The sequence below is a fragment of the Chrysemys picta genome, chromosome 10 (assembly GCF_011386835.1).
Source record: "Chrysemys picta bellii isolate R12L10 chromosome 10, ASM1138683v2, whole genome shotgun sequence".
NCBI classification, from domain to species: Eukaryota; Metazoa; Chordata; order Testudines; family Emydidae; genus Chrysemys; species Chrysemys picta.
In genome coordinates, this window is record NC_088800.1 from 22,386,906 (window position 1) to 22,531,084 (window position 144,179).

At 41.3% G+C, this 144,179-nt stretch overlaps 3 protein-coding genes across 19 annotated transcripts; 1 reads left to right on the forward strand and 2 right to left on the reverse strand.

Annotated features, from left to right (window-relative positions):
• Nucleotides 1-7,788: 7,788 nt before the first annotated feature.
• On the reverse strand, nt 7,789-39,340 carry AP4E1 (adaptor related protein complex 4 subunit epsilon 1). 7 transcript variants are annotated; one of them, XM_008172270.4, is made up of 21 exons: nt 39,105-39,340; nt 37,523-37,594; nt 35,602-35,725; nt 31,877-31,950; nt 31,345-31,466; nt 30,332-30,491; nt 29,595-29,761; nt 28,501-28,574; nt 25,249-25,371; nt 25,044-25,153; nt 24,489-24,628; nt 23,243-23,355; nt 22,975-23,093; nt 21,628-21,930; nt 20,744-20,858; nt 18,395-18,530; nt 16,734-16,992; nt 15,264-15,839; nt 12,260-12,444; nt 10,327-10,484; nt 7,789-9,771 (listed from the first exon to the last, which is right to left on the reverse strand). In XM_008172270.4, exons 1-21 carry the CDS (start codon nt 39,258-39,260, stop codon nt 9,611-9,613), a joined length of 3,447 nt encoding a protein of 1,148 aa, XP_008170492.3. In that variant the 5' UTR covers nt 39,261-39,340; the 3' UTR covers nt 7,789-9,610. The 7 variants fall into 7 exon arrangements, with proteins under 7 accessions (XP_008170492.3, XP_065415481.1, XP_065415482.1 ...); XM_065559409.1 differs by having other exon boundaries at nt 23,243-23,351; nt 24,485-24,628; nt 39,105-39,339; XM_065559410.1 differs by lacking the exon at nt 25,249-25,371 and having other exon boundaries at nt 23,243-23,351; nt 24,485-24,628.
• On the forward strand, nt 38,873-95,341 carry SCG3 (secretogranin III). 8 transcript variants are annotated; one of them, XM_065559416.1, is made up of 12 exons: nt 40,586-40,738; nt 50,235-50,287; nt 50,904-50,949; nt 51,042-51,260; nt 52,383-52,525; nt 53,597-53,756; nt 54,094-54,282; nt 60,406-60,519; nt 80,422-80,505; nt 81,426-81,554; nt 85,630-85,710; nt 91,631-95,341. In XM_065559416.1, the coding sequence occupies exons 1-12, from the start codon at nt 40,684-40,686 to the stop codon at nt 91,747-91,749; spliced, it is 1,392 nt and encodes a 463-aa protein (XP_065415488.1). In that variant the 5' UTR covers nt 40,586-40,683; the 3' UTR covers nt 91,750-95,341. The 8 variants fall into 8 exon arrangements, with proteins under 8 accessions (XP_065415493.1, XP_065415488.1, XP_005305105.1 ...); XM_005305048.5 differs by lacking the exon at nt 40,586-40,738 and adding an exon at nt 48,928-49,554 and having other exon boundaries at nt 53,597-53,758; nt 54,105-54,282; XM_065559415.1 differs by lacking the exon at nt 40,586-40,738 and adding an exon at nt 48,928-49,554.
• An 11,480-nt stretch (nt 95,342-106,821) lies between these two features.
• LYSMD2 (LysM domain containing 2) lies at nt 106,822-134,724 on the reverse strand. Of its 4 annotated transcripts, none has more exons than XR_002889438.3 (4): nt 134,254-134,705; nt 128,600-128,937; nt 123,024-123,172; nt 121,118-121,533 (listed from the first exon to the last, which is right to left on the reverse strand). XR_002889438.3 is itself a non-coding variant. In XM_008172271.4 (3 exons), the coding sequence occupies exons 1-3, from the start codon at nt 134,482-134,484 to the stop codon at nt 107,593-107,595; spliced, it is 618 nt and encodes a 205-aa protein (XP_008170493.2). In that variant the 5' UTR covers nt 134,485-134,724; the 3' UTR covers nt 106,822-107,592. The 4 variants fall into 4 exon arrangements, 2 of the variants coding, with proteins under 2 accessions (XP_008170493.2, XP_065415494.1); XR_010591007.1 differs by having other exon boundaries at nt 123,024-123,654; nt 134,254-134,642; XM_008172271.4 differs by lacking the exons at nt 121,118-121,533; nt 123,024-123,172 and adding an exon at nt 106,822-107,641 and having other exon boundaries at nt 134,254-134,724.
• Nucleotides 134,725-144,179: the final 9,455 nt, after the last annotated feature.

A 144,179-nucleotide genomic window follows, 5' to 3' on the forward strand; every position in this document is an offset into this window, starting at 1 on the left:
GCTGTCTGCACAACCTTAATTTGATCCCATTGTGCATATGAATTAGGATAGACTCTAATTATACTTTTTTTCTATAGGACCCTTGCCTCACTCAATCCACAGGATGGACAGTGATCACATAATGAGCAGCTATTCAGTATTTTGTTTTCTTCCCCAACATTCAGTGTGGCCACAAGCCTTTGCTACTATACACTCTTCAAACACTGTTCTGCAGGCAGAATTGTTAGTCTCCGCACAGGGTTTTCGGTGGCACTATTGTTCCTGAATGCTTCACAAACATTCATGAATTGATTTTCACAACATCCCTGTGAGAGGAGTATTTCACAGAGGTGGACTAGCTCCTCCTGCTGGACACTTGCCACACTGCTGTGAGGGGATCCAAATGCTGAGTCCCATATGCCCAGAGCTAGCTGATCCTAGGCAAAGTTTAGGCTCTGTTCCTGGCTTTTGGCTTCAAGGCTTGCACACCACAAGCAGATCTCCTGGCTGACGCCCCTCTTTGCAGTGAGGACCCTGCAGTACAATTGCCTAGGCCCTGAAACTAGTGCTGTCTTCCCCACAGCTCTTGCACACTCCCCAGAATTCCACCTAAAACATTGACATTTTTAGGGATACGTGAGTGTGAGCCAACAGCCTCTCCACAGGATTTGAAAACACCATTGCTCTTTATTTAATAGCGTGAGTGTGGAAAAGCAGACTCCCCTCAGGGGTGACCATGGCATGAGCAAGGAGAATAAACACCATCCAGAGTGGGTGGCTGACTTACCCAGGCCAGAGGGGGAAGCTCTGAGCCAAAGCTGGGAAGGTGCCTTTCCACACATCATTCTGGACTCCCCATCCGTGTCTTCCCCCAGCCCTAGTATCCATACCCAGTCTCTTTGCCCAGCCCATCCCAGTTGCCTCTGGGCTGCTTGGCCAATCTCTCTCACCTACCACCTCAGCCTCCAGTGCCCCTCATTCTCACATTTCCTGTCCCCACTGAGTCCCAATCTCCTTGTCCAATCTCAGGTGTCCCACCCCCAGCTTCTTGTTCAAGTTCTCCCCACACACTCCAGCCATGTGTCCTCTACCCCAGTGGTTCTCCTTCCAGTCTCTCCTTTGACTCCTCATCTGACCTCAGTCTTCACTCCCCTCAGTGACTCCCAGTCCCCTCACCCCACACATGTCCCTCCCCAGCTCCCATTCTCCTTGCCCAGCCAGGCCCAGTCCCCCAGGTCCCAGTTTCCTCCTTACCTAAATACGTAGTTTTCTTCTCCCCCTACATGCCTGCCTCCAGTCCGTTTCCATTTCCCCCTCCCCAAAGTTCTGACTCTCATCCCCTCCACATTCACAGCAGACAGCTTCCTCCCCCACACTGCTTAGGCCCCACAGGTGGTCACTGAGATATGCTGTTTAATTGCCCCGATTGGGTACAGCTGAAAGTAGCTCAGAACTGCAATTGCAAGGAAAGTCCTGCTCAGATCCAGGCTTGAGTATGCTCAGTGTGGACAGAATCTTTGGGAAATGTAGCTGCTAAAAATCTAAGGGGCACGTGCAAACAGCAATATTTCCAAGCCTTACAATTTGGGCAGATTTTTTTTTTTTTGGAGGGGTGTCAAAAGGCACATACCTGACAGAGTCAGGCTCCCTGCCAAATTTCAAGTTCCCACTCCAACGAAAGGGGACACTAGAGCATTTCAAAGAAAAGGATTGCCAGAATTTTTTAACATGGACAAAACATGGAATTTTTCCCTAGTCTCATTATCAAACATCTGAATCGTTTTGGCTGAAATTTTCCAAAGCTTTCAGCCTTAAGTGAAAAATTTCAGCTTAAATGATTAAAGTTCGTCAAAGTTATAAGCAACTAAAAGGAAGTGTCACACACCATTTACCAGCCCTACTTCTAATAAACCACTGCTTTCAGCCTGGTATATAAGGCAAAAGATTAGACACAATATTCTTCACTTCATTCTTGTTTACATTAAAACTTGTGTTAAATATTTTAGGTAATAATATTAAAGAATAATACAAGTATGATTCAGAACATCCTGAGAAGGTGACTAGTGGCATTCATAATGCAGTCTATTTATTAAACAATATGAAGCACAATACTGTCTTACTTATTGCAAATATGTTGTAGAATGGTGTATACGTGACTGGGATTCAATGGAATTGGAAGCTACAGTACAAGAGTCTCATATCAGCAATAACATTGCAAAAGAAAGTCTTACAATAGATGGTAGAAATAGGTTTATTTCCCCTCCCATATGTAGAATGTTAGATAAGTAACAGTGTCAAAGAGAGACACACACACACACTGAGCAAGGATTTTCAAGTTGTTTTATGCCAGAAAGAGGTCAGTCAGCTGATGGGTGTCAATACAGCAGGTTTAAACACGGGTGTCTAAAAATGGTGTCTCAAGCATTTTCAAGGAAAGTATCAATGTAATATCTGGGTACTATATACAACCACCAAAATGACTATTGTCCATTAAACAGAACAATTCTCTGCTCCTCCCCAAATTATGGGATGAGCAGGGATAGAGATTTATGGGAAGGGATATAATGTGATTGCAATAGGGCAGTTTGAATCTATATTTAGAAATACAATAGATATGATGGATATTCCTATTCAGATGTGTATTGTGAGAGCAAAAGCAGTACTGCAAATGCAAGCAGAAGGAACAGGTTTTTCCCCCAACAGCCTCTTCTCTAACAAAGTAACAACTATCAGCATCAACAGAAGGATGAATTACTACATAGTGGCAACTACACAACAATAGAAGTTTTAGGGCAGGTCTACACTTAAAACACTGCAGCTGCACCACTGTAGCACTTTAGTGAAGACACGACAGGCGACCTCCTCCCATTGGCATAGTTAATCCACCTCCATGAGGGGTGGTAGCTATGTCGACGGGAGAAGCCCTCTCCACCAACATGGTGCTGTTTACATTGGCGTTAGGTCAATGTAACTGCGTTGCTGAAGAGTGTGGATTTTTCATATCCCCGAATGATGTAGCTCTACTGATGTAAGTTTAGTGTAGACCTGGCCTTAGAATGCTCTTGTGAGGTCTGGCTATCTCCTTCTTTAACTCCATTACAACATGGGCACTTTGGAAGAACTGACTAATTATGAATGTCAGATGGAAAATAACCATTGACTTTGCTAAACATTGTAAAATATCTATCCTCTTTAGAAACCCATTCAACTTCTCCCATCTCTATAACTCAGTTCTATTTACATGGGACAATTAAAGTATACTCAGTGCCCTCTGATGTACACTGTATATAAAATCCAATTTGCAAAGATTTCATTGTCTTTATTTCTGTAGCAACCTGCAAAAAATGTCAAAGAGCCCTTAGTTCACAATAAAACACCAAAAGGAAGTTGTGTCATCCTGGTTCGGTCAGACTACGAGTCAAAATCCTACACTTCTATAATTACATTTTCTCTAACTACAATGTAGCTTTAAAAGCCAGCCTGAGACAATTCTTCAAGCGTAAGTGCTAAAATGCAGACACAACATTGAGGTTTTGTACAAGTTACAAGACACAGCAAAATATCCCAATTTTAAATTAAGGCATGGTGGCTATTCCTGACCTCCACGTAAAGTCTCAATTAGATCTATTCATCCTTATGAATCTGTGTTCCAGTAGATTCTTAGGAAGAGTGAATGCAGCACATAGCTTGAGGGATTTTTAGAAATAATTTGTACTATGCCAACTAATAAACCAATAAATTACAAGGAAAAGGTCAAATGCAGATGTGCGCATAAATGCAGAATCACGCAAGAGAAAGTACAGTGTATGAGGATAAGTGTACTATAAGCTTTAAATACAGCCACATTAGAATATGGATAGTCTTGTAAATGGTGGTTAAGCACATAATTAGTGCTCAGTTTGACACACACGTCTACTGCCCCCTGGTTTTAAACTCTCAAAAGCTGACAATACAAATCTGTGCAGCAGAGAGTTACAGAGTGGGTCCAGGGAAGAGAGTTCACGTGAAGTGATTCCTATGTCCTGTACACTCTAATGCCACGTATCTTTCTCTTGCTTTGCCTTCACATGAGACTACATAGCCTGCAATGGCGACTGGAGCTTTATAGCTGCATTAATGCTCATTTCATGGACACTAGAGAGAAGATGGATGGGTCTCAGACATTATTTTAAATAAGTAATTCCCTCTCATTCCACTGGCTGCAAATCTTAGTTTAGGGGAGAGTGACAGGTGAGAAGAAAGGGGAATTAGCAGAAATAAAGGGAAATCCTGGGCCCAATAAGAGAGAGAATTTCACCTTACAATTATTTTATGTCCTGTCAACCCTCACAATGTGGTTTCCTTCCTTCCACAGGCATGGTGGCAGCTTCAGAATTGTCAATCAGATTGTTAAGCACAGGACAGACTGTTCTGTCACAGAATTGCCCATAAACTCTAGACTTGCAATAACTCTAGGATATTGCTAAAACACAGAAGATGTTTTTAAAAATAGGGGTTACTTTCTAGTAACTGCTGTTCTTCAGCACAGCACCTCTAGTGTTGAGCTGCAGAACGATATAAAAATGCTGTATCTGCTGGGTGTGCAGGAGTGCCCTTGTACTAGGATGAAGTCATCTAAATATGGGAATACACTCCTCACATCAGTTCCTTCTCCCTAGCTGCAGAGTCCTGAAACATAAAGCACTACGGGGCACAGAAGGCGGCGGGTGGGTAGTGTGAAGGCACAGAGGCAATTTTTGACGAAGTTACTAGTAAGCCTCCGGACACTCCCACTTGTGGGAGATTAGTAAGCAGTGCCCTGCAGAGGACAGTGGGTGAGGTGTTCTAGGCAGAAATGGATTGTAGCACCATCTTACCAAACCATGTATTTCTAAGGCTAGCTAATTAGCCTGCAGGCATATGAGAGAGTTCTGTTTAGCTCCCTGCATTGGAGGCAAAAGAAAGAGGTGTGCTCCCTTATACAGAAGAAGTGATTACATCATCTTAACAGAGACACTCCTGGCACCTCGCAGTGGACAGCGCTTTTTTATATAGTTCTTCACCTCAATTCTAGAGGCTGGCTCTCACACGTGGGACTACACTGAAGCCCTCGAAGAAGAACCAGACATTTAATATAGAAACTATGTCTGTGGTTTGCACTACCTAATTAAAAAAAATATGAAGTAGGGAACTTTAACAGGTAAGGCAAAATTTCCTTTGTCTTATAAAGGCTCAGGTTTCCAAATCTCACAGCTGAGACCATAGTGAATTAATCAGTACAAAACATGAGTAACAAAGGTGGGCTATTTAAAACTGGAACTATATAAAATAATAATAATTAATAATTAATGGAGATATCCCATCTCCTAGAACTGGAAGGGACTTTGGAAGGTCATTGAGTCCAGCCCCCTGCCTTCACTAGCAGGACCAAGTACTGATTTTGCCCCAGATCCCCAAGTGGCCCCCTCAAGGATTGAACTCACAACCCTGGGTTTAGCAGGCCAATGCTCAAACCACTGAGCTATCCCTCCCCCCATATAATTAATAATACTTGTATTATTTTGTAGGGCATCTTTTAAGTGTTATACAAAAGACAAAATGAAATAAGAACAGAGTATTTTTTCCCTACAGCATTGATGTGGTTGCCAGGTGAGAACTCTTAACCCTCTTTAAAGGTTTTCATTATAAAAATTAGAGTAAGGACAATACAAATTGTCGTAGAATTACCTAAATTCTACCTACCTCTCTTTAGGGCAGGGGCTATCAGCTTTGAGCTTGCCGTTCATATGGCACATTGCTGCTAGAGTTTGGGGGCAGGAACTGGGAATTCTGGGGCTCCAAATCTAGCCCTGAATGCATCTGTTTTGGAGCAAGTCAGTTGTACCTCTCTGCATCAATTTCCTGATCTGTAAAATGGAGAGCGGTGGTGAGATGGACATAGTGGTGTTTATTTAGATCAGTGTTTCCCAAACTTGTTCCGCCGCTTGTATAGGGAAAGCCCCTGGCGGGCCGGGCCGGTTTGTTTACCTGCCACGTCCACAGATCGCGGCTCCCACTGGCCGCGGTTCACTGCTCAAGGTCAATGGGAGCTGCTGGAAGCGGCGGCCAGTATGTCCCTCGGCCCACGCCGCTCCCATTGGCCTGGAGCAGCAAACCGTGGCCAGTGGGAGCCGCAATCGGCTGGACCTGTGGACAGGGCAGGTAAACAAACTGGCCCGGCCCGCCAGGGGCTTTCCCTGCACAAGCGGTGGAACAAGTCTGGGAAAAACTGATCTAAATAAACAACTATGTCCATCTCACCACCGCTCTCCATTTTACAGACTAGGAAATTGATGGAGAGAGGTACAACTGACTTGCTCCAGAACAGATGCATTCAGGGCTAGATTTGGAGCCCCAGAATTCCCAGTTCCTGCCCCCAAACTCTAGCAGCAATGTGCCATATGAACGGCAAGCTCAAAGCTGATAGCCCCTGCCCTAAAGAGAGGTAGACAGGGGAGTACAAGGATACAATGAGACAATATCCACACGATAGGCTGTGATCACAGCATACCAGCATCCTAAGCATTGTCAAGTTTTTTTGTAGGCAATAACACCATTGCACTAATCAACTCTAGGAATGATGAAAGCATGAATGCTCAACCACACAGTTTTCCTGTTGTGCCTAGATCATAATCTGGCTCAATTCCAAAAAGGATATGAAGATGCCATGGGATACAAAATGCTGCTGAAATAATAGACCCAAAGATAATGTGACATCTACACTTTGTATACTTGAAGCTGGAATACTTATTACTAATTGCCGTGGTGAGCAAACCTAGTGAAATACATATGCTACATTCTTTGTCACTATTTTGTTGCACTGAGAAAGAATAATCCTAATGGGGCTAGTACTCTGTCATTCAGCATATACATTTTTGTAATGCTGTAAAAACTTCTGCCCCTGCTTGCTGGCACATCTCATTTAATTTTTATGTACACAATGCTTGCCAGTATAGACAGAGCATTTTTCTGTCTTTTATTTAATCTCTTGGCAGTGGTAGTCTAGACCTGCAGCCATTAAATTACAAATCATCTATGTTGGGGAACATTTCTTCAAGGATATTAAATGCCATTATTCTAATAGGACCACTGTTAAGGTATACAGCACCAAAGACATATGTCCAGTTAAAACAGCTGTAAAACTGGGCTGGAGATTTTATTACACGCACATTATTAAATTACAGAAAAGTGTAAACACAATGAGAGATTAACACAATAGTTTTGGTGGACAATCTAAAAATAAAGGCTGTACCTCGGGTACAAGCGAGCAAACCCCTTTATGTCACAGCAACATAAGGTCCTGGATTGTTTTCTCAGAATCTGCATATTTACAGCTCAAAGTGTATTAACTATATGGTTAAATTAAACAAACCATGGTGGAAAAACGCAAGGATAAAGAGGAGCATCACACCTACAAGTAAACAGAAGGCATTACTGGTTTGTTTCATATCAGAAGAGCCTCAACATCCCATTAAAGAAATGGTGAAAAATCCATAGGCCAGAACAGATATTACTGTAACTTTTTATAATACACTGAAATCCAATTATAGCACCCAACTTGATTTACATTCTGTACTAGCAGGGAAATTAAAATAAGCTTTCATTCATACAAATTGTCCCAGAGCATTAAATATACGTTATTTAATGTATGCAGAATGTTTAATATATTTACAGATTTAGTGCATTTTAATAAATTCCTCAATTAGAGGGTATTCTAATAGCAGTGACCAAAAGATCTTTTCTTACGTCGTAGTACCTGTGGTAATAAGACAATTGGCTTAACCTCTAAAAGAAGTTATTAAAACAATCTTTTTAATCATTGGTGTATCAAAATTACATTCTTTATATGATTTTATGAACATTTAACAAAATGAGGCAAAATAAAAACAATTAATACTTTTCTTTCCTCCGACACGGATGTTTGCCAGATGAAAACCGAGAATATTAAGATACCTCCTAAGGTTTTCCTTTTCAATATAAAAAAATAGCATAAGAATAATGCAAATTGATGTAGAATCCCATTTCCTTTGTATGCCACACTTGCAAGCATTGTTTGCACAAATGTCAATTCTTCTAACTTTAAAGAAAAAATAGCTACTTGTGAATTACTGTAAAGTTGTGCAAAAAAGTGATGTGATCTAAATAAATGCAGATCATGGGATTCCAAGGCCTAGATGCTGGATTTTGGGAATGATAATGACAAAGGGGAGAAACAATCCAGACACACACAGCATGCACACTAGGTTGATTAGATCTATTAAACCTTAGGGCTTGTGGACACAAAGCAGCAATGAACACTGTGGGTGTGATTTTGAAAACTCACTAACTCATTGTGTATTAGTTGGTCTATGTAGACCCTGCCAGTGCACACTGAAAGTTCCCTAATGCACTTCAAAGTAGTACTGTTTCAAACGGCACTAGAGTAAAACACACTTGGGAACTTTTAGTGCACACCAGCAGGGTCTACCTGGACCAGTTAGTGTGCTTTAGAAATCACACCCCCATAGTGCACATTGCTGTTCTGTGAAAACAAGCCTTTAGAAAGATTCATAACCACACAATTACATCCAAACCATGTATAAGCAATAATTCGCAAAGACTGACAACCAATCAATAGATAATTAGCATTATAAAAGAAAACAAAGTAAATTCAAATGTTTCAGCCCAAATTAAATACACAGCACCTTCAAGATAAATACAGTCTTAATATTTTCCTCTACTATCCTTTTGAAAAATCTCTTTGGGACACGCATGGTTCTTTTGATGATTGTTACAGGTGCCTACCAAAGGCAAGTGAAGAAGAGGAATAAAATGAAAATGACAAGGAGCTGCAGATACCATACACATGACTTGGATAGCAATGGATCTCCATCTAATTCAGCTATCACTATGCAACTCCCAGTTTTAGACACCTCTCCCATTCTCCAAAGACTGTCTGGATGCCATTAGTCAAATTCTTAACTGGTGAATGACTGAAAGATCCCGTGCAGTACTTCTGACCAATTAAAGCCAGTAAAATGATTATGAAGCGTGCACTTGTATTCTGTGGTAAGATAACATACCACGTGCAACAGCCAGTATATGAGTCATGTTTCCAATAGTGCTTAAAATGCAGCTTTAGAAAAAGCTCATACATGAAGTAAATGGTAATGTTACAGACAAGCATTTGAGTCATTTTTACAGTATAAAGCTGACTTCATAGCAGTGATGTTTTCCTTAAAATAATATTTAAGTACTAAGTAGCTGCTCCTAAGAGTAAAGGGTTGCTACATACAAAAATTACATAATAGAAAATAAATACTTTCAATCATCTACAATAAACTAAGAAATATACATTTCATTTAAACAGTTAGCAATACTTCATCGGGTCATTTGCCAGCAACTGTACAATCCTGAGCACATTTCTGCAGGCACATCGTAGATCATCCTACTTTCCTGTTAGTCCATATGGCATATGCCAGTTTCGTAGGGGTGGGGGAAACGGGGAAGGTCAAACCACTTTTGAGTATTGTCTTAACTCATTTTGCTTTGGTAAACATTTGTGTAACCCTGTAAGTCTTTTGTATGTATTTATTTTTACACCAATAGGTTAGAAAAGCAGGCACTGTTGCAATTAAGCTTCCTCCATCACCTTTTGACACTGATACAATAAACTGTCTGGAAGAGCAGAACAAGAGGATCTAAACCAGAGTGCCAGTGTCCTTGCATGAGTACGACAATGCAGCAGACAGGGGACTGATGGAAGTAGCCGGCATGCCGCTATTCCCTCGTTACCTTAAAAACAAAACAAATACATTTAAAACTAAAAGAAATAATTGCAATTCATATTAAATATAATTCAAATTGAAGTGTCCTTTCAAATGTAGTATTTTTCTGCCCTCTTCTTCTCTCTCACCTCAACTCATCCCATGCTTCAAACATCATTCCTAATTAGCCCCCTTGTCACTCCCAATTTAATGCCTTATTTCACACAAACCTTTAAAGTTTGCCTGCCAGTTCCCTCACCTCTTTCAAAATACTTCTGAAAACATATCTATTTTGGGAAGCACTTAAGATAAAAATGAGGACATGCCACTCTATTATTTGCCATTGTATTATACCCACTTATACCTTTACATACCAGCCATCAGCATCTGAGCAGACTTACTAAAGTCAATGGAGCAATGACTGTGTAGGGTTACTCATGTGCACAGGTGTTACAGGATCAGAGTCTTAGACTATAAACTCTTTGGGGCAGGAACTTTATTTACTTGGCACAACATATGTGCTGTGCAAAACCATGGGCACTTACAGCACCAAGATATAGAATATAAATGTTAATTCACTCACCAATAATTTCAACAATATGGAGCTTTAGTTTCTGCTTCAGGGCATTCAGAGCTATTGAGAGAGATCCCTGAGAAGGTGACATTTTTAGATTTTGTTTCACATCATTAGAAAAGGACAGCCACAATCTCCCAAAGTCTTCAGTGGTCATTTTCATTGGTCTGAAAAAAGATTTAAACACAAATCTGCGTAAAACCACCTCTGTATTATTCTGAATATAGCTGATCTCCAAAATAATCTGTATCTGAAAACCGTTATATAGCAAAGCAAACAAACAATTTTAAAAATGCACTTGTCGAAACACAACCCTTCCACTCCACAATACAAAGAGCCTGAATTGCTTTTTACAGCAATTACATTATTATTTTTTTAAATTAAATTAAATTACAAAAAAGATAATTTAACTTAAATCAAACATTAGTGCTGACCAACTTCAGACTAACGCCACTTAAATTACCAAGTTATAAGCCCCTGAAATAAAGAGTTTACTATGGAAACCTTATAAATGTTGCTCTCAAGTACAAAGTCTAATTTAAAAACTTAAATTGGCTGCTTGAACACAAAATGTCACTTCCACTACTTCAGGAATGAAAACATTGAGAGTTGAAAAATAAAGAGCATGAGCTGTTTTTACAGTAAAAGTGGTCGGTCCTTTCACACAATATGGGTCCCTGCATTTAAAATAAACTCACTCAGTTTCAAAGATTTACAATTTACTTTCTGTTGAAGCAACATGCCTTTATTATCCTTTCTGTCCAATCCGTTTCATTCAACACTCCAAAAGAGTATTTAGTATTTCCAGTGAATGTGTCCAAGTGAAAAAGCATTCAGTAGTCTTATGGGATTTTGTACTTAGCTCTTGAATTCATAATTCAGTGGAAATCAATATTTTGGATAATCTAGGTAATTGAATCCTTTCTAAAGATAATTATTTGGGCAGACACCAAAACTAAGCTAAGCTATCTTCTGCAGTCAGAGGTATTAACATTCTTTACTATCCAAAACCTTTGTGGCAACATTACTGAGTGCCTTGTCTCACCACAAAATAGACCATATTTTCCATGGTAGCAAATAAGTAGATACTTAAAAAAAAAAAGTGTTAATACAGAACAAAATAGAGTTAATCTTTTACAGTGTGGTTTTGAGACAAGTATTTTTTTTATTATTTGGAATAAAAAGCTAAACTCCAAGGAGAGAAGTTGGGAAGAGGGAGGCGAGAAGAGGAGAAAAAGATTCATGCCTGAATTACGAATCTCAGTCTCTCTCATAGTACAATGCAAGGAATTTAGATCATGCCATCTTAATTTACAACAGAAAAACTTCTCACTATCTCACATATACATTTAAAAGGCAAAAGAGAAGGTAGCAGAAAAGCCTGTGAAAATCACTATGTATATAATTTTTAAAGCCATGAAAACAATGATCAAATGAAAAAAAATGTTCATCGAAGGCATTGGACAGACATTCCTCATTTCTGAAATCCTCAATTTATAAGAATAGGCACAGCCAGACAATTGCTGTACTAGCCTCCTTACACTGCCCCTGCTATGAATGCTCAACATGGACAGATGATTATTAAAGATGTGCGGGTTGCTCAGTCTCCATGCTTATTCATTCCAGGCTCTTTCTGCTGAGACTGCCAACAAAGGAGCCAGTTGTGATGATGGGGGGAATTGTGATGGCATTACTGGCCTCTAGGAACCAGACTAATGCCAACACACGTAGTTCACATATTAATAGGCCATTGACAAGTGGTGACATACTGTACTAACATTACCAGTCTGAATTAGATTAAAAACCAACAGCCCACAGACAGAAGCCTCTATTTCCCATCATCAGCTTCCTGAGCCAACCTGTGCTATTTACTACTTCAACTGCAATACCAGATTTAAAAAAAAAAAAAAAAAAAAAAAAAAGTATTTTATCAGCGATTTACCTGATGAAATCTGACAGTGAGAAAGTTAGTGAAAACTCAAGATGAGTATCCGTATCTAGATGATAACTAATGGAGCCAGAGAGAACGCCCTCTGTACAGACTTTTTCCAACTGCACACACTTTTGGCAGCTTTCCATGCTTTGAGCTTCTATGACAGGAAAATGACAGCTAAGACTCTCAAAGATCTACAAAGAAAGAAAAAAGTTAACAGAGGTATAGAAAATATTCAGATTACTGTCAACTAGAAATTGCTAATCCAGAGTTTACAATCCCCGAACACACCAGGACTGATTCTGCTCTTACACTGGTGTAACCTAATTGACTGCAATGACATCAATCCCGATTTCCATTAGGTGTGAGATCAGGATCACAAAGGACAATCCCACCCCAACGTGCACACTAAATTACATTTAACTTCTGTGGAAATGCACATGGCAGTTTCACTAGTCAAACAATGACATTCCAAACAGTCAATGCAACAAAATGCTAACTACTTCTCTACCAGGATTTTATTATAAAATAGCCATTTGTTTTAGCAGAGGGTAAACAGGAAATCTTGTAAACAGAGAACGCGCTTTGAACTGCTCTCTCTGTACTCCATCATTGCTGAATAGAACCATAGTACTGTTGCATGTTTTATCCACCACATTGTAAATTTACCCGTGACTATTGTACTGTTGGTTTGGGTTTAACTGTAAAATTTTACAGAAATGCACTTTGACTGACTATTCAAAGTGAATTTAGTGCTCAGGAAAGTTGTGAAACTGAAAGCCTTGATTTAGCCTCAAAACAAGTTTACACGGCAGACAGTGAAACTGCAAGATTCCATTTCCATCGACATTCAGTCTTTGGCCTCTGCTGAGACTGCCACTCTGCCACCGCACAGGTGCCAACTGTGGTAGCAGTCTGTGGTATGGACACTTGTCAGCTAAGAACAACATAACCAACTAGATATGTGATAGCAGCAACCTAGCATGATTCAAACCAGAAATTCTACAGGAAAAAGGCATCAAAACCCATTACCAGGCCCCTGTTGCTTATTTCCACTGATCCAGTTAGCAATGGACCATTGCAGAAACTGAGATTTCATGACTCTGTACCTGAACTCCCTTTCAGTGGACTCCCTCTCCCCTCTTATCCCAAAAGTCTACCCTTCTGCTTTCGAACAGGGGACAATTTCTATAGATCAGTCAGCACTCTTATGAACATTGAATATCCAATGCTCAACACTATGACTGGCATATACTGTCATTTTGAGGATATCTAACCATGTTCCAGGTATGTGCGAATGGCCACATCTTGGAATATAGCAAGATCCACGGACATTTATAGCAATCCATAAATACTTTTTAGGGTATACCTACATTTGAGCTAGGTGGTGTGATTCCCAGCTTGCAAACATGTACCCATGTTAGCTCTGTTCGTGCTAGTGCCTAAAAGTAGCAGTGTCCTCAGCAGCACAGCCGGCGGCTCAGGCTAGCCACCTGAGTACATACCCGAATGTACACAAGGAGGCTAACCCAAACAGCCAGCCATACTGCTGTAGTCACATTTATTTTTAGGCAGTCACTCAAGCAGAGCCAGTGTGGATATGTGTACCCCTCCCAGCTCAAATGTAGACATACCCTTATATTAATTAACACATGTAAAGGTTTGAGGTTCAATCAATAAGATTTTTCTATTACATCCTTAGAAGTTTTTTACCATGATCCTCCTTTACCAACCAATATACAGTAACTCCTCACTTAATGTTGTAGTTATGTTCCCAAAAACACGACTAAGTGAAACGATGCTAAGCTAATCCAATTTCCCCATAAAAATTAATGTAAATGGGGGGCGGGTTAGGTTCCAGGGAAATTTTTTTCACCAGACAAGGATATATATCACACACATACATACATATACATATATACACACACACACACACACACACACACACAGCATACGTTTTAAACAATTTAATACTGTACACAGCGATGACGATTGTGAAGCTTGGTTGAGGTGGTGAAGTCAGAGGGTGGAAGAGGGTGGTCTATTTCCCAGGGAATGCCTTACTGCTAAATGATGAACTAGCTTTTGGCTGAGCCTTCAAGGGTTAACCCGTTAATGTATTCTCACACTCTACAAGGCAGCACGACTGGAGGGAGAGGAGATAGCATGGCAGACAGAGACACACACCCTGTGCGAGAGACAGAGATGCACATTGCCCCTTTAAGTACACTGACCCCACTCTAAGTACACTGCCTTTTTAATCAGATCAGCAAGCTGAGACAGCAGCTGCTGCTGCCGCCAGAAAGCTCCCTCTGTCCTGAGCTCTGTCGTGTTCACTCCCCCCCCACTATGGAGATGGGGTAAGTGGGGTGCAGGAGCAGGAGGGAGGGGGACACCCTGACATTAGCCTCCCTCTCTCTCTTCCCGCGCCCAGCAAGGAAGAGACTCCCGGGAGCAGCTCCAAGGCAGAGGGCAGGAGTAGCACATGGCAGTGGGCGGAGGGACAGCTGAACTGCCAGCAACTGATAGCCTGCTGGGCAGCTGCTGCACAGGGAACTTAGGGGAGCGGGGAGCTGATGGGGGGGGCTGCCGGTCCACCCTGGTTCCAAGCCCCCACTAGCTAGCTGCAAAGGGCTGCTCTTCCTGCAAGCAGTGGACAAAGCAGGCGGCTGCCAAAAGACGTTATAAGGGAGCATTGCACAACTTTAACGAGCATGTTCCCTAATTGATCAGCAATGTAACAACGAACAACATTAACCGGGATGACTTTAAGTGAGGAGTTACTGTACAAATCCCAGATGTAGCTGAAGTCCTAAAGAAATCTCTAAAACATCTTCATTGCCCTCACTACATGAGAACAAGAATAGTAACATGTCTGATTCCTTAAAAGTCATCAAAAGCTTATCAACTGTCTGAACTACCTGAAAAGAAAAACTCACTGTATGTCACAAGTAAAAAACAGAGGAAACCAATGGTTCTCTTCTATTGTACAAGTAACAATTCATTTTCTTACCTTAAAATGCTCTGCACTTTCAAACACTAGGTTCACAGTTTTGAGTGGTGAGGTGCTGTTGTTGGCAACAAACAGGACAAGCCGTGAACAGTCATCTGTCCAAACTTTACACCAGTACACAGTCAGGATGTCACTACTACAAAGCTCTACTATTTCCGAATGAGGGTGACCAGCTAGTTCTTCTGGTAAGCAAAGACTCAAGGGGGCCTTATTGGCAACTATATCTGGAACATTTTGGGGAGGCTGAAAAACTTCAATATTACTATCAGCAAACAAAGAGGATGTCGATAGTCTACAGTTTGAAAGCTGCTCATCCAGTCCAACTTCTGTTACAGATTGAGACGTTTCAAATGATACACTAGCTTCCAAAACTTCTGAAGAACTCAGTGAGATCTTCCTTAATCCGAGATGTTCATTGCCCTGAAAGTTTTCCTTATTGTTAGGAGTTGTATCAGGTAAGGGACTGAAAGGCAAGGTAGCAATATTTTGGAAGCTAGATGCTTCTTCGCTATTCTGGGTTTCACTTATTTTTGATTTTTTTTTTAACTTCTGAGTGATGATGTCTGCTCTCCCCATCTGAAGAAAAAACAGAAGAGATTTTTACATTTATTTATTTTATTTCACTTGGTGATTGGCTTAATTAACAGAGTGAAGCCTGTCTGGAAGGACCAGGGACAAAGGGCAAATAAAAGTTAACTGTCTAACAGAGGTGACCTTTAAATAAAGATTTGTTTTAAAATATGCATTGGACACTGCATAGGACACTTAAGAAGTTACTTTGGGGGTACTGGAGTTGTTCTGTAGTGCAGGCATCATTGTGGTTCCTGTACAATTAGGAAATTCTTTATCTTCTGTTGAAAAACATCTACATATACATAAAGACTTTGCAGAAAATCAAGGATAAGATATTAAGATTTGAACAAGCAGTGCTGATACAGGTCATGAGTAGAAGATTCTTTGAATGGTGAGTGATTTTACTTCTCACATTCTACCACACCCAGCCACAAGTTATGGAAAACGTGTCAGTCTTAACCCGTACTGCCAGGTATGCGAGCTCTGCAACCTCCAATGGCTCTTTGAAGCTGCATTAAAGGTAGCGAATACTTGGGAAGCTTAGCATAGGTTTGAGCTTTGCGAGGAGGCAGGGCAAGCAAACATAGGGGAGCAGTGTGAACACAGGGGAGTTCCGGCTACTCAGGACAATTCACTCCAAAGCCTTTAATAACTGAAGAAGTTGCTTGATTTTAAAATCTGTCATTTAAAGTATTTTTTGCTCCTTTCTTTTTAGGAGCCCCGATAAACAGGTTCTTTAGGTAATGACAGCTATTTCCAATATCCTTTTTTTAATTCATGTCACATTCTGAATGCTACTGAACACTGATTTGAGAGCAGCTGTATATAAATAATAACTGAAATTAAATACAGATATTTTGTAAACTTTGTAACTTGTAATTTATAAAAATCACCTACCAGACTGATAGTGCTGTTTGACCCTAGCCCAACAAACAATGTTGATGCTAGCTGCTGCTTCTCCTTTTCTTCCTCTGAAAGGCTGACTACCTGTTGCTCAGACTGCATCAGAGGAGGATCAACTACATGTGCCGTTAATATGCTATCTTGAGGAACAGGTTGTGTTTTATCTTCTTTTCCTGTTTTGTTCTCTTTTTTCGGGAGGTAGCCTTCTTTCCCCCATAATTTCCTCACACCATCAAGTTTCAGACAATTGGTCCTAAAAAGATATGTAATAAAGCAGGGTCAGCTTGTGAAAGTGCTATTCCGAAAAGCAAAGCCATTTTTACAGAGGTTTCTGTAAATTTGCTTACACTTTGCACTCTAACATCCCAATGGACAGGAGAATAGAAACTAGCCTTCTTCTATCTGCATGGACATTCCATGCTAGCAACTTTCTCTGCTACCACACAAATACACACTCAGTCCCTGCTGTGAAATCAGCAAGAAGTGGATACTATGCCCAGTTTGCTCTCAGCTATCTAGGTTTTTATATATATCAGCTATTACAAAAAACTCTCTCTTTCCTTCACTTGTTATAAATATTTTGGTTGTAGATTTGACCATATGTAATTTAGGTGGGGTCACTAAAGGTGAGGAAGATCCAGGAAGTGGAATTTAACAGACATGGGCCAGATGTTGAGAAAACTGATTCCTGCACACACAAGTCTCATTCTTGATGTTGATATTTCTGTTGTTCCAGCGGAACTGAATTGTTTTGACAGATCATAATCATCTAGAGTGAGGCACTTCCTTGGATAAATTGGGACAATCCCATGTAAGGCTTTGAACATTAGGAATGGGATCTAGAATTTGACAAGGTGTTCAATGAGAAGCCAGGGATGAGAAGTATAGTGAGACTGGAATACATTATTTCATAGGAGTATTGCACTTAGTAAGTAGTGAAAACCTGTAATGTATTTGAAGATGTAAAGCACTTTGTAAATGTTGCACATCATTATATGTTTGGACTTTATTTTAAAAATCTGAGATGAGTTAATTTTCTATTCAACTAAAAGTAACCTCAACACCAGCACAAGAATCTGCTTGAACACTCTGGACAGACTCTCAGATAAAGCACAAGACTTGCCAGACTTGTAAATATTCTATGGCTGTAAGTGCAACGAACGAGTAGGGTTTTAGGTTTTCCCTTGTGCTAATAAAAAGAGAATTTCTGACTAAGTTCACATTTCAGAAATTCTTCAACAGGACTTGTGAGGAGCATCCAGCTGTTCCAGGATAGTTTAAAGATGTTAAGTCCCATTTAATAAATAACTCATTTGTGTGGAACTATAATTATTCACGGATCTCTGAAACTTAAGGAAATTTATTTTATTACAGAGTTTTGTACTGTCTGAAGGGTAAGATTCAGAAAAGTGTGCATTTTCACTGCATAAATTTCTTCTAGCTAATCTGACAAAAAAAGGTATCCTTGATTATTTCTTTTTTGTATACTGGATTAGCATAGTGATTTCTTTTTGCGTAATAGCTGTTTTCAAGAACCACTGTTCTAAATTAAGTCCATGTAATTAAACAAGTAGCAAAAATTCAACCCCTGACAAGAACATAGGTTTAACTGCACAAGAAATTCTATATTTGAGTTCAAAGATCGAATAACTCACTCTTTCTGTCCTAACTCGGCACTATTACCAGACATGTCTGAACCAAGAGAAAGACCAGCAGGAGACTGCCGGCCAGTGAAGCCAGATGAAGACATGTTTGAAGTAAACGACAATCCATAAGGTTCAAAATTCAGAGCTGCAATACAGACAGAACAGCATTTATCAAGATAGATCATAAAACTTAAAAAAAAAAATCTAGCTCCTTTAGAAAAAGACAAGTTATTCTAGCTAATATTTGTCATTTCTCAGTTTTTACATTCAGCATTTTATCCTTATTAAAACCAGTTGTTCCTGTTGCTGATTTTTTTTTTTTTTTGTTAAGTTTAGACAGATAGGCTTTTTCCTCTCTCAAAAGAAACATGTACACATACACCTGCTTAGTTCATACATAAATTTACATACAACTTTTTTTTTTTAATTGAAAAACATCAGAAGTGATATTTTCTCCCCTAAAATTATTGTCAATACTGTTTTTTTATTATTATTTTCAAGTGACATTGCACAGGACCAAAATAAACCAACTTTTGCATGTGCTCTTCAGACTGCACATCCTCTAATGTGTTTTGAATCCACATTAAGTTTGCCCACTCTCTCTCTCTCACACAATTTTTTAGAGCACATACATAGGAGAACTCAAACTGTTTCATGCTTATAGCACTGTTCTCTTGGCAATGGAGCATGCGGGCAGTCATTGAAGCTGCTATGGTTTTCTGTTCAGATCCTTAACAGGGGAAAATAACCTTTTGTGTTTGCAGAAGTTTTCTTGGAGGGTATAGGATTTGGGTTTTTAACCACATGTTTACAAACAACACTTCAATATAAATTATCACAAACACTTAGATCTCCACAAAACCATAAGGTTTTCATGTCACTGAACACGCTGTCAGCAATAACTTTATTAAAGTTAACTATTTCACCTCTTTTTAAAAAGATGTCTAAATTATTAGAAGATACAAATGACTACCTGAAGAACCACTGTTTGCATATTTGATTTCTATAAATGTTTCTTTACAAACTGCACACCAGATCGCCACTTGGGGATGGTTTGACAAGGTAAATACCAGTAATTTAGCCATCAATTCTTCCACATGAAACAAAGGGGAACTAAATATGTTTGCATCCACAACCAATATCAATGTTAAATACTTGTTAAAGTGTGATTTTTTATATCACCTGTTTCCACAGTTAAGATTTCACTTCCCAGAAAAACAGGACAGTACCTGCCATAAAACTTAACAGAAAGCCAGGAGTACCTACCTTGCTTAATAAAACCAAATGCTAGAACTATCCATACTATGCACAAGACTACTCTCTTTCATTTTCCATGGTGAACCACAACATACACTTGTAAGCTTCCTCCAGACTTCACTTAAAACAATTTTTTGTGCATTTTTACACAAAATAGCTACAAAATGCATTCTAAATATATACACTAAAGATAGGGTATATCAAATAATTCTGCTCTTAAATCTATAGAATCTTTCTACTTAAGTTTTTTATAAGGGATATCCCGTTATCTACATCGTTTATATAAATAAAGCAAAAGTGATATTTCTTCTAAAAAGCAAAGTCCAGAAACCAATACAAAAAAATTCTGATGGACAATAGTGTGGCCAAGACGTGAATGCTAAATACTATAAAACTTGGTATTCCCTGCCTTTATCTTAATTCTCCCTCCCTCTCCCCCACCCACCCCCAAAATCCCACAAGCTGCCAGGAAGCATGGGACAATATTCTGGACTCCAGAGCAACAAGCTATTTGTAGATGGAAGTTACACATCCTAATCAGGTATGGCATTAGCCAAGTCCCAAAAGGGAGTTTAGTTCAATCTTCAATAAACAAGAGTTTTTTGGATGAATCCCAGTAGCCAAGGGTGAGCTAAGAAAGTGGCACAAAGTAGCAGAGGGTCTGAAGAACATCACAGAGGAGCCTGAGATCATCTGCATAATCAAAAGCTGAATATGAAAGATAGGGTCCTGATGCACACTATGGGTTTGATCCAAAGTTCAGTAAAGTAAATTGGAGAATTTTAATCAACTTCAATGGACTTTAGACCAGGCCTTGTTTGTAAGCACTGCATCTATAACCTACGTATTTCAGGAAGCTGGGCAATATGATTTTACCGGTTCTAGCTGGCCTTAAAACCTATGAAGCAATGAATCACTCCTACAGTTGTGGATGACATTTTTAAATGGAGAGGTAACATTCTGGGGAAGATGCTCTCTGAAGCAAAGTTCAATTAATGCAATTAAATCAATGGTGTTCTTACACCAATGTTCTTCTCAAATTTTAATTTGTTTTGTTTGGCTAATTTATCATACATTTAATAAATACGAAGCAACAGTCACCTTTTTCCTGAGAAAGCTTCTCCTCCTGTCTCTGGTGATGAGGTTTATATGGTGCTGCACCACAGCTAAGTCCTTCAGCCACAAACCCATCTAGGAAAGATAAGGAAGCATCTACCTACGTTGAATTCAGAAAGACGGTAATAATCAGAATCTTTCCACTAAATGAAACGAATGTTTCTTAACAAAGGAACATTTCATTTTATAACAATTCAGTATACTGACATCTCACAGCTCTCAGACCTGTATCACTAAGAAGATAATGTATTCCATACTTACACTATCGTCCAAGGGAGTATTTTATATATAAAGGGTATTGAGTTAACATGTTAAAACAGATCAATTTGGATGGTAGGTCTTAAGCATAATTAGCCTCTCTACAATTTTCCAATCTCACTGGTATGTTTGGACAAGAAAACTTGAACAAAAGAACTTGCATCCCAACACAATCTATCTGAACACCATGTAAATATACTAATTTTACAGTAAAATTAGTCAGAGGTAAACATTTCCCTTCCCGAATACTATACCTCAATTCAACTACTAGTAGGCTGTTCTAACAAAAAGTAGAACCACAAAGACAAACTAATGCTGCATAACACTGGATATACAAGAGGCTGAATTTGCCTTCCTAAAAAAAATCCATTTTATAAAACAACAAATATGAACATGGCATAGCAAATTACTTCATTGCTTCTTAATATCACCAGCACATCAAGACTTATCAAGAATCCCATTAAGAGTGCTTATTGCAACTCATTCTAAGTGATTTGATAGATTTGCATCTTTACTCTCAGACATATCTAAATATAATCATTTAAAAATACATAATTTATAGAAATACATGAATTTTTAAGCACGGAATACATACATTACAGTTATCTTACCATTATCTCATCACAACTGGCATCAAGCGGAAACAAGTTTTTCATCAGCTCCTTGTTTTCACACAGATGTTTTAATTCAAAGGCATATTGCCTCATGCATGTGTCTAGAGAAGTGCTGAATTCCTGGATTAGTTTATCCACTGTTTTAGAACAGGACATGCGGGATGACATTTTAGTGACTGCAGTCATAATCCAGGCTTTAGTTTCAGAAGTAACAAAAGTCTGCTTCAGCAACCTGTGCAATCTTGTTATAATGACTTCTGGATCACCATCATTTATAAGGTAGGAATACTCCCCCAAAACCTATGAGCAAGACACAGATATAACAGACATTCAGTTACACAGGCATCAGTGCTTTCATCTTGGAAATTAATATGTAATGGTAATACTCTAACAAAGTCCACCTCACATTAAACAAACCATTATAAGATAAGGAAATCCTTTAAATTCTGGATATATAATGTAAAAAAAGAATTTTTTACATTATATATCCAAACAAAAACAAGCAATATACTGTGGAAAGAGACATAGGGTCTGCTGGTTTTCGAGTATTGTTGGCTGGTCCTCAGTTTAAGATCATTTCACTGTAGTTCTATCTAATCTACAAAACTGACCACCACTCAGAACAGTGGTCAGCAACCAATCCTCTCTAACCTTGAAAATAGTTTAATTATTAGTGAAGAGAAGATCAAACTACTTTCATTTATTTAAAAAAAAAATCAATCTCAACTTAAGGTTTCTGTTGGCAAATCAATACTGTTTTCTGTAACAATGCCTGTCATGTCTACCCTAGCAATTAAATTGTTTTCAGCACTGGTTCAAGGGGACCCATTTGTGACAATTATAGTAATCAAGGTGCAGATTTTCTAGTGCAGATAGGGTTTTCCAAGCTGTAGTTCAGTTTTAAATGGAAAATGCTTGAGATTACATTTTCCTGTATTTCACTTGCATTTTCACAAACACATCAGTGGGATGCCAATTTTTGGTTCATTAAATCAAGTAGCTGCCTAGCACAGTGCTAACCCAATAGCTATACAAGTACAATTAACCATCTGCTCAGTTTCCAGTTCAAGTGGAATCTGCTTGCTTTCACAGGTGTCACAGAATACAAGTTCAGCATCTTGGCATGTCATCATAAGGTTACGAATGCATTTCACAAACACATACAGCCTTACTATGGAAAAGACAGAAAATCTCACAGCCACTGAAACAGACGGTTGGTAGAATAAATTTCAGTGTAATACGTTCTTTAAAAAAAAAAAAAAAAAGAATATAAAGTTCAAAAAGCAATCACTTATGACAGGCAGTTTTCACATCTATTGTATTTTCATACTGCAGCAATCTTACCCAGCTCATAACTTGAAGAAATTTCTGTGGATAAAAAGTATCTTCCTCCTCCAGCAAAGAAAGATAAGATTGGACAGCATAAAGCCGTAGCTCCTCATCTTCCTTTTCATCATCAAATCCTAAAAAGAAAAATTACACATTATTAAATCTTTGCTTAAAAACTTATGCTGCATGTGTCACAGAATTCAAGACAGATTTAGAAAAATAAAACCAAGACATTAGCTAACAAAGCATGGCTTCTCTTTACAGAATTCAGTAAGTTACCCACCTTCAGCCAGCAGCCTCAAGAAGTTGTTTGGGATGTCAGGGTGCATTACATCTCCTCCTACTGAAAATACTGCATTCATAGTCTGGATGAACCACTCATTGTCAGGGGCATATGTATCCAGAACATTAAGGGAAAATAAGATGTACACTAGTATATCATGTTTATCTATTGTTAATTACAATCTAAAAAAAGAAAAATCTAAAAAGTTTTGAGGATACATATACATATGGAATATCTGAACAGACAAGTGTAACAGGGCAGTTTTCCCAGAGCCTCTGGGTCCAAAAGTGTTACCATATGGAACTGTGAATCTTTTTTCTTCTGAGTGTTTTGCAATCCCAAAGCCTGCACCATTGCTGTCCTGCAGTGTTCTCATTTAATGAGGATGCTTTTTGGACTATTGGGGATTTTTTTTTTTTTTAAACAAAGCCATATCATGCTCCACAACTATCTATTTCATTGGAAGAGCTGCACTCTACTAGGAAAACCATACTCACGGTTAGGAAGTGCTGAAGTCTGATTCAATAAGGCACTAAACTCCTTCTCTCCTTCCAGGGCTGGCTCTACTGTTTTTGCCGCCCCAAGCAGCGCGCCGAATTGCCACTGCGGATGGCGGGGGCAGTCTGTGTGTCGTTAGGGCGGCACGCACGTTTCCGCGGCAGCGGCAATTCGGCAGCAGCTTCTGTCTTCAGCCAGAAGACAGAAGCCGCCGAATTGCTGCCGCAGGCCGCTGAAGACAAAAGCTGCCGCCGAATTGCCGCCGCTGCGGAAACGTGCGTGCCACCCTAACAGCACATGGACTGCCCCCGCCCTCCACGGCGGCAATTCGGCGCACTGCTTGTGGCGGCAAAAACACACGGAATGCCGCCCCTTGCAGATTGCCACCCCAAGAACCTGCTTGGAATGCTGGTGCCTGGAGCCAGCCCTGTCTCCTTCACACTACAGTGCATGCTTTTTAATGTTTTCTTTTAGGAGAAGGTTATTACTATTAACTTAAAAGGTGAACTCCAAAGCAAAGCCCAAACGCTTCAGTGCCCTTTACTTTGTGATGAAATAAAAAATATATGTTGAGATCATTATTTCTTCTGTTTATTTTTTTACATTTGAAATAAAGAATTATAGTATCCTGGCTTCCCTCTTTTTCCTGGAAGGCCACAAAATGATCTTTGGAGGATGTGAATAGTGATGTCACATGAAGCTGTAACAGAAGCTCTGGCTCTAAACCTTCAATAAAAGAAAAGGATATTTCTCAACTAATTCTGCTATTTTGCCAGTTAAGTTGATGATGGTATATTCTTCCTTGCTTTGTCTTAAGTAGTCCAGCATCTTTTGAACTATGACAGTTACATTCTGCCCATTGGTAATTCTATAGAGAAGCTCCAATGTCTGAAGGGGAAAACAAAAGAAACAACATTTAAGTAACTCTAAATCACACAACACAGGAGCGACACACAGACAGGAACCTAGTACATAGTGCCAAATTGGACAAAAATCTTAAACACAATATATTGTTTTATTCTCACATCATACTGGCATTTATCTTCTTAAGAAATGTTTTTAGACTGTTTTTAGAATGAAATAAAAGATTTGTAGAAAAGGAAAGGAGAAAACAAAGTATGAAGAGGACCAAGTTTTCTATTTAATTCCTTTCACACAGTTACCACAGGCAAACAATATAAATATGCCTTTGTTTGATGATGCCATTATTGTACTATTAATGACATTTACTCTAAAATGACATTAATATAGCATGAACTTTAAACATTAAGCTCTCTTTATGGGCATTCAAAAATCAACTTACTTCCCTTTTGATGATGGGATCAGGATGGTCAAGACATTCAATTATTGTCATTTGGTGCTGAAGTGCCAGATTAGGATCCTGCTGGATAACATAGGTCAGAGCTTTTAGTCCTAGAAAATAAATTATTGCATAAAGATATGACAAAACATCACATACACACGATCAGATTAAAAATCTTCTTGCTGAGATGATCAGGTATTCTTACCTAAATACTTCAAATTAATTTTAGGTGATAGAACAAATTTTCCAATGCATTTGGCAGCCTTCTCAAGCAGGTCAGATTTGGGGCAAATGGTATAAATTGTTTGTACACATTCAAATAAGATAGCTGGGGGGAAAACAACAAATGGTAAACAGTAGTAATTTAAGAATAGACATTTCTATAACAATGCGTTTTCATAAAAAAGCTAGCACATACAAGTAAAAAATCTTCATGTCAAATGACGACTGTTTCTCTAGAAAGGGGTTGGGGCTTAATATTTTTAAGAAATATAATATGCATGCTGCATGTAGATTTCTGGGATATTAATAATTATCTCATTAAATATTTTAAACAAGTGTTACTGTTTGGATGTGAAAAAATTTCCTTCTTTCAGGCAAGCAATAGCCCTATTGCATCTCCCATGAATGTGATTCAACTAGATGAGATTTCAAGATTGTCCTGTTTAGAAGAGGCCAAATAACGTAGCTGGACAATGGCTAGGTTGGGTACATAGCCACCATTGCAGAGTGGGATTTCAATTACTTCGCACAAGTGACTGGAAGTATTTTCTCTGCTTTATTATCCACATACCAGGAAGATGATATCAGACGAAGATGATAATGTTTGTTTCTTAATGTAGAAAAATTTAGCAAGCAGTTATTGTTAGTAACACCTGGTATATGGTAGTGAGCCTACTACAGTTTATGTAGTAGGGTGGATAGATGAAATACAGAAAGGGCGGGCAGAAGTTCAGTAGTTTGTCTTAAAAAAAACAAAAAAACAAAAAACAAACACACCCCACAAGAATATACTTCTCTGTCAACAACAGACAAGACTTTGGGGGCCCAGCAAAGGATTATTAAGTCTTTAGGGAGAGAAATGTATCTAAAACTGATTTGCCATTTATGTTTAGTGTACGGAAAAGTCTGAATTGATTTTGTTGAACAGAAGTTTCCACCATCCAGTATTCTGACTGACTTTCAGGTAAGGCAAATTCATATGGACTTGGGGCCTAATCCTATTCTCACTTAAATTAATGACACAACTCTCTCACTGATTTCAATGGGAGCAGAACTGGATTCTTGGTTATTCTCTCTTTCAAAAAATATTTATTTAACTTTTCAGTTTTGTAGACGGCTTCCCAGCCCTGAAATTTGTTGTAAAATATAGACACTGAGTAGACTACATAGTGTGGAGGTCCAAAAAGAAGCAAAAAGTAAATGTTAAAGGTTTTCACAGAGACTCAAAATTATCATTGGACTATCACAGCAGCAGTTAGGAAGCCATTATGAACAACCAAGATCAACAAACTTTATGACATAGACAAAAGGGACAAGAGCTCAGGGGCATAATTCCTCTGAGAAAAAAAAAAATTCTGCTGGGAAAAGCTAAATGGGAAAACAAGTGAAGTGAAGGAAAGAAGATACAAATTAATCTTTTAGGCCACCAATTTAGGTGAGTCAATAGCAAAATTCAATATCCAAGTTAGATTGCCAACTGGTATTTAGGACCATGACAGCAATTCACATGCTTTTTTCCACATCTCATATAGGTTAGCCATGGGATGAACAGACCAGAATCTATCAATTGTTAGCAATTAAACTAAATATTAGAAAGGTATGTGCACTAACTGTGCAGCTACATGCAACAGGCTAGGAATGTCTTCAAGGTATGGCTTTTAATATTACAGGATTGGCTATTTTGCAACAAAGTAATCAGATTGTAACATTTTCACATTGGCTTGCATCATAGATTCTTTAGCACTTTATCAATAATTAACATATAGTGAGCAAAGAAATGCACATGTAAATTCTGTTCTCTGTGTACATTTTACTTGATAAGTGCCAAAATAAGCCTTTTCACATATGGTTGTCTACTCTGATCCCTAAAGTATTTAACATTCAGTCTTGGGAATCCAATTTCCTCTCACTGTGCAGAGAATTTATGCACATTAACTCTCTTGAGAGTTGCATGTGTAAATCCATCATACACTAAGAAAACAAACCCCTCAATGTTTATGTTGCTGTTCCTGCATAAAAGCACACCTCTGACATACAAGCAAAGTGAAACACAGTGAACGGATGGTTGTAAGATTTGACAGATGTTTCATCAGTGCGTCATTTGACCAAAAAAAAAAAAAAAAAATTTAAAAGGGGTGCGGGAGTATTCTGCATTTAATGTGCATCTCACTTTCATTAATGCTTAGATACACCTAGTCAAGGAAGCAGACTCCTAGAACTTTGGGGCATATGTTCCACTGTTATTCAGACACTTTCAAAACCAAGTCTTAATTTTCTATCAATCGCTGGCAACATTTATGGCTTCATTTTAAAACCATGAAATACAACATTTTTTTAAAAAAGTAAAAGAACAGTTGTTAATTTAGAACCTTAGATATTTGTGCTTGAAAAAGATAGCAAGAACAAGCAAACCAACCCACACGTCTTTCAATCTCTCCATAGTTTGCAATATGCCCTTAGGAGTCAAAGTATTATTTCTTGTTGATTCTGCTCTATTGTCAAATATTTTTTTAACAGTAAACCAACATGGCTGTTTGCAACAATTATAAGATTTACTGTAGTGCCTTATGTCAAAACACACTTTCACATGCATCAGTGTCAATGAGCTCTGGAAATAATTTTAACAGGTTCTAGAGAGCAACTCAAGAGCTCACAAATGTTTTGCGAAAGGAAAGGATGTCACACACACACTTGTTGTTAAGTTTCTCAACAACTAATCATGTGGAAGGTTTTTGTTTGTTTGTTTTTTAAAGAAACCTGAAGTCCAGTCCTTCCTTCTGACACACAAGGCAATATCACCATTTTTTTTTTAATATTAGCTACTATAATGAATACACCTGTGCAACTGATGATTTTACAAGTACATGATGTTGTATATTGAGGAAAAGAGCAAGCCCAACATGATTTGGAGGACTTTCACATAGTATGCAGCAGTTTGAATGCACGCAAATTTGGATCTACAAATATTTAGTTGTTTCCCCTTAAATAAATATTTTTCACTTGAAAAACATTTCAAAACTACATTATACAGGAATATATCATTTCTGTTCATGTGTTAACATTACTAACATTATATTTCCTTGCTTTATAATTCACCAGTCACAATACCCAAATTCATGACCTCGCCAGATTACTAAACAAAAGAATAGTTACTCATGTCAACAGAACAATAACTAAACACTTACATTTTCATTCTTTGCAAATATTTGTACTTATACAAAATAGTCTCACCCACCATATGTAATATTATGATTTATTTCTGCTCTTCTTAAAGACTCATCCAGAACATCATACATTAATTCACTTGTCCTGTTACAAAATAAAAATTGTAAAATAGTTCTCACTTTATTTGAAGCCCAGTAAATTAATCACAAAAAAACAAACAAAAAACCCCCACCTGTACATACCTGTTTAGTGAAAAATCAACATCCTAATCCTACAAGCTGCTCCACATGATTTCAATGAGACTATTCATATTAATGAATTCTCATTAGAGCGAGTAAGGGCTACAATCTGGCTCTAAATGGCATCTCACAAGATGTTTGCTACTTTCAAATAAGCCATCTATTGCATCAAGAGAGACTAAACATACATTCCTTGCTGACCAACCAAAAATCTGTCTTATTTACTAAGAGGAATAGAGAACACAAATGACTAAACCAGGGGTAGGCAACCTATGGCACGTGTGCCGAAGGCAGCACGCAAGCTAATTTTCAGTGGCACTCACACTGCCCAGGTCCTGGCCACCGGTCCGGGGGGCTCTGCATTTTAATTTAATTTTAAATGAAGCTTCTTAAACATTTTAAAAATCTTATTTACTTTACATACAACAATAGTTTAGTTATATATTATAGATTTATAGAAAGAGACCTTCTAAAAATGTTAAAATGTATTACTGGCACGCAAAACTTTAAATCAGAGTGAATAAATGAAGACTCGGCACACCACTTCTGAAAGGTTGCCAACCCCTGAACTAAACCCTTACAAAGGACAGCACTCTTTTTACACTGTCTTGTCTTGGATTTTCACTGTGATCATATTACCAACCAAATTAATGAAAATTCTGATCTCAAGTCCACAAGTGTCTCTCACCACATATCCCATAATCAGCTGCCTGACACACACAGGAGCTGAGAAACAAGCTAAGTATAACTTTTCAATAAATAACTTTTTACAGTATTTGTTAATAAAGAACAAATGGAATGTATTATTCTTTTATTTTCCTTTGTGTCATGAAAGCACAGTAAAAGTTATGTTACCACAAAATAATGACTCACTGTGTATTCTTTCTATATTCAAAGAATTTATTACATAGAAGAAACTGGTTACCTTGGATCATCTTTTCCTAACAGCCCCAGTATTCTTAAGAGCTGAATTTGTAGCCATGGTGCTGGCACGCTGTGGTAATTGAAGTCTATAGGAAGCTTTCCTCCCACTACCTGCTTTAGAATGGATACAAAGCTCTCTGTCAAGTCCTTGTATCCAGATGCATTTTTCTAGACAAGGAAAAGAGAAATACAATTCAAATATTTTAAGTACAGTGCCTCAGAAATACACCATAAGGCCATGACAGGAATATAATCTTATTAGCTATTATTCAATTAATTGTTTCATTTCCTAACCCATCACTTCTTCCTCTCAAACCCGAACATCAACTCCTTTTTGCTTTATTAAGCTTAAAGTGTTTTCCCTGTATTTTCAACAAGACTCTGAATATGACTAAAAGCATTTCCCTTGCAATGGTACACTGAATTCGCAGGCAATCCTCAGCATAATCTATAACACACTGAAAAAAAACCTAAACTTTGGACTTAAAAACTAGGCCATTATGCCAAAGGTGCGCATCACCATGGTCAGGCTCCGAACAGGTCAGCTGGGGCTTTTGTCAAGGGTTGGAATGCTAATGAATATAGTACAGATTACCACGATTCACCTTCATAACTAACTGAAAACAAGTTGACAAACCATCCTTCCAGAGAGATTTTCCTACAGAACAATTTTACAGTTGTTTGTACATTTTAAAAAACAGCCTATATGTTCAATTAGACTTCTACTTCTCAGCCTACCTTAATCATTTGAAGGTAAATGTGTAAAGAAGCTGCCATGACTCCAACATCCCTGTCACACAGGGCTTTCCGGAACTTGTCATGGATGTGCTGGACTTGGTTGGGAGCAATGAGATAGAATTTATACAAGGCCTGAACTGCTTTTCTTCTGATAATTTCCCTAAAGAGAAACATTTTTCTTTAAAAGATCAAGCAACTTGACCCTAAATAGAAGTTTTACTTACCCTAAATTGTTTCTCTATATTATGAAACAGACTTTATTTTTATGAAAACTACTGACTTTGTAACATTTCCCACTTTTATAGCTAGTTAGTTAAAAATATTAACTAGGCATCAAATCATGATGCCTCTGAAATAGTATTATCGTCCAAGTTTTACAAATGAGGACATCAAGAAAAAGAGAGAGGATAAGTAATGTGGCAAAGGCCATATGATGAGTCAGCATAGAGTTTAGTAGTTCCTGGAGCTAGATTATGCTTCTTCTACCTTTTAGTTTAGTATGTACACTGAGCTAGCTCTGTATTTTCATGTATGTAATGTTATTAACTACGAGGCCTGATAATCAAAGGGCTGAGCATCTACACCTCACCAGTCTTCAGTGGGGTTTGCGCATGCTCAGCTTCTCCAAAAATCAGGCATAGATCTTTCTGTGATGTAATGAATTCCAAAGGTACAATTTGTTACTCCATTTACACTACAAACACTTCTTAACCCACATAGTGCAACAGTATCTCCACATGCATAAAGTTACATGACATTTATCCATCAACAATGCTTAAGCACAACAAAAGACATCCATTGTACAATCAAGAATGCACAAACTAAAGAGGGGAGGGGGACACAAAAGGAAAATTTGAAAAGGAACACAAAGTTGTGAATAATGACTAAGGAAGGATTCGGAGCAAAAACAGTATTTAAGAGAAATATTTATGTACTGAAATAAAACATCAAAATTTTAGGACATTCCAAATTTTTAACAAAGCCAGAAATCCTTCCTATAAGTGAATACGTACTTAGAATGCTGCAGTTTGTCTTCTATGAGGGGAAGTACAGCTGGAATCATTTCTCGTGGAAAGATCTGGCTGACAACAGTAAGTGCCATACACACCTCAACCAGGTTAGTGCTCTGCAAGTCCTGTCACAGTCATTAAGACAACAAAATGGTCATTTCAAATTTAAACTATGAGAAACTTTTCATTTCTAAGGCCAAATGTGGGAAAGCCTCCACTTTTTATGCTATACTGTGAAACACTGCTCTCTAATGCTCTGCTAATTAAGGGATTGTTCAATTTTTCTGTGAAATTTTCATTGTATTTGTTTAATACTGCTGCACAACTTGAAACTATTACCACAGGAAAAGGATACATTAGATTCCCATAAGAAGCTCAAGTGATAGTCATTTTTCTTATTTCAGTGTTAACTGACAAACAAGTAGATTTTATTAATGAATACATAGTTTAGAATTAAATTGGCATTATACTTGGAAAAGCACTGTCCTAAAAAGTTAGTGTAATGTTTTTCTCCAAACCTCCTATAAAGCTGTACCTTCACAACTGTGTTCACAAGCAGAAGCAAGAGTTCGTGATTTTCATGGAGGAATAAAGAAACAGCCAAGTAACCTACAAAAGAAAAAAACAAAAAACCTCCATCACCTTTTCCAGTACTAAACTATTTCCAAATGTTAACAGGAGAACTTAAGACATCCAGAACACAAGAGTTGACGACTCAAATCATAGGTGAAAATACTGGCAGATTATATGATCTCGGTGGGTAAGTCTAGACAGGAAAAGAAAAGAAAAAAAGAAAAGAACTCTGTGGCAGTGAGTTTCGGAGCGAGAGTGTAACTGACTTTGAGGGCTGGTCTACACTGGGGGTGGGGGAAGGGGGGGGAAATCGATCCAAGATACGCAACTTCAGCTACGCGAATAGCGTAGCTGAAGTCGAAGTATCTTGGATCGAATTACCTGGGGTCCACACGGCGCGGGATCGACGGCCGCGGCTCCCCTGTTGACTGCGCTACCGCCGCTCGCTCTGGTGGAGTTCCGGAGTAGACGGTGAGCGCGTTCGGGGATCGATATATCGTGTCTTAACGAGACGTGATATATCGATCCCAGATAAATCGATTGCTACCTGCCGAAACGGCGGGTAGTGAAGACGTACCCTGAGATTCACTGCCGGGGGGGGGTTTGCTGTGTAGATGCACTCCATTAAATGTTTCATAAAATTTTTTTATAATCTGGTTGCTTGGAGATATTTAGCTTGTCGTAGTGTTTAGTAAGGATGGACTTGAAACCCACAAGCTGTGTCCAAAATTAAGAGGACTCTGTAAAGCTGTCATATCTAAAGCACTGAGGATGACATCATATAAGAGACAATTCATAAGGAAATTAATGCTTTCTTCCATACTAACAAAATTATATTCTCCCTAGACCAGACAACTACCCATAAGCAACCTGCACTTTATTTTTAAGTAAGGAGACACCAATATAGCAAATTTTAGTTTTAAATAAATTATTGTGTCCCAATTTATTTACTAAATTACGTAATTCAACACTATATATTTTCTAGTGTTACTCAAGTTATTCTTTATTTATTTTGACTGGTAATTATAAAACAGACTTATTTAAAGGAGCTCTAGGTACTGTGACGTAATTAAAACAACACACACAAAAAGTCAGTTAAATCCCATAAATCCCATTCCAATCCCATAACACAAATCAACCCACATAATTATAGGACAGCAAACAAATCCTCTATCACAACTCAAACCCCATTCATGCCCTCACCCTCCTCAGATATCCAGGAAATCAGACAGGGTTTGCGGATGGCTTGAAGGTCACAGTCTTCAATCATTTGGAACTAAGGCAAGAACTAAATTTCAGAATCAAGGACCCTGATGGAATAAGCACCTCTTCTAATCACAAAAGGTGGAACTATTACATGGGGATAGTTTGTGGGTCACAGACCGGCAGGGCTCAGGCCATTTAAGGTTTTACTATTTAGATTCCAGAAAGGAACCAACAGATAGGTCGTGAACCACTGGTGAAATGTCTCCTGGTATGATAAACCTCTAAACAATCAGATCACTGCATTCTGGACTACCTTCAGTGTCTGAATTAATTTCAGGTGTAACCTACAATGAGAATATGGCAGTAGTGTAGTATCAGTAAGTGATAAAGACATGGACTATAATAGCAAATTCCGTATCGCAAAGAAGAAACCACAGCCTTCTTTCCAGACCTGGATTTTTAAAAAGCAGCCTTCACGATAACAGTGCTACCTTATTGTCTAACAGCAGTTGTTTTCTAACTGAACTCTCAAGTGGCAAACTTCAACGAAATAGGAGGTTAAGGTGTGATGGGCACAACCCTGCAGTCAAGGAAGCCAATATAGTCCCTGCCAGCCACTTCGGAGGTATTTCCCAACCTATCAACATCACCTGTGTCATATCTGGATTTAGCCTCAACTAACTTGTTCTCATTTGTGCCTAGATTGCCACCTAACACTCAAACACAATGGCAAGATCAACTGAGAGATGAACATACCGAAGACATGAGAGCCCATGCCACCTCACTAACACTCCTAGAAGCCCCAGATATATATCCCAGGTGGTTGCATTAGGGAATTGTTCATCTGCCTCTCCTCTTGTTCGGTATGTGTACACACACACACACACACACACACACACACACACACACACACACACACTGAACAAGAGGAGTGACAAGATGGAGGATGACTCCACAAGAGAACCCTTGAGGCAGATGAACAATTCCCTAATGCAACCTCATGGGACCGCTCACCCAGGAAAGAATGGAGACACTCAAGATCTCTGTCCACCATTGCATACAACTGTAGAGTCAGCAGTACCAAAGACAACTGAACAACTTTATAATATCAGCATAGACACCTACTCATTCTCCATTACTAGTAGATCCTAAAGCCAAAGCAATGAGTGCTGTTTTTTTGTCCAGGTGATTTGAGGCATCTAGATACTGAAAAGACTGGTCAAACACAACCTTCTCAATAACATTACCTACAAGGGAAGATATGAAACTGGTTGACAGTTAGCCAGATTGTCAATGTCAAGAAATAATCTCTTGATCAAAGGCCATATACAAGCAGTCTTCAAAAGAGATTGCACCATGCCTTCCACAAGAAGGTGTTGTTAATTCCCATGAGTATCACACTGAGCACCTTTTCACTGGTCTTCAATAGTCAGGAAGGACATGGATCTAAAATTACAGTTTCTGATACAAGGTTTATCCAACTCCAGCGCTTGAGTGAATTATACCAGCTGAAATTCAAACACAGAAAACCTAACAGTTATTTTACCCAATATATTGCCTTGCTATTGCGGATGCAGATAATTTGGCCCACATCTGAACTATTTTCTCTGCAACACAACAAGAAATGTCTTCACTAAGACACTTGAATCAGCAACCTCTTGGAGATACCCCAGATTAATCAGAAAGTCAACTCTTTGAAACAAATCTACTGATAAGACTTTGTAGCTAAAACAGAGATATGAAACTCTTCTTTGCCTCCCATAAAATATGTGGCGTAAAATTTCAAAAATTCTTTTACACCATCAGTCAGATTTCTCCATAGACTTCTGCACTGGTGCTCTCATTATCTTCCTTCTCGCCTCATTTGTCACAAACCACCTCTAACCCAAAGACATGGAAGAATATGCTTAAAGGGCACTGCACTAATATTGAAAAGAAAAGATTATAAAACCCTACAAAAGCATAAATACAGTTGAATGTCAGAGAGTTGGCACTCTCAATTTGGAAATACTTTTACTCCACTAAATATTATCTCTTTAATATTCCAGTTATATTATTTTAAGAAGTTATTTATGACAACTATATATAAAGTTTCTCATTGGAAATTGACTTCAAGCCAATGTGTCTGAAATACACTTTAAACGAAAATGCTTGCATGTCTCTAGTGTTTAATAGACCTGATATTCAAAAGTATTTAAATAATACCAAGATTTATTTTTTTATGGTTTCCCCTCTGCATCCATTTTTCAACCAGGTACAGAGCTCCTTAAAATTCAAATAATTTTGTATTTTCAAATTTTGAAATATCAAGTTGAATTTTTTTTCCCCAAAAAAGAAAAAAATATTGAAAATAAAATTGTGAAAAGTGGGAGAAAACTTTCAACCAGTTCTTGTATTTAGTATGACTTCCAACCCAATCTCAGGGGACATTTGTGGCAATTTTGAGCACAATATTAACATATACCAGTCTTATACACATACCAACTCTTTTTTCTAAAAGGTTTCCCTGTTGTGCTAGCTTAATAGCATGGATGTATCCGAAGGAGGACTCATATCCCAGCATTTCACAATAGATTAGTCTCACCATACATTCTTTCATCAGTCTCTGAAATACCAAGAATGAAATATTAAGAAATTTAGAATAGTTATAAGTGCTGTTTCTCTTTGCACCTCTAATGTATTGGGGTTTGAGACTGACACCATGTATATATTATAAACAAAAAGCACTACTTTTTCTAAAATCAGAATTTAACATTTCTAAAATGAAAGTTTATCAATATTTGATGTGATACACCTCTACCCCGATATAACGCTGTCCTTGGGAGCCAAAAAATCTTACTGCATTATAGGTGAAACCGCGTTATATCGAACTTGCTTTGATCCACTGGAGTGCGCACACACCCCCACACACACTGGAGCGCTGCTTTACCGCATTATATCCAAATTCATGTTATATCGGGTCGCATTATATCGGGGTAGAGGTGTACTAATGTTTCAAAACAAATTTAAGTTAAACTACAACTAAACTTCATCAAATCCCATGCATAAAGATCATATTATCCGGCTATGAGTGGCATCCTTGCATTCAAAACAAAATTATGACCATCATGGGTATTAAAATGAATAGTCACAAGGCACTGTACCACCATACGTACAATACCACAAATGATTCCACATCCCATTGTTGTTGTATCACCAAGGGGAGGAAAGTGGTCAGTGCAGTCGCAAATGGAAGAGAAATGGTTCCATTAAATAATCTCTCTATTAAAAAACATTTTTATTATAGTGTGGACCACAACTTTATAAAGCCAATTGTGAGTGACAAATTAAACATGATCTTGCGATGTGACAATGTAGCAAAAAGAAAGTACCATACTAAGAGTCTGTATACACATGGAATTATTCCTGAATATCATGATGTGTGGACAGACCTATTTCAGAATAAGAGCATCCAAACATGGAGTTATTCCGGGACCACTTTTGCTCTTTAAATTCACATGCTACCTTAATCCAAATTAATTTTCAAGTATAGATAATTCCTAAATTGCATATACAATGGAACTGCATGCAACGTTAGAAAGGTAATTATTATGAACACAGAAGCATCTCATGCTTGACTGAAATCTGTAATCATTGGTCTGCATTAGAGAATTCCCTTGACTAATCTCAAGCAACCAGTGGGTGGTAACTTGACAGATGATAGAACCAGTGTTCTGAGACAGCACAAACAGATGGGCAGGAGTACTCTAAGACTGCACTTGGGAGGAGTAATTAGACATGCTCAGCTGCATCACCTACTTGCTCCAAGCAAGCACAGTTGCAATGGTGCTCTCACTGCTTGGGCACCATTGCAAAAACCTAGGTGTAGATATAAGATGTATTACAAGTACAGCATGCTCTAGTAACGGTGCTAACAAATGCAAGATTTCTCTAGTGCAGGGGTCGGCAACCTTTGGCACACGGCTCGCCAGGGTAAGCACCCTAGTGGGCCAGGCCGGTTTGTTTACCTGCCATGTCCACAGGTTCGGCAGATCGTGGCTCCCACTGGCCGTGGTTCGCCGCTCCAGGCCAATGGGGGTGGCGGGAAGCAGCGGCTAGCACATCGCTCGGCCCGCGCTGCTTCCTGCCCCCCCATTGGCCTGGAGCGGCAAACCACAGCCAGTGGGAGCCGGGATCAGCCAAACCTGTGGACATGGCAGGTAAACAAACCGGCCCGGCCCACCAGGGTGCTTACCCTGGCGAGCTGTGTGCCAAAGGTTGCCGACCCCTGCTCTAGTGTATACCAACTATACCAAACTCAGAAGTATTCACTCACCCTGCCAAGCACAAGTCTGCACATTGCTATTCTTAAATTCAGTCTACAGTAAAGGTAAATTTCATTACAAATAAGACTAAAACTTACAAGTGTTGTAGTGGGAGCAGAAACTGTTGCCTTCAAATTAGTTTGTTCCTGTTGTATTAATTTTTCTTCCTCCTATAAAAGAATAATTTAAATATTTTTAAGTTCTTGCATAATTGTGGGGGGTAAAAAAAAGAAACAAAAATGAATGATGGCAAGGAAAGCATGATCTATTAGAATTCTATCAAAAATAATGTATATAATCTTACAGTCTTCATTTGTTTTTTCAATAATATTACAAAGCTATTACACTTCCAATTTCACTAGATTTACAGCTTCACAGGGTTTCACTAGATTTCCATATACTGGTTTTTTTAAAGCAGAGAAAATGGTATACTTTCCATATCTACATTTTCATCTGCTCAGTCTTCCACTGGCCTGTATTACAGTATACAGAAGTTTATTGAGTTTAAATGGTCTAACAGTACTTCATTTATATTCTTGGACTTGGAAAATATTTTAAAGTGGACAGTTTTAACACATGAATTCAAAACAGAAACTGCATTCTGCAGCCATTTTGCAAGCTCAGCAAGTTTGGCCCTAGTTAGGACTTAGATGAGACCTCTAGTCTAGTGTCTAGACACTGATAGTGGTAATTCAGCCAGTAACACTCTTTCTTCTAAATCAGTATTGAAATAATACACAGCATGGTGTCAGGGAATGACACAATACATTATTTTGGACAACAGATAACACAAAGGTCCTGCCCATTTGTATAGCATGCACTCTTAGGAATAATAAGGGATTTACCTCTGTGTCCTGGCCAAGTTACATCATGTTATTTATACTTACAAAAACTGATCACTGTGTATTGCATTCACATTTACTCCCTGTACTAAACTAGAAAGAAGGATGGTCCAATGGTTAGGGCTCTAGACTCTGGTTTTGAGATCCTGCTCTGTCACGGCCTTGCTGTGTGACTATGGGCAAACCATTTAACCTCTTGTGCCTCACTTCCCAAGGTGTAAAATAGGGGTTTACAGCACTTCTCTACCTGGGGCAAGGTAAGGATACTAAGGATAAATATATGAATGGTAGGGTTGCCAATTTTGGTTGTTTTGTCACATTTCAATCTTTAATTACAAAAGCTTTAATTCCTGAAGTCTCCAGGACAATCCTGGAGCACTGACACCCCTAATTACAGCCTATGAGGCACCCAGATACTATTGTAATTGGGGCATATCAATAGGCTGGGTGGGTAGAAAGAAAAGCATGTTACTAGGCAGGGCTGAACAGGTGTGTTTCACCCCAGAGGCAGCTGCCAGCACCTGCTGACCTTCCACATTCAGGCTTTTCTACACCCCACAGCGCAGGGGCGGAGCTGCTTGACCGAAAACCCGTCCACTCTAATACCCGGCGACAGGGGGCCCCCATGGCTTCGTGCCTGTCCAGAGCATGAGACACACCCGGCGCAGGAAGCCAGGGGCACGGGTGACAAGGGGACCGCGAACCCAGCCTCCCCGCTTGCTTTCAGCCGGGGGGAGGGGAGGGGCGAGGCTACGGCTACAATTCACAGGGGAGAAGGTCCTGCTGGCCAGGGGCCCAGCCCCCCGCGGAGCCACCCCGGCCCCCCACCAGCCCGTACATGTTTGGAGGAGAGCGCGGTGATGCTCCGGATCAAGCCGCCCAGCCGCGAGGTGGCCGAGACCCGACCCGGACCTCCTCCGGGCCCGGCCCCCGGGTCCTGTTGCCCCAGCAGGCCGGGCAGTGCGCTCAGCGTCCGCTCCACCACGTCGCTCATGCCCGGCCCGGCCCCGCCGGCGGCGGCCCCTGCTCGCCTCCTGCCGCCTCCCGGAAGGGAAGGGCCTGATCCCGCCCCCACTTCCGGTTTCCCTGACTAAACAACTTTATTGAGGCTCCCGGCGCGGACAGCGGACACCGCGGGTGGCCGGAGCGTGGCTGGAGCGGGAAGAGGCGCGTAAAGCCGCAGGCGCCTGGGCTCTAGGCAGCCCGAGTCCCCGCCCCTCGCTGGGCCCCGGGGCCTGGTGCTGTGAGATGTCAGGGAGCCCCGGGGAAGGCAGCGACCCCCGCCCGAGCACCGTGCCCAGCCAGGCCTGAAGGGCTGGGGCCGGAGCGCTCCCGCCCGAGCACCGTGCCTAGCCAGGCCTGAAGGGCTGGGGCCGGAGCGCTCCCGCCCGAGCACCGTGCCCAGCCAGGCCTGAAGGGCTGGGGCCGGAGCGCTCCCGCCCGAGCACCGTGCCCAGCCAGGCCTGAAGGGCTGGGGCCGGAGCGCTCCCGCCCGAGCACCGTGCCCAGCCAGGCCTGAAGGGCTGGGGCCGGAGCGCTCCCGCCCGAGCACCGTGCCCAGCCAGGCCTGAAGGGCTGGGGCCGGAGCGCTCCCGCCCGAGCACCGTGCCCAGCCAGGCCTGAAGGGCTGGGGCCGGAGCGCTCCCGCCCGAGCACCGTGCCCAGCAAGGCCTGAAGGGCTGGGCCTGGAGCGCTCCCGCCCGAGCACCGTGCCCAGCCAGGCCTGAAGGGCTGGGGCCGGAGCGCTCCTGCCCGAGGCTCGGGGTGGTGCCCAGAAGCCCCTGCAGGCGGCCGGTGGCAGCTTATACCGTTCTCCCGGGCAGACGAGACCGTATTGATCCAGCCCAGCGCGCTAAGCACGTGGGGCCGGGGCCCCGGCCCAGAGTAGGAGTCCGCCCCTTTAGCACCGTGCGCTGGTCTTGACAACTCTGGTTTTCTCACTAGGACCCTTGTCTGAGCGTGGGGGGCATGGAGACTTGGAATTCCCTCCGGCATAGAGAGGGGGGAGTGTTACGGGGCCCTGATCATCCGCTTCACCTCGGCACAGCAAGTAGTACATGGGCTACATATGGACACAACTCAGTTGTGTGGGGGAGCAGAGCTGGCCATCTGCTGTGCGGCTCCCTGCTGTCGCCACTGGTCACTATTGGTGAGTGGCAACGCCCAATTCTTTGAGAGGCTCCATGGCCTCCCTTAACTCCCAACACCCTGCCACGCATAGCCTGGTAAACCTGAAGGTGGAGCTGAAACACCGCTTTCTAAGCTGGAGAGCACATCTAGGGGATTCAGTCTTTACAGAAGGGTCCTGGAAACAGGCAGAACTCACTCACAGACAGGACTGCTCGCACAAGGCTTTGAAACATGGCAAGATTTGCTTTGGGTAACCGCTCTTCATAAGTCATTTCACAAAATCTCAAATGCTACGATGGCCACCCATCCTGCCAACCCAAGAGGGAAGCAGTGTTGGGATAGGTTAGTAAAATGCTTATTTTGATGTCTAAAAGCTGTAACGAATCAGTTACGTGCTTATAGGTCTTTTATTTATCTGTGAAAGTCTAAAAAGAATGAGTTTAAAGTTAAGTAGCAGCATTAACTGAATTTTCAGATCCTTTATTCCAATGGAAAATATCAATAAGAGATTTTTCTCTTTTTCTTCTAGTAGCAGAAACAACAAAATAAACCCCAAAGACATAAATTAAAATACCCCAGGGAGCTAATTTGTTAAAGTTTTTCTCAGTAGCTTTTCATTTAGAGATAAAAATTTGGTTGTGCTGCATCCACTCTTGAAAGTGAAGAAATGTGTGTATAGCATAGGACGTGGCCTTGATCTTTCAACAGTGAAGTTAATGGGAGTATTGTGATTGTCTTCAATGGGAACAGCATGGATAAGGCTGAAAAACACAAAAAGGTACAATTACACACTGATTCAGATTTCATAATTAAATTGAGAGATTGTGGCGATGTGCAATGACAGAATCATTTTCTCAGTTGTGATGGCTTTCTTTTGTACTGTGAAATTACTCTCTCCAGACACATTACCCATAATATGCAATAAGCATCTACTTTTTAAATAATGATTAATTTAAGGAGAGTTTCTTTTTGTTGTATATTAAGGTTGTTCTTATCCTCCATCTTGTTTTTAAATTCTGATTGTTGGTTTTCTGTCAGTGTAAATGCATTGTCAGTAAGGAATGAAACATCCTACCCAATACCTGATCTTTTTTGTTTTTAAGAAGCGCCTTTTAACCTTTAAATTATTAAATCTGAATCCGTGTTTGTTAAATTTCAGTTTCTGTTTTGTAACCTGAAGAGTGTAATTATCAAAAGCTGAAGCTTGCTTCTTTGCTTTTTTTTTTTAACTTGGTTCAGCAATAAATATTGGGCTGACTCCTATAGTATAGTGCAAGGGTCAGCAACCTGCAGCACGTGTGCCAAAGGTGGTACACAAGCCGATTTTTAGTGGCAGTCTGCTGCCAGCCGGAGACCCACTCAGCCCGCTGCCTGCCTGGATGAACAGAACCCTCGGCCGGCAGCGGGCTGAGCGGGGCCGGTGGACAGAACCCCAGACCGCCAGCGGGCTGAGCTGCTCAGCCTGCTGCCGGTCTGGGGTTCTGTCCGCCGGCCCCGCTCAGCCCGCTGCAATTCTGGGGTTCTGTCCGCTGGTCCCGCTGACTTTCTAGGGTTCCGGCCGCCAGCCCCTTGCCAGCCGGGGTCCCGACCACCGGCCCTGCTCAGCCTGCAGCCAGTCTGGGGTTCCGGCCACCGGCCCGCTGCCACTCACCTCGCTGCTCTGTTATTTACTTTACATACAATAATAGTTTATTTCTATAATATAGACTTATAGAGAGAGACACCTTCTAAAAACATTAAAATGTATTACTGGCACGCGAAACCTTAAATTACAGTGAATAAATGAAGACTTGGCACCCCACTTCTGAAAGGTTGCCAACCCCTGGTATAGTGTCATAGAAATGTAGGACTGTAAGGGACCTCGATAGGTCAACTAGTCCAGTCCCCTGCACTGAGGCAGGACTAAGTATTATCTAGACCGTCCCTGACAGGTGTTTGTCTAACCTGTTCTTAAAAACCTCCAATTTTGGAGGTTCCACAACCTCCTTAGGTAACTTGTTCTAGTGGTGTGATGCAGCTGCTGTACCAAAGAGCTGATGGAATGTGGTTGGAGAGATAGCATAGTCTGCCCTACTACAATCACATCAATGTAAAATGGATTATCCAGTGGCATGAAGCTACCCTAAAGGCTCTCTCCTCCAGCCACACCCGCTGTGCCAGCAGGAAAGCATGTGCCAATCTCTGGTTGTGGTTTTGCTCCTTAGAACAACTGGCATGAGTGAAAGCAGCCCTCAGCCTGCTCTCCCTTATGCTGGGCAATTGGGCCTGTTCACAGTGGCCCCAGGATCACAGGAGCGGAAAGGTGCCACCACTGCACCACACTGTCCCTACATGCGTTCTGTACACTTCAGACAGACCCAGGGATCTGACACATCATTTACAATGTTAAGACTGCTTGTGTGTTTCAGTACTGTCTCTTTAACTAGCATGTGGTTTTGATACTGCAAACACTAACATGATTATTAGTTATATTACCATAGGAGCCCTGTTCATGCTCCAGCACCCCATTATGCTAGTTGCTGTACAAATACAGAACAGAAAGACAGTCCTTACCCCAAAGAGCTTACAATCTAAGTATGGGACAAGAACAACAGCTGAATACAGGCATCTGCGGGAGTATAAGGAAACAAAAAGACAGTATTGGTCAACATGACAGGCTGTGGGTCTCAGTACACCAGCAACTTAATAATCATTTTCAAATAGTTGGGGGCATCATGGCAAAGAAGAGCCTTAAGGAGGATTAGTGAGGTAGTTTGTTGATGTTTGTGGGGAGCTCCTTCCAAGCATGAAGGGCAGCATGAAAGAAAACACGAAGGTGCTTGATTGAAAATTTAACAAGTGGGTGATGGAAGCTGTCTTCATAGGCGGGTCAGAGGCAGGAGTCAACATCTCAATAGTGAATCAAACAGAATAGGTATAGTGGTGATAGGCCATCTCTTGCTTTCTTTGTCGGTCACATACCTCAGGCTTTGGCCATGCCTCAGAACTGCCCAGAAACACAACAATGTGACTTCCTATGCGTCTATATGGAAGGAGACTCTCACAGATGATGCTAAGGGTGGAACACAATACGCATCAAAACAGCAATGGCATAAATACGTGGAGGAGGGGCCCACAGTGGCTAACTGACCACCTCAGTCTAGATTTCATCCCCTAAAGGCAAATACACTGTCTATTCATTTCTCTCTGATCTCTGAGATCAGGCATTTCTAGGCCTGGTATAATGGGATTTTCCACCAATTGCTACAAGCTATGCTCACATAATCGTTGATGTATTTTTGAACACAGATGTGAAAGCTTTTTTCCATTGCTGAATAGTAAATAGGGGAAAATCCTAGTCCCACTGAAATCAGTGAGAGTCAATCAGCTTGCTCATGTTAGCAGAATAGCAGGCTCTCCATTTTGCTAAGGTTGAATGCCTACTTCCATTTAAAATACAGACACATACACTTTTTTTAGTTTTACATGATTTTCTCAAATTCTTTTTGGATTGAAATATCCCATATTTAATTTCAACCCAAGGATTAATTGTTTTAGAGAGTGAGCAAACTGTGTCAACCATTTTTGAGTTATATGATTGCAAGGGGAAAATAATTTTCTTTATATGTCTGATCAGAAAATTTGACTTGAAGATTTAAATTGGTTGGCTTGGTTTTGCACCTCTCTGATATTAACAAAACAACTAAGAAGAAAGTCAGGTCTGTAGTCTGAAAATTAAAACATTTAAAGTTGGCAATTTCATGAAGATGTATTAAAAGCTTTCTATTTGTGTTCTTAGATATTTTTAAGGACTACATCTTTTAAGGACAACACAGTTTAGAATATCTCTTTTAAAGACATCCTACTGTGTGGCTGAAGCTGGCAAAGCTTCTAAGCTTTGCACACCAAATGTCTTCAGTTAAATAGAGATAACTCTTCTCTTAGTGAAGATGATGGAATTTGCATAAGCTCTGGAGGATGATTAGCTCAATTTCATTATTTCTTATTTTTATTGTGGTAGCACCTAGAGACTCTAGCCCCATTGTAAAAATAGAACAAAGACAAACTGCCATGAAGAATATGTAATCTAAGACCTCAATACATGACTAACTTGAACTTTGTGATTTTGTCCTCACCCACAACCTCACCCACAATTTCACATTTGGGGACAATATATACCTTCAAGTCAGCGGCACTGCTATGGGTACCCGCATGGCCCCACAATATGCCAACATTTTTATGGCTGACTTAGAACAACGCTTCCTTAGCTCTCGTCCCCTAACGCCCCTACTCTACTTGCGCTACATTGATGACATCTTCATCATCTGGACCCATGGAAAAGAAGCCCTTGAGGAATTCCACCATGATTTCAATAATTTCCATCCCACCATCAACCTCAGCCTAGATCAATCCACACAAGCGGTCCATTTCCTGGACACTACTGTGCTAATAAGCGATGGTCACATAAATACCACCCTATACCGGAAACCTACTGACTGCTACACTTACCTACATGCCTCCAGCTTCCATCCAGGACACACCACACGATCCATTGTCTACAGCCAAGCTCTAAGATATAACCGCATTTGCTCCAATCCCTCAGATAGAGACAAGCACCTACAAGATCTCTATCAAGCATTCTTAAAACTACAATACCCACCTGCTGAAGTGAAAAAACAGATTGACAGAGCCAGACGAGTACCCAGAAGTCACCTCCTACAAGACAGGCCCAACAAAGAAAATAACAGAACACCACTAGCTGTCACCTTCAGCCCCCAACTAAAACCTCTCCAGCGCATCATCAGAGATCTACAACCTATCCTGAAAGATGATCCTTTACTCTCACAGATCTTGGGAGACAGACCTGTCCTCGCTTACAGACAACCCCCCAACCTAAAGCAAATACTCACCAGCAACCACACATCACTGAACAAAACCACTGACCCAGGAACCTATCCTTGTAACAAAGCCCGATGCCAACTCTGTCCACATATCTATTCAAGTGACATCATCATAGGACCTAATCACATCAGCCATACCATCAGGGGCTCGTTCACCTGCACATCTACCAATGTGATATATGCCATCATGTGCCAGCAATGCCCCTCTGCCATGTACATTGGCCAAACCGGACAGTCTCTCCGCAAAAGAATTAATGGACACAAATCTGACATCAGGAATCATAATACTCAAAAACCAGTGGGAGAACACTTTAACCTGTCTGGTCATTCAATGACAGACCTGCGGGTGGCTATATTACAACAGAAAAACTTCAAAAACAGACTCCAATGAGAGACTGCTGAGCTGGAATTGATATGCAAACTAGACACAATCAACTCCGGATTAAATAAGGACTGGGAATGGCTGAGCCATTACAAACATTGAATCTATCTCCCCTTGTAAGTATTCTCACACTTCTTATCAAACTGTCTGTACTGGGGCTAGCTTGATTATCACTTCAAAAGTTTTTTTTTTCTCTTACTTAATTGGCCTCTCAGAGTTGGTAAGACAACTCCCACCTGTTTATGCTCTCTGTATGTGTGTATATATATCTCCTCAATATTTATTCCACTCTGTATGCATCCGAAGAAGTGGGCTGTAGTCCACAAAAGCTTATGCTCTAATAAATTTGTTAGTCTCTAAGGTGCCACAAGTACTCCTGTTCTTTTTACGGATACAGACTAACACGGCTGCTACTCTGAAAGACTAACTTGATGTGCAGTGAGTAGTTCCATTGAAGTCAACAGGACTACTTGCTATGCATAAAGTTATGCACATGTATAAATATTTGTAGTATCAGGGGTCAAGTCACACTGTTCAGGATGACCAGTTTTGGGTATTTCTATTATGGATGATTCAGGTGAGCTAATAACTCTTTTTCTAACATTTTCTTTCTTTCCCTTTAAATAACAAGGATGCTTAATGTGGAGATTTAGCATTAATGCAACATTAAGGTAGAGAAATAAAGAACACAAAATAAAACTGCTCCCATAGCATAAGGATGCAATGTTGCATTCATGTAATATATTCAATTCCTGCTTTTCTTGTTAATTATAAACCTGAAGTGTGGTTTTATTCCAAAATGTGACTGTAAAATAACATTGTGATCAATATTTATTCTCAGTGTCTGCATGTCAAATTTACTCAATTTACTAATAAAGTGTTTGGATTTTTTAATTGCTATTCCTGTAAATTCATTGTGGCATTTGACAGTCAAATTGTCTGCTTTCTGGCTCATGCGTCATCACCAGTAACAAACAGTTCTACAATAGGAGCTTATTTGATAATGCATGAGCCAAAATAGAATACCACACATGCTTTTTGCCGTCTGTGTCTGCAGTATGAAGAGGAGTAGGAAATAGTAAAAACGTATTTTTGTCTGTAAAACAAGTAGATGATTCCAAATAAAGTCACAGATATATTGAGAAAAAAGGTGGATTTTTTTTACCAAGTTACTTTTCTGACAATGATATTCCTTCAATATATTCTGATGATGATTATTAGTGGATATTGTGTTGTTATATGTTGTAGTGCAGGGGTTCTCAAACTGTGATCGGGACCTCAGAGTGGATGGCGACCCTGTTTTAATTGGGTTGCCAGGGCTGGCTTAGACTTGCTGGGGCCTGGGGCTAAAGCCAAAGCCTGAGCCCCACTGCCTGGGACTGAAGCTAAGCCCTGGGCGGCAGGGCTCAGGTTATATGCCCCATGCCTGGGGCTGAAGCCTTTGGGCTTCGGCTTTGCCCTCCCCTTCTCCCCCCAACCAGGGGAGGTGAGGCTTGGGCTTTGCCCCCCACCCCCCAATCCCACCCCGGGAGGCCAGGCTTGGGTGGAATCAGGCTTCGGTCCCCTCTCCTGGGATCGTGTAGTAATTTTTGTTGTCAGAAGGGGATCATGGTGCAATGAAGTTTAAGAACCCCTGTTTGTAGTTCATGCTTGTTATTAGTGTATTAGTAAAGGATATTTGGCCAAATGTTCAGAAACAGTCTGTAGCATTGTGGGTGTACTTTGTACTTGCAAGTAAAAACTGGTTCAATTATATGTGCCCATACTGCACCTATTTAGAAATCTGATTTCTGATTGCAGTTGTAAATTAAATGGAAAGAAATGCTGTATATTTTCTCTTGGAAACTACCAATTATAATCAATTGCTTATCCCATGTGGTCTTAAATTGTGGGGCAGCTTCTGTTTAACGTAACTATGTTTTCCTGCATCATTGCTAACCCTAGTACAGCTCCAACAGTGGTAGTAACAGTGAGAGCCATAATGTAGATATGTCTCCTGTGTTTAACTGAATGTCATTTGACTTTCTCTGAGCAAGGTGCAGGGAATCTTATGTACAAAAGAGCTTCCATCATTGCTACCACTATTCTATTAAAAATTGTATGGAGGAGGGGTCGCTATTAATCCAGTGTGGCTTCTATACAAATATAGATAGATTGATATATGGCTAAATGGACAGATAAGAAACTGAGACGTTAGTAGCATGTTTGCCATTTTTTACATTTCTGTGATCCTACACATTTTTCCAAGTATTTCTATAATAATAGGTATAAGGAACTAGCTGGAGTTTGAACTACTCCACTGCATTCTCTGTTCTCAGATTTCAGAGTTGCAAAAGCATGTTCCAGATTGGTAAATATAGCTAGAGTGCTTTTCTAAACCGGGGTTCTTTAGACAGAAATTCTATCAGCTAGCACCACTCTAAGTTAGTTAATATTGAAATTTTTTCAATTGCACTTTCAGTTTTCCATCCACAGTTAACTGTGGGTGCAAAATTAGAAGCCTTTTTTGAAGATGTTACCATAATTAATCTCCCATTTGTCAAGCAGGCTCAATAGTCTTATTTAAGATTCTCACTAGTCCTGAAATAGAATTGCTGCAGGCACAGGCCAGGGCCTTCTTTCCTAACATAAAACTGAGATGAAGAAATGTATCCCTCAGATTGCAGGGGAATCACAGTAGAGTATTTGCTGTGGTTACATTTTAATTTACATATATAATCACGTGTCTGGTTATTCATAATAAGCTTCTAGATCTATTTTCTCTTTTCAGTTGTGCTCCTGTTTCTTTATTCTAAACTTCATAGTTAAGATGTGCTGGGGCTAAACGTTTGATGGTGTCCTGCCTGTGGAATAAAAAGAATAATTGATGAATGTGCCTGTACGGTGAAATTAAGTGGTGCATGGGCTGGTCTGCTGCAGAGGGGCGAAATTCACCTTTAAAGAGTATACAGCTTGTAACACGCTGCTTTTCTGTGTTGAGTCCAAACCAAATCTTTCCAGTGACATTGGGCTTTGAATAACACGATCTGATTCTCCCTTGGGCTTTCTCCTAAAGATTGCCCTACGATTAAATCGTGCTATTCAGTCCCATCTCAATGCAATTAGGAAATAAAGCTGGCCCACGCTGCCCATGAATCATATGCCATGTGCATCAGTTTGATGGATATCATAAAAACGCCTCAGTCAGATTTGACCTTCTCCTGTGGGGTGGGGACGATGACAGTGGCGCCTCCCCGGGAACGAGCTAGGCGGTGATCTTGTTTTCCTGCAGATCAGAAGGGGAATGGGAAGCCTCTGTCTTTGCATTTGAAAGGGAGCTCATTAGTACAGCAGCGGCAGCAGCGCCTTCCCAGCCCTGGCCCGGAGAGCTCCATCCAGCAGGGTTAGCCAGTGCTGTGGAGCCAGGTGGTGCACGCATGCTCCTCCATCTGCAATCCCCCCTCCTCCCGCCTCGTCTCCTCCCACTCCTGTCCCGAGCTATCAACGGGGACCAGCTCATCCATTTCTGCCAGGGACGGGAACAAGGGGCTGAACAATACGGCACCTCGCCCTAGCCCTCAATCCAGCCGCCCGCTTCGAGCCGCGGCAGCTCCTGGGGCTTCAGCACCACGAGGCGCGGACAGCTCCCTGTGCCTCGGCCGCGGGCTGGTGCGGGGGTCGGCGCTGCGGGTCGGGGCTCAGGTTACACACAAAGCCGGCTTGTGCAAAGCAGGGAGCCTCCTCATTCCTCACTCTAGCTAGCGAGCCCGTCTCCCTGCGAGCTCTGCAGCCAGCCTCGCCTCTAGCAGCTACCCCGAAGGCCACAAGGATGGTTTTCAATTGGGCGACGCTGGTTCAGGTCCTGGCGCTGATCGTGAGCCAGGTTCACGGCTTCCCTAAGCCCGAGGGCAGCAGAGGTAAGTCATGGCCTCATTATCCCTCTGCACCGAGATGGGGAAACTTTTCCATGGAATCAATGAGGACGAGTTAAAACTTTGCTCTCCCTTGGCTAAACACGATTAGATCCCAAGGAATCAACACACTGAACTGGAGGCTGTGGGAGGGGGCATTTTAAACTAAAAATAGATTTTAAAAAAATAGGTAGAGGGGTGAGGATCGGTTCTTAATTCACCTTTTGTTCTTTTCCAAGAGCTGTTTTATGTGTCCTGCAGTAGTTTTCAAGTCTTTCTCTCTCTCGCTCTTTCTCTGGTGGTGTTCTGGATGTCATAGATTTTTTAATCTCTTGATTATGCCAATCCGATTACGCTATTGCTATTTTAGTCAAGCTCTTACACAAGTTTTTTTTTTAATGTGTGTTATTTTTCTGATCAGAGAGCATAAGGTTAGTCCAGTATGTAGTGCCTTCTCTTATGGGAGGAAAAAACAACTATTTCTTTTTCCCCCCTAATTTATATGTTTAGCTTTTTCCCCCTTCTTTCCAGATGTATTGATTTTATTTCACAAGGATTTATATTCAATGTCAATTTTCAGTGCATGTGTTTTGAGGGAAAAAACTACAATTCATTTTTTAAATATTATGCTGCCTCTGTGTGCATAACACCTACCATAACTGAATATACATATGTATGTATTCTAGATAAAGGGATATACAACAGAGAATTAAGTGAAGAGAGACCACTGGAGGAACAGGTAGGTAAAATGAAAAATATCCAAATGTTCTTTGACATTGTAACTGTAGTAAATATAATTTTGTGAGCTTTCAGTTGTGAGATTGATGATACTCTCAACAGCTGAACAAAAACTCTAAGAGTAAAATGAATATTGGCAGCCTTTAGTGAAATGTCTTAGCGTTTTAGTAATTCATAAGTATTAATAGTGAGCCAAAAGAAAGTTTTACTGGCCCTACATGCAAAAGTTCTGCCATCAGCTCCAACAGCACAACAAATCCTTTTGCACCCAAACTGTCACTGACGTCAATGGGAGTTTGGGGTGAACAAGGAAAGCAAGATCAGCATCCATCTACAAATCTGCAGTATATTACAACTTTCCATCAAGAGATTCTTTAACCCAAAGAAACAATGTTACAAAAAACAAAACAAAAACCACCACAACCCACCATCAACCCTAAGGGCTTGATCATACTTAGGCAAACTTCCTAACTCCTGAATAAAGAGTGCAAGTCAGGCCCTACGGCTTTTCCAGAATAAAGTCTGATAAAATAAATTGTATTGTGCATAACTGAATAAAGACTGAGTGATTACAACATACTCATTGTTCCCATCTTGGATTTGTTCTCACACACCAGATTGCTGAAGCTGGGGCAGGCAAGATCAGGAAAACAGTCCCTACAGGTAAAACATGTCCCCTATTAATTATATTAATCTACATAGTAAAATATTGCGAGGGTTAGACTATATGACATGTGTGTTAATAAATTTTCCAGAAAATAAGCCAGAGTTCAGAAATTATTCCTTTACTGATGACTTGAACCTGCTAAAGTCAGTAACAGGAAAAGAGAGGAATGAAAAGGAGAGGGAATCAATAAGAAGCTCCCTATATGATCATCAACAACCGGCCCCTGATGATGCAGACTCCACCAAGAACCGCAGGCTGGTAGATGACTATGACTCCACTAAAAGTGGACTGGATTATAAATTTCAAGGTATTTCATAATAATCTTTTCAGTAACATCTAGCTTTGATTTTTCATACAAGTTACTGCAATTATAGATCATACAAAATTACCTACCTAAAAATACACAATACTCATTAGTGGCCTATAAATTTAAGTTATTGTCAATTTTTTTAGAAACCTACCCCATTGGAAGTGCAGCTTGACACAAAAGCACAAAGAATTTCACAATTATTGGCAATTTTCACAGACAACTTCCATAGATTTGCTCCAAATGTGTAATCTGCATATTTTTTTAGAGCCTTCATATTCAGTGGCAGGGGTATCTGATGATGTTATACCTCGAAACCACTTTAAAAATAAAAACATATACATTTCAATTAGTAAAAGAAAGTGCACTTAATGTATTAGTGATCTAGAACTAACTAATTTGCATACCTGTTTATTTCAGATATTGAGTCTATTATTTAGCACATTTGTTATTTTCCACATAGTGGAGAAGGAAAAATGATTTAGGACCAGATTATGCCTGCTTTACTTGAAGGAGTAGTTCATTGACTTCAGTGGGTTAAGTAAGTCCTATGAGTAAGGTAAGCAGTATTCGGCTCAAGGTGTTTTATATTTATACCATGGGTCAAAGCCTGCTCATCATATTCACTGTTGCATTGGCTTAGAATGGCATTATTTGCATAAGTAAGGGTTGCAGGGTTGAACCTTTGATTTGCTGAAATCCAAACAGGAAAAAATAATATGCTGTGACCTGTTTTGTTCTACAAAGCCATATGATTAAAATAAATACCAACAACGCAAGCATATAGGGGAGCAATGATATATCATTTTAAAGTTCTTTTCTACAAACAGAAATTGAATATATTTCCCTGTGCTTATTTGTGCTCATTAGAAAGCTTCAGCCAGAGAAAGGCATTTTTCAGAAGAGGGTAAGCACTTGTGCATTAAGATCATTGTGTTGTTATTGATATAATGCTTTACAAAACACTGTTGCAAAGCATAACTGTCACCCTACGTCAACATTTGAAGAAAAGTGGATGTTTGTGTTGAAAGGAGAAAACAATGTACAGATATTTTTAAAAAAGATATCTAAATCAAATGAAATAGAGGTGTTTAGTGAATAGTTAAATTGTAATCCTTTTAGATGATCCAGATGGTCTTCATCAGTTAGATGGCACTCCCTTAACTGCTGAAGACATTGTCCAGAAGATTGCCACGAGAATTTATGAGGAAAATGATAGAGGCGTATTTGACAAAATTGTCTCGAAGCTTCTAAATTTGGGTCTAGTAAGTTTCCTGTTATCATTTCATCTAGCTATTTTGTCAGTTTATTTTCCCTTATTTATTTTTTTAATAGTTGGGCTGAATGCAGTGTCTGTGCAACTGAAAAGTTAATGGCACTCGCTTGAATCAGGAAGCATGTGTGAGTCAGACTATAAGCAACCTTTTCAATTCAATTGTGCCATTGCACATCAATCTTACCCTGCAATAACCCTGCTGTTCCAGTCCTGAGCTTTGCTATGAAAGATGCCAAGTTGTAAAATGATTTTATGGTGTGTAAATAAAAGTCCACTGAGGACAAGAAGGAGAGCAGCACACTCATTTTTACTTCCATTTCACTTTTTGTTTTCATTTAATTCTTTTGTATTGTCAAGTGCCTTGTGATTTTTGTGAATAATGCTCCAAATGGTGTAAATCCGTATTGCTTCATTGGCTTCAATGACACTACAGTGATTTACACCAGCTGAGAATCTGGCGCAATAAATGCTGCTTGTTGTTTTGATTTTTGGCATAAAATGGATTTCATTCTAGGTCTCCAGAGACGACAGGCTGGTGTTTTAACCTACGGTTCTACCCAGTCCTTATGTTTTAATCTATTAGTAGTATTATCTATCCTATTAAACCTGCAGTTGCTGCATGCTGAACTCCCACTGATTTGAATGGGAGATCTGTGTGGAACAGTTGTAGGACTGAGTCCAGGCTCAAAAAACAGTTGTTAAGAAGTAACATAAAGGAGCAAATGCATTTGAGTGGAGCTGTGGACAATTGACTTTATTTTCCATCTTTATATAACTGTACTCTATCACATATGTATTCTTTCTTAGTAGCATCTACAGGCTGCAGTCAGCTCAGTGACCCATTGTGCAAGGCACTGTACTGATATATAGCAAAAGGCAGTCCTTTATTTAGTGGGGGGAAATGTCTGTGTAGGTTTTTAACTTAATTTGGCTACATTCAAGCTAGCTAAGTAACCAAATAAGTAACTAACTACCATAAAATGAGTTTATAAAGTTCAATTCTCAAATTACATATTAAATTTAAAAAAAAACCCAAATCCTATTATTAAATTATTAACAGATCACAGAGAGCCAGGCCTATACATTAGAGGATGAAGTGGCTGAGGTCTTACAGCAGTTAATTGCTAATGAAGCAAAAGATCGTGAGAAGGAGTCAGAAGATCTTGATTACCCTCCAAGCAGAACAGACAGTGATACAGAAGAAAAGCAGGAGGAAAAAATGGTAATTATTATTAGCTAATCGTTTTGACTCACTTACCAAATAGTCTGAGAAGACCAATGCACTGTTCTATGCTTCAGGGAATAATTAGTTCAATTTGGAAATGATAAAAAGATTTTTAAAGAAATGCCAACAGCTAGAAAATATGAGCAATGCATTACATAAAAGTTTATAACAAGATCCTAAATTGGAATAACCGAGTAACTCATTGACCTCCTTCTAATTACAGAAATACTGGCTCTAGTTGAGAGCATCATTTTCTTATGCTGTGTGTTTGTTGGTCTTTTAATGATATCAATCATATCCATGTACTTATATATTTTTTTATTTTTCAATGTTGTTTGTGGAGACACCAAACGTTGCTGATCAAGTTGGTGTCATGAATGGAGAAATTGATGATACTTTGGATAACACCTGGCCTTCCTCCAGTGTCTTGGAAAGAAGAAACGAGTTGCCTTCTGAGGATAATTTTGAGGACCTCCAGTATTTCCCAAACTTTTATGGACTACTAAAAAGTCTTAACTCAGGTGAACTCTATATTTTTCTCTGTCATGTGTTTATGGAAATATTTAGTAAGAAAAGCTGGGTGCAAAGGATTTCCCCATTTTCTTCCTCTCAGCCTGAAATCCCCTTCCCTCTAACTTCAAAGCTCCATGTCTTAAGGACTTTCCTTAAGATGAGGAGGCTGAATGCAACTCCCTTTGGATCCCATCACCCTCACTTCTATATCCGCTAGAGAGAGTGATGTGATGAACTTCATTCACCAGGTGCAAAGTATGCTACCTCTGCAGCCCCACCAGGCATGTACTGAGAGACCCAGGAGCCTTGAATTCTTCTTCTGTTCATCTCCTTCCTTTAAGATGTAAGCTGAAAGAGATGGCAGGTTGTTTTACCCAGAGATATTTCCAGTAACACCCTTGTCTCCTAAGCTAAGGGAGATACAAAAAGTGAATCGGGCTACATTATCATCAACACAATGATCATGCTGGTAAATTGGCCTTAGCCTCCCCACCCTATTCATAAACCACAGACTTTGTTATATATTGCAGTGAAAGCCCTGAATCACTTCTTGCTATTCTGGAGTTAGGCATTATTCTGTCCCAGTTTATTATGAGCTAGATTGTGGCACCTAGCCACAGACCCTGTCAGCACACACTGTCTCACGCCCACTCTTACTCCCCCCAGCCAGCAACATTCTTTCTCTCTCTCCCCATCGTAGCCAGCAACCACTTACTCTGCAGATTCCTCTTTCTGCAGGAGTCTGGATCCTCTCTCAACCCATCTCCTCAGGCAATGAGTGGGGAGCAGGAACCAGAACCAGAGGGGATTTTTTTTCCGTGGTCCATTCCAGAAGGTTTGGGTTCTTCTTTTTGTTCTCTTCCTCTGGGTAGCCTGAGGTGGTGGTGGTTCTTCCTCTTCTCTCACTGCCCACAGATCAGAGAGGGACCTGTGTGGCTCAGTAGGTTGTGAAGAACAAGGAACTGGGCACCAGCCTTTGCATATCTCTATCTCTTCTTGTATCCCACCCTCCTCCCCTGCCAGCCTGTATCAAACCACAAGAGAGAAGATGCAATCACACCCTGCAGCTGTGTTGACTTACAGGCAGCAATGTAAAAACCTGCTCAGGCAGCTCCCCAGTGCTGCCGGGCTCCTTGCCACGGGTGGGAAATTGTTTCCACCTGGTCCTGCCTGACAGTGGACCTGATTCCTCACTGTGCACATTAGTGACAATTTGGCATGCGGAAGGTCATGCACATAACTGTGGGGGTGGATGAGTTTCATGCTGCTGAGGCAGAAATAGCAATGACTTGTTTGGTATATAGCTGTGTTAGAACGGAGCAGAGAAGAATGAGGAGCAGAAGTACTGAGAAAAGTCAGGGGTACATATGGGCAAGAAAGGAGGATATATGCACACTTTATTAAATATAGCTCTAACTTTAGCTCCCATTTATCATGAAAATCACTGGCGAAGAAGTAGGCCCTGAGAGGGTCAGGATCCACCCCAACGCTGAATGTGCAGATACATCTTTCCAATATGTGAGTCATACCCTTGTGGCAATCTATAAACTTCTCTTGAGACACTTTGTCTCCCTTTGTGAGCCCACGGATCTGATATGAGTTTCCCATATACAAAGTGGCATTGCCATGTTCATATCTTTCTCTAAGACGTGCCTTTAAAGAATTATATTTTCTTCCAGTATTCTTCACTGGACAGTCCTGAGACATGTGCTGCTTTGTCCCTGCACCTTTCAAGCATTGACAGAAAAGGTTAAAATCCCTGAGCCCAAGCCTGTGAAGTTCTCCAAGGGTTCAGTAATTTTTTTCCAGAGTATTAAAATGCATTAATTTCCTGGCAACCCCTGGCTACTCTAAAGCATAAGGAACAGATGTTATTCCAAGCCTTTTTTAAAAAGGCATTAATTCTTGCCCCCCAAAGTAATTTCCTATCAAAAGGAGTTTTGACCTCCTATCTTGGTCTGCTATCCAGTTGTAGATATAAGATGTTCATTGTGATTGCTGGAGGATAAGACCACTTCTAGATTAGATTCTTGGACATTTCAGACATTGTACAATAAACCCTGTGTGCAGCTTTCAGCCGATTGTACCTGGACCACTCTCTGGCCTCCAGATTGGTTTTTATCTTGTAGTTCTTGGAAGGAGATACATTTCTGGTGCAAGAATAACTTTTCTACCACAATTTCTGTACATATCTGGGTGTTATTTTTATCCTGGATAAATTTTCCTGTTAAGCATTTCAGGAATTTCAAAGAGTAGGGGTTTTTTTGGTTTTAAATCTCTCACATTATATCAAGTGTCAGGATCTCATGTTTTTCTCACATCCCAACTTCACCCATAATGGAAAATCTTCATCCAACTACCTGTGCTTGATGGACTAAAATTTGGGGTCTGCTTCCAAGCCTGGGTGTCTTTCTATTGGCTTCAATCAACTTTGCATCAGACCTTTAATCCCTGAACGTCTAGTCTTGTTTTGCGGGGAAAAAATGAGGCATTTTTTATCCTGAGCCTTTGTTACTCAAAGGAAGAGTGAGAAAGATGTTTCTAATTGCTGGAAACACGAAGCTGGGATATCTAAGGCAGTATTTGGAACAGATACTGTCGTTTTGGAGATATAATTATTTACTAGTGCTTGCTCTACTACAAAAACAGAGGGCTAACAGAGGCTGGGATTTAAGGTCTTTCCTTATGTTCTGGATTAATGAGCCAAAATTGCTCCTGCCTATGTTAGGAAAAGTCCTGATGACTTCTGATTAACTATACCGTACACTGTACAACACAAGAGGACTAGCAACAAGCCAATGCAGACAACAGATAGGGGAGTACTCCAGTTAACTCTCCATTTAATTGCACAATATGGTAATTCAAATAAAGGCAAATCCCCTTTACCTCCTGCAGTCACATCAGGCTTTGAGAACAGTGGAACTGATGCAGTTTGGCTGCACTGTGGAAGTAGGATAGTTGCACCCCCTCCATATAGGGAAGCATGATTCAGAGGGATCTCCTGCACCTCAGTGCACAAAAGGGTTCTGGGAGCTTAGGGTGACCAGATGTCCCGATGTTATAGGGACAGTCCCTATTTTTGGGTCTTTTTCTTATATAGGCTCCTACTGTCCCCCCACCCCCGTCCCGATTTTTCACACTTGCTGTCTGGTCACCCAATGGGAGCTAGTCTACCAGTCTAACTTCCACTGAGTGGGGGATGGCACAACAGCAGTGTACATTGCTGAAGTCCAGAGGCTGCAATAATAACCTCAGAATAATTCCACTGCCACTCTTTAGCTTTGGGGATGATTCCTCTTGTGCCCCCTGCCCTTCCCCCCTCCCCCAGTATCCAACATTGGGAATAGGATTTGCCCTGGAGATGTTAGAAAGGGAATTTGGGGCAAGGTGGGAGGGGGGGTGAGCACTCTACAATAAAGCCTGCCCTTGTTTCCATGGCTAACCCTGTTAGCTGAAGTAATCTCACCCTCTCGAGCCTTTTCTCTTCCAGCCACTATTTCCAGTCTCATGTTTAGGTTAACACTTGGTTGAATCGCCAGTAGTGTAGATCCACACCTCTACCCCGAGGCAGCTTCAGTTTACAGCCATATTTCTGTGAGTTTATCCCCTTAGAAACATGCAGAAATTACTCATTAGAGCAAGCAGTTTACTGCCTTTGTTTCTTTTTTTGACTTCAGTTCTCTTTGGAGTATAATTAGGGCTGGGAAGTTAAATATAATGGACATGAGACCTGTAAAAGAAAACCCCAGAACTGTGGAATATGCATTATTGAAACATCAAGCTCTTTTTATGTATAAATTGAGACTTTATAGCATAAGACTTGTTCAGCCCTCAGTTATCAGGACCTTCCGATTGGTTTTTAAATGGCATTATTGAGTTGTAGCATTGAGGGCGCTGTAAATTAGGGTCCTAATCCTACCAGTACAGGATTTCCTCTCCCATTAAAGCTGAAATGTTTTAAATGATGCAAATCGCTTAAGACCCATGTATCCATGCTAAATCCAGATAAGAAAAATTCACTGGATGACATCTCCCTCTCAGCTGCCAAGCCAGTGCATTAAGTTCCATCCAATCATTCACCAATCGTCAGTGGAAGTGGAGTAGGTGTGGTGGCAGGCCTTTGAGTGACTATTTGAATGGTGGTACGGAACGAGCTGTAGCCAGCACAGGGAGTTATTGGTCTTACACAGTAAGACAGTCTTTTGCTTCGGCTATGAGGATTGTAATATTTAGTTTAATGATATGTTTTTAATTCAAGCGAAGGATCCAGATGCTACTGCAATTAGTGCCATGTATAAATGAATAAATAAACTCCGTGCATCACATCCTAGATCTTGGGCTTCTTTCAGGTCTGTTTAGTTAAAGAAAAAAGCTCTGTAGTGTAGGTCTGAAGACCAGTGATTCAAGTTCTAAATAATAAGCAGCCAGTTGGTTTTACTGTCTTTGCTCGGGGGGAGAATGCAGGCGGCATATTCTGTAGGAGTTTCAAGTAAAAGTGCCAACATATTTATATCTACATTGACATCAGCTTTCAGCGCTACTCAGTGAGGGTGACATACAGCCCTGTGCAGAGGAGCATCCATGTTTTGAGGACTTACATGGGATGTACGTGCTGCATAGCTCTTATGCTACCCCCCTGCACAGGAGTGAATGTCGCCATGAGAAAATAATGTAATTGTCATTGAAGACCAATCTTCTTGATGGGACTAATTAAATAGACTTTAAAGTGGTAAAATATAGTTTTGCTTTCATTTATCCCACTCTGTGTCAGGCTGACAATTTAGGGGCTCACTCTTCTGAGTCGTAAGTTTGGGGAGAGCAGAGGAGTAGTGCCCAAGCAGAGAGTCGCTGAGCTATCTTGCTAGTGCAGGGCAGGATGTAATGCCAACATTGGGATAGGCTCTTCCCAGATAAAGAAGAAGATGGGGAGAGGTATGTGGTCCAGTGGCTAGGGAAGTGGACTGGGAGTCAGAAAGCCTGGGTGCTAGTCCCGAGTCTGTCCCTGGCCTGCTGGGTGATCATTGTCACTTCATCTCAGGGTATGTCGACACTGAAGCTGGGAGTAAGCCTCCGAGCTCAGTAGATGGACTCAAACTAGTACATTAAAGATAGCAGTGTAGACATGGCAGTTCTAGCAGAGACCCAGGCTAGCCACCCAAGATTACACCTGGGGGGGTCAGGTGGGCTTGAGAGCCTGAGCTTCTGCCTAAGTCACAGCTACACTTGCTATTTTTAGTGTGCTAGCTCGAGCCCTGCTAGCGTGAGTCAGGCTGGAAGGCTCACTTCCTGCAGCAGTGTAGACATACCCTTAGTTTGCTCACCTGTAAAATAGAGATAATGATACTTGCCCTCCTTTGTAAAGTGCTTTGAGATACACAGACAAAAAGCTGTATAGAAAAGCTAAGGCCAAGATTTTTAAAGGTATTGATGCATTGCTGGACTCAGCATCACAATGCCTAATTGATTGTCCATAGGATTAGACTTCTAAGTGCCTAAATCCCTTTTGAAAGTGATATTTAGGTTCCTAAATCTGGTAGGTGTTGTGCTGAGCACAGCAACACCTAAATACATTTAAAAATCTAGGCCTAAGTGACAAGCATTATTATGAAGGTCGCAGCCCAGGACATGTGCTCTGGGCTGCAGAGTCCATTATGATTCCTGGTGAGAAGAGCCCATCCTTCCACATCAGATATTGGGGAGGCTCCCCTGCTGACAACCCCAAATGAAGTCATGCACTGTGCCCTACAGAACGAGTGAAATTGGGTAAGGGAGCAACTGGCAACTTCTGAGGGTGAATAACTCCTCAGAATAAGATGTAGCCCCTACAGCTTTGTAGCTCAGGGGCCTTGCAAAGTTGTTCTGGGTCAGCTACAGGGGAATAGATTTGGGCCTGAATAAATCTCTACAGTACTTTTTTCCGCAGTAGGCCATAACAGCTTTGAAGGAGCAGTTTTAGTTCATTACATAAGACATAGGACACCTCTCCTCTTCACTAAGCCATCTCAGCCTTTTCCTTTCATGACCAGGACATGGTTTTTATCCATGAACTTGACAAAAAGCTTGCAGGACTGAATTTCTCCGAGTTGGCCATAGTTCTGACTACTTATATTTTGCTTTGTCCCTTAACACAGAGGAGGCAAAAGAAAAAGAAACCCTGATAACTATCATGAAGACATTGATTGATTTTGTGAAGATGATGGTTAAATATGGAACAATCACACCAGAAGAAGGTGTTTCGTATCTGGGTAAGAGCACGTACTTTACTCTTTATAATGACGTTATTCATCCTAAATTCTTATACCACTAACAGTGATAATTATATTGTCATCCCACTTGATGCCAGTCTTATTTCAGGCGTGATCACTCAGAATATTGAGGCATCACTTTTATGCTCATTCGTTACAACAGTGCTGAATTTCATATGTTTCACTGTTTTCGTCTTCTGAAATGAAAGGTTATCAATCAAATGTAAATGTAGAGGCTAATTCACTGCAGTGTTACTCCATTTTGACACTGGTGTAACTCCATTAATTTCAATGGCATTACACTGCTGACAAATCAGGCCCTTATATTTTCCCAAAAGAAATCCTACATATTAGGACCTTTATTCTGCCATTCACAAACACCAATAGTAGAGTGGGCCTAATTCTGGGGACCTGGATCATGTAAATCTCCCACCATCGGTCAAGTTTGCTGCATTGTAACTTTGGGTCACAGCTCCGCAATAGGCTCCCAGAACCCCTTCATATCACTCTTGGCTATGCAAATTCCCTTTTCTTTAAGAGATATAAACTCACCCTCATAAACCTCCTCTTTTGGCATCCACACACTCTTGTACATTAAGCATTCATAGCCATTCAAACTGAGCAGCCCAGGATGCAGGAGGAGGGCTCATCTGCATGAGCTCTCCTCGACCCGTCACTTTCTCAACTATCCCTGGTCTGGTTTTGCATAATAAGTTTTTGACCTCTCAGCTAAATAAATCAGCCTGTCACAGAGTCAGGATCAGCAGTGACCTTTCATGGAGCCCATAGCCTTGTATGACATGGACAGTTGCAGATATCTGATTACTGGATCCTACTGTAATTGCGTGGATTTGTTATCAATAACCTGGTCACAGAAGGTACTGTAGCGCATAATGAAAATACACTCTGATTATTTTTGTACTCTAGTAAATCCCTGGACAAGTCTTGCACTCCATTCTAGGAGGCTGCTAAAAGCATCATATGTTGAGACAACATCTGTCAGTATTTGGTCCTTTACTGCACAGTCTCTGTATGTGTATTAAAGGTGCCACATACAATGAAGTGATTGACATAAGCACTGTGGAGGTTTCACTATCGTCGTCGCAAATGGAGATAGTGTGACTTGTGTGCTTTTCTCAATAGTATCATGCCAAAACATAATAGGCTCTTTTTATCTCTGATCTAACTCCACTGAAGTCAATGGAGTTACATTAGGGACACATTTAGCCTATTAATATTTAGGACATTTGTTCAAATTGGCTTTGCTTTGGGTATATAAATACTTCGATCCTGGAAACAAATTGCCAGGATGACATGGTGAGGAAGAGGACAGGGATTAGGTTAAGAGTTTTTGGTGACAAAACATATTCTTTCTAGCAACTGATGTAGTTAGGCTATGCTTTGCAAACCTGTGATTTGTAGAGAGACAGAGATAGATCTTTTTTGTGCTCCATCAAAGCAATTTACCGTAATGGAAAAAGCTCTTTCATAGGTCTCAAGTTGCTTCTGTGGTAATCTTTTTTTAGATTTACTGTTGACTGACTTGAGAAATGACTTTAAATTTGACCTTCATAGATTGAGCAAATATTTTCAGGAGTTCAAGGATAGAAAACATATGAGAATATTAGCTTGGTATAGTGGCATAGTCAATGTTATACATCTAAACATTACAAAATGATTTAATATACACATAAATTCTGGCATATGCACAAGTGCTATTTAGTGCAGTTTAGGTGCTACAGATATGGGCTCAATGTATAACACATACACAGTAAAAAATATAATTATTATAAATGTGTGTCAGAAAGAAGAAAAAATTGCCTTTATTAAAAAAAATCCACAGCTATTTAATTGCTCCCTCAGACCAGAATTAGTAAGCAGCATCAAATCCCATGTTGCTTGACAAAGGAGGAAATACTTAGAGTTTCTGGGCAGATGGAAACATATTCTCGTCCTGTTTTACTACAGCATTAAGCTGCATTATTTACTTTTGCCTGTCTTATGACTGAAGCCATGTGGAAACTACATCCTTGAATTATATATTAAAAATAATAAATCATTTATTAAATCAAGTCATAAGCTTTTGTGTCTCTTCCATGGACATAGAGGCAGTGAGTTTAAATGCATCTACCAGTGACAGCTGGTTTGGGATTTGAAACCACAGCATTATGTCATCATCACTGTATCCCACTCCAGGGGAAAATGTCTTGCTGCAACAGTGAATTATGCTATTAGGTTTAGCCCTAAGTTGCACAGGATCTAGCTGAAGGATGGTGCTGGGGAAACACACACACACACACACACACACACACACACACACACAAAACTGATAATTAAATATATAAAACCAATACATATTGAAAGTCTTGTAATGTGACTAATATAATCCATAATGCAGAAGCCAGACATCAAGAAACAATATATATGTAAAACCAGTGATGCACTCTAGCAGAAAGCACAAGTCTGGAAGCATTAAAGAGAAGCTGGAACAAACGAAGTTAAAATGTGCATTCATCCAAAACACATCATACTGGGCAACTGTCCCGCTGTTGGCAGAATGCCAGCTATCCTCCCAACACTCCACTTTTTAACTATTGATGCCACACTTGTGGGGGGGGGGAGGGAATTCTTCAGCAATGTGAAAGCTCTGCAGTATGTTTCCAGGGAGACTCCTCCCCTTTACAGATTCTTTCTGGGGAGTACCCCTGTCCTGTGAAGGTTGGATGCTATTTTAGTAAAAATGTTTGCAGCCAAAAAAGAGTATAAAGGGTGTCAGGATAGAAAGGACAACATGGATATAGGATACAGTTGTATTGCCTGGGCTTAGAAAAATTCCAGAAAGCTTGCATCCATTTCAAATATTAAACTCTGGTGTATGGGAGATCTATTTTCATTGGCTTGGGGAGTGGAGAGGAGCAGCAGAATTTCTGGAGCAGGGAGATCTAGGAATGTTAGTGACTTGGGGTGAAAATTCATGCAAAGTGATGCATAGATGAAAGGGCAGACAGCTGTTCTCTACACTTCATGCCCCTCAGCACCTAATAAATAATAAAGCAAATAAGACAGATTGCTCAAAATCCAATACTTAAAGTGGCAGGGTGAGATTTTCAGTGCAGTCTATGAGATTTAGACATGTTGTCTGCCATTAAAGCTAATTGTAGATATGTGTCTAATGTCCTCTAGACTGCTTTGAAAATCTATCGTAGAGACTGAATCCATGCAGTTTCTGAACAATGCAAAGGAGCAAGAGCCCTTCAGAGTGGAGAAGTTGGGTTATTGTATGCCGAATAGGACTTGAGATAGTTCATTATGTTTATACTTTGAAGATAAGGCTTCTATTTATTTAACAACTAGCTGATTCTGGATGTTCTACAAAGAGTTTGAGACTGATCACTAAAGGCCCAAATCCTGCAAGGTGCTGAGGGCCTCCTGAGAGATGCTGACTGGCCTCATCTCCTGTTCAAGTTAATGGCAAAACTCCCATTGACTTCAGCAGGACAGGATCAATGCCACATTGTATAGATCTTTGTGCAATGCACCATTTTAATATTGGAGTATGAACAACATATCACTTTCCTTCTTTAGCTTTCTTTCACTGTGCTGAGTAGAAGCACGATGGAGTTTCCCTTTGACAGCTTGTCTCTCCTATTTGAGGCATGTCTCTATAACGATGAGATAAATATGTCGGTAATGCACAGGCTGAACGGCACAAAGAAAGGGAGTTTCTCTGGGTGCTGAGAGAGTCTCCTCTCTAGTGTACTGTATGTGGGTTCTTCTCCCCTCCCCCACCATTATCACCCCAGCTCATTTTAAGGTGGAAGGGTATCTCCGTGTAGGTGAATCCTTTTTTTTAAAGGTGTTAAATTGTGGTTAATTTATCTGAAGGTAATCCAGAACTGTCCTGTGGTGCTTTAGAACTGGTTGTGTGGCTCAGATTTCCTTCTTTCTGGTTGGGCAGATGAAGATGGGTGCGGGTTAATCTGTCATCCCACTCTTCTATTGATGCTAACTGCATACAGAAAATCATCTAATTTTAATAAATATTTAGTGGGAAAGCCTCCCATGATTCCAAACAAATAGCATGGCTCCCAAAAGAGCTCCAGTTCATTTAAATATGGTAATAAATTACCACATTTCAAAATAAATCCCTAAATATAATGAGTCCCTTTATAATCATTATGGAAAATATTTGTAATAAATATTGGAGTATAATGTAAACAGAGCTTTAAGAGAAGCTGGACAAATACTTATAAGGAATCAGGGGACAAATCGGACTTCATTGTGGTACTTAACACTTAACCTATACTCTTTAGAGAATAGGGCTTACATTTTACCTGTTGGCATAGCATTTATGGGAGTAATATTGTAGCAATCTTATCCTTTGCCATCCCAATTCAATAAAATCTGCACTAGCACGTGAACTTCTAACCCCATGTATCCCCCAAGTGTAGGGATACCATAGATCAAAAGCATACCAGTTTGGTGGCTAAGAGGAAAAATAAACATGGCTTCATCTCTTCAATATTTATAGTGTTTGAGTCAGAACCACCTCCTTGCTTCAACTCTGAGCCAGAGCCACCTCTTTCACACCTCCTTCCTTCAGCTCTAAATCACTGTCAGATTCTCTAGCCTCTTCCACAACTGAGTAGGAGATTATTTTGGTTGGAACTGGACATGAACAGATGTCTCCATGCATCTCCCCTTCGCCTTGTCATTTGTTTCTCATGGGCAATTCAGAGAAGGATTCCAAATGACATGACATACCAGCAGTGGGTAGGTGGTTCATACGTAGGCACGCACCCTCCGTATGAGCAATTGCCTGGGTGGACATACCCGGAGTTTTTAAAACTAGTTTGTCCCTTCTCTAAATATATTACTAATAATACAGTTTTACTGTAACGCTATATTGGAGCCAAATTGTACCTCTGAAGGAAATCCCCCTGGGAGGGGAAAGAAGACACAGGAATTTCCATGTGGTTCAGCTGCAAAAATTTTCTCTGGTGGAAAGTTTTGAGGACACAGGGAGTGCAGACCCCAAACTCTGCATACCCTGGGAAAATGCACCTCTGATCCCATGGGGGCACTGACTCGCTGTGTTGCTCTCATGCTCTCTCCGCTACTGTTTGGGATGCTAAAGTGGGTGTTCTTTCCTTAGACCTCCTACAAAGTGCCCCTCAGAGCTCCACCACAACACAGGCCAGTACCCAGGAGACACAACCTGGCCTTTAATTGGGACACAAGGACACAGCTGAGTACACTGCCAAGCTTGTGCAGTACTCCTCAATATAGCCACTCCAGACACTGAGCCTGAACATGTTCCATTGAAACCAATGGCAAAATTTCCAGTTACTTAGGTGGGATCAGGACTGAGCCAATAGCGTAATGCAGAGAGCAGAAAAGCATCCAGAAGCATATTCCTCTTTCACTCACTATTACTGCATCTGAATTGTCAGGTGAAAGCCTCCCTCACAATGTAGGATACACACAGGTTGGTGAATGTAACTTACATGAGGAGGGGAAGGAAGGATGAGGGCTGTGGCAGGAGTCTATAAGCAGGTGTGACATAAGGAGGGCACCCCTATGAATATAATTAAGTCTTATCAAACCCCTCATTACACAGTGCCAGTTGCTTTTCTTGCTACAACCTTCTGTCCCCATCAACGAACAAATTACATCTACTTATATATACACACACTTACCAATGTTTAACTTTCACCACCAGATAGGTCACCTCTCAGTTTGGCCCTAATCCTTCCATCTCAAAAAAGGGATGTGTTGGCCAGCCAGCTCTCCTGTGGCCTGAGGGCCAAATCCACTCCTTCGCACCATAAAGAGGCACTAAAGGGATAGTCTGGATCCATCCACTCCTATCTAGAAGGACATTGGAGGTCAGTCTCCCAATCTATGGGATGGCATTGAATTCAATAGCAAAACAGGTCAAATGGTTTTCCTGCTTTCCCCAGAGACCGTGTGGTGCTCCTGTGGGTTGTCCCAGAACAAAAATTCCAATAATGACTTGATCCTACATTCCTTTCCCACTCAAAGCCCTAGAGGCTTCAAATGGGAGTTCTTCAGTCTGGCGAAAGTGCCGGATCTGACTCCAGAAAGAGCCAATGGCAGCCCTAGAATGAAAAGCATGTGACTGCCGGCCTAGGACATGGCACTGAGATTCTGAAAGGATTTGCCCCATATTGTAGTGTATAGATATGGACATCTTGAGCCAAGAGAGAAATCTGAGTGACATGTAAGGTCATAGCATATCCACAGGGGCTGGACCTCATCAGCTGAATTACTAGAAGGAGGTTTCAGTTGTTTCAGTAGTACTAGCCCCCTCTCATTGAGCCACTCCTCCCTCCTGGACTCTCCAAACCCCATGTAACACCCTTTAAACTAAAAGGAGGATATTGCATTTCATTCCTCTGTTCTTGCAAATGCCATGGCTCTTCTTTAATGTCCCTTTGCTGACTTCTTCCCACTCTCCCCCCTGGATCTGTTGTTATAAGTGCCAGCCCTCCTAATAGCTTCTCTGCTGATGCATTAATTTGATTTCTCTGATTCTTGAAAGCCCAGTGCTTTGCACCCTCTCACCTGTTTTCTGTTTGTGGGGAAAGGACCATTTGCCTACCCGTTTGTTGTTATTTAACAGCTCAGCGTAAGGACTGCCTTCTGGAGTCAGTGTCTCTGTAGGCACATCTGAGCACTGAAACCATAAATGTGGGATTAGGACTAGGATGTTGGGGGAAGGGTGCCATTTATCTGAATTTCCCAAATTAAGTTCCTCCAGGCTGGGTTTACATGGCCCCTAGCCCACTCCAGTGCCCTTCGCAAGCTGCATGTTATCAGAATGTTATTTAATGGGCTGTACAGCCCCAGAGAGGGAGGGGCTTAGATAGGAGGAGAAATTGCGTCATATGGCTCTTGAGAGATTTCCCATCTGGCTAACCCCAGAGTGATGTTGTTAAAATCCTCTGGAGCAGTGGTTCTCAACCTGCGGCCCAATCAGCACACAGCTGCGGCCAATGTGACATCCTCAGGACCATACAGGTAGTATATATATTGTGTGGAGGTGGCCCACACAACACAGAGAGAGCTGCATATACAGCCCACAATGGTAACTAGGTTGAGAACCACTGCTCTGGAGGGAGCTGCATCTAGCTATCCTGAGCCGCATGAAGTGGTTAGCCTGATGCCCAGCTTTTGTGGGAAGGGATTAAACAGGAACAACAAAGGAAATCCTGACACTGCTTCCCCCTCAAACAAACAAACTCTTAATTGTGATGTCCCCCTCAGCAGGGCTGGCCTTACATGAGGCGAACTGAGGCAGCCGCTTCAGGTGCCAGACTGTGGGGGGGCGCCACTAGGACCCAGAGTGTAGAAAATTGTGTCTGCTACTGGTGCATATGTATTCTCTCTGCTCTAGATGCACAGAGATGGTGGAGTGCTGTGCTGGAGGAAGGAGGGCACAAGAGACATAACAGGCGGGCAGGAGAAAAGGTGAGAGGGAATAACAGAAAGCAGCAGGAGCTGCAGGGAGAGAGAGGAGGAGGAGGAGCCTCTTATGTACCTCTCTAGCAGCCCCAGGAGCCTGGACTGATTAACACCAGCTTCTCAGGGAGTTTCCTGTTTCCTGCTGCTTTCCTGAATCCACTTGAGGAGAACAGGCAGTCAACTGAAGTAGTAGAGCCAGTTAGGCCCTTAAGAGGCTGATATCTTCCCTCACTCAGGCCCTGCTACCAGCCTGCTTATTTGTCCCCTTCAATTGAGTGTTGAGAGCCACTATAGCTGGCACAGAACAGCAGTCATGAGTGAAAGAAGAAAACACCCCTCTGGGGCAGCATTCGAAGAAAGAAAGCAAAGGAAGCTTTTTTATCTAAGCAGGAAGGAGCTCTCCTGAGATACATAGACACAAATAGAAGTATTGGGAGCATAAGCTTTCGTGGGTAAGAACCTCACTTCTTCAGATGCAAGAAGAAGTGAGGTTCTTACCCACGAAAGCTTATGCTCCCAATACTTCTGTTAGTCTTAAAGGTGCCACAGGACCCTCTGTTGCTTTTTACAGATTCAGACTAACACGGCTACCCCTCTGATAATAGAGACAAATGTTCACGGTGAGCCTTCCGGCCCCAGTGAGGATGTGAATGGTGAGGAGATGCCTGATCTTCCAGTTAGTCAGAGTGCAGGTGACCTGGCAGCTACTGCAGCATCCATATCTCCATCTCAAATGGATGTAACCATGCACATTCCTGAAAAAAAGTGTAGATCAGAGAAGAGTGAGGTGGAGGCGGAAGAAACAGCTGCTGCTGAGTTTAGTTCCTTAAGTCTAGATGATCCAGGACTGTGGACCCACTTGAGCAGTAGCCTGAGGGACTTCCTTGTACTCCATGGGCCACAGCAAGTGAAAAACATCATGTTCCCCAAAGACAATGAAAATAGAAGTTTCCATCCAACACATTACTGGCGTGAAATCCCCAATGGTGACAAAGTGGAGAAGCCATGGCTTATGTATTCAAAAACCCAGAATGCTCCATACTGTTTTTGTTGCAAACTCTTCCAGTCTAATTTTCCAGCCGCATTGGATTCTACAGGAACAAAGGACTGGAAAAATCTGGCTAGAAATCTGGCATGCCATGAGAAGGCAGCAAATCACCAGAGAGAGGATTCCATAGGTGGAAAGAGCTTGAGATGAGACTAAGGTTAAAGGCCACCATAGATGATCAGCATCAAGAGAAGATTGCATCAGAGTCTCTTTACTGGCAAAATGTTCTGAAAAGGCTCATTGCCATTGTGAGAATGCTTGCCAAAACCTAACACTGCGTGGCACTTCAGATCAGCTGTATGTGCCAAACAATGGAAACTTCCTTAAAATTGTGGAGCTGATGGCTGAGTTTGATGCTGTACTCCAGGAGCATCTAAGAAGAGTCACCACCCAAGAAATGTACTACCTTGGAAAAACAATTCAAAATGAGATCATACAGTTACTGGCAACAAAAGTCAAACAAGATTGTGGCAGATCTGTAGTCAGCAAAATATTACTCTGTTATTCTGGACTGCACACCTGACATCAGCCATATGGAACAAATGACGTTAATGGTGCGTTTTGTAACAACAACAGAACCTAGTGAAAATGTCCCTGCAATGGTGACTGTCAGCGTTTTCTAGAATTTATTGACATTGATGATACTACAGGAGCTGGTATGACAAATGTGCTGCTTAAAAAGCTGGAAGATATGGAAATTGCGATAGCTGACATGAGAGGTCAGGGCTACGAAATGGTGCCAACATGAGAGGAAAGAACAGAGGAGTGCAGACACGGATCTGAGAGTTAAACCCTAGAGGTTTTTTTGTCCCATGCAGTTCTCATTCATTGAACTTGGTGGTCAGTGATGTAGCATCAGCTTCTAGTGAGACTGCTGAATTTTTTAATGTAATTCAAAGCATCTATGTATTTTTCTCTGCATCAACTCATCGATGCCAAATTTTGAAGCAACATCTGGAAACATCCTCTCTGACACTGAAACCACTGAGTGCCACACGATGGGAAAGTCGAGAGGAGGCAATAAAGCCTATCAAACACCAAATTGGGAAGATAGATAATGCCATAGTTGCCATTATGGAGGATAATGCTATGACAGGAACTGTTCGTGGGAGAACAGTGGCAGAGGGAAATGGAATCACCAGAAACATACATAACTTCAAATTTCTGTGTGGCTTAGTGTTGTGGCATGACATACTGTTTGAAATAAATGTTGTAAGCAAGAGACTCCAAGGGGTTGACCTTGACATATCTGGAACAATGGAACAACTGGACAAAGCAAAATCATACCTACAGTCTTACCGGTCAGATGAGGGATTTCAAAATGTTCTGAAGAGTGCACAGAAGTTGGCAGAGGAACTTCACACTGAAGCTATTTTCCCACCCATTCAAGAATACAAGAGTCACCAAAGAAGACATTTTGATTACGAGACATGGGCTAATCCCATAAGAGGCTCCAAACAACAATTCAAAGTTGAATTCTTTAACCAGGTGCTAGATTGTGCAATACAGTCAGTTGAAGAACATTCCATGCAGCTCAAGGAACACAGCAGTATATTTGGGATGTTGTATGACATTCCAAAACTCCTCACTATACCTGAAGAAGACCTACACCAGCAATGCAGGGCACTAGAGACAGTGTTGACACGTGATGACATGCGCGATATTGATGCGAGTGATTTAGTGATGAACTGAAAGCCCTTTCAAAATACATTTCAGCAGGATCAACTCCAAAGGCTGTTCTGGAATATATGTGCACAAATAAGATGACCACCCTCTTTCCAAATGCTTTTGTTGCTCTGCGCATACTTCTAACACTTCCTGTAACAGTTGCTGTGGAGAACGCAGCTTCTCCAAGCTGAAGTTAATAAAAACACATCTACGCTCCACAATGACACAAGAGAGGCTGGTCCAGACTGTGGACCTTCAGCAGGAAGCAGTTCAAATCTTTGCAACCAAGAAGGCACGGAAAGCACCACTTTGATTATTCAAACAGATAAAAATGCCAGTGTTTACTATGCAGACAAGAAAAGTTACATTTGCTGTCCAGGCATTTGAAAGTTGTGTTACTTACAATTTTTGAACAAGGCATTTTAAGTTAATTCTCCTTTATTGGGGTAGGTAGCAGAGCAGTACCATGAGAGGAGAAGAACAGGAAGAAGGCAGAATTGAGACCTTTCAAAGTTTTGGCCCAAGCAAGGGGGTATGGGGGCATTATTTGCGCTCCCCACCTCAGGTGCCAAAATGTTGTGGACCGGCCCTGCCCCTCAGAGTGTCCTCTCCTTCTCCTTGCTGGGAGAGCAGTGTGTGAGGCTGCATCTGTCTCTTTTCAGACCAGCCTGCCCCTCTTGGCATGTTGCCCCCACCTGGGGTCTGTGACATGACATGACTCTCTCGTGAGTGGTAATGGTGAGGCTGCAAACACTCGGCCGCAAACACTCGGCCGTGACACCACTCAGGCAGGCAGGCAGGCAGATTCTCAAGGAGACGTTCACATGTAAAAATATTCTGGTGATAAGTGTGTTGGGACGAAGTACCAGAAACATGCATGACAAATTCACAAGGCTTAAGTAAGAGTTAGACATTTACTCTGCCAGAATTTCCCAGTGATCCTTGTGTTCTGACAGATGATCAACAGTAAGAAGGAGCCACACCCTAGCCTCGGGAGGGCAATTTTGCTGGCCACATGGTGTACATACATTATATATTGACATAACTTTTTTTAGGAAGCCCCGTCTCCTGCTCTCCCACACTTCACCCTGGAGGGTGAGAGTTCCATGTTTCTTGCAGAATGTAGCTGTCAGGGGAGGTTATTATAATGGAAAGAGTGGCGTTCTTTTAGGTAGCTTGGGCCAGTTCTGTGGATGTTTGTGTGTTTATGCCTGTGTATGGCCTGGATGTCACAGCTAGAGATTCATACAACAAACAGTACAGGCCTCAGCCTCCTAGCCAGTGGCAGACTGTCAGGGTTCTGGTCCTTCACCAGTGCCCCCTTGGGGTGTTGATAGGTTATACACTAACTCCAGATCTGGTCACTCAAGTGACTGTAGCACTCTGAAGGGGATGGAGTCTCAGCTCTCCGGCCGAGTCCCTTTGGATGCTTACCCCTTTTGGGGTCCTGGGGAACAAACAAACAAACAGCATAGCAGTGGGGAGTCTAGAAGGACCTAAAGGCTGTGGTCTGAGCTGGAGGCAGACTCCCTTGGTAGAAAATGATGTGATAATAGTTGCTATATGTTCAAAGTGTCTCCCTCTTCCTACCACCACCTCTGTCTTGTGTGGGTTCACCTTCAGCCGGCTTGCTTACATCCAGGTGCTGATCATGGCTGGTCAATGGAACAGTTGGAAATGGTGCTCCTTGTGGCCGAAGTAATAAAGATGTAGAGCTGGGTGTTGTCTGAATGTTGCTGCCATTTGAGACCATGGTGCCTTATGATTGCTCTTGTTAACTTGGTGTGGATGTTAAATACGATGGAGGAGAGACTTGACACTCCAGAGATGAGTTCTCTGGAGGCAGAGGGGCAGTTACCTATCGCTATCACAGCTCTCTGCAGTATCCCTAGAGGAAGGATGTGGGCCATTTTAGTGCTTCCCTCTGAGGAAGGACAGTGATCGGTGATAACCAATGCCACAAAGAGATCTAGTAGACATCTTTCTCCTGTCTGTGGGCAAGAGTGGTGCCTCCATTCCATGACTGCAACCCACCTCTAGTTCGGTGCTGGAGGCCCATCTCTAGCTACTAGTAGTTCATATAACCCCTTTTGATGGGATGAGACCGATGTGAAGCTGATTAAGGGCCAAACTCTGCATTCAGTTTGTTTAGTCTTACACCTCTCTGCCTCAGTTTCCCATTTGTAAAATGGGATAGTAATACTAATCTATTGTCATAAACCATTTTGAAATTGTTGGGTAAGAGCCAATTATTATTACTTAAATGGCTATGGGCTTGTTAGTGGGCAGTGAGTAATCTGCCCATGCTAATGTTTAGCTGAATTAATAATAATCGAAAGCGGATACTTCTCTCCCTGTGTACACAGATCTATCTTTTCATGATGGTTTCTGGGGGTTTGTAACATTTCCTGGAAAGATATAATTTCTTTGCATAATCAACCTGTGCCTAGGAGGCACTTTCACATTCTAACTTTGTTCACTTGTCAACTTAATTTAAAAGTTGACTGATGACAAAAATTTATGGTATTAAACAACACTTCTGCAAAAAGACTTGTTCTGTTGTGTTGTTCCTATGCAGCATAGAAATGCTGGGTTTTTAAACAGAATGTGATGATCATGGCACCTGATAGCAATCTTAACTACAGGTAAATAAATCAGTTTTACATACTGTAGCAAGCTTCAGCATAAGAGTTTGTGCTGATAGTTGCCAGTATGTTGATGTAGAGTAAGCTAGCGGCAGAGCTGGGAGTAGAAACCAGATCTGCTTGATGTCTGGTTTCTGGAGCTAACCATTAGTCAACAATGCCTTCATGGTAGCTAATAACATTCTCAAAGCCTATTGCCCTTGGGATAGCTGTTTTACTAACCTGGGTCACATCCATTAGCTCCTTAGCTCTTGTTTTGTTGCCTTGATTAGTACCATTACAAAGAGGTGGCCAGGCGACAAAAGGTCAACACCTTTATGAATTCTTACTCTGTAACAAATAGGTTGCTAGGGTAACCAGACTAGAAAAGTCATCAGATCTTGTTAGACCACCAAATAGGACATTCAGTTGCTTAGCTACTGGCCCTGCACATGTCATTTCTGAAGATGACTCATGCCATTAATGTAACTCAAAGCAAACATTATTCAACTGTGATCCATCCACATCTGATGGAAACACAAGTGCTTTGAAAAAATGAAAACTGTTGGGGAGGAGTGGAAATTAATTTTGAAAAAAGGAAGCAACCAATCCTGTTTAATAAGAATCTGGCCTTTTGGGTAATCATATCGCTGTTGTGTGTGAGAACGTGTCATTGCAATCCCCATGAATGGCTTGCATAGCTAACTCCCAATATATGAAACTGAAAATACAGTAGTTTGCTAAATGTTTATATGAATGTTAACATGCCATGCAGCTAACTAGGCAGCTTCAAAGTTTTGCCTGTAAAAAGGACTCCCTATTGCAGTGGTCCCCAACGCGGTGCCTGCAGGCGCCATGGCACCCACCAGGGTATTTATGTGCACCCGCCTAGTGACAAGGTGTGAAAAGTAGTGCCGTGGGCCCGCGCCTGCTGGGGACAGATGTTCTCTGTCCCTGGCAGGCACAGGGCCGCGACTTCTCTCCGGCTTCTCTCCGCGCTGCCCAGCGCAAACTGGTCTCATTTTCGTTCGCCGGAATGACCTACCAGAGTTAGTAGTATCATGGTAGTGCAGATGTAGGCTGTCTCATGCGCATGCTGTTGGTTCCAACCTCTCGTCACTCGTGTATTGCCGCTCTTTCTTTTCTGCTTGCGCCTGCGCACGCAGTGGGCTGTCAGTGACCCATGTTTCTGTATATTTTGTGAGTATTCTTCCGCTGCACTGTTTTCTCGTGCTTTGCGATTTATTATTTTTTTAACATTTTGCCCCAAATAAAAGACAACGTACGTATTATTTCAACGCAGAGTGGGAAGAATCCTATTGTTTTATTGAAAATAAAGGGAAATGTGTTTGCTTATTGTGCAGTGGTACTGTTGCCGTGCCGAAAAAACAATGTCAAACGCCATTTCCAAACTAATCATGGCTCTTTTGACATTAGCCATCCACTTAAATCTGAGTTGATTAATTTTCTTCTATCTGCCCAGCAATCTGTTTTCACTAGACAAGTGGTAAAGTCTAAAAGTGCTACTATTGCTTCCTTTAAAATTGCTCATCTGCTCACAAAGAAGAAAAAACCCCTTTCAAGACGGTGAATTGTTGAAAGAAGCATTTTTGACTGGTCCTGATTGCCTGTTTCAAGGATTTTCTAACAAGCGTGAGATTTTGTCGGCAATACAAGGCTTGCAGTTATCAGACAACACAGTTACGAGGAGGATACATGCAATTTCAAGCGACATGCAAACTCAGCTAAAGGATGACTTGGAAATATGTGACTGGTTTTCACTGCAGTTCGGTGAGTCGACAGATATATTGGATACAGTGCAGTTGGCAGTTATGGTGAGGATGGTATTTAGTGACTTCACCGTAAAAGAAGAGTTACTAAAAGTATTGCCTATGAAAGGGCGAACAAAGGGTGAAGACATCTGTAATTTATTCAAATCATACGCAACATCAATTAGTATGCCACTACACAAGCTGTCTGCGATCACCACTGATGGGGCACCAGCAATGATGGGCGGTGCCAATGGATTCATTGCACTCTGCAAGAAGAATGAATCCTTTCTGAACTTTGTCTTATCCTTGCATTATCCACCAAGAAGCTTTGTGCGTCAAAGTTATTTCTTTTCAACACGTCATGAATGTTGTTATTAAAATAATTAACTCTATTCGAGCGAAACTTTTGCAATACCGATTTTTGAATGCCCTGTTGGAAGATGTTGATGATAAACAATCTGATCTTATCTTGCACACAGAAGTACGAGGCTGAGCAAAGGTAAAGTTCTTGCACGTTTTTTAAGCCTAATTGAAGAGGTCAAAGAATTTCTGAAGTCCACAAATTAGAACTTCAAGCAACTAGAAGACTCCAACTGGTTAATGGACTTGGCTTTTTTTGCTGACCTCACTGACAAATTGAACATTTTAAATCTTGAGCTCCAGGGAAAAGACAAATATGTGGCTCAAATGACAGGTTCTGTAAAATCATTCAAAGCAAAACTGATCTTGTGGATGTCACATATGAAGACGAAGTCTCTCATACATTTCCCACATATGAAGAAAATGGTATGTGACAGTGATTTTAACCCATCACCATTTGTTATCCACATTCAAACCCTTCTGGAACAATTTGAAAAGAGATTTCAACAGTTCACCATCATTGAGCCTGTAGTTGCCTTTCTTGTGAATCCTTTTACTTGCCAAATAGAGGTAACAGAAATGGCTACATCAATTGCGAGTCTCATTCTAGTAAGAACAGAAGTGGAACTGGAGATTTTGGACCTTTAAAATGATATTGTTCTAAAATCCTGCGCAACAGATGAAAACTTTTGGAATCTGGTTGACTGAAAAAAGTTTCCTGCCTTAAAAAATGTAGCATACAAAATAAAATCTTATTTCGGTTCCACTTATCTATGCAAAGTTCTGTTTTCAACAATGAACATCATAAAATCAAAATACAGATCTCGGCTTACAGATGCCCATCTTGATGATTGCTTATGAACGGGAATATCATCCTACTCTCCCAACTACGAAAAATTGGCTGAAGAAATGCAGTGCCAAAATCACACTGACTTTATTAGAAAAACCACGTGAATTAATGATACCTATTTTCCATTAAGTGCTGATGAGCGCGTATGATTAACTTGTGTTTAACTTTTTTTCATGTTTTACTTTTTAAAAATAAATAAGATGAAAACTGTTTATGATATTTATTTTGTAAAAACTCCTTAATTTTTCTTACAGGTAGATAAAAAAGAGCAAACTCACATGGTAAGGTGAAAGAGTAATTGCTGAATAACTTAATTAATACCTTTTGCATGTAAAATTACCTTTTTTATCTTATGGATTCATATATTATGTAATATTAAATATGATGTTTTTCATATTATTTAATGTACAAATACAAAATAAGCCTTGAAAAGTTATTGGCACTCGCCACACTTTTCTGAAAACATGAATGTGCTATTGGCCACAAAAAGGTTGGGGACCACTGCCCTATTGAAAGGGCTTGTATAAGAAATTGTCCACATCTACTTGTGAGGACTAGAGTTTTACACATTAGCTTTTGAAGATGAAACTTTTTTCCATCATCATGTTTTGTTCTGTGTTGAGTTCAGTGATGAGCCCCAATTCATTAGTGATAAACTATGCTAATTTTTTATATATATTGAGATATATATATACTTGCATTGCTGGTGAACAACAGACATTATTGTCTTGTGCACAGAGTACTCAACAAGACGATAATGTGTATTGTTTAACATCAATAAATTGAGTTGAAATAATATAGAATAATATAGAAAAATATAAAGAATGTTAGGCAAGTGGATGGGAATTGCATAAGCAGTGAAGTGACTGAGGAGCAAAATCCCATTGGGTCTTGTGCTCCTAAAGCATTTTGGTGCTTATGTAGATGCTACTGTCTGAAAATTTCAAAAAGAAGTGATTTTAAAAAAAGTTTAACTAAAAATCTTTTTGAATTTCCTTCTCATTCATATTTGGTAACATAGAAATATACATCTACAGATTTATATAGGGGTTTGAAGATCAGCCTTTCAGTGGAACCCTGTTGTAACTTTAACCGTGGAGAACTCTTGGTCTCTCCATAATATAGGGATCATTTCACCTGCCACTAAAATGCTATCACTTCTGGGGTGGACCATGGAAGGCCCTAATCAATCATTCCACATAAGCATATGTTTAACTTTAAGCATCTGAATAGACCGTTGATTTCAAATGTCTACTCACTTGCTTAAAGTTAAGCATATGCTTAAATGGCTTGCTGGATTAGGGCCTAAAAAAAAGTGGCAATACTTCACAACAGCATAAAACAGAATGTGAATTAGAATAATTTATCCAACTGAAACTGCAAGAGAAATGTATAGAGCAAATCTATTTGCATGGTTAAAATTGATCCAGAATTTAATGAACATAAGCACAAGGACCTCAATTTTACATCCTATTCAAAAGATCCTACCTCCTGCAGCACAGTAGTCCCCCAAACCACGTTGGTGTACTGGCACAGTACAGATTCAGAATGAAAAATAACTGAGGGTTTGACTCAAAGGCTATGAAAGTCAATGGGAATCTTTCCATTGACTTCAATGAGCTATGGAGTAGGTGATTACTGAGACATCAATATGACTTCCTACAACACATTTTTTTTTTCTTCGTGGGTCTCTCATCCAACTGCTTACCAAGTCCAGTCCTCCTTAGTTGAGCAGATGTCGCCAGGTCACAATCTCATATTACAGAAATGTATAATAAATGAAAAGTTTTTACAAAGAAACTTAATTTTGTGTATAAACAGATTTGCAATCATGCAAAACATTGTATCACCCAACAAAAAACTACCATTTTAATTTAATGTAAATAAAAATGTAGATGACTCCATTAGCCATGCAAGATTATAATATTTCTCACCAGCTGTAGGGCAAAATTGCTCTTGGTTATCTGCTGTGAAGTAAAATATGTTTCTTTAAAATATAACCTTTAGGGTGCAGTGCTTTTGATCTCTCCTTTGGAAAAATATGCTCTTAGAAGATGGGTAAAATGATTAGCTCTGTGTGTTTTCTTCATTGCCTCATAAGTAAAATATGATTTAAAATATTTAAAGTTTTTACTAATCCCATAATAATCTACTCTTCCATAGTCAGCATATCTAATAATGAATGGTTCACTTATTTCTACAAAGGAAAAGTTAGCAACCCAGAATCAAACCACTCAAAAATCTCACAGAGCAGCTGTTGGTTTAGAAGTTTAGAAGCTAAATTAGCTGTTACCACTCAAAAAAGAGATCTTGGAATCATTGTGGATAGTTCTCTGAGAACATCCACACAATATGCAGTGGCAGTCAAAAAAGTGAACAGAATGTTGGGAATAATTAAGAAAGGGATAGATAATAGGACAGGAAATATCATGTTGCCTCTATATAAATCCATGGTACGCCCACATCTTGAATACTGTGTGCAGATGAGGACGCCCCGTCTCAAAAAAGATATATTGGAATTGGAAAAGGTTCAGAAAAGGGCAACAAAAATGATTAGGGGTATGGAACAGCTTCCGTATGAGGCGAGGTTAATAAGACTGGGACTTTTCAGCTTGGAAAAGAGATGGCTAAGGGGAGATATGATTGGGGTCTATAAAATCATGACTGGTGTAGAGAAAGTAGATAAGGAAGTGTTGTTTACTGCTTCTCATAACACAAGAACTAGGAGTCACCAAATGAAATTAATAGGCAGCAGGTTTAAAACAAAAAAGTATTTCTTCACACAACACACAGTCAACCTGTGGAACTCCTTGCCAGAGGATGTTGTGAAGGCCAAGACCATAACAGGGTTCAAAAAAGAACTAGATAAATTCATGGAGGATAGGTCCATCAATTGCTATTAGCCAGGATGGGCAGGAATGGTGTCCCTAGCCTCTGTTTGTCAGAAGCTGGGAATGAGCGACAGGGGATGGATCACTTGATGATTACCTGTTCTATTTATTCCCTGTGGGGCACCTGGCACTGGCCACTGTCGGAAGACAGAATAGTGGGCTTGATGGACCTTTGGTCTGACCCAGTAGGGCCATTCTTATCTTCTTAAGTATAGAATTGTGGATTGATGTTCAATTGTACTTTTAAAAGGTTGCTGAAAGAACAAGCAAATTCTAGACTAATGCCACAATATAAATGAGAAAGCATAATTAATTACATGATAATCTGCATTTGCATGTGTGTAATTAAACACAATATCTAAAGGGTTTTGTTTTCCTTGTACTAGTATGTACTGATCGTATCTGAGTTGTTAATGTTTTTCCTTCTAAGAGCCAAATTCTGCTTTGACTTTTGTAGGATACAAGAGTTAGACCTAAAGGTTTTTAAAGTACTAGAAAGCATTGTTCTACAGTCTCCTAGGGCCGCGTAAAGTCACCATAGTCTGCTAAGTTTTTAATAAATGTTTGTTTTCTGAGGCACTTGTACAAATGCTGTTTTAATCTAAAAGTTGATTCCACTTTAAATATCACATAAAACCTTTTTACTGGACTAATTTCCCACCTAGAGTATAAAAGCACTTGTCAGAGAAACTGTTCAGGGGAATATTCTCCTTCCAGGAAAAAGAAACATGCTGTTTGCAGTTTTGATTGAGATAATGTTTGTAATTGCACACATCCATTCCTTACACCACAAGGCAAGCAGTTGGTAGGTACATTGTGGTCTTTATTTTTGTCAGCTCATTCACTGAATCAAAATGGAAGAAGAAGAGTGTGGATGATTTAAATACTCTAATTTGAATAGATCTACAGTCTCATGCTGTCTTTTATGCATATTGGTATTATTTGGTGCCCATATTATCGTGCCGTAGCATATTTTCTAACTTAAAAATATTCAAAGTTCTCTGTAGCCAAATAGCTATTCTGTTACTTGGTAATCAGTTGCCTTTACAGTTTACATTATATCTTCGGTGACAAGAATTATTAATTCCTTGCGTAACCCTTTTGTTTTTGACAGGCAATTTAACCTTGTTCTTGCACAGGTGTGTAATCTGGGCACTATCATTTTCAGTATGAGAGTAACTAGGTTTTTTTCATTTTCCAGAAAACTTGGATGCAATGATAGCTCTGCAGACAAAGAGTAAACTTGAAAGCCCCCTGACCAGCACTAAAAACAAGCTACTAGCAGGTATTTACTCTATTCCTCTATCTCCTTGCAATCACTATTTAATAACGCATTGTTGTTCAATCTATTTAGTTATAAGTAAACTAATGTAACGAGGTGTCAGACTGGTAATTTAAGGGTCTGAGCCTGCAAAGTGCAGGGCTGTAACTATCATGTCTGCTGGAAGGGAGCAGTTGTCACATAATTGCCAAAACCGCCAAATCTTTATTCACGAGTGTCCTTATTCCACTGGGGATGATCCTTACTTCAGTGAGTATTACCCATATGCAAGGACAACCCTTGTGTAATGCTTTGGAGGACCTGGCCCTAGACTTCGATGGGTTTGATTTCTTTGTACTCACTGCAATACAAGAAAAAAATAAAGGCAGGCCCCATTCTGTGGATTGTGTGGCCTGATCTAAAGCCCATTGAAGTCAATGGAGAAACTTCTATAATCTTCCATGAACTTCGAAACCAGCCCTTAGGGAATGTATATTATTACACCTCTACCCCGATATAATGCTGTCCTCGGGAGCCAAAAAATCTTACCATGTTCTAGGTGAAACTGTGTTATATCGAATATGCTTTGATCCGCCGGAGCACGCAGCCCCGCCCCCCCCGGTGCGCTGCTTTACCGCGTTATATCCAAATTTGTGTTATATTGGGTCACGTTATATCGGGGTAGAGGTGTGTATCTTAATTGACTGACTTGAAGTAGTGTTTGCAAGAGAAAAGGTAGGCATTTTCAGTGACCAAGGCAGGAGATGACCTTTAGAGATGCACCATTTTCAGGCTTCTATGAGTTTCTTTCTGAATCAATAGTCAAAGTCTTTGAACTTCCCAAAAGAACATGCTATTGTTTAGCAATGAATGATGTGATTTCAAAACACTTATGGTACGTATGGTACAAAAGTAAGGGAATGTTCTGATTGCAACTTCTTTAGATAAGAGCAATGAAGAGGCAGACAGTACAAAGGAAGAAGCAGCTAAAATGGAAAAACAATATGAAACATTGAAGGATTCCACAAAAGTGGAAGAGCAAAATACAGCAGGAAACAATGAAGAACCAAAAGGTACTCTTGCTATTAGCCTGTACACCGAATGACTGGATTTTTTTCCTGGTCAGGCTAGCAGTGGATTACATACACAGCAGAGTGGCACAGGTGTGTGGATACAGCATAATACCACCACTGGAATAATTTTGTAATGAGACAAGCCCATTGGTCCTGTGTTTAGCACTCTGTGCGGGCATGGGACCAATTCCTATTCAACTCTTGGGTCTGAACTCTCATTTTCTGAGCTGACATGCTTGTCGCGTGCATGGTGTTTTGATGAACAATCAAAATTTTCCATTGAACGCAGACATTTTTCATAAACATTTTCATTTAATCAAAAAACAATTTCCCATTGATGGGAAATTTTCAACAAGCCCTAATATTAATACAATTCCATTCATGCATATGTGACCTACTCTTCCGAAATGCACCCAACACTGCTGGGCGGCAGACCTTCAAGAATTTCCACTCAAGCTAGTGAATTCCCGCCTAGCTCTTCTCTGCACTGTGAAGTTCTCTTTCTTTATATATTCTTTGACCCCTAAACTGATTGGAATTGCTCAGGCCTTTCAGATAAGCTGGTATTGAGTAATGACAATTCTAATTTAGCACTTTGGCTTAAATCCAGCAGTCTGTATTCCCTGCCACCAATCCTCTAAACAGCCTGGAATGATTATTAGTAACCTTAAACTACCCTAGTGACTGAAATGGAATATCAGCAGCCTCTTTACGCAAGAGCATAATTCTGGGTAAGGTAAATCAGATACACGTACACATTGAGGGAAGAAGAGATCCCTTAAATGTGAATGCAGTATAGTCACATATATATTATCATTTAGTACTTGTTTAAGCACTAGACATGGTTGGCTCCATGTAAAGCAGAGGAAGACAGTCTCTCTGCCCTGAGAAGTTTCTCGTGCCAATTCTTTTGTTTAAAATGTATTTTAAAGAGCATGGATAGTGCAGCCATGTACAGTGGAGTCAATAGGAGTTATATTGTTGAGACCAATGCGAGAGCAGGACTGGGCACTTGATCCCTTTTGAATCCCAAAGGTGCTCAGAAAAGAACCAGAAATGCTTATTTTTAAATTATGAAAATAAGACAGTGTGTTTAAATTAGTATTTTTTCTTTTCTAAGATTTTTAACCCTTTGCAATTTAAGGTTTTTAGGTGTGAATGAAAGAAATTCATACTGGAGTGATTAACAGCCTCCTTAAAAGGCTTGCTTGCTGACATCTGTAAGGTCAAAATATCATTAATTTAGTCCATTATCTGCAAAAAAGTATCCATTAATTTATTAAATTGGTTAATTACCATTTTATGAATTATTCTTAAAATGATTCTTTAGCAATCCCAATGGCTGAATGAAGATAACTCATTAATGTAGTTGTGATTGCAGTGTGTGTGCAGCTAGTGTATCGCTTCTCGGCTCTCTATGAGCTGAGGGGTGAAAACATTATCTACTAAATATGAACCTACCTCAAAGGATGCCACTAGCAACAGTACTATTTTCTCATTTTGTCTCCTAAAATGTATTTTATTTTGTTTCATACGACTCCTAAACCTCTGCACATAGGCCTTGATTCAGAAAGGTACTTAAGCATGTGCCTAATTTTAAATACACAGATCCAAGTGCCTAACTGAATTGTGGCCATAATCCTTTATTACAGAATCTATAGCCTACATTAGGAATCAGATCAAATGCATTTTCATACACTAGTGCCGTAGATATTGCTTCTTTGCATCTGTGGCGTTTTAGTGACCTAAGATCATCGGTGCATTCAATATTCTGGACTGAGCATATTGATTTCTCCAATCTGTGTTATGAGAGGCTGATATTGAAAGGCAGTGAGTTGTCTGTTCTACAGAATGAAGCAATTTGGACGGCCCACTGCTAGACAGTGAGGGTGCTTTTAACAACTATTGTCCGCATAAGCAATTGCCTTTTCAAAGTTATGCAGAACTTTATGTTCTGGCAGCAAATTAGCAGCTCAAAGAGGAAACAGAGCATTGATACATGTTATCATGCCAGCTGCCTCGACACAGCATTTAATGTTGCATGCAATGACAGGTTAGCCTGACCATAAGCTACTCTTTCCACAGAAATCCATAGTAAGTGGAAAAAACCCAGCTCGGCTGGCATACCACACAGCAAATCCACGGAAAACAGCATGTCTCGCCAGTGTGTATTTCAGACATGGAATGGCCCAAAATCCAAAGACAAGCACAAATGTACTTTTAGCTAAACCTCTTGTGTCAAGGCATTTCCATAGTGCCCATCACTATTATGTTTCAACACCTCCCAAGTACTTAAATAGAACAGCAACAATTTCTCTGTATACATTTCTTCCCTCGCAGCTTGTAGGAAAAATACTTTGATTCCTTCATAGGATTTTTTGGGTGGTGGTGGTTTGTGTGTGTAGGACTTACTGAGGGAAAGCTAAGTTTTGCATGTGTTCTGCATTTAGCTATGAGAGTGGCAAGCTCCTGGGTCATTTGTATCTGTTGCTGAGATGAGTTCTATAGTCTAGTTACATCTCCCCTGGACAGTCTGTCTCTTACATTCACACACGTCCTCAATGGTCAACAGTTTCATTGTTCCAGTAGAAGGTAGCTGACATGGGAGGTTGTGGTTGCAGAGACAGGTGATTTGTTAGGTAACTGAGGTCAGCCTTATGGAGGACTTCGAATATCAGAGCAGAATCATTGAAATGGATTCTATGTTCACTGATGAACCAGTACAGAGGGTGATGAACCAAGATGATATGTTCATGGCAACCTGCTTGCCAAGCTGGCAGCTGCTGTCATTTGTATCGGTTGGAGCTTTTTCAGCATATGTGGTTTCATTGCTAGACATAACGAGTTGCAATAATCAAGCCTAGAGGTCACAGTTCAGGAGTCACCATGCCTAGGTTGGCACCCAGTAGGATGGGGAGCACTTTTATAGCCAGTCACAAAGAGAAGTGGGTATTTTTGCTGCTGTGGCTATTTGAGCATGCAGTAGCTGTGAGAAGTCCACACCTGCAGAATAGAATTTAGCAATCTGAGGCAAGGTACCCTAGCTAGTGGTGGGATGTCTTCTATGGAGGGTGTATCCAGTTTGGGCCAAATTTTGTTCTCAGACCTTTACAACCACATTCAACTCAATGGACCTGCACAGGTATAAATTAAATCAGTATTTGATCCTTTGTCTCTTCATCTAACATGCTTTGCTGTTTCACAGACTGGCTTCCTTCCACGCTAATTCTGCACTCCTAGCTCAAAGGTTTCAGTATATTTACTATTGTATCCGTTTATTGATGGGATCAGACATGCACAGTAGGCAGTAACAGCCTTTCACAAGCTAATCGCACTAGTCTTTTCCTGACAAATATGAGCATGTTACATCAATAAAGCTCTAGCCAAGTTAAGAATTCAGAATCTATTATCTATTACATTCCCTTCAGGGCCTTATTAGGTAATCCTTGATCTAATTTTGACCTGTGTGCTCTTGGAGCTAAAAATAGACACCATTTCAAAATTCAAAATATAAAGGCTATAACAAGATTATATAGTTTGCATGCTTTCCTTTTCTCAGCTAATACAGTGCTTGCATTTCAGGTTGTAGGTTTTTTCTTATGCCTTTCGGAACATCACAATCTTATATTTGATGTACACTGTTACACCAGACAATAGAAGAGGTTTCTGATGTTTTTAGTATGTGAGCTGATGCACAAAGCTTTCAGTCTTATTAAAATCATACCCCAGTGTCTTAACAGTTTAATCTTTGTTTAACAGCTGTTGTGCTCTAAACAGCACAGACTGACCCCAGTCCATGCATGCAATATCTCTGGATATCAACGGGAGTTGCACACACAAATCAAAGTGAGAAAATGGCCATAAATTCATATCAGAGCTGATTAATCTCTCACAGACAGGATCTGCTAGCTGGGCATGGGAATTTTGCCTGAATAAGGATGACAGGGCTGGTCCCTTAAATGGAAACTAAGAACAGTTTTAATCTGCCTTCACTGTAACCAGATTTTCTCAGTTAAACAAGCTGCATCAATCATTGATGAAGGGTGTTTGATTTATCTCTCATCTGTTCCTCAAGGGAAAGCTGAGGCGTATTTGGAAGCCATCAGGAAGAATATAGAATGGCTGAAGAAGCACAATAAGCAGGGAAATAAAGAAGGTATGAAATAAATAATCTTGCACATGTGGGTGGACACTATTCAGATTACAATTTGTTTTATAAATTACGTTGTATAAATTAGCCTGATGAGATGAGCTGAATCATAGAAATATAAAATGTGAGACTATGGACATGTCTGGATCACAGCCCCATAATTAATGATGCTAGGATCACTGTCAAGTAGTCTAGGACCAAATGTAGGCGATGAACAAATTATAGAAACAGTCTGTTATAAAGCTCCATGATCTTATGGAAATATATTTAAATATTGCACTGAACTACTACAAAATATAAAAACTAGCCTGTCCAGACTGGCCCTGAATAACAAAATTTACGTTGACTAACTTGCTGGACATAAACTCCTTGTGCTCCCTCATCCCCCCACCTAAGCATCCACTCACCGAAATCCAGAGAATAATAAGTAAGCCTTGCAACGTGCATTGAATGTCAGTCCTACATTGTGAGATCAATAAAAGTGTTTTAAGGATTATTTTGTTAGCATTCATGAAGAGGATCTTTTTAATATATGCATGCAGCTGTGGGAACCCAATGGCATTGTGCTAGTGCTTGCATCCCATTCCAAGTAGCAGGAAACTCTAATCCTGTAGACTTTGTTTCATAAACAGTCAAGGTGAAAACATCTAGGAATCGCATCTTCAGGATAAGAGCATTATGGCGTTATTAGTGGCTCCTAGGATTGGCTCTAAGGGCACTGTGCATCTTTCACATGTTAAGCTCTGTAGAAGAGGAACAGTGACTGAAACAGCTGCCCAACCTTCCTTAGGCTGGTTCTCCAATACGTTGCTTCTCCTAGGAGATGGGGCTGGCAACAGCGTGGAAAGGCTGGGGAGAGGTAGAGGGGCAAGGGCAGGATCCACAGGAATAACAGGACCACTTGGCTTGTCCATGCAATCTCCTCCCTCAAAGCATCATACAGAACCAGCATCCCAGCTCTTAGCTCAGCCCTGATGCTATTGGCTGGATTTCCACCATCATCCTGTCCATGGTAAGGAGAAACCACAAGGCATGGTGGGGAAAAGTGTGTAAAGCATTTGGAAAAGGAGAGGAAGCTCTCCGCCACCAGCCAAGGAGGAGCAGGAGTTGAGACTGCCCCACGTGCTCTCATCAGCCCCTATGTGTGATAGAGTGTAAGATGGGCACTATTTAATCAGTGCATGACTACAGCTTGACACACTCATTTCCTTTGTTGAAGCTCAGTATAAGATGTTTGGATTGACCAATAATGACCTAATTTTCTCACCTATAATTCCTTCCCTCTTAAAATCCTCTCCAGACTCCACATAAGCCACAGCAACAGTTATAGTTGGTGGCAGGCTTACATTTTACTGTAGAATGTTCATGCCAATTCCAATAAATATTTCCATTTATCAGTGTGTTTGTTACAGCAATTAGTGTTCAATCACATGGGATTGTTTTCTGTTTCCCATTTCCTGAGCAGCCCCTCACTCCTCTTCACAGTAACCTTTTCCCCAGCATTACTGCAAATTGAAAATGACTGCAACTACAGATATAACAGCATTTTATCTCTCTGGAAAAGCAGTAAGATGTACTGGCGTGAATTCCTTAAATTAATGGATCCACAATGGCAATCTTGAACATCATTATATTTTATACTATTAGGGCCTGATTCTCATTTACACTTAAACTATGAGTAAATGAGAATAAAATCTGTACTCTCCTGATGCTTTACCCCTTGGTTTACCCCTTCTATACTGTGTATTCTGGCAACTGCTCATTCAAAAATCTAGCAGAGGTGGTAAATGGAGTACAAACTGAGTAAGTTTATCCCAGACTGAGTCATACAGGGCCATAATCCTTCACTTCAAGATTATGTGCTTGTCAGTCCTTTGTCTACTTTCAAACTAGCAAATTGGACGTGGTGGAATAATACAAAAGGTGATTCACAAATACATTTGTGCATAAACATGGCACATTTGCTCCACTCAGGGGCCTGTATTAGTAATTGCTTGTGAGTATTTGGATGAGTCAGCTTACTTGGGAAAATATTTGCAAGTCCAGAATGTTTCATGAATTTTAACAGAAATGATTATTCATCTGAAAATTCCCTCTGAGACTTCATCAGCCCTTATTTGCTATTTGCCATTTTTCTGTTTAAAAAAAGTCAGTCATCCAATCAGGAAACAGAAACAATCCCATGTGATTTAGGTGACCATTAATAGAAATTGGGGCTAGATTTCTGGCCTTATTCTCTTCTATAACCAAACTTTGCTGACCACCAGGGAGCAAGCAGATCTTTAGGAAGCCAGCTATGGCTCCCTGATTCTGTGGGCCCATCCGTGCTGTCTCCAGTCCTGGTGGGAGCTGAAGACCCAGGCAAATTGGTGGCATTACACTGGCATAAAATGAGCAGTGCTGTGGTGAATCAGGCCATTATTTGAATGCTCTATCCACTTTTGAGATCTGTGCTCTTAGGGCCAGATTCTCAGCCGGTGTAAATTGGCATAGCTCCCAGCCCTGAAGGTTGCCTTCTTTCTGATTAACTCTATATTAATTTTTAGTCCTCAGAAACATAACTGTGAGTTACCTAATTAGTATATGCAAATTAGCATATTTTGAATTGTTCACAAAATACTTAGGTAATGAGAGCCATCAAGTTTCATAACACTCACTCTCACCATTCATAGAGTAGAAAGATTTCGACGATTATTTTTAGGAAATACCACCAATTGACTTTATTTGTATATGCAAATTAGCCTCAGTATAATTTAGTATGGCCAATTCAGAGTTCAGTGTTATGTTTCAGATGTGGGTGAAAGAAGATTTTTTTTTGTTTACATATTCCAGTCAATGAGGCGTAAAGAAGTATTGTAATATTGCAGTTAATAGGCATATCACAGAGCTGACATATGCTGAGTTCGTGAGGAAAATACAATAATGTTGCCATTTTACATATGCAAATTAGCCAAAATTGGATAAAATCATCACTGTTGCAATTTCAATTAGCATTTAATTAAACCATCAAATTTCCATGTAATTGATTCTTTAGTTGCCAATATTAATGTAAAGCAAGAGTGAATCTGGGGGTTTTGGAAATTAAATCAATGGGAATTTTGCTTGAGTAAAGACTGAAGAATTGGGTATATTTTCATCATGGAGGCATCTAAGACTTACATTAATGCTACTTAGTTATCTGCATATTAAAATCCAGAGCCTTTACCCTTCTCTGGCTATTTTGCCATGCTCTGGTCATGCAAAGCAGCTGTAAAACCAGAAGATCAGGTCCCCAGGCATTTCCTTTGACTATAGGAATCCTCAGTTGGCATAGAGCCACCATGAAGGCTCATACACAGCTTTTCCACCCTGCCCCCAGTATAAAGGTGCATGCATGTCCAGGGAAAAGGGAGCATGGGGCATCCATAAGTCCTGCTAACCCCTAGAATTAATGCTATTGAGGCTATGTTCAGCGAGGCATTACTTAGAGCAGCCTCAGGGCTGCTCTATCTTATGCTGAGAACTAGATTGGTCTCTGGCAGGCCCTCCGCTCATGGGATCATAAAGACTCAAAGCCATCTTTGCCTATCCCATGCAGTCTTGCACCAAGAACAGCTTGGCAACACTGCGGAGTGTCTCAGCCGAAGAAGAAGTGCTCTCTTAAAAGCCCAATCCTGCAGCCTTTACACATGCATTGCTTCTACTGGGCTCAGTAAGAGTTCTCAGTGTACAATGATTGGGTTCATAGACTGTGTGTTTAATATCTTCCATGTTTTGCAAGGACCTGGCATATATATTTTTAAATGCAGGCCTGTCTTGTGTTACCTTTCACTTTCTGCAAATTAGTCTGCTCATTCTCAATTTTGCTAAATGTTTTATGATAATCTAGTTTAGCTCCAGAGCAAAAAATTATGGGGTTAGTATTGAAAGCTAATCTAAATGTAAAATTTGTACTAACAGGGCACCAGCTCCTTTTATGTGTATGCAGTTAACTATAGTAACTGTTCCACATAAAGAAGAGAGCATGTCCCATCTCTGGTCTATTCTGCTGTCTGACGTCTGTGGACCACATTCAGCCCCAGTGAAACTCCACCAGTCAGGTCACTTTCACAGCCAGGCTGCATTTGGCCCTGTCATTTGAGCAGATGTCTTAAACTAGTGCCTTCAGAATCCTTACCTTGATAGCCTGCCACAGCTCTCACAGAAATTTCCCAGGACCTACATCCTTTTAATATTGACACTTTAACACAAGCCAAGATTATAAAGTGTTCAGTCCTTCTAATTTAGGTCCACAAGAAATGTTCCATGTCAGGTTGGTCAGAGGTAAAGTGTTACTGATAGCCATTACTGCAGTATCATGTTAAAAAGGGGAAGGTTTGAGGCGAATAGAAATGGTTAATAATAAATAAATAAGACTATTACAATAAATATTTTTCACTTACCTTTCATCTGAGAATCTCACAGCACTTTACAAACATTACTGAACCTCACAGCTCCACTATTAGGGAGGTAAAGCATAGCTATTATGCAAATGGGTACACTGAGGGAAGGCTGGATTAAGTGATTTACCTGTGGTCAGTAACAGACCATGGAACACAAACCAGGAGTGAAATGCTGGCCACATTAAAATCAGTGGCAAAACTCCTATTGGATTTAATGGGACCAAGATGTCATCCCAGGAGTCCTGACTCTTGGCACTGTTATCATTGCACTGTTACCACTGCCCCAATAATTAACTCTTTGCATTGCAAAAACTGAATTGCATAAATTCATCTGCTTTTGAAAGTGTCCCTGCACATCGTCCCTCTTTACTCATTCAACCATTACACGGCAGAGAAAGGTATTGTGGTCGATTATGCAAATAGTGCACAGTTAGAGGAAGAAGTTCTTAAATCCATATTTATATGATAATACACATTTGAACAAGTCACAACAAATTTTCTATGAGAATTCTGATGGCTCTGTTCATGGACTAAATAGTTCATACTGTAAAAATTAAACAGGAATACATTTCTAGGAAAGAGATTCATTCATTTAAATTAACATAAATCTTTAGAACACTGGTATTCTCCAGACTGCCAGCCATTGAATCTTGCCTCTGTGTGTGCATTAGTGTATTGTATCTGATGTCAGAGTTAAGATTGCCCACTGACTGCTCAGGAAGAGTTTTTCAGATTTCTTTGCAGAATCGGTGCCTAAAGCTACACTTCTTCCATGGAAAACAGTAACATTTTCAATCATAGCAAGGTTTTGTTCAGTGGTGTTCAGCCTGCATTATGCTGTATAGAGGCAAATTCTTTGGTTTAGGCCCCTGTGTTTATCATTTAGCAGTGCAGCAAAACATGGAGAGCGTCTTTCAGTCCTTGTAGTGTGGACTGGCACATACAGACAACTCACTGCAATATTTTTCAAATCTGGAAATTATTCTTGTAGCCTGCCAAAGCTGAATAATCATATCCTTTCCACTTAGTCCCAGTGATTTGATTTCTTGAATTTCTTACATCTGTTCTCAGGAAGGGTAGTTTGTCGTAAGCAAAAAGCTGTCAGAGAGTTGAAGAATGCAAACTTTGTTTTTTTGATGGGAAACAGTCAGTTTAGTATTTTCTGTGAAGTCCATGATAACTGGGAACATAATAGAGCCTTAACAACTTCTGCATGCACAGACTTCCAACACATTGAACCACTGGCCTGAAGGATGAGCTATGTTAAAAAAACTATTACAGAGCAAGAAAGATAGATTAATAATACTTATTGCGTCTCACATATAAGAGGACTTTGCACAAGGGTGTTTTTTTATTACTATGCCAAGATTCATTTGTAGTAAGTTCCATTCTTTCCCAGGTGACAGAGAATGGACTTGGTGGATAATGTTTACAATTACATTGTTTCATAGGTGAAACAGCAAAGCGGGGAAAGCTCATGGTGTTCATGAATTCATGTTTTGCAGATTATGATCTTTCAAAGCTGAGGGATTTCATTGATCAGCAAGCTGATGCTTATGTGGACAAAGGCATCCTTGACAAAGAAGAGGCGGATGTGATCAAGCGCATATACGGCAGCCTGTAAAAACACAGGAAGGATGGTGAAGTCACTTGACTGCCCAACATGTAGGAAACTATAGTATAGCTTCACCCACTCCTAGCTCAGTGAGCTCAGATTTGTTATTTTGAGGATATCGTTAGAAAGTGCTCTGTTTGCATTGTACTGAATCTTTTCTAGGCAAAAGTGAAGAGCTCTATTGCTATGTACACTGACTGCATACTGTATTTTCCTACACACAGATATCAACCCCAAAGGCCGAATTGTGACATCAAATTTAAACTTAACAGGGTAAACTACAAAACGTTCTCTTTGACATACTATCTGCATTTGGTTTGCTCCGGTCGAAAAGCCACGTGTTTTTGAAAGAAAGTTATTTTGACACTGCATCCTTCTGCTCTCACTCCGTTAGCTTTTCAAAGATGCTATTGTATGTATTTGTAAAGGGCATTATTAGAACATGAATTACAGTTACTAGTTCTACAAATAAATATTTGAAAATAATTTCCATATTAAAATTGTCATTAGTCTCCATATTATTTTATGTCTAGAATGTCTTATTTTTAAATCATTGGTGAATCGTTAGTCCTGTCAGTGTTTGTGTTTGCACATTCACTATTACAGTTCTTTGAGTAAGTGTGCCATTAACTAACTAATGTATCTCTGACACTGCAACTGCCTTTCATACAGGTGGTACAGGAAAGAGCTGAATCTCTGCCAACCATGGTAGAGACATTGTCATTAACACCCTTAGCAGTTCTTTAGTGCATCCTTTGATAACTGTCAGTTCTCTGTGCATGTATAAATAGCTGCATTCTTGATGTGAGTAGCCTGATAACAGTGTGAATAGCTTTGAATTGCTAAGTAAAAAATGTAAAGATAATGAAATTATTTTGAGGGGAGCTTGCAATTAGAGATGTGCTTAGGAACATGTGGCCTGATTTTCAGATGGACTTTAATGGGAGTGGCAGGAGTGCAGCATTTCTGACAATCAGGCCAATGGTCCATTTATTGACCTCTGAACTGTACTGGGTGATATTATTTCCTTTAGCACTATGGGGAAAAAGAACAGGAGAACTTGTGGCACCTTAGAGACTAACAAATTTATTAGAGCATAAGCTTTCGTGGACTGCAGCCCACTTCTTCGGATGCATATAGAGTGGAACATATATTGAGGATATATATATACACACATACAGAGAGCATGAACAATTTTAATATATACACACATACAGAGAGCATGAACAATTTTAATATATACACACATACAGGTGTTCATGCTCTCTGTCTGTGTGTATATATATCTCCTCAATATATGTTCCATTCTATATGCATCCGAAGAAGTGGGCTGCAGTCCACGAAAGCTTATGCTCTAATAAATTTGTTAGTCTCTAAGGTGCCACAAGTACTCCTGTTCTTTTTGTGGATACAGACTAACACGGCTGCTACTCTGAAAACTATGGGGAAACTCTCTCTCTCTCTCTCTGTTGTATGTAAAAGCGAAGGCAAAGCAATGAGGTTTGAATTTAGTTCTGGAAGTTCTCAGGCTTAGCTTTTGTGGGATTAAGTGAGTTCTCTAGTCTAGCTGCTGGGAAAATTCTGTCTCCTGCACTCATTGGCCTCTTCCTGGATGGTTGAGATTAACTCCCATATGACATTCTTTTTAAAATCCGGGATGTTCACTTGACTGCCATGGAAACTATAGGTAAATACTTGTCTGGCTGTGTAGGGAGCTGTGCATGTACGATATGCCCTTGATCACTCCAAGGTCTGTGTTAGCATCACATAGGGAGACTACCTACCTCCTTATTTTCTTGGCACTCTTGAGAATTAGAAGGAAAAAGATCTGAACTACATTTTGCCTGGCAGCCAGAATGAACTCTGGCCAATTGCCAGCATAGTGGAAACACCTACAAATGTTACCAGTAGCAAAGTTCAATCAAACGTTATAGCAATGAGCCATAATAATATGTACATTAGAAGGCTGTTGGTGCATGGATTGATCAGTGCCTTCAAGCCTCCAAGAAGCGCACCATACCCTGCTTATATGCACCCTGGTGTGGGTTATTGCTTTATAGTTTTGCTCACTAATTATAATTTTTTTTTTAATCAAAAATAATATTGAGTAATGTGATCCATGTACCCTTCTGCTATGAAAAACAGTACCTAGTAGCAGCATAAGAGAAAATTATGGGGAAAAGGTTCCCCTGCTATTTCAAATTAACGTGTGGGGGGGTTATTCCTAGCCCTTCTTATCGCTTTTACTTTTTCCTTTTGTTCGTCTGCTCCCCATTTTAAGGTTCCCTAGACTATTTAGACTCCTTTTTCCTCCTCATGCCCCTCAAAACATCAGTGACCCCTTGATAGCAGTTCGTGGCCCACCAGCCACTTTCAGCTCACTTTCTTGTTTGAAAACTAAATTGGAAATATCGACTCGTTTCCAATTTGGGGGTTACAAGAGAAAGTCGGTTAAAAGTGGCTGTAACTCTTGGCACTTTGGGAGGCAATAGCACATCAAGACTGTCGTCGTTTTATTTTACTAATCCAGACTCCTCCTCTTCCTCTTTACTGTTGCTTCCTTCCCCCAACCGCTTTCCCCTCCCTCCCTTTGTTTACCTTTCTTCTTCTGTCAACATCATGGGTCATAGAATATTTTTGAATGATTTTTCAAGGATTAGATCCTAGCTGTGTGTGGTCAGAAGTTTGCACAGGGGTGTGACATCATAAGAAAGGCACGGACAGCCAATAACATGTGACTAGTCTATAGGCAATCAGTGTCCACAACAGACCTGGTCCAAAATTATAATAATTCGCAATTTTAATGAAACTTTTTTTGAACTTTTGCAAAATTATTAATTTCGACCAAAAAGGGATGACATTTTTGAGAAAATTGTTCCAAAAACGTACATCCATTGTTTGACCAGCTCTAAACGACAGTCAGAATCTCATTCTGTGGCCTGACTCCTGCTGAGTACTCACTCGCCCACGTAGTCCCATTGAAGTCAACATGAAAAGCTAAGTAGATAAGCATTTTGATAAGCACTACTTTGGTGAGTAGATACACATTTTTAAACCATTGTTTATGCTGGATTCATTTCTCCCCCTGACAGCTGGTCCAACTTGTTATGTGACTGTTTCAACTGCTGGTTTGATTGGTGGCACATCAAGTCAAGTTCAGGCAGTCACATCACCTTTCATAATGTGACAAGACAGGGCCAGTCTGATGCATCATCCTATGCTGCAAAACAGCTGTGGCTTGTGCTAATGAAGGTCAGAGTGATCTGAGCTATAAGTGGTACTGCAGGTTAATAGCCTTTTATGAATGCAACTTGCTATGGGGCACTTGGTGGAAATCAGTAGACCATGTTCTGCCAGCATTTTCTCTACTACCACTAGGGGAAATATTTTCCATCCTTGCACATCTCTAGTTCTAATACCACAAAAGAAATTTGTCTATGTTTTTCTGTTTGTATCTCTGCTAGATGCATCAAAAAATCCTTCACTATCTAAATTATCACTGATAATTGTAACAAGTACAAAATATACAGTATTCACAGTATGAGCTTTTCTATTAGAATATTGTTTCTGATACTGTACTTTATTAAACACTTTGCTACAAGCTACAGCAGTTGAGGGTGGTTTGTTTTTTCTTTTGAAATGGACTAAATACATCGTTCCCATTGACTGGCTCTTGAAGGGCCCAATCCTGCCCCACTAAATCAATAGGAGCTTTCTCGTGGGTATCAATGTGAATACGGTAGGCCCCAGTGATTGAAGAATAATATTGGCTAGAATTATGGGCTGTCTGTCGCCCTCTAAAGTCAATGGACAGACTTCATAGCCTGAGGCTAGGTCTACACTACCTGCCTGAATCGGCGGGTAGAAATCAATCTCTCGGGGATCGAATTATCGCGTCTCGTCGGGACGCGACAATCGATCCCCGAATCAACGCTCTTACTCCACCAGCGGAGGTGGGAGTAAGCGCCGTTGATGGGGAGCCGCAGAGGTCGATTTTGCCGCCGTCCTCACAGCGGGGTAAGTCGGCTCCAATAGGTTGAATTCAGCTACACTATTCGCGTAGCTGAATTTGCGTATCTTAAATCGACACCCCCCCTCCCCCCCTGTAGTGAAGACCTGCCCTGAGCCCTACATCCACACTTCTGTCCACACTAGCAATGGGCCCAAAACCAAAACCTTTTATCTGACACACCCTCTACTTGGTGATTTGAGTCCAATGGAACCCAGTCCAAATCCCCCTGAGGTTTTGATTTTACAAACCTTGACTGAAAAAGGTTTTGCAAAGCTGAAAGCACAAATGCCTGGTTTGCTCATCAGAAAAGTACAACAAAACCAGAAGTGTTTACACACCCTTCTCTTCACCCCCACCAGAACTTTGGTCATTCACAACCTGAACCACTGCTCATGTTGGTGTTTTAAAACTGATGAGGTTTTGCAAAACCAGCCTGCAGCTTCCTTGATCCAGCTCTGATCCAAACAAGTTTTTTGTATTGTCTGTCCCTATGCCACTCACTTTGGTTCATGTCACTGGGACTCTCACATGTCAAATACTTTTCTCCCTTCATATATAATTGATACAAATACAAGGACATAATAGTATCTTCCCAAGCAAATAAAGTTAATTGCATGTGCAGTAACAATAGAGGCATAGTGAGAAGCAACAAGGACTATACAAAGAGAACAGTCCCCTTGAAACTGTCACTCATATTGATTGATACAATGACAGCCAACGTCCTAATACATAAAACATTTCAGGATCTTAAAGAACCCTTCCCTCACCAAATGCAGAAACTTTCCCCTGCAGTAGCAATAAAGAGACACTGCTGGTAAGCACCAAGTCCTTTAATTTATTTTCTGTGTCCTGGGGTTCAACATATTTAAAGTACATTTTTATTACCATTTAGCTATCAGGGTGTGTGCTGGAGCAGTTGCCTTCTGTGCAAGTCGCAGAGCATTCAAAATTACGAAACTCAACAGTAATATGTGGTAACCACTGAACAATTCCACTGGAGGCCTTTATTTCAAAAGCACAGGAAAAAGCATTGACAGTGCTTCTAATGGGAGAGCATCAATTTAATTCATTTTATGGGAACCTTCACTCTGTGTGGCAGAAGCCTTTGTTTCACTGGAATAAAAGGATGTGTACAAACAGTATACTGAGGAACTCACAGTGAAGCAGTTTTAAAATGAACTCTGCACACACTCAGTCACAGACATATATTCACATTTTAAAGTATGAAATATAAAATACAGCAATCTGAAAAACCAGCAACATACATCACCTGAATAGGGCAAATTCTTTATTATTTTTTTTCAAACCATGTTTGAAAAGATCAGGCCAAAGAAAGTGAATGTTTGCCATTTAAATAAATCTAAGACATTAACAGGCTAATTGTGTAACATACACAGACGCAGCTCCACAACTGGGGTTAATTCATTTGGCATAGCTCCAGTGAAGTCAATGGAGTGCCACAGATTTACACCAGTTCAGGATCTGGGCCCCAAGTTCAGGTCAAACCTTAGGCAGTGTAACAGAGTGCATTCTGCCCCTTTCACGACACCTATTGGTCAAGCACACCTTACTCCTGGTTCATTGTGGAACAAGAGAATTCTGGGATGGCTAGTCCCATGAGGGACCCTGGGACTTGTAGACTGCTGCAAGGCATGCTGGGAGGAGTGCCAGAGAATATAAGGAGCAGTTTTCCTTCAAATGTAAAAGAAAAATGAAGAGGGCAGATCTAGGGTTTGGCTGTGCACTGAGAGAGCAGGGGACATTATTCAGGAGGGGCTGTTGAAAAGAATCTGTCAAGAGGCAGGCTGAGAAAATGGAAAGGGGCAACAGAGCATTGGTGTGGTCTTAAGGCCTGGTGTTGGCATGGGGGCTTGTTTAGTAGGCCTAGGCCAGGGCGTTCAATGAGTATGGAAGTTAAGGGCTAAGAAACTGTTAGTCTTGCACCAACAAACTGCTTTAGCCTGGGGAGGGCTGAAGGAACTATTTTGTTCTGGACTCTTTGGCAACCCCTGAAGGAGTGGACTTCTGGCTTTGGCTGGTGGACCAAAAGCACTCAGAATACCCCCAAATGACCCTGCAACAGGCTGGAAATTGAGGCACAGCTCCAAGGGAGAAACTGAAACCTGACATTGAAGAGGTAAGAGCCTACTACAGGCAGACATCTTTTGAATAACTTTAGACTACTTCAGCGCTATTACCAGGAAAACCTATATTTATAACTGAGTGTTTAAGTGTCAGTATGGCAGAGCAATCTTGGCACATATATGCCCAATGCAGCTAAGAATAGAGGCCAGCTTCTAGAGTCCATACTTGAGGTTTGAGCATTGGCCTGCTAAACCCACGGTTATGAGTTCAATCCTTGAGGGGGCCATTTAGGGATCTGGGGCAAAATCAGTATTTGGTCCTGCTAGTGAAGGACCTTTCAAGGTCGATTCCAGTTCTAGGAGACAAAATAAATTAATGGAGATATCCTATTTATAAAACTTGTTTCCGGGTAAATGAGAGTTCTGACTAATAAGGACTGTAGGATCTGCCCCAAAGGGAGTAGCCATAGCTGTGTCCTCTCCACCAAACTGCAGCCACATTTCACCACCAGTTGTAGCAACAGTGCAAGACAGAGCATACTCAGGCCTGAACCCTATCTGCACTATAGCTTCCACTGTTGCTACCATGGGTGATGCAGTCAAGGACCCAAATAACATCTTTAGTCTACAGGATACCTGGTTAATACAGGAGGCATGACGCTCTATTACCTTGCAGCTTTGTTTAGCTACTCCCACTGGTGAAAAGTGAGACTAAAGTACTACAATTTTGCTCTGGTAGTGAGTTCCTCCCCCACACAGCTGTAAATACCTACCTGGGGTGGGGGACAGCGGAAGCTCAAGCCAACTGAGCTCTTGGGAAAGACCGGTTGAAATTAAGGTTCTAGTAACAGATTCTCATCTCAGTTGTACAACTGGAATAGCTGTAGTAACTTCATTGATTTAAGTGTAACTACTCTGGATTTAGCCAGGCGTAACTGAAATCATAGTCTGGCCTCCCTTCACAATGCATGAGTGCAAAATTCCCATTAACTTCTATGGGACCAAGATTTCATCTCAGTACTTAGCTAACTGTTAGATATGGATGTGATGGATTGGACACCCCCCCCCCCTCCTTCTGGGATACCACCTGATGTACTGGGATTTCATTGAGCCACTCTTGCTCAACCAGCCGGGTACCTGTCCCTGCTTATTTCCTGAATAAGGCTATGTCTACACTTATACCAGTGAAAGTAAAGCGCTGGTTTGTGTACTCACTTAATTCCTCAGGTGTCAGAGTGTTTACATTAGCAGCACTTCCATTGCCAGGAGAGCAGTTCTCTATGGCAGCTATCCCACAGTGCCGCTCTCCCCATTTTGACAATGGGTCTTGTGGGAAGTGGGGGGGGGCGGTGATCACGGGGCATCCTGGGTCCCTGCACAGCCACCTCTCCCCAAACACTGATCAGCTCCAACAATGAGGAGTCCTTGTGGCACCTTAGAGACTAACACATTTATTTGGGTATAAGCTTTCGTGGGCTAGAACCCACTTCATCAGATGCATGGAGTGAAAAATACAGTAAGCAGTATAAATATTACAGCACATGAAAAGGTGGGAGTTGCCTTACCAATTGGGGAGTCAGTGCTAACGAGGCCAATTCAATTAAGGCGGAAGTGGTCTATTCTCAACAGTTGATAAGGGGTGAATATCAAGAGAGGGAAAATTACTTTTGGAGTGCTAACGAGGCCAATGCAATCAAGGTGGACATCTCCCACAGAAAGCCTTGAAAGGCAGCTACACAGGTCTCCAGCTTAAGACTTCAGGTGTTACTCACAAGCTAGATGCCCTTCCAGCTTGGGCTCAATCCTTCTCCCCCCAGTTCAGTTCTTGCTTTCGGGTGTTTCTCAGTGTCTCTTAGGGTGGGGAGACGGGAGAACCATGCTGATGTCACTCCTCTGCCTTATATAGCTCTTGTATATGGCAGGAACCCTTTGTCTCCCAGTGGCAGAACACTGGCATTCCAAGGGGTGGGTCCAGTACCAGGTGACTCAGACACAGGTCTCTGCAGGGCTGTGGCAGCCATTACTTGTAGGCTGTCTGAAGTGTTCACAGGAAGACTAGCAAAAACAATGGATTGTGAAAGAACTTAATGAGCCATTAGCCCAGTCTGGCTTTTCCATTGCTGTACCTGAAGGGCTAGTTGGGGGTGACACTCAAAGTAACACATTTGAAATACAGATACATAGTCAATATTCCTAACTTCAGATACAATTTGTATGCCTGTATCATTTTTGGATCACATTCAGTAAATCAAAACCTTTCCAATATCTTACATGCACCACCTTGCATAAAGTATATCTGCTATGTCATATTCATATCAAAAGCATATTTTAATAAAAGAATGTGGAGTGACAGGTTACAATGGATCCACAGCAAAAGAACAGATCTCGTGATGTTTCCTGATCATTTATATGGTGTACTGGCCATATAAATAAAGCAGTTTTGGCTTGTCAAATAAGGTACAACTATTCCACATGTGTGATGCAAAGAGCAGAATGTCTGAAATAGTTTGTAAGCTCCTTGGGCAGAGATCATGGCTTACCTGTAATGGGAAGCAGCATTTGGGTGCCATTAAAGTAACACTGAATAACTACAAGCATTCAGCAAGGCAGCCTTCAGGTCTCTATACTGAAACTTTACTCATGACTTGAGGCCCACATGTATCTTGTTGGTGTTAATTTAATGAGGCCCTAGTCCTGCTCCCACTGAAGTCAATGACTGCATTCCAACCTACTTAAATGGATTAGGCCTGTACATAACAAACAATACGACAAATGCTGAAAGTGAAACCACAGCAAATGCTTAAGCTAAAAAAAAATGAAACCTACATCATTTTGAGCTTTCCTCTGTACTATGGAGAGCCTGATCCTGCACACCAGAGGCATCAAATCAATTCGGTATAATCTAGCTCAGGGGTCGGCAACGTTTGGCACGTGGCTCGCCAGGGTAAGCATCCTGGCGGGCCGGGCCAGTTTTATTTACCCGCTGACGCGGCAGGTTCGGCCGATTGCGGCCCCCCACTGGCTGCGATTCGCTGTCCCGGGCCAATGGGGGTGGCGAGAAGCGGCGCGGGCGAGCGATGTGCTGGCCGCGGCTTCTCGCCGCCCCCATTGGCCCGGGACGGCGAACCGCGGCCAGTGGGGGCCGCGATCAGCCGAACCTGCCGCGTCAGCGGGTAAATAAAACTGGCCCGGCCTGCCAGGGTGCTTACCCTGGCGAGCCGCGTGCCGAATGTTGCCGACCCCTGATCTAGCTCTTCTTCAGGTTTAGAGCTAGAGATGGGCCCAAACAAAAGCCACAGATCTGAACTCCTGCAAACTTTGTGGAAGCTCCAGTCAATTGGAACTTTACAGTCTGGACTCATCTCCAGTTCTAGGAAGGACAATCGGAGCAATATATGAAGCTAAATTACTGTATTCATAAGCACTGCCCTTTATTTCTAGTGAACAGCTAAATATAAAGAACAAAAGTGGGCTGCTTGACAGCTGCTGCATTCTAGGTCAGGGGGATGAAGTGATCCCTTATCTACTACATAACAGGGACGTTGTGATGTTTAGTTTAATCCCTGAGAAGTATATGGAGATGCTTAGAAGGAAGATGTTGGATATGGTAACTGCAAAGTTTGTAGCGGTAATGGTCCATACTATGTCCTCTAAACTTCAAATGGGCTCATTTTACAAAGCAAAATAAATATAGGTTCAAGTTTCCAAAGTAGTGAAGGGGATTTAGTTACACATTTTTCATTAAAATTAATGGAAGACCTGGCTCTCTCCCTTCCATTGCTTTGAAAATCTCCATATCTATCTCTCATTACTTGTTTGTGAGAGACAGTGAGTAATTTCAAAGAGTCAGCCATCTCTCAGAGTAGGAAACAAGATTGCTTATTGAATAGCTTTTTAGATGTAGGCAACAAAACATGTAAACCAAAGCCCATGAGAACCTACAAAAAATATTACTCTGTCTTTTAAAGAAATTGGTTGGAGTGACTCAATAATAAACCATTCTGTTCTATTAAATGACTTTTTGTAACGCTTAGCAAAAAAACAGACTAAGCTTTGTTACAAGACATTTTTGTCTACAAAACAACTTCCTAACATGATCAGCCTAGGATGAAACCTTTTGCATCTGCAATCTACCTGAGAGTTTGTTTACACAATCAGGTAATGCACGTTTATGGGGGCATGATTTCTAACACAGACAAATGTGGTATGGTGCATTAATTGGTCTCTTTAGACTCTGCAGATGCACACGAAAGATTTCCTAGTGTGCTTTAGCATAGTAGTGTTGTATGAGCCCCATGTGAAACCGAGATTTGCCCAAGTACACATTACAATGTCAGACCCAATGTGCACTTCTGTAATTAACTTTAGACTAGAAATTTTAGAAAGATCACAATCTTTCAGGGAGACATCCATTACTTTACAGGGTTTTTTTTATTTTTAGCCTCACTTCAGAGTGCAAATTTGTTTATTTGTAACAAAAATGTAAAGACAAAGATGGGCTGAAATATCTGCTAAATTATTCAGATTTGATCTAATGCAACCAAATATGGGACACTTGTATTTGAGCGCCCTTTAGAATAATTGCGTTGTCGTTGCTTGTCTGAACTAGCTTTTCTCATTAAAATAGCCAAAGAAGAAGAATCACATTTATTAAGAAATCTGAGATTTGGCTAATCATCTAGGTTTAGTTACATTTTTATGTTACTATTCTGTTAGGTGAATTCTCTGAAAGGTAGCTGAGTTCCCAAAGATGAAAGCTTCATAAATATGCTGAGTGATAACCGTTTTAATTCTAATCACTGATTCACATTTTAAATCTCTATTAAAATTAACTATATCTTTGTTTAAAGAAATAAATAAATAAATAAACACCAACCACTGCCTTGCATTTCATAAACTAACTTGCAAACATGTTATCTGATATTTGGAACACACATGTAAATAGATACAAAACTTGCCCACTTCATATCACAAACCATACACAACATACTCTTCTTGTAGTTTATTTGATGCTGGATCTTGGCATGCATGTAACCTGTATGAAGACTGGGAAAACTGACAAGTCCTGTTAAGCAAAGGAATACTCTGAATATTCAGGCCCAGAACAGTACTGGCGGAGAACTACATGCATCTTTTGGTATCAGTTGTGCTACTATACTAAAGCAAGGATCTAGGTCGGGGTCGGCAACGTTCAGCACACGGCTCGCCAGGGTAAGCACCGCCCCCATTGGCCCGGGTCGGCAACGTTCGCCCGCGCCGCTTCTTGCCGCCCCCATTGGCCTGGGACGGCAAACTGCGGCCAGTGGGGGCCGCGATCGGCCGAACCTGCCGCGTCAGCAGGTAAATAAACTGGCCCGGCCTGCCAGGGTGCCGAATGTTGCCGACCCCTGATCTAGGTTCACCATCTTAAAATATCTCCATTGGTCTTAGTCCACAAAGTTGCTCTCGTTTAAACAAGGTGTGCTTTTTAAACCTACTTAAACCAATGTAATTTTTGTATGTGGACACACTTGCACCACTTTAATTGGTAAAATTTCTGTACCAACAAGACACTAGGTCTGGTTTTCTTTCAGTATTCTACAGTTCTGTGGACTGCAGATGACTTCTCTATAATGTCTCTTATTTTCTAATTTGACAATTCCTTTAATTCAGATCTAAAATGTGGATGGCTTATAATATTTACCCAATGATTTTCTTGGTGATTTTGTTATGTGCCTGATCTTGCAACCCTGTCTCACATGAGTTAGTACTGTTGACATCTAACCTACCCATTCTCATGTACATAATTTAGCCTTGTTACATGATTGCCAAACTCTGGGAATATGGTTGCTAAGAAGAAGGAAGTGGTTTGGGGGCAGTAATCTGAGGTTCATAAAGAAGTCGATGTTGCTGGTTCTGGCTTTAGGGCCCAAGGCTCTGTTCCATGAACAGGAACTCCTTTCTTCACTCAGTGGTAAAGATTCAAACTGGTTCCTAGTGGCTTCCAACTAGTCCCTTTTTTCCTTAGAACTAGGAGAGCAGAAGGAGTTAGAAAATTAAGTCCACAAGGACAGCAATATTGGTAGTACTAGCCTGGAACAAGGCATACTGGGAAATAAAGGAAATAAATGAACTCTACCCTTCTCCCACACATGGAGGAAGACCAGGAAGGAAGTAGCTTATACTGAAAGTTGTGTAAACCCATTTTGTTTATGGGGGTTTGTGTAATCCTTAGTACAATTGAAATGCACCTTTTGATAATTGTCAGAACAAATGTCTGAGATGCTGGATGTATTTTACTACCTTCTTGGGAGTGAATGGAAACAAAGCCCACTGCAAGAGGAATTTTTTTCTGGTTACAAATCTCAGACTTCCATTCTTTTGCCGGGCTTGGTGTAGCAACTACATCTAATTCAATTTAAGAGCCAACCCTTTCCAAGTGACATAAATTTTGGATTGATAACGTCTCTGAGACTTCACCAGATTCTGTTTGTGCTCATGTTATTCCATGATGGCATATTGTGTATAAAATTATTTCTCTCCTTCCCCTCCTATGTTAGTTTTCATTCCCACAAACTTTTCACTTGATTTCCTTAATCAGTCTAATTTCTATCACAGTTAACCGTGGGGTAATAGGAATGTGAGTAAATTATTTTCATGGTTGCAGAGAAAGGCATGAAAATATGACTTCAGTGTACCCTAAAGGCTCAAATCAGAAGGCAAATAACCCCAAATTTCTTATTTTTAAACTATTTTTGAACATTTGGGGTTGGCACTATTGGATTTTGTACAGTCCTGTCTGACTTGTTTCATGACCTCCCTGTCCTTAGAACTGATTCACTGCTTATCCCTTCACATACAAATTTAGAGGACCAATATAAAAATTGGGTTATTTACTGTGCTTGAAAGTAACAACCTAAACACCAATTATTTGTCTCTTGTGAAGATTAAATGCAACAGACATTCTAAACAGGTAGAAAAATGACTGTAGCAAGAACATAAATAAGATTTACAGAAGTCATTGGGGGGGAAAAAAAAAAATTCGTAACTGAGATTGCCGCTAATGTCAATTCATTCAGAGCTGGCTGGCTCTCTCCATGCCAAAGTTTCAAGCATGCAGCCCATACTAATGGGAATTTACATCAATATATTTCATTTTTAAAGCAGGTTATATTTTTTATATTTTACTATTTTTTATAGTATTGAATTGTGGATCAATGAAGAGCTTGAGATGACAATACAATGTTAAATAAGCCTATCTAGTGATACATTCTATAGTATTTTTAAAATAATTAGTCAAAAGAAAAACCCTCTCAAGCCATGAAACCTAATAAAACTCTCAACAGTTGCCTGCAGCTCCAAATCTAGGCTAAGAGCTTGGATCAATTTTAACACTATCCCTAGGGAGTCGTACATCTGGCAATTTGAAATCCTTTTCCTGAGGAAAACAATGGGATCATCACCTTTCCTGGAGCACAACAATTCTGATGCTGTTTCCACTTTTGCTGTTCATTTAAAATAACAACCTAATTTCCTTTAACCACAGGTTGAGCAGTGACCACTTTCTAGCTCCCATGAATCCTTGCATCAAGCACATCTATTTCTGCAAAGAAACTTTTCTAGAAAGAAGACTTGATGGGCCACAAATAGAAGTTCAGACAATGCTGTAGAGATATACAGCCCTTTAATTCTAACACTGACTTTCACAACGCAAGTGGGTAGAGCATGTTAGGTGTGTTTGCTTTTCAGCTTTGCAGATATGAATCCCAACGTTTAGTCACAAGTGAAAACGTATTTGTTTGTATCCTAGGCCTCACTTGTGCATGCAACACAATGACATGGTTAACAGTCTCGCCTACAGAGAGGCCCAATACTAAAATAGCACGAATTGTTTTTAGGAGTTACGTTTTTTGACAGAACTGTGTAGAGAACCAAAGGATGTCTCCAATAGCAGCATGAACACTACGTTTGTTCTCAGATTGTAGCAATGAAAGTTACACAGCCATTAAATGATTCTAGTGTTCAATCTTTACCCATGGACTCTATGTTCCCTTTTCACAGGTTAGTAGATTGTGATTTCCATATTTCAGGCAGTTTAAAAGCATGTATGCTTTAAAGACAAAGTCAAGACAGTGGTGAGATTTTGTTTATCACTGTCACTCCGCAGTCCCTGGGCAGTTTTCCTTTCTAGTACTATATACCATATCACTCTGGATACCTAGAGATTTAACTCTATCTGAGAATGAAATCTTGCTTCATCCCCATCCCCAGGGAGCACATGGCAGTTCTGCATTGGACAGCAGAGATCAAGGACCCCACAACTCCTGCTTACTGCAAATCAGTGCTCTGGGGCAACACAGAAAAGGAGCTTGAGGAAGAAACGGAGAGCCACCCACATGTAGTATGAGGGTACGTGTATCAGCCATGGCTATGCTGGTGCTCTGTGTATGTGTATTTGGTATAGGGAAAGGATTACTCCCTCACCTCACCCCACCCCCCGCGATCTCTTGCATATCTCTGCACAAAGTAGGTTTCCTCAGGCTCTGTACAAATATCAAATTTGTCCCTGTGAAACAGACGTAGCTACTTCAGTTTCTAGCTTTTAGTGCAGATTTCCTAATCGTTAGCCCTCTTGATGGGTTAGTGAGAACATCCACTACTTAGTGCTCATTAAGAAAGTGGCCAATTTCCCCCCTGAAATAGACTAATTAAAATGGAAGCAATTTATATGAAAAGGTTTAGGCCTCCCCTATCATATTTCCAGTCCTCTAAAGATTGCAAAAGTCCTCCAAGTAAATGAGAAGCAAGAACCTGCCAATTTTCATATTTCAGTGTAAAAATTAAAAAAAGCTAGGGTAAAGAATCTTTGCAACTTCAGGAAGATGGATTATTACTCATATTGAAGCAATAAAGAGCACACCTTTTTTTGCTCTGAAATTCCCATTTAAAAACTGATGGAAAAGTCCTAACTATAGTGGATTAGTGAAAACCAGACAGACTACATAATGAAGAATATTCATTTATTATGGGGGGGGGGTTGTTTAATAAAGTTACACTGAAAATATATTTGCACACAAGAATACATTTATGAACAATTCAAATGTCACTATAACACAAAGAAAAATACCTCTTACTATAACTTTCTCCCCTAAAGGCTTTCTTTACCCAATCAAAATCGAGGGCTAAATTAATCCTTTACAGGAACACATAGATGTTGTTTATAGATGCACACTTACACACACAAAACTTAGGGATCAGTTCTGCAGCCTTGCTGCAGGCAAAACTTCCGTGGCAAATTTGCCTGCATTGGGACTGCAGAATCAAGATGTAAGTATCATAAAACTTCAGTCATTTTATATAGTTAAGTTTGCCAGTGATAAGTGTAACTTTCTCCATAAATATTTAATCAAATCTCTCACACTTTATCTTAACAAGTATTTACAAACTGTACACTAAAGATCCAAGCATCCTGCATAAAGGTGACTTCAAGGATATATTGTTGCTACCATGCTACAATTTACACAGAAGGAATATGAAGGCAATTGCTAGTTTTGCAAGGCTTACACCTCTTATTGATATAATTTAAGGAAATTAACCTGCGGAAGGCAGAAGAGGTCAAATAATTTCAGTGCAATTAGTCAGTGAAATTACCCATTCATGACTTGTAAAAAGTACACCACGGTAATCAGTCTGAAAGGCTTGCTTTTGAATCAATTATTTAGTTCTTTAAGAACTGTATCTTCATTCCATGTTTGCAGGTCATCATGTGTCGGTCATCTACTGGTGATAGGAAGAAGTTGCATAGGGACTTTCCTCATCCTCCTCTCTGTAGGGGGGAAAATTAACATCACAGTCAGTTTAGGAAGATGTATAATTGACATACATCTCTATCAGGAAACTGCTGTCATAAAGCAGACACCCACATCTATCCACGAAGAAACACAATGATCTCACCACTTTCCACAGCTGTAGTTACATTACTATGTATATTGTATAGTAATACTATAGATACTAAGTAATGGCTTCAACAAGAATATGAAATTGAAAGTAGGTTAAAAAAAGCAGTAGCAGCACAATATTCATCATCAGAACCTGTGCTATGAAACAGGAATAGTGAGCAAAACTCTACACTCGCCACATCCCCAATACTGCAGGAAGCAACCTGAGGGACACGTGAGTGCAGAACCTGTCCCATTTTCAGTGATGTTGCTCTCCCTTGCCTTCCTAGATCACTGGTGTGAATGTGAATATTCTCGGAAAGAGAGTGTTGTACATTATTACTGTAGGAGCTTCTAAGCACTAGTGTAATACAACTGGGATCCTGGTGCTAGGTACTGTGAAAACACGAAGTAAAGACAATCCCTGCCCCCAAAAAACTTACAGGGATACCCTCTAAGGCTATCCAATGTTGGGAGCAGAAAGAAGCAAACCTGTAACCCAGAATGATTAGCTGAGCAAAAACCTCCATCCTACTCTGGCCAGCTACTGAGTTGGCCCTCTTCCTCTACATCAGGGGTCGGCAACCTATGGCACGTGTGCCAAACACGGCACGCGAGCCGATTTTGAGTGGCACGCAGCTCCCTGCCGCGGTCTTGGCCTCCAGCCCCACTCAGCCCCCCCGCCCACCGCTCTCCCCTGCGGGGGCAGGAGGCAGAAGCTTGGTTCTGCGGCAGCCAAGCTTCCCCCTCCCCTGCTTCTGCCCCCAGCGGTGCTTTCCTGCCCCGCCTGCGCCAATCAGCTGATGGCCCTAGCGAGCGGGAGGGGGAAGAGCGGCAGCATGCACACAGCTCCGTAGAGGACGCAGAGAGACGTAGGGACGGAGCCTGGGGGAAGGGGGTGGAACAGGGCATATCCCTTCCAGCCCCCTGCCCTGAACCGCTCAGGGCAGGGGGCTGGGAGCAGCCTCACGAGCCGAGCACCCCAGTCCTCTGCCCTGAGCTCCCCCACCCCAAGACACACCCATCCCTCTGCCCTGCACCCCCACAGCCCCATCCCTCTGCCCTGAACTCCCCCCCCACATTCAGCCTTCTGCCCTGCACCCTCCATACCCCCAGCCATCTGCCCTGAACTCCCCCACACCTGAACACCCCCCCCGAGCCTTCTGCTCTGCACTCCCACAGCCCCATCCCTCTGCCCTGAACCCCCCCACACTCAGCCTTCTGCCCTGCACACCCCACACCCACCAACCCTCTGCACTGAACCCCCTCCACCCCAACACACACCCAGGTTTTTGCCCTGAACCCTCTCCCCCAGCCCTCTGCCCGACCCCTGAAACACCCCCCCCCCCAGGTTTGGGGTCCCGGCCGCAGGCCCTGATCAGCCCTCTGCCGGCCTAGGTGAACAGAACCCCAGGCTGGCAGCGGGCTGAGCAGGCTGGTGGCGTAAGATCAGCATTTTAATTTAATTTTAAATGACACTTCTTAAACATTTTGAAAACCTTGTTTACTTTACATACAATAGTTTAGTTATATAATATAGACTTATAGAAAGAGACCACCTAAAAACGTTAAAATGTATTACCGGCACGCGAAACCTTAAATTAGAATGAATAAATGAAGACTCGGCACACCAGTTCTGAAAGGTTGCCGACCCCTGCTCTACATTATTTGCAGACCAGGGCAGAGGGATGAGGTTTAGCTTCCCCGCCCCCCCAAAAAACAAACAAACACACACACACACACACACACACACACACACACACACACACACACACACACACACACAACTTCAGCTGGAGATCAGAGAAGATGTGAGAGATATTTTAAGCCCTCTAATACTGTCTAGTCAGAGTATTCCCTTTTTACTGGGGATAACAGGCTGAAAGGTTACATTCAAAAATCAAAACCCAGTCTGAAGAGTAAATTATAGACAAAGGCAACTGTTTCAATGATTTGCACAAACGCTTACATCTAGAACCAATTTGATTATGAGGGGAAGGATAGCTCATTAAAATTTTGACCCATTTCATCTTGCTGGTAAACATAGTAGACCTTGTTAGCTTTCAAATTAAAAATGCAACAGCAGCTAAACAGGATATGAGTAGGAGATCCCGGGGAAGAAAACTTCTTACTATTTTTTCTGTGCTCCTTAAAAGGAACAGACTATAGGACACTACAAAGTAACAGTTTAGCTGCCCAAGTGAAAGCTTGTCTCCCCTAGGGTAGAGGCTGTAGGGCTCACCTTCAAGCCAGCAGATTCCTCAGGGATCATTGTGGTTTCCAGGGAATCCTCCAAAGGCCAGAGCTTTCTGCATTGTCCAGAGGCACTGTGGAGGCACCCATGTTCCCTTCGTTGTGCAGGGATAGAAGGAACAGGCTGGGCCACCTTACAGACTATGGTCTCTATCCTGCAAATACTTGTCTGTCTTCACTGCAATTAACTCAGGCTGTTATTCAAGTTTTGCCCCTAACCCTGCTCCTGAATCATGTAAAATAGTGGTGCTTTCAGTCTGGGTCAGCTGGGGAAAGATGTCTTGTTTTTAAAGGGACAGTCCTGTTTTGGGGGACATTTTCTTATATAGGCGCCTATTTACCCCCCACCACCCCCAATCCCCTGTCCCGTTTTTTCACAGTTGCTATCTGGTCACCCTATGCTCAGGGGTTTGACTAAACTACCCCCACAGTGACGTAAGTTACACCAACATAAGCATTTGTGTGCACAGTGCTATAATGGTGGAGAGCTCCACCCGGAGACTGCATATTTATTTTATGCTCTTGTAACTTGTGGCACATGGTACCTGAGGCAACCCAGTCTTACTACCATCTGTCAGTCTAATGCCACGATTCTTGCTCCAACATAGTCTGTATCAGTGACAGTGGCCTCTTTCAATAGTTTTCTTATGTCATTTGTTGTCCTCCTTCCACCAGGGGTTACCCAGACTGTAGCTCCACCTCTCCTGCTTTCCCCACTGGCCAGCAGAATGGTGCAATACATAAAGGAAGGCTGCAAATTACTATTTTTCCTACAGTGCACCAAAGGAGTTTTTTAATACCACCCAGTCCTTTCCCTAGGACAATATGCCTATACTCCTCCCTTTACCCTGGGCTGTATGCAGATAACATGATCTAGCCCTAAATCAGCAATAAAAGAAAGAAAGACTGTCAGTTTTCAATGGAAGCAAAAGCCAGAGATCAGGCTCTATGGCCTAAGTAAACTATTTAACCAGGAATTAATATATTGCACTGGTCAATATTACTGGACTGCCAGTCAGTATCACAGTGGGACAATCTAGGACAGTAAATGAGATGGAGTTAAGCTAAAATGGAAAAAATGATGATGTTTCAATCTCGCATGACTCAAAGACAAACACTTCTCCATAATGTTAAAAGACACGCTCTCAAAGTGAGATGAACCATCATTATGAAACAGGCTGTTTTTCAGTTTGGAAGCAGTTATCACATTTTTCAAACTTTTTGAAGTGTTTGTACAGGAGGCACATCTTAGTAATACCGCAGCAAGATAGCTGAGAGAGCAATTTATTCAGCCCATAACAACTATTAAGTGTAACATGATGTAGGTATTCCTAAAGAATAATTTGAGATCAGATGCTGCATTTTTCTAATCCTAGCACAAATATTCAAATGAAACAGCATCCAGATCCACTACATTCATCTCTTAGCCACTGAAGCCTTCTAAGATAACCAGTGAAGTCCTTGCAGCAACTGGCTTAAAGCGGCACTATGAAGTCTGCATGTGCATAGCTGCTCTGAACCCAGGTAAATGCAGTACAACACAAGGAGGATGCTTTCTGAATAAACAATGTCCTTCCATAATGCTTTGGACTTCTGCCATGTAATAAGGCTCTCTTATGCACCATCTGTTTTCAAGTAGGGAGGAAATACACAAATCTAAGATACATTAGTAAACAAATTTTAATGCTGATTACTGTTTGTTCAGGTTCTGTAATAAATAAGCTTCAGTTACAATTACTTCTAAGAAGTCTAAATATCTGCTGGTGTCACTTTTTTTTATTTTGAGAATGTATTGTAGGCTATGCTGGAAATTATAATTTAAGATGAAAGCATCTGGTATAACCTACAATCTAGGGGTCTGATCCAAAGCCCAGTAAAATCAAAAGGAAAATGCCCACTGCCTTTAGTGGGGTGCAAATCAGGCCCTAAATCCTACTTATATTATTATTTCTGTAAGTAGACCTGGTGATTTCAATAATTTGCCTGCCGGAGTCCTGCAAGTAGAATTTGGTCATAAAAGTTAATCCACTCTTTTCACTAGTAAAATATTTCTCTTGTTTTGTAAAAGTTGGGCACCGGCTGCTTGGTCATATTTTTGCTGCACTAGAAAGCTCTGATACTGCTTTTGTTGATGGTGGATGAAAAACAAATGAAAATGCCACTAACAAAGTTGTATTGGATGTTTGCGGTCCAAAAAACCCAACACAGTAAAAATTGCTCAGGGGAGGTTTGGTAGCAGCAGCAGCAAAAAAGAATTAAAAAACCACACACTGCCAGAAAAGACCACTCACTGCAGAAAATTATAGCTGTTCTGAGGCAGTGTGAGGAGTCTATACACACCCATGTGACTCTGAATGTCAGAAGACTCCATCTGACAGAACTGGAGTTTTTTGACCTTCAGGGCTCTCTTCCCTTGGATTGGAATTATTCTTACATATTGTACAGGCACTTAAACCTTTTATGCATACGTTAAATTTACTTTTTAGGATAAGATACATCCCTCTTTGGAAAAAGCAACAGAGGGTCCTGTGGCACCTTTGAGACTAACAGAAGTACTGGGAGCATAAGCTTTCGTGGGTAAGAACCTCACTTCTTCAGATGCAAGTCTTCAGAACTCGTGAGGTTCTTACCCACGAAAGCTTATGCTCCCAGTACTTCTGTTAGTCTCAAAGGTGCCACAGGACCCTCTGTTGCTTTTTACAGATTCAGACTAACACGGCTACCCCTCTGATACTTGATCCCTCTTTGGATTTGATTTGTTCATGAATCCTTCCAGGTGGCCAGATTTGTGTTCGTACAACTTTTATCCAAAACCCAATTACATTAAAACCATTTAAAATGGCTGCCACTGTGTAACGATGGCCATTTTAAGAATAGTTCAGATTCTCCATCTGATCAAATCCCCCTGCCTAGACAGCTTCTCACCGTCCTTTCCCCAACTCCTGGATACGTCCTCCACCCACTGTTTCTCACATGCTAGCATAAGGCTCCAAAGTTTGAGTTGCAAAAATTCCAGGAGAAACAAGACAGTGTGTGTGTGTGTGTGTGGGGGGGGGGGGGGATTTTACTGGGGAAATAAAAATTATGAAAGCCTTTTTAAGTTGGGGAAAGGGGTCTGTAAACCCCTTCTTTAACAAATGAAAAAATGATTGTCTCATTAAGGGTTGGTCAGTTTCTGTTATCGAAATATCTGCACAGTTCTGGAGTACCTCCATATCTAGCAAAATATTCAGAACTTGAAACCCCTTTCTATAACTATCCTAAAAAAAGCCACCACACCTAAAAGCTGCCAATGCCACATTAGGACATGAATGAAGTGTATTTTCCCCATTGCATAGAGCTGTTTTCAGAGGGAAAAAATGGTTCCAAGGTGTTCTCTTCTTCTTTTTTTTTTTTTTTTCCCTTGGGGGGAGGGGGGAGCGGGTTGTGAGGTTTGACAATTGGTAGCTTGACCTAATAGAGAGGACTGGACAGGCAAGGAGCTGTCAGTCCTGGTAATGCAGAAGGGTCTATATCATGGTCCCATAACAAAGAGAGCTTATTTTTTATCCCAACTGATGTGGAACCAAGTTATGGTACTTTAAGGCAGAATGCTGACAGCTACAGTAGAACTCTCAAACATTTGAAGCTATCTTTAGTCAAGAGACCAATAATTTGCTATGGCTTTTTAAACAGAGTAAATTGCAGCACAGAAAATGTTGCCAACAACTTCAAACTGTATATTACTAACACAATGACTGACAGATGAAAAGCTAGTGTAAATATTAAAATGTCTGAAGAAAATCAGTCCACCTACTGTTTTTGCTTGATGAAAATGAGTCACAGAAACATATGTAAGGAATAGTACAGAAAGGCATAACAAAAGAGCAATGATGTAAATATACTGCAGCACAAGTACCCAGCACTAGCTCAGTGCCAAATAGTCCGAAGATTGTTTTTTTCAATATTTCTAATATTAGAAATTACATTCCATAATTCTCTGAGATCCAAAACATCTCTTAAAAAGTTACAATGCTAAAATTGGCAACAGTGGCTTTATGACAAACGCTTGAAGGTTTAATCGTGTCCTACAAACATTATTTCAGTGTGAGATCACACATTCCAATGCAACTGCAATTGCATTTATTTGAATGTGCTATCGCATATTCTGATAAAGGTATATACTGCGCAATCGTTTAAATAAACAGCTGCATGAATTTCAATATAGAGTTCCAGCAACATGGACATGTCTAGAAAGTGTCCAGCCTTGGTACATTGTTAGAAAAGTAGTAGAAAAACAAGGCTTTTTTTTTTCTAATTGGCCTTTAAGATCTGCATGGACTCCTTGTTACCAAAAAACCTATTTGAGCAACCCATGCATTTTTGTTTTTAAAGTAGTTCAACTATTTTTTTTCCATGTGAAAAATGCCATTCTCCCCTCTTCCGCCCAACCCCCCCCCCCCCCCCCCCCCCCCCAAGATGGATAACTCAAACAGTTAAAGCACTTTGATAAAAATTTATCTTTGGGCCAAGAATAAACATGAGAGATTTCAGCCCCAAAGGTAAATTTTTCAAAAAGTTAAACATCTGAAAATAAGAACTTGGAATGAAAGAGGCTCTTAAACCTTATGGTGTCACGATGTGGCTCCATAACATTGAAGACAAGAACTTGCAACCCTTATTCACATGATAGTCCTACTGACATCAATGGGAGATGTAGATGCTCTGCATGGAGAAAAGAATACTCTTATTAAAGACTAAGGCAAAGCATCTATAATCTAGAATAACCAAGGAATACTACAATCCAAGTATAGTTATATACTGTAGTTACCATCAAGGTATGATAGGGAACCATAAGTCAGTTAATTAACAGTGAAATGAGAACTATGCCACAATCAGTTTGCAAATCCGCAGCCAAAAATGGGCAAGGGGTAGCATTGTATGTTGATTCAGAACTGGAATAAATCCAAATGTCAGACTGATACCTAATAGATTCTTGAAAATGGAAACACTGTAGGCCAATTGCCAAAACTCAAGCAACCAAGACAATACACACAATGTCTTATCGAACAGCAGGTAAATGTCACCATAATAAAGTCAACCAAATAGAACATTCATGCTGAGCAAGGTATGAAATGCAATCCACCTAAAACTTTTTCCAAGGGAACATTTTAGTTTAAATTTCTAAGTATTCCACAGTCCAAAAGCTGAGTACTATTTAAGCCACATATACCCCTCCCAGAAGGGGAAGTCTCTTCTGAAAACAGGTACATCCGCTCTCTAGTGGGAAGGGTCTGCAGCCATGTGAAGAGGGGAGGCAAGCACAGAATATAGGCTAGAAATTGCATAGCTTTTTCCCAGTTGTGCCCTACAACTGACAGTCCCAACTGCACAGTGTTCACATAGACTGGCCTGACTGGACAGGGAAGGAGACAGCATTGACATGCTAGCTCCATTCCATGAGACTATGGCTCTTTCTCAAATTCATTTGCTCTCTTTAGTACCATGCAGTGGACGGGAGCTTACAGCTCCTAAAATTGGTGTTTGGGGGGGAAAAGATACAAGTAGGTCTTCTCCATCCTGAACTTCTATTTTAGTTAACTTCTGTGATCTAAGTGAGATGAGGAAAACCTGATTAATTCTGAAGTATAAAATGGAAGCTAATACAATGAGTTCCGGCACATTGCCTACAACAAACAGATTGGGTACTAGTCAGGAGCCAGTGAAAAATAAGGCTGAAGGCTGGTTGAGGCCTCCAGTTTTCAATTGTAAATGACCTTTTTACTGGTAAATTCTACTGAAAGTTGGCTGGCTCAGGATTTAGGGTTTGTTTACACCATGACAGTGACATTTTGTGTGAAAGATTTATTTGTGTGCTCCCAAATAGACCAATAGCCCAATGCTGCAGAACTTACTTAGGCAAAACTGAAGTCAAGGGGAAGTTTTGACTAAGGCCTGTGTGGTATTTTCACAAACTAGATCAACATTGACACATAGTAACACCTCATGAAATAAGCCCCTAAAATGAGAATGGGGGTGAGCATGGGAAAGGCAGCTGAACAGCAAGGTGGAGTCTAAACACTTTGATGCACTTTACTAATTAAAAAAAAAAAAAAAGTAAATGTAGCAAATGTAAATGCAACAGGACTTCTCTCTCAGCCAAAGTAGTTATAGAGCACAGCTTACTTCAGCCAAGTCTGGAGAAAGACAGAGCACCTGCTCTCCTCCCTAGAGAGCTTTCCTTGCTGATTCTCACTGCCAGACTTAGTGCCCAGCCCCCACAGCAAATCCCTCTCATACCACAAATGGGGATATTAACTGTTAACAGCTGGCCCAGAACCCTGAAAATCCCTGAACTCAGGAATAGCAACTGTGGTTCTACCTTTACCTCAGGGCCGGCTCCAGGCACCAGCTTGGCAAGCAGGTGCTTGGGGCGGCCATTCCAGAGAGGGGCGGCACGTCCAGCTATTCGGCGGCAATTCGGCGGATGGTCCCTCACTCCCGCTCGGAGCGAAGGACCTTCCGCCGAATTGTCGCTACAGATCGCGATCGCGGGGTTTTTTTTGGGGGGGGGGGGGGGGGGGCTGCTTGGGGTGGCCAGAACCCTGGAGCCGGCCCTGCTTTACCTGGAAGAAAGGGATTAATCCCCTCCCTGTTAAACTCCGAAAGGTATTTTTTGTGTTCGTACAGCTTCTAGCACAATGGGGCCTAACCTGATTGTGATCTTCAGGCGCTACCAACCCATAAATGTTTAATTATAGAAATCTTGCCAATTTTTTCCTTACCAAAATAGATACAGGTATCCTAGCATTTACAATATTTCCTTATCTTTCTGTTCTTGCTGAAGGGACTATCTTGAATATTTTAAATCAGGGTTTCTCAAACTTCATTGCACCATGACCCCCTTCTGACAACAAAAATTACTACAAGACTCCATGAACCTAAGCCCCCGCACCTCAGGTGGGTGTGGAAGCTTGAGGGCCTCAGCCCTGGGCGGTGGGGCTTGGACTTTGGATTCAGCCCCGGGGCCCAGCAAGTTTAACAACAGCCCTGGCGACCCCATTAAAACAGGGTCCCGACCCATTTGGAGTCCCGACCCACAATTTGAGAACCACTGTTTTAAATGATCTAATGCAGCGTTTCCCAAACTTGAGACGCCGCTTGTGTAGGGAAAGCCCCTGGCGGGCCGAGCCGGTTTGTTTAGCTGCCCCGTCCGCAGGTCCGGCCGATCGTGGCTCCCACTGGCCGTGGTTCGCTGCTCCAGGCCAATGGGAGCTGCTGGAAGCAGCACGGGCCAAGGGACATACTGGCCACTGCTTCCCGCAACTCCCATTGGCCTGGAGCAGCGAACCGCAGCCAGTGGGAGCCGCGATCGACCGGACCTGCGGACGGGGCAGGTAAACAAACCAACCCAGCCAGCCAGTGGCTTTCCCTACACAAGTGGTGTCCCAAGTTTGGGAAACACTGATCTAATAGAAAACATTTAGTTGTCTACATTTCCTAGGGCCACCACTGCAGATGGGATCAGAGAAAGTGGAGTAATACTGACTGGAGAGGAACACTTGTATTCTGAACTCACTATTGCATATTCTGAGCTAACTATTTTAAAATGCCAGAAATTTATCACAGAGCCCAGTTCCTCTAGTTCCAGATAACAGGCCTACCCCACTCTTTGATGAACTTGGAAGCTGCACTTGGCCGGCAGATAGACTGGTCTTAGAATGAGACATTAATTTATCTCTCCCCATTTGTTCACTGAAAATAAGTCCTGTTTAGGACCACACCAGAAGTATGATGTTAACTGAGTATTTATCACTTTTCCAATGTCTACAATTATGCAAGAATGGTCTGTCACTACAATTATCATCTCACTTAGCAAGCACTTTGTATTTGTATTCAACATCAGAGTTATCACAATATTCCATAGGGCAAGTCTCCTTGCTTTTTAACCACCACACTATTTTAATAATGTAGTCTTCACACTTAACTTGCTTTTGAGACTGGCTGGAATCCATTAACAAACCCAGGAAAGACTATATCAGCAGCAGAAAAACCTCATTCTGTGACCAGTATGATTTAATACAATTTCTAAGGTCACTGTATGTTGACACTACAAGATTTTTCAAGTCAGTGCCTAGAATGTTCTTTACTGCATGCCAAGCAGAAGATGGCACAGTTATATGTACTGTCTGTCAACTTTCCTTCTAGCAAAGCATAAGTTCTCTAAGGACAAAGCAGTGCTGGAATTCAGCTATTACAAGTCAGTGAGCCCACTCTTACCTAGCTATCCTGAGAAGTACCACAGGATCTTTCATGAACTACCAGAGGACTATAAATCAGAAGTACTGGGGAATGATCGGGGTCCTCAGTGAACTACATGGGCTGAGGACTACCATAATTCTTATTTCTGCAAAGAGAGGTTTAAACTGTGCCCTGCTCCTTGCTGGAGGGGCTAGCCAAGCAGAGGGATTCTGAGGCATTTGGCCTGGACAAGAAAGACATAAACAATGCCTTAGGAAGCATAAGGGGAGCCATACTCCTTACATGCTACTGACAACTTATTGGCACAAAAAAGTACCACATGTACCCCAGTCTTGCACTCAAGAACAAGAGCTGGATTCTGTCTGTTGCCTTCTCAGGTGCTTTAGGCCTGAGTGAAGGTAGCCTGCATCATCTCCTGCTCCCAAATGTGCCCACATAAAACAAACCAAAAATTAGTGATAAATCTAATATCTTGCGACTAACATCCCAGAAAATGGTACCTCTATTTAATAATAGATACTTTTAGTCACTAGTTAGAGGGACATTCATTACTCTGGCACCTGAGGCCCAAGGACCTCTGGGTATATTGTGTTGACAGGTTCTCAGAATATACTGAAATGGTCTGAGAGCAATATGCTGGATTGGAATTCTACCAAGAATAAAGGAAATGGCAATGAAAAACACAACATACAATGAATGATTAAGTTCATGTGCCATGGATTTAAAAATATTTATCTCCAATTCAGATCAAATGATCTTTCTACAGAGAACTAGTGTGCAGCAATGTCAGCAGTTACCATCCTCTCATGGTTTTTAATTTCTAAATTATCTTTTGGCTAAAGAGAAGCATAAATATTTCAAAGCCTTGTTTCCCCTATGGCTAAAGTTGTTACCAGTACTGTGTTATGTAACTGTCCTCTTCAGTATAATATTGAGAGGTTTTCCTCTATTATTTAGTATAAAAACAATTGTAGTTCATATTTAAGCACTTTCAATTAAACAGTCAAGAAGTGAAATTGAAATGGCCAAGGAGCTAGCTTTATGAAATATGAATAAGAGCACAATTTCGCTCATGTGTCCCAGCATTGCATAGGTTGATACCCACTTACGGTCTAACACTCCAGTCCTAATAGAAGCAAACTCCCATGTCTATAAAGTCAATGGTAGTTTTGCCTGCACGCTGCCAGATCAGGCCCTTCCAAACATATTTCTTCAGAGTTCTGCATGCTCCCATGCCTTCCAAGATGGATAGACAGACATTATCTTCTTAGCACTCAAAACAGGACGCCAAATCTTCTTATTGTAGCCTCAGCCTAACACACCACAGCATGCAGATCTGTACATAATTTTGCACTGGCCAATATGATAGGTCGTATGTGCACCTCATCAAGTATACTTTGCACAGAGAATTGTGCAGCCTTGAAAAAATAAATGGCATCAGTCTATATTCTACTGTTCTGCAGGAGAATGATGTCTTATGATAGAGACAAGATTCAACTGTAATGAATATCAAGGGGAATCTTTATGAAGGCCACTGTATATCTCTTTGGTTCTCGTCTCACAGATTAACTAAACACAGTCTCTCCTTAAATTTTGACCTGGGCTAGGCAATCATTGAAATAACAGCTTCCTACACTACAAGATGTAACTGATGACACCACCACGTCGCTGAATGGTCCTGAAGGCTCTATTACACTCTAACTATACTGGGAGCAATATTTTCCTTTTTTGTGGTTGTAGGTTGTGCACTGGATAGAAATTTATGGACTTCCTGGATTTTTCCTGTTTGTTATTTGCCTAGCTTGTAAACTTTCCTAATGATCTGGTCCTTTCCTATTACAAAACAAGTAAAAACAAACAAACAAAACTGTGTTCCCACCTGAAGATGTCAAGTCTGGCTTTTTGCTGGAAGAATCTCTCCAAACAGAGATATAGGGATGACCAGAGTCAGCTTTCGTGCCCACATAGCTTTACTCCATTTCCCACCACTGACAATGTAACAGGGCCCTCAGCACCTCTACCAGATTGTGAAAACTACAGGCCTCTGGGAATTGGAAGCTGCCTTCAATTGCAGGTTCCACATGTGCTTGTGGTCAGCTGTAGCAGATTGGAGGAGTAAATAGAAGTGGAGGGTGGAAATAAGACTTATTTTCTGTTAGCAGATTTGCTCATTTTGTTCAAAGATAGGATACCCAAATAAGAAAAACTTTTCTCCACATCCATTATTTAGTATCTGCACTTCTGTTGTGTATATATTAATGTGTTCTGACTTCCAATGTAGCTGTCGGTATAACATACAATATACTGGCACCCAATATGGTGCATGGTTCATGACCAAGCTCAAGGACAAGCTTTATTTTCCAAGTTAAGAGCACCAGTAACAGTCATTACAGACTTGAATCCAAGCAGAGCTGTTCATTGTTACGTTAAGCACAGGCCAGGAAGTTTAGAATGCTTGTTTTAGTTACCCCAAAGAAGACTGAAAACTTGCTGATGACTAATTGAGGGCTTAAACCTGTATATCCACCCATAAACAGAGCTCTCCTTGAAGACAATGGGAATTTTGCATGAGAAGACCTTTCAAGACTGAGCTCCATACTCTCCCTAGTACTACGGTTAATGAGAAACTCTGCGCCAGTTATATGGTTCAAAACCACAGAAGTTATTAGCTTTAATCTTAAAAACAATTTTCAGAAGTGCAAGTTATGGCTGTACAAGGGCAGATTTAAGATATACACCTTCTACCAAAGGGTAAAGGTAATTCAAGCTGCATATATTACGCCTTTCAGGGAGACAAGTGCCCCAAATGAACACTTGCACACATCACAATATTAATACATAAGTTTGCCAAAGATATTAGTGACCACACATTTTTTCATTAAAAACAAAATGGAAAGTTTTATTAAAGAGATTTTTAAATACATTAAAATGAAGACAAGTGATATGTTACTTTCTTACTTCCTCCTTCAGGAAAGGAGAATGGAAAGAAAGCATTACAACATTTTTATAGTGCTGTGTATCCCAACTTGCACCTGCCACCCTCAGCCCAACACAAACTGCAGGTACAGAAGGACATCTGTACAGATTTCTGTACAAATGCTTCTCACCCACAAATAATGAACACCAGTCATTGCTTACAGCACACATGACAACGAGCATTCATTTGATACTTTAACCCCACTTTTACCAAGCATCCAACAGTTGGAACACGCAACATATCCTCAAATGCTTCTTCAGTTCATTGTGGTCTTTCTACATTTCTCTTTTGGCTGATGGTACTGGAGCACTGTAAAGAAAACAAGAACCAATTAACAACTTCATATCATGGATCTCATAACTGCTCCCATCCTCCCTCCCAGTGAATGAGCTGAGTACTAGGCAATTTAACAGAATTTCAAGTTACAGGTTCTGTTCCCAATGTTGCATGTTTGCAGTTAGCTAGCAGCCAGGGTGTTGCTTATATATGCAGACAAGGATTTTTACAGTGCCTCTCTTCAAATGCGGTATCATTTGAAACTCTGATGTGAGGGAAACACTAAATATCCATTCCTCCTCCTCCCCAGCCCAGTGGTCATAAGGCACAAACTAAAAATCATGCCCCCACCCCCATGCCCTAACCTACTGCATTCACCCAATAGAATTCTCTTAATGATATTTTAAAGAGCTTACAAATCATCTATTGGTATCTGAATGTTTAAAAAAAAAACATCATAAAACTTATGTCTGGATGTAATGCCCTATATCTTACTTAGTTGCATACACATTCAGAGTAGATGTTTTTACAAACCACACACATGGGCAAAATAGAACCTTTAGTGAATAATTTCTGGAAAATTCAATCCTACAAAGTGTTTGTTTTTCTGCCAGCCGGGGTAAAACTGGATAACAATTACTACACATCCTTCATATCCCTGACACCTGCATTATATGGGTTCGCTGCAGACAACACAGTAGATAACAGTTTGGGAAACATGCACTTAAAGTATACCAAGACAGGGCAAAAGCAGATGTGCAAAAATCAAAGGGTAACCTGACTATTTTTATTTTGCTTTCTTCCATGCCCCAGCACCGCTGCCACCACCATACAAATCCTCTGTCTCTCTAAATATATAAATATAATCTTACATTTCTTTGCTTGGTGGCCAGAGATTGAGTAATAATTTTACATTTATAAAGACCCCTGAAGGATCACGAAGTTCATAAATACTGTGTATATATACTATTACTGAAATACAGTCACCTCTGGGGAGGATGGCAGCAGACAAATAGTGCACAGCACAACAATGGCTGCGGTTAAAGATCACATGGAATTAACATCCACACAAGACATACAGTACCTTCAGGTTTAAGGTCTAATTCAAGAGACCACCTTCACAACCTACATGTTACTCTGTTTTCTGTTTAAGAAAGATGAAGGGCTGTATTTATAGCAGAGACTGGTTTAAGTATTCCAAAGCTGAGACTCTGGCCACTAAGCAATCCTACAAAAGAAGACTGAGGTCATTTCAAGGGGCATGGTTAAATGCTAGAATTTTTGGACGGTGATGGTTAATTGAATTCAAGTATTCATCTTGTATTGCATTTACATTAGGCCTGATCCTGCAGTGGCTCTGCCTGCAGAACTGTTAAGCATAAGGAATCAGGCCTAGCATGTGTAACTGAGTTTCACTATGTAAGAGTGCATGTGATAGAATTTAAATTAAAAAATAAACAAATAAATAAAAAAAAAAAAAGAGGACACACCTTAAGGGAAAAAGTACTGAATGAGCAACTTACCACATGCCATGTCCCATTAGCCTGCATGTCACACTAGCCCAGGCATGCTGACAGGAGAAAGGTGATAGTTTTTCAAATTTTGGAGCCAATCCTCTGCTGCTGCTGGTGTCTTCTTTACTCAGACCTCAGATCCATTCTTCTACTCCCTGCTTCAAGATGCAGCAACATAACAAACATGTTGCTTTTCTTCCATCTTTGCAAACTGACATTTGAGTACATTCCAAAGCTGATGTACATCTCATAATCTCACATTATCTGAAAAGCTCTCTACTATGTGCCAAGGCCATTTGAAATAGAATGTACAGGGTTAGTGTAGCTGAAATGTAGCATTTTTACTTATTTTTCACTTTTACCTTCAAATAAAAAGGTCTTCATTATAGCCATACCATACTAACATGTAATGACGACAGAGCAACTTGACTGAGTGGCCAAATTGTGCTCAAGGTCCCATAATCCATTGGGTATGATAACATTACAGTGCATTTTGTTGTGTACATAGCTCCTTTCACACAAACTGCATCCTAAAAGGCTTTATAGCGTTAAATCCGTGCTTTTTTCCCCACCCTAAATCTGAGAGGGCAATGATGTTCTATGCACAGGAGAAAAGAGGTTTTCAGATAAAATTGAAGAGCTGAGAGGGGAAAAAAAATATTAGATTTTGCCAGGTGTCAGAAGCTGCAGAAAAGCAGGTTTCCTAAACAATGGCAAGATAGAGGAGGCACATGCTAGAAAAAAAGTGAGGGAGAAGAGAAATTCATGCAGGATGTGAAAACAAGGACGGCAATTTTGAATGGGATCTTGAAACAGTGGTAACCGAGAGTTCTTTGGGTGGGGTATGTAGGAAGGCAAGCAACACCATTCTGCACATGCTGGAGTCTGGAGAGCAATGACTTGGGGAGCTATGAAGAGGGTTCAGTAGTTAACAACAGTAAAAGCAAGCAGAGATGCAGACTTGGGAAGAGCGTTTATATTACTTACTCAAAACTCTCTAGGTTATATACAGACTGAGGCTACATCTACACTACGGGGGGGGGGGGTCGATTTAAGATACGCAAATTCAGCTACGCGAATAGTGTAGCTGAATTCGACATATCGCAGCCGACTTACCCCGCTGTGAGGACGGCGGCAAAATCGACCTCTGCGGCTTCCCGTCGACGGCGCTTACTTCCACCTCCGCTGGTGGAGTAAGAGCGTCGATTCGGGGATCGATTGTCGCGTCCCAGCGGGACGCGATAAATTGATCCCCGAGAGGTCGATTTCTACCCGCCGATTCAGGCGGGTAGTGTAGACCCAGCCTGACAGAGGGCCCAATTCTGAACTAACACTGCTATAAATCCAGGGCAACCAATAAAAATCAAAGGGAGTTACTCTGATTTATACCTATGTAACAGATCAGATTCTGGTCCACAGTCTGTAAAGTACTTTGGGGTTCTTTGGGATAAAGTGCCATATATGCTTAAGGCAACACTTGTACATTTAATTTTATTTGAACAGTACTGATGAAGGTCTAGGTGACTCAATACAGGTGAAATCCCACCTATATCATAAGTAAAAAAGTTACCCATTGCAACATTGTACAGCATGCTTATTTGAAGAATTGTAATGCCTCAACTGCTTCTAAGTTCACGAGATATCTGATTATACATTGAAACCCACCTGTGTGCACTTCAATGAGTGCTCATCTGTTTGAAATGCTGTAAGACTTACAAATGAGACTAGCAAGATATCAAATAAGTGCCCCCTCCCACCACATTGGGCACGTTGTCAGGGCTGTAGCACCTGACTCCCATTACAGTCTATGGAAGTTGTGGGGAGAATAAAACCCTACATGTAGCTCAGTAACATTAGCCATTAAATTTACATATTTATTCTTACTCTGCCTCCTAAATTAGCTTTTTCCTGTGACTATAACTGACAATCTAGTTTCTAAATGGAGGTTCAAGATGGAATCATATAATCAAGCTGTGCTTTTGTGCTTCATGCAGCATCATGACCCAAAAAAATCTGTACTTTTGTAATTTTGTTAACGATGCATACACAAAAGTGAATGCCGTTTGCCCTTTTTTGACTCTTTGACTGGGGAGAAAATGCAGCAATAAAATTTTGTTTTCCAAGCTATGATCCAGAAAACACATAAGGAAGCAGACAGGAACAGTAAAATGTTCTTTTTTTTTTTTTTTTTTAAACAGTGACTCTGAACGCAACTACTTTTTTGTCGAGGTCCTGAAATGAATTCCCTCCTATACATTAACATTTTATTGTGGGCAAGGGATGTTAAAATAAGCAAAATCCTTGCTGGAGACCTGTGGTCTCTGTCAGCCCAGCTTAACTGCTAAGTCAACAACACGTACTCACATGTTAATGTCACCTTTTTAGCAGGCTTATCATGAGATTCATCAGCGGAGGCCATTAAGATAGCAATGTCCTGCACAGTGTCCTCAACCATGCTAAAGATGACGCAAGTTAAATGATGGTGGCAGATGAATACCATTAACCCATGAAATGGACAGGGAATCCAGATCTGTACTCCCCTAAATGTGGAGAGGGGTGGAAATCTGAATCCAATTTGGATTTCATGGCCAGACCTCCTATCCACACAAAACAGACCAAACCAAAACCTGGAGTCCAATCTCTGACTGGTGGAAGAGGAGATGAATTGGAAGTGTAGATGTCATATCTTATGGTTCAACTCCTTCTCAAATTCAGAATTGCTCTGCAATGGTTTATTGTTTCAATAATTGTTTAAAGGGGAAGGGCTGTGGAGATATCAGGTTTCTAATGGAAAACCAAACATTTAAAATGGTTTATTAAGCTATATTGAGTTTTTATTATGCTTCAGATGTTTTTTTCCCCCCACTTTCTGAATGAAAAGGTATTTCCCTTCTCTATTTGGTTTCCTTACAACTGCTCTTCCGTGAGGAAATTTGCAAAATGTTTTATATGCTTTGTTTATTTTCTGGTAGGAAAGAGTTATTTCTCTTTTTGATTTTTGTATCCAAAGAATGCAAGAGAGAGAGTTTTTCCCCCCCCCCCCCCCCTCTGCATGACCCAAATCTGGCTTGGGGAAATACAGCACAACAGTGCAGCCTATGCCAGTCAAATATGCAGATGCAGGGCCGGCTCTAGGCACCAGCAAAACAAGCTGGTGCTTGGGGCGGCACATTTTTAGGGGTGGCATGGCCGGCGCCAGAATGCCGCCCCTAAAAATGTGCCCCGGCCGCCCTAGCTCACCTCCGCTGCTGCTGCCACGGCGCACGAAACAGCTGATTCGCGCGCCGCTACTCACCCTCCCTCCAAGGCTCTCAAACCTGGGAGGGAGGGGGAGATCCCGAGCGGCCGTTTTGCGCGCCGCTGCTCCCCCTCCCTCCCAGGCTTGAGAGCCTGGGAGGGAGGGAGAGAAGCGGCGCCCGCGCCCGGCCACTCGGAGTTTCCCCCTCCCTCCCAGGCTCTCAAACCTGGGAGGGAGGGAGGGAAGGGGAGACTCAGAGTGGCCCCGGCGCGGGCGCCGCTTCTCCCCCTCCCTCCCTCCTAGGCTTGAGAGCCTGATGGGAGGAGGCAGGGCTGGGGATTTGGGGAAGTGGCAGAGTTGAGGCGGGGCCGGGGTAATTAAAGAAGGGGGAGGGCGGCCAAAATTGTTTTTGTTTTGGGCGGCAAAAATCCTAGAGCCGGCCCTGTGCAGATGCATATCAAAAGATGGACAAGAGACTTAACAGTGGTGAGCTGAAGAAGAGAGCAGTTCAGAAAGTCTACCCTATGACACACAAGTATGCTAATCAGACAGGACTCTTAACTCAGAGCATCCACAGCCTTCTATGTGAGACAACGGACCTAAATACGCATCCTCAGGGCAAGGGAGCTGTGTGTAGAGTGCAGTGAAAAATGAACTAGACTCACTGGGTCGTACATGACAAGGGGTTTGTCCAACAGCTCAACACTAGAATTGTATTGCCAAATCCCCTCCTACAAATATTCTTACTGCTAGCCCAGCTACTAACTTTTCTAGTTGCTATTACATACAGCTCAGGAACAATGCTTGTATCTTTACAGCATTAAAAATATATTTAATTGCACAATAAGATACCTAAATTATAGAATTTAGGTGTCCCTAGCCTCTGTTTGCCAGAAGCTGGGATTAGGTGACAAGGCATGGATCACTTGATGATAACTTGTATGTTTGTTCCCTTTGGGGCACCTGCCATTGGCCACTGTCAGAGGACAGGATAGGATACTGGGATTGATGGACCTTTGGTCTGACCCAGTATGGCCATTCTTATGTAGAATTTTAACTTAGTTCATCTGATACAGCAGATTTGGTCTTGTGAGGTGCTAAGCACTAAGGCTGTAAGTACCACCCTGCAGCATTTGTAGTTTTTGAGAAGCCTGGAATCTGACGTGGGCCCTTGCAGGAGGAAACACTGATCTTGCAGCCTAAATGACTGCAAGGGCTCTTGCAGTCCAAGTCTCTCATTGGGGAGAGAAGGGAGATGCCTCTCATTGGTTGGTTAGAAAGGAGATGCTCCACCTCCACCTTCTGTTTCCTGAGAGCTGGAGAAGTAGATAGTTTCTCCTTCTCAGCAGCTGGCATGCCCTCCTCTTCGCACTGTGGTTTTTCTCATGTACAATTTAAGGAGCAGCTCACCTGGGCAGGCAGTTGCCTGTATCTCCCTACTGAAGCCAACAGAGGGCTGGAAGGAACAACTTCTGCAAGGCTTGATATCTGGCTTCACTCCAAGGAACTACTAATGAATGAGGTTCCAAGGGGTGAACATGAAAAGTGTGGATGATTAGCCGTGGGGGGCACTAAGAGGAGGAGGAGAAAGGTATGTGAGAGGAGAAGGAATGATGAACCTCCAGGGAGCATGTATGGCGTGCATGTTTGATAAGGAAGGGCCAATCCCCCTACGGAAGTGGATTGTGTATGGAGATATGGGATGAAGCCACTAGAGCCCCCTCTTAGCTAAGAATACATCTTTTTCCCTAGTGAAGGCAAGGCCTAAGGGAAGGTGAATGTATGAGAGTGGTAAAGGAGGAATAGACAGCTACTAGGGGGAATGAGCATTGCTTGGGTGAGAAAGGAAAGCTGTATGAGATTGGGCACATCTACAAATGTGATTTGGGGGCCATTTCAGATTTTTGCTTGGGGGGGCCTCAGTAATGTAGCATTACACACCTTCAGCTCCCACAGGGTCTTTGGGTGCTTGGTACTTTGCTGAATCAGAGCCTATATGGATAACCATCTACCAAATATGAAATCTGTGTTATACCAACACTTTTTACACAACGTTATTCCTTCTCTGATTTATAGCCGGGGCTTAGATACAACTGTTATTCTAGATAGCTTCTTATACTATCCTAATCACCGTAGTATCCAAGAACCTTCCTATAGTCCATTACACGACATGATAAATGTGATTTGTGATGGGTGCTGCAAATAAGCCTAAATTAGAAAGATTATAGACATAAATATCACTAGTGTTTGTCCAAATGCTACAAAAAATAGGCTTACGAAAACTCAGATATAAAAAGGAGTAAGTGTTAGTCTGAAATTAGATGCTTCATTTTAAAGTCAAGTTTACCTGATATCTTCATCTTTTAGTTTCCTGGCTGCCTGTTTGGACAACTTAATCTGCAAGTCCAGTCTATGTAGAAAATCTTTGGCAGATAGTTCTTCGGGTGCAGCAGGTTGATTGTCAGGTTCTTGAGGACTGGGAGAAGAAGAACTACTCTCTTCCTGAACTGTTATTGGTCCTTCACCACAAAGAGAAATGTCAATATTTTCATTCTCAGGCGATTCCAGCGAATTAAGTCCATTGAACAGTAACGGCTTCTCTGATATAACTGGAATATTCAGAGTTTTCCTCAGGAATATACAGTCATTGGTAAATAGTTTATTTGCCCTTTTTATTTGTTCCATCTGGAAGAGAGAAGAAAAACAATTAAATTGAAGCAGTACTGATTTCTGTAAAGTACAGAATGCCACCATCCTCAAAATACACAACAGTCAAGCAGTTTTATAAGTGAGGACTTTCCTTGAAACAATTACTTTGTCTTAATTTAGACTATAAAAGGAGCTATTGCATATAGAGCATTTATTCTCAACTATGTTCTGTCTTGCCATTAACTCAGCCTTTTTGCTTTGCTTTCTTTGTCCATGAACGAGGCTTTATGCTACTGGAAGTCTCCCTAAGGGTATATTTTTTTGTTCTACATAAAGAAACTTTCCCTAAATTTGAGTATTCCATTCTCTTCAGAACCCAAATTTAGGCCACCTTTGCTCAGCAAAGAATACACAATAATGCAGGAAAAAAGCTGCATTATTTTGCATTCATGTTGGGGCCAGTCTGAGAGAGCAACCCCTAGAGAACTGCCTAGATTACTTAGACCTAAAGTATAAGTAATCCCAGCATGTGAAGGTGTTTAGGGCTTCAGGGGCACACTAAGATGTTTAGACCATATAGCTGTCTGCCTATCTTGAAAGACCCACAAATAGTGAACTTCATGGGTTTTCGAGAAGTCAAATGAATATGTTTAATCTGTGGTGCCACTCCTTGCTTTGATGTGTTTGGTTTTACATAAATGCAGAGATCTCTAATTAGGTCCTGAATTTGGTCCCATATTTTGTGAGCACGGTAGTGTAGGTGGTCACTTCCTGGCCAAAACCAGCCATTGGAATTCTACAGCGTGAGCAGTGGCTACCCTCCTTATTTTACACAATCAATTTATACAAATATCAAAATGCAGTTTGGAGGCCTCACCACTGGGTGCTCCATCTTGATCTAAGTAACCTGCCCATCACACAATAGAAACTGACATCTCAGTGGGGCCCATCTTTCTATCATTATGGGTAGGGGCCCCACGGATTCTGCCGCTGCAGAATTTGCCGTGACAGTCACCCAGAGCTGCACAACCTCAGCTTTCAGTTTTGTTTTTAATTGTTTCTAGCCCTAGAACCTTAAAAACAGGAACTAAATGCAAACTGATAAAGTGATAACTGCAGAGAGCCTGAAACAACAGCTCTGAGACGTGTGAGCTGCCTCATTCATCTCTATCAGGGCCTTGTGCTTCCCAGGAGTTCATGGCTGTGGAATTTGCCATTTTCTAAGATATTATGGAATTTAGCATTTTTGCACTAGAATCTGACATTCTGCTACATCCAAGCATGTGAAATTTTATTTTAATCTCCCTACCTTGTTGGGACCTGCCTGCAACTGCCTCTTGCTCTCCAACCTTCCCCACAAGGGAGAGTCAGCTGGATCACAGTGCACTCCCTACACTGCTCCATTTCACTAGGTAGTATAGGTTGCAAAGCCAGAGCTGAAGCCCCAGCGAACATCTCAGGGCCAAGGCCCCAGAAACCAGAAGCCACCAAAGCATACAGAATCATTTACTTGCTCGATACCAAAATCCTGATTACACTGGTAACTGGAAGGCATGACTTTCTTTAAAGGAGAAATCAATCTACAGAACTGTAGCACAAAGGCTGAAACCCAATATGTCTACCATGACTTGCATTTGTAAAGGGACTAGCAAAATGATAGCTGATAAATAATGCACCCTAAAGCTGTTTATCATGCTTCACTGTAACTCTGCCAGTGATGGTTTGTTCTTCCTCCCTGGAATACTGCTTAAGTACATCTTCTTGTGGCCCTTCAGAGAGCCCATGTATTTTAGTGGTAAGCGTAAGGGACCCCTATGTTTTAATCTCCACTCTAAAATTCTGTGAGTAGTCTTGGGTACATCGCTTGAGAACTGATGACTAAGTTCAGTTACACTCACAGAACTTCAGTGCCTCCAATAAGGATTCATAGGTGTAAATGTGAGTGGAATTTGACACTGTGACCTTTCCTATGCTGGGAAAATTCATAAGCATTTCTCTGCACTGGCATAGGTCCACCTGTGGTAAAAATAGGTGAAGTTTGGAAGTTGCAATGCAAACAGAGTACAGGTATTTTAACCTTAATGTTGTTCAACCCTGGAACTGGACAATCTGGTGGTAAAAAATGTTTTTTAACACAGCCATAGGTGAAGCTGTACCGAGGCAGAAAATGCTTATGAACTTTCCTATTATACATGCCCCCTATGTTTGGAGAAAACAAACAGTAAAATAAAAATACTAATAGTAGTCACTTATTTAGGGATGTTGCAAGGGATTAGGGTGACCAGCTGTCCCGATTTTATGGGGACAGTCCCAATTTTGGGGTTTTTCTTATATGAACTCCTATTACCGCCCCCCCCCCCCCGTCCCCACATTTGCTATCTGGTCACCCTACAAGGGAATAATGTTGACACTGTACAAAGCACACATCTTCTTGGCTTTGCAGGAGCAACATTTAACAATATTCTAGCCATCATCCTTTAAATTCCCACAACGACGTATCCATACTCACTTATTCTCTTAGAATATTTCGACTAAAGATTTTATTTGGTGTTTAACAGAATCAGCTTGATAGATCTTTACAAATATATTATTTATAAACATCAAAATTTTCCCAGATTACCAAAGAGATTACACTAAAGACCACAAACTAACATCTCCCCTCCGCCCCCATGCGATCTCTCGTCAGTTGTAGGCTTCGTCTACACTACATTACCCTTGTTCAGAACAGGTCTAGATGACAGTGACTGTCAACACTAGTGCTCCCATCATTGCTACAACCAATGGGAGCAATAAGGAAGGGAGCCATAGCAGAAAACTTTTGTTTACAGTAGGGTAGATAAATAAGGTCTTGGATATCCTTTTCCCTACCTGGCACATGGATAGAATGGCAAGAGCAACTTGAAAGATACCTATGGTAGATAAACATGATGCCCCATGTTGTAGCCAGCACTCTTCTGGTGAAGGGAAAATATGTGGACCTTTTGTTTCCTTTAAAGACAATCAATACCTCTTCATAAACAGCTGGAGGAAATCATTGTTAGAGGTGTAAGTTCTTCATCCTCCTCACCCTCTCAAGAGATGAGGATGTTGAATTCACATCACTCTGAGCCCCTACTGAAGTAAGATCTGATCCAACTCCCAGCAGTCAACAGAAAGACTCTCTTAAATGTCAGTGACTTGGTTTAGCCCTATGAGGCAGAGCCGAGTGTGACTGGGATTGCTGCTAAAGCACTTTTCATTTTATAAGGCATATACAAAGATAGTCTTTAATAAAAGTTGGTCCTAAGTTTCTATTTTAAAAAAATCTTCTGTTTACATTATGGGGGCGTTAAAACTCTAAAGCCTTTACTCAAGACTTGGTAAATTAAGGAGACTGCTAGGAATGTCTGGTAGATAGCAAATGGGAGTGAAAAATTAGTACTTACTTCTTATACTGTCACAATGGCAATTTAAATAGGGAGAACTAAAAAAAGGCACATCTTGACATCTGAAATTGAGGGCTAGATTACTATTTTGTTTCAGGTGTATTCTTTGACAGGTCTGGCTTGAAATGTATTTTAAGTAATTTAAATCAAAGTTAAAAATTGAGCTTAATTTTTAATGTTAGTATTCCATGCTACAATGCCACTCTGAAATACTGAAGTTTCTATTTAGAAATACATTTATACACATGTATTTTAATTAAATTGAACTACAATGCAGTAGTCCCAGTTCTGAATAAAAACTAAATTTAAACATTTCCAACACCATTTGTCACTAGATGTGAGGTTTTTTTTTTAAATGTGTGAGAAAAAACTAAGTTACAATGGTGAGTGTATAAATAAACTAATAGCAAACCAGTTCAGCTTATTCACAGAGTCTTATTGAGTCAGATTCTGCTTTCATTTACACCAAAAAAACTCAGAGTAACTCCACTGATTTCCACAGCATTACTCCAATCAGTAAGGATTAATCAGGATTTGACTCAAAGTAGAGTTACTCTTCTTTCCAAAAGGAAATAAAGACTTTGACCTTATTCACAATGGGAGCCAAATATTGTTAATTATAACTATATATAAAAAGCTGTTACTAGAAGGTTTTTTGTATGTTTTCCCTTAGGGCAGCTGAAACTTGGTTTGAAAACTATTATGACTTGATGCTAGAGAGAGCAGGTGGTGGTTTGCATGGGTAATGTATAGCACAGCTTATGTATCATGGCTCTCACAAGAAAAAAAATATTCCTATCTATGCTGATCTGGAAAAGCTTATTAGAAACAACTATGTACAGGTTCCTGGAGCCTGCACAGTGGACTGGGCCACATTGTCATGTTGTAGATATTAATTTGAGATTATGATTATTTTTTTAAGGGATGGTTGTGGATTTATTACTGCAGCAATACATTTATTAAAGACTCGCACCTGGATGAAGAGTCCCCATCTATGGTCTTCTCTTATTCACAGCTGGCCAGGCATTTCTTCATCTATTCCTGCAACTTCTGCTTTAACACATGGCCAGGGAGGGACTGAGCCCTCCTCCATCAGAAACCACTGGCTCATGGAGGGCCAGGCATTAACTCCCCCATCACCTTACTGTCCCCCCCAAACTTGCATGTGATGAGGAGGGATTTTTCATCTCTACACCCCCTTCTTCTCCCTTAGCAGTGAGCGAGGATTCTCACCTCACCCCATCCCTCTCACAACCTCAAATGGCTCACATCTAACCAAGGATTCCTGTCACTCTCCATCCCATTTCTTCTGGCTGACAGCTATGGTTGTCAACCCTCCAGGAGTCTCCAGGAAATAAAGATTAATCTTTAATTGAAGATATCATGTGATGAAAACTCCAAAAATACATCCAACCAAAATTGGCAACCCTACTCACAACTGGCTAAGGATTTCCCACACTGTGTAGCTCTTGTACCATATATCTGGCTGGGTATCCCTCCTTCCCCACCTGCCCAGACCCCAAGTGGCTCATACCTCGCCAGCGATCCCTCCTCCTGCAGCTGCGCTGTCTCACACAGAACTGGGAATTCCTCCCCCGCTCCCACTGGTCTGGCCCATTAATTATATTCTGGTAGCTCCACATCGCAGCTGAGTTCAGGGCCCACGGCGCTGGGCCTGCGCACACGTGGTGCGGTCGGGGCCGGGCCCAGCGTTTACACTGTGAGGCGAGGAGGAAGAGGAAGGGCTGTGACTCCTCTTCTACAAACGCGGGCCCGCGGAGATTAGTGACTCGCCCGATGTCCCAAGGACCTAGCCGCCTTTCTGCGCGGCGCCTCGGCCACAAGCCCAGGCTTCCTCGCGCCGGGCCAGGGCGCCCTCCCCGCTCAGGGCTCGGGGTCCCCGGACCTCCCCCCGGGCCGCCCTTACCGTAACTCCATACTTGAGCGCGATGCCCTGCAGCGTGTCGCCCGCGCTGAGGTGATGCTCCACGTAGCGCTCCGCCAGGGGGGCCGCTACGCTGGCCGTGCTGCCGTACGAGCGGATCTTGGTGCGGGCCAGGCTCTGCGACAGTTCGGCCTCCGATTCGGACTCGGAGCCAGAGCGGGCGGCCGGGGGCTCCTCCCGCAGGGAGAGCGGCACTGGCGGGAACTCTGCCATGACCCGCGCCTTCCCCTGGCCCGGCGGCGGCTCCCTCAGTGCTGCGCGAGCTCCGCAGCAGCGAGCCGAGCAATGGGCATGGCCGGCTGCAGAGGAACTCGAGTCGCCGCAGCGAGGGGCGGCTGAGACCGGCCAAGCGCCGATGACACCACAGCAGTCAGGGCAACAGGAAAAAAGTGCGCGGCCTCAGGTAGAATTGCGTCTACCGTCTGCGCACGCGCAACCCCCTGCTGCGGCTCTAAGGAGCATGCGCGAAGCGTACGCGCATGCCTAGTAGAGAAGTGAAGTCCAGCTGAAGGTTCTGCCCTTCGCCCGGAGTTTCGCTGATGCTCTGCGTCCTGTCCCGCCGCGATAGCGCCGGGAGGGGGAAGATGCTGAGCGAGGGGCAGGTGCGGAATGGAGGGGTAGCGAGTGGAGGGGATGGGGGAGAGCTGTATGGAGTCGCAGTGGCAGTGGAGGAGCAGATCTGGGGTTCAGGGAGCAACATTGAAGGAGTAGTTCCCAGGGAAGGGTGCCTGGAGGAGTAGGTCGGTGGGGAGCAAGTGGGTTGGGGATGAAAACAGGGGATGTGATGGGAGGACGGGGGATGTTCAGGACCTTGGTAAAATGCTGTTTTGAGCAATCACATCAATTATTGCTGTCAGAGTAGGAACATAAATTAACAGATGTCACATAACCCAGGGCCCTCTGGAGTGCTGACTGGAGTTCCATAGAGGGATGTCCTACAATATTGTTACTAATATTAAGGCAGGGGTTACCTGAATGCAATCTATATAAATAAAAATAACTGAACAAAGATTTTTAACTGACTTCTGCGTATGTCTCAGGGCTTGTCTAAACATGGAGAATCCCTGATTAACTATCCCTAATTAATTCCACAGTAGTGGGTTCTTATTCCAGAATAATGGTTTTTCAGACACGGGTTAAGCAAAAGAGGAATAAGGCACTCTTAGGGCTTGTCTACACTGGCAAGTTTTCTTGCCAAAAACTGCAAGAGCGTACACAGTACAATGGGACCTTTGTCATGAAAAACGCCCAGTTTTGGTGACAAAAAATTTCCACCCATATGAGAGACTTTTGTCTTTTCCCCTCCCTTTATTGTTGACAAAGAGCCAGTGTAGACACTGCTGGTTGTTTTGTCGACAGAACTGGCTTCTGCCAGTATCCCACAATGCCTGCCCTGATTGCTCTGCTCAGTGTTTTGATCGCTGCTGTCCTGCAGGCATGCACCCCTCCTCTTTCAAAGCTCTGGGAAGTAGCTGTATGATGCTCCTTTTGAGGAACAAACAAAGAGCAAATCTTTGGAATGCTCCCGTTCTACCCTGAACTAGGAACACAGCAGTAGGTAGACTGCTGTGCTGCTTTGCCATTCCTCAGCACTGAGAGCTCACAGAGCTACTCATGTTGTTGCTCTCGGCAGCTGAGGGGGCTGTGGGAGAACTCAGAGAGAATCCCAAGATGTGCAGCGATCAGCTCTTCCTTCCCACAACACTGCACTGTGGGATACATACCCATGGTGCATTGCTCACCCTGTCGATGATGGTGTCCCCAATGTGGATGTGATCTGTCGACAGAGGAGCAAGTGTGAACAACTTTTGGCGATTTTTGTTTTGTCGCCTTTTGGGTGTTGACATAAGTTTTGTCAACAAAACTTGGTAGTGTAGACAAGCCCTTATTCCAGAATAAGAGTGTCATACATGAAGGCTTAGGCTACATTTATACCAGCATAGCTATGTCAGTCGGGTATAGTAGCCAGTTTAGATGCAGCTATGCCGATAGAAGAGTGATATTGTCAGCATAGCTAATGTTGTTTTGGGAGATGGTGTTCCGACCCCAGTAGAAACACTCCTGCATCAGCATATGCTGCATCTACACTAAGGGCTGGTCTACACTGGGGGGGGGGAATCGATCCAAGATACGCAACTTCAGCTGAAGTCGAAGTATCTTGGATCGAATTATCTGGGGTCCAGACGGCACGGGATCGACAGCCGCGGGCTCCCCCGTCAACTGCGTTACCGCCACTCGCTCTGGTGGAGTTCCGGAGTTGACGGTGAGCGCGTTCGGGGATCGATATATCGATCCTGGATAAATCGATTGCTACCCGCCGATATGGCGGGTAGTGAAGACGTACCCCAAGGCTCTGCAGTGTAGACGTAGTCAAAGTTAATCAGGGATAGTGAATCTTTCAGTGAGAGCTTGTCTATATATGGCATTATCTCCAATATAATCATATGCAAACCTTAAACAAATGGTGCTATTATTGCCAATACGTATGCAAACAACTTATATTTCCATAAACAAATCAGAGTGCATTGGCAGGGCACACTTTCATAAGGAAAACTGAACAGTTTTCTTTGCAATTTCTTACACTCTCTCAGTGCGGCCTGCATCACATTATAAATGCATGTTGATGTTCAAGTAGCAAGTCAGTTTCTGAACTGAGAGATTCCATGATTTGGCATTGAACATCATGTTATTCCTTTCCACAATGAATGCATGATTAATTCTCATTACACTTAATTTCAATATGCAAATCTGTCTTCATAATTTTCCAATTAAAGTTAATAATGATTGGACAAAGGTGTATAATAGCTAGGTAGTGATAAATATAAAAGTGATTAATACAATTTTTCCTATTTAGAAAGGTAACTGCTGTATTTTGATAGCACACATAATACAATTTTATAATTTCATTAAATATTTGTAAGATGTAACTTTAAGTTCAACTTGATTTTGCTGTGTGTAAATTGTTGTTAACTTTATGGCTGCAACTGTAATCTCCTAATGTTGTTGGCTAAAAACACATACAAAATTGACTACAGCCAAAATCTCAAGACCCAAATCCTCTAACAAGGATTTTTAACAAGGTTCTGTGGCCTGTAATGTGCAGGATGTCAGATTAGATGATCATTCTGGTCCCTTCTGACTTTAAAGTCTATTAATCTATTTTCCCGGGATTATTATGTTTATAAATTTTCCTATATTCTAACAGTCAAACTAAAAACAATTCTGTCTTTTAATTATGCTGACAGTGATACAGTCAGCATTTCTGTATGGCCATAATATGAATAGCCAGTCAGACAGACGTGATAAAAAATTAGGAATTTGGATCTTGGCCATAGCAGTGATGAGATTATCAACCCAGATTGAAGGGTGAACTCATTTGCATTGTGGCCCACATTCAAAAGAGAGAGCTCTTTGCAGTGGTTCTCAAACTTTTTTCCAGCAAGCTCTACTTTTTTTTAAGCGAATGACCTTAGGCCTGACCCTCCCATAGGCTAGAGGCCAAATGAGAGATTATTATCCAAAAGAGGGGAAGAATAGGTTAGCAAATATTTAGATATGTTAGATGTATTCAAGTTGGCAGGGCCCGAAGAAATTCATCTTAGGGTACTTAAGGAACTTGCTAAAGCAGTGGTTTTCAATCCTTTTTCATTTGCGGCCCCTAAAAAATTTCAGAGTCTCTGAACCACTGGTTGAAAACTATTGTTCTTTGGTAATGACAACCTTTCACAGACTCCATAGACACAGTCTGTGTGTGGACCCCAGGTTGAAAACCACTGAGCTAAAGCAATCTTGGAAGCATTACTTATTATCATGGAGAACACATGGGGGATGGGTGAGGTCTCAGAGGACTGGAGAAGGGCAAACATAGTACCTATTAGGGCTGTCTATTAATCACAATTAACTCATGCAATTAACTCAAAAAAATTAATCGCAATTAAAACAATTAATCGCAGTTTTAATCGCACTGCTAAACAATAGAATACCAATTGAAATTTACTAAATATTTTTGTATCGGGGGGTAGCCGTGTTAGTCTGGATCTGTAAAAAGCGACAAAGAGTCCTATGGCACCTTATAGACTAACAGAAGTATTGGAGCATAAGCTTTCGTGGGTGAATACCCACTTCGTCAGACGCATGTGGTGGAAATTTCCAGAGGCAGGTATAAATATGCAGGCAAGAATCTGTCTAGAGATAACGAGGTTCACATAGCACTTTTGTAGCCGGCATTGCAAGGTATTTACGTGCCAGATATGCTAAACATTTGTTTGCCCCTTCATGCTTTGGTCACCATTCCAGAGGACATGCTTCCATGTTGATGATGCTCGTTAAAAAAATAATGCGTTAATTAAATTTGTGACTGAACTCCTTGGGGGAGAATTGTATGCCTCTGATTCTGTTTTACCCGCATTCTGCCATGTTTTCATGTTATAGCAGTCTCAGATGACAATCCAGCACGTTGTTCGTTTCAAGAACACTTTCACTGCAGATTTGACAATATGCAAAGAAGGTATCAATGTGAGATTTCTAAAGATAGCTACAGCACTCGACCCAAGGTTTAAGAATCTGAAGTGCCTTCCAAAATCTGAGAGGGATGAGGTGTGGAGCATGCTTTTAGAAGTCCTAAAAGAGCAACACTCTGATGCAGAAACTAAAAAATCAACCTTCTGCTGGTGGCATCTGACTCAGATGATGAAAATGAACATGTGTTGGTCCACACTACTTTGGATAGTTGTCAAGCAGAACCCATCATCAGCATGGATGCATGTCCTCTGGAATGGTGGTTGAAGCATGAAGGGACATATGAATCTTTAGCGCATGTGGCACATAAATATCTTGTGACACCAGTTAGAACAATGTCATGTGAACGCCTGTTCTCACTTTCAAGTGACGCTATAAACAAGAAGTGGGCAGCATTATCTCCCATAAATGTTAACAAACTTGTTTGTTTGGGCAATTGGCTGAACAAGAAGTAGGACTGAGTGGACTTGTAGTTTCTAAAGTTTTACATTGTTTTATTTTTGAGTGCAGTTATTTTTTGTACCTAATTCTACATTTGTCAGTTCAACTTTCATGACAAAGAGATTGCACCACAGTACTTGAATTACATGAATTGAAAAATACAATTTCTTTTGTTTTTTACAGTGCGAATATTTGTAATAAAAATAAATATAAAGTGAGCACTAGCACTGTACACTTTGTATTCTGTGTTGTAATTGAAATCAATATATTTGAAAATGTAGAAAACATCCAAAAATATTTAAATAATGGTATTCTATTATTGTTTAACAGCGCGATTAATCATGCGATAAATTGTGATTATTTTTTTTAATCGTGCGATTAATCACGATTAATTTTTTAATCACTTGACAGCCCTAGTACCCATCTTTAAAAGGAAGAACAAAGAGGACCCTGGAAATTATAGACCAGTCAGCCTAACTTTGATACTTGGAAAAATACTTGAACAAATGATTAAACAACCAATTTGGAAGCACCTACAAAGTAATAGAATTATAAGGAATAGCCATCATGAATTTGTCAAGAACAAATCATGCCAAACTAACCTGATTTCCTTCTTTGATAGGGTTACTGTTTAATGGATACGGGAGGAAGCAATAGATGTGATATCTCTTGATTATAGTAAGGATTTTGACACAGTCCCACATGACATTCTCAGAAGCAAACTAGAGAAATGCAGTCTAGATCAGTGGTTCTCAATCAGGAATCAGGGACCCACTGGGGGAGCCCGAACAGATTTCAGGGGGTCCACCAAGCAGGGCAGCATCAGATTCACTGTGGCCCAGGGCAGAAAGCCAAATCCCCACCACATGGGGCTGAAGCCCGGGGTTCCAAGCCCCGCCACCCAGGGCTGAAGATGAAGCCTGAGCAACTTAGCTTCACAGGGCCCCCTGTGGCATGGGGTCCCGGGCAATTGCCCCGCTTGCTACCCCATAATGGTGCACCTGCCTTTTATATGTAGAAAAATGTTGTTGTGGCACAGCTGGGCTTTGGAGTTTTTATAGCATATTGGGGCGGGGGGCTCAGAAAGAAAAAGGTTGAGAACCCCTGGTTTAGATGAACAGGAGTACTTGTGGCACCTTAGAGACTATTTACTATAAGGTTGGTGCACAACTGATTGAAAGCCTGTACTCCAAGTGTATTTATCAATTGTTCACTATCAAATTGGGAGGACGTATCTAGTGGGATCTTGCCGGGGTCAGTCCTGAGTCTGGTACTACTTAATATTTTCTTAAAAGACTTGCATAATGGAGTGGAGAGTATGCTTATAACATTTCCAGATGATACCAAGTGGTAGGGGTTGCAAGCACTTTGGATTAGAATTCAAGAGGACCTTGACAAATTGAAGAATTGGTCTGAAATAGGATGAAATTCAATAAAGATATGTGCAAAGTACTTCACTTAGGCCTGGTCCACACTAACCCCCCACTTCGAACTAAGGTACGCAAATTCAGCTACGTTAATAACGTAGCTGAATTCGAAGTACCTTAGTTCGAACTTACCGCGGGTCCAGACGCGGCAGGCAGGCTCCCCCGTCAATGCCGCGTACTCCTCTCGCCAAGCAGGAGTACCGGCGTCGACGACGGTGAGCACTTCCGGGATCAATCCGGGATCGATTTATCGCGTCTTGACAAGACACGATAAATCGATCCCAGAAGATCGATTGCTTACCGCCGGACCCGGAGGTAAGTGTAGACCTACCCTTTGGAAGGAAAATCAAATGCATAACTATAAAATGGGGACTAACTGGCTAGGTTGTACTGCTGAAAAGGATCTGGGGATGATAGTAGATCACAAATTGAATATGAATCAAGAGTGTGAAACAGTTGTGAAAAAGGCCAATATTCTGGTGTGTATTAACAGGAGTGTCATATATAAGACACAGGCAGGAACAGTCCCGCTGTACTTGGCACTGGTGTCATATGCCTCACCTGGAGTACTGTGCCCAATTCTGTGTGCCACACTTCAGGAAAGATGTGGATTAATTGATGAGAGTCCAGAGGAGAGCAACAAAACTGTTAAAAGATTTAGAAAATCTGACCTATGAGGAAAGGTTAAAAAACTTGGGCATGTTTAGACTTGAAAAAAGAAGACTGAATGGGGGACCTGATAACAGCCATCAAATATATTAAGGACTATTCTAAAGAGGACAGTGATAAATTTTTTGTCCATGTCCACAGAAGGTGGGGCAAGAAGTAATGGAATTAATCTGTAGCAAGGGAGGTTGAGATTAGATATTAGGAAAAACTTTCTAACTGTAAGGGTAGTTACGTTCTGGAATAGGGTTCCAAGGGTGGTTGTGGAATTCCCGTCATTACAGGTTTTTAAGAACAGATTGGACAAACACTTGTCAGAAACTGTATAGGTTTCTCAGTGCAAGGGGCTGGACTTGATGACATCTCAAAGTCCCTTCCAGCCCTCATTTTATGATTCTATATGTCAAATTATTAATGAAATATTCAAATGTTAAAGAATATGCAATTATCATAGACTTTATGACAGCTCTCTGTGAAATGGAAGAGTTGATTTCTATGCACAGAGCTTATCTGGTTGGGGAAAGTTTGTCCCAAACTAAAACCAGAGAGGGTCCTGTAAATCTTCCCAGAGGAACAAGGGGCCAAGAGGAACAGGCTGGGGAGATGGAGTGTAACCCCCAAGGAGATTACCAAGATTCCTGGGGCTCTGTCTGCTGGCAGCTCAGGGATGAGGCACACTGTCCCTGGTACGGAGGGGGAGCCAAGGCAAACTCAGAGTCCGCCCGGCAACCAATAGGGAGTGAAATGCCCCTCCCAGCGAGTTCAGGAAAGGGGAGAAGCCATTTTTTGAGTCAGTCTGGAGCCAGACAGGGGAAGGGCAGGATTGGCTGTGTGGGGAGCTGGTAAGTCTCAGGCCTGCATGCAGGGTTCCCCCGGAGAACTGGCCTCTAGGGACCTGAAAGCAAGATCCCTCAGCTGGGCTTTTCCTTCTCCGTTGATGATTCCCAGTTTGTAAAGTTTTGCTGGGAAACTTCCCCAGCCAGGCTGAGTTAGCCCTCCAGCTCCTAGGTAGGGTGACCAGATGAGAGGAAGAAAATATTGGGACAAATGGCGCGGGCCAAGGGACGTACTGGCCGCCGCTTCCAGCAGCCCCCATTGGCCTGGAGCAGCGAACCGTGGACACGGCAGGTAAACAAACCAGCCTGGCCCTCCAGGGGCTTTCCCTACACAAGCGGTGTCCCAAGTTTGGGAAACACTGAGCTAAGGCAATTCATAGACAGCATGTATTCCCATCATGTGCTGTAAGGATATGTGTACTGTTTCTTTAAATCTGTAGCAGGAAGTCTTGTGAAAGGGGCTTGTGAAGGTTCTAGGCACAGGCTTAGTGAAGCAGAGATAGTTATTCTGTCTGTGATTCTTCATCTTTGTAACATGACACATTGGGGCAGTTTTGCTGTTGACTTCACTAGGAGTAAGACTGGCCTTCAGTTGGGTTTTTATATACTTTTTTGATATGGGAGCAATGGATTCACAATTTATTAAGTACTGTTATCATCGTTACAACAAAAATCTGTCTAATGCACAGCATGCTTTACTCCTAGCACACTGTAAATGCAGTCTCATATATTGCCTTTTGCCTTTCCGGCTGAATGTATTCGAATATAAAGCATTTCACAAAACAGTGAATGTGGCCTGGGAAGTGCAGTGACAGCATAAGCAAATGTGGCAACTCTTACATGCTTAGTTCTTGCTCACATAGAGCCCTGAAGCTAGATTCAGCCCAAAGTTATCCTGGCTTCAACTGGTGCACACGCAAGTGCAGGGATCCTAAGGCTGAAACTTGTTCACAGCCGAGGTTGTGGCAGTCAGAGAGCGGTGTTGACCAGAGTGGGAATAGGCTGATTCATTGATGGGGCTCCAAGCATCTGGTTGGACATTTATATAAAATATAACTCTGCATTCACATAAATATACTATTTGGAAAAATCAAGTGCATCAGTATACATCAGATAGTCTGTAGGGTTTTAAATGAATCACATTTATTGGTCCAGATCCTAGGAACACTCCACATAAGTCAAGATAGATGTGTCAAAAGTGACTTAAAGTGACCTTGCGCCCCATGCTGATCCTGGAGTCGCTATGTACCATTCAAATCTTCAGGCACAAGTTAGAGAAATTTAAAGGCTGCTCTGCGAATCTGCACCAGCGACAGTGAGAGGGATGCCTCAGGAGTCACCACAGCAGCTCTGCATCACCCCAAAAGCTCATTTGATTAAATCCCCTGTGGCTAAATAAGCCAGCGTTAGGACAGCTATGCAGCAGCACAAAAGGTCAAATGGACACAGCCTGATTGCAGGGAACAGTTATTTCATTTATCCTCAATCATACAATGTATTTTGTAGTTTGAGGAAACTCCCTGTGTTGTCCAGTTGAGTGTGCCAGCCAAACAAAGAGATGGCAAGAAATTAACTTATCACTTCCTGCCCTGTTTTTACCATACACTTCCCCACTAAATTCAGCCTCACCAGAATTTCTGCAGCTCAACCACCTCCCACCTAGCAAATGAACTGAAGAACTGTCCCCTAGCATTTACTAAAAATGCCTACTATGTATGCAGCACCACGTCTCTCATCGCAACTTTTACCTCTTGGGCTGATCAATGGATATTACAGACTTCTGGGCACTTGCCTGGAGATGTAATTACTCTTAGACCAATTACTTCAGCTAAAAAAGCTTTCAGCAAGAGTCAGCCAAAATGGAAAAGTTGTTTAATATTGCTGATACGGAGAGCTGAATATGCAATATGAATCAATGTTAAACGGTGTTTGACAGGTAAAGCAAATATCATTCAGTTGTCTTAAGAGGCTTTATTTACAGGTTAGGAACATGCAATAGTCTTTTAAAATTATCAGAAGG

Bases quoted from the DNA above. Each gene is read 5' to 3' on its own strand.
- AP4E1 (XM_008172270.4), bottom strand. From the start codon at position 39,260: ATGAGCGACGTGGTGGAGCGGACGCTGAGCGCACTGCCCGGCCTGCTG. The intron at 31,467-31,876 runs GTACAGCTTTAT...TGACTGTGACAG, and splicing joins TTGTGAACACAGTTGTGAAG to GACTTGCAGAGCACTAACCT. The intron at 12,445-15,263 runs GTAAGAAAATGA...CTTTCTTTGTAG, and splicing joins AAAGTGCAGAGCATTTTAAG to ATCTTTGAGAGTCTTAGCTG.
- SCG3 (XM_065559415.1), top strand. From the start codon at position 49,467: ATGGTTTTCAATTGGGCGACGCTGGTTCAGGTCCTGGCGCTGATCGTG. The intron at 51,261-52,382 runs GTATTTCATAAT...TAATCCTTTTAG, and splicing joins ACTGGATTATAAATTTCAAG to ATGATCCAGATGGTCTTCAT. The intron at 80,506-81,425 runs GTATTTACTCTA...CAACTTCTTTAG, and splicing joins TAAAAACAAGCTACTAGCAG to ATAAGAGCAATGAAGAGGCA.
- LYSMD2 (XM_008172271.4), bottom strand. From the start codon at position 134,484: ATGGCAGAGTTCCCGCCAGTGCCGCTCTCCCTGCGGGAGGAGCCCCCG. The intron at 128,938-134,253 runs GTAAGGGCGGCC...TCTCTCTTCCAG, and splicing joins CGCTCAAGTATGGAGTTACG to ATGGAACAAATAAAAAGGGC. The intron at 107,642-128,599 runs GTAAACTTGACT...TCCCCCCTACAG, and splicing joins CTAAAAGATGAAGATATCAG to AGAGGAGGATGAGGAAAGTC.